This window comes from Notolepis coatsorum (genome assembly GCF_963971535.1).
Source record: "Notolepis coatsorum genome assembly, chromosome: 12".
Taxonomy (NCBI): domain Eukaryota; kingdom Metazoa; phylum Chordata; class Actinopteri; order Aulopiformes; family Paralepididae; genus Notolepis; species Notolepis coatsorum.
Genome location: NC_140176.1, coordinates 55,481,597 through 55,625,775, shown reverse-complemented (window position 1 = coordinate 55,625,775; position 144,179 = coordinate 55,481,597). Strand labels below are relative to the sequence as shown.

Sequence of the window (144,179 nt, the reverse complement as noted above, 5' to 3'; positions counted from 1 at the left end):
TGCCAAGTGTGAGTTCGGCAAGGCTACGGTTACCTATCTTGGTAAGCAGGTAGGACAAGGCCAAGTGCGTCCGGTGGATGCAAAAATATCTGCAATCACAACTTTTCCAGTGCCTACTACTAGGCGGGAATTGCGTACATTCCTTGGGATGGCTGGGTATTACCGTGGTTTTTGCCGGAACTTTTCTTCTGTCGTCACTTCTCTCACTAGCCTGTGTAGCCCGTCCAAACCATTCATGTGGACAGCTGATTGTCAAAATGCATTTGATAGTGTTAAAGCTCTCTTATGCAGTTCCCCTGTTCTCTCTGCTCCAGATTTCTCCCTGCCGTTCCAGCTGGAGGTGGATGCCAGCGGGGTGGGAGCTGGAGGGGTGTTGTTACAGGAAGATCACGATGGTGTCAGTCACCCGGTTTGTTATTTCTCCCGGAAATTTAACAAACATCAACTAAACTATTCCACTATTGAAAAGGAGACTTTGGCTATGTTGTATGCGTTGCAACATTTTGAGGTGTATGTCGGTTCGAGCGTATTACCAGTGGTAGTATACACCGACCACAACCCATTGGTTTTTCTGTCGCGGATGTACAACCACAATCAGCGCCTCATGCGTTGGGCGCTCATAGTGCAAAATTATAACCTCAGCATAAAGCATAAGAAGGGGTCTGAGAATGTGTTGGCGGATGCTCTATCTCGGAGTTAAATCTCTCGTGCTGTCGACTTGTTCTATTGTATATTGCTGTCGACTTGATCTATTTTTGCTGTCTACTCGGTCTATGTTGCTGTGGACTCGTTTTATGTTGCTGCTAGTTTTTTCATAGCTCTTTGTTTTGGAGTGCATGTTATCTCGGGGATGTTATCTCGTTGTTAAAGAAAAAAAAAAACATGTTTAGTTGGTAGTTTATGTGGGCATGTTTTTTGTCTTATGTATGGGGGTGTTACATCCCAATGTATATATTCCCCAGTGTGTGTCTCCATGTGTGTGTGTTCTACATTTTGTTTGTTTCCTCCCTCCAGCCATTGTTCCCTTCACCATTGGTCAATTCTTCCATTATTGCAATACAGCACCGATTGGTGGATGGCTTCAGACTCCAACACTCAATCCACACCACCCAATCATGGATCACCCCACACCTGTTAAAACATGGCTTCTCACTTCAGTCTTTCTCTCTCTCTGGCATGAGGCTAGGCATGTTGTGTTTTTGGTAAACCTGTAACTTTGACAGTATTGCATTTCGTTTATTGGCCTTTGGTGCTTAGTAGTAATTTCCTTGTGTGTGTATGGCCGCAGAGAGAGCATTGTTAAGTTATAGTTTGTTTTTGTATATATTCTGCTTTTGTTTCTGTATAATTAATGTGTTTTTCTCTCTTTCTCAGGAAGCACAGATGGGGTGAGCTGCCATTTCCTTTGGACATTGTTTTCTCCTGTTTTGGTTAGGTAAGAGTAGTTTAGGTAATGTAATCTCTTTTACCATAGATTAGATTGTGTTTATTTGGAGTATAGTGGTGTTTGTTTGTTGTTTTGGCCTGGGCTCACCCCTGAGCTACATGTGCTTCCTTTGCCTCTATTCAATAAATATCATTGTTGTTTACAAACCTGGTCCATCTTTTCTGTCAACCAACTGTTATGTTACAGCCCTTTACCCTTAGACTCACAGGGGTCGTAACACAGGGGATATCAAACGATATACAAATATTATACATGGGATCTCAGGCAATAAATATATATATTCGGTTTAATCTGACCCTTTGTAACAGCCGCCCCCTAATTAGTCCCACCTAATTAGCTAAGCAGGGGCAGATTAACCGCACTGTCCACTACTCAATGTCTGTGAGGGGTCGGTCAGTTCACAAAGTCAGGGGTCATGGTCGTCATTAGGCGAGTCGGGGAGCCTTGGCGACTTTTATCAGCCTCGCCACGGGTCGGTTGTAGATCCGCCCTTGGCCGAGCACTTCTGCCACTCTGACCTTTCCGTCGGTACCAGTGGTCACTTTGCTTACGCGGCCGGCCGGCCACGCAGCTCGGGGTGGTGACTGGTCTGTGGTCATGACGACTGGACGGGATGGAGGGGGGCTTAGGAGGAAGCGGGCCTGAGACTGCTTTGATCTGTGCTTGGCTGTGCTTTCTCCTCCTCCTCCGTCTGTTTCGTTTGTTCGCTCTGTACCCCGTGTGAGGAGGGGCCGGTCCCGGCCGCCCCGTCAAGGAGTCGCTTGGGGTGCTGGGTTCGAGGTCAGCTACGTCTGAAGCGCAGCTGAGGGGGATGGAGTTCCGAACTCCCTCTGGTACCCACGGTTCTCTCCCGGGCCTCTCGCTTAATGTCAATAGCCTCTGCTGTACGGGGGAGAGGCCGGTGTCTTCTTCTGTCGCTCTGGAGTGGAGGCAACTAGTGGCTGCTGTTCGGTTGAGAGATTTAGCGAGGGGACCTTGTAGTGTCCACCCTAGGCGGGTCTCGACTGCTGCAGGACAGCCTCGGGTTCCGGTATGGACCCGGTCTATCGGGACGATGAGGTCTGCATGGTCGGAGCCTATCAGCAGGGTCGGGGTGGCGCCATCTATGAGCGGGATAGGTAGTTGACGCAGGTGCACACACTTATCCATCAGCTGTGGGATGGGGTAGGTGTACTGCGATAGTCCTATTTCTTGGCTGGTGAAAGCATTTGTGATCTTGTACCGTCGCTCTGGCTGCCCGCTTGCTGCGATAGTGAAGGAGACATTCTCGCCCTTTATCGTCTTTAAATCTCTTCTTATTGTCCGAATCGTCATTTGGTTCTCGCTCCCCCGCAGTCCCAGCTGGGCCGCAGCGGACGCGAGCAGAAGGGTCTTCTCTGACCCGTCATCAAGGACGGCGTAAGTGTCCATGACTTTGTCCCCGTGGCTCAGGAGCACTCTGACCACTTTGAGGAGCACTCGGGGGGTCTCGCTGTGCTGGTCAATGTGGAGCACTCCTGTGGGTGGTGACGTAGACTCTATGTGGCACGAGTCGCACCTTGACTCCCAGTGTCTGCCGTAGCAGTCGGGACAGAAGGGAGCGGTCTGGTGGAACTTTGGTTCTGGTGCCACCGCCTCGGCATGGTACAGTACCGCGACGGGCCCACTCTGTTGTCCTGGGTGACGCTTGTTGATGTCGTGCAGGACCTCCAGGTGGGTGCCACCGCACCTGCTGCACTTTTTCTTCAGGTGGCACTCAGCTGCTAGGTGGCTGCGCGCGCAGCGGAAGCAGCGGCGGTGGTCCTTGACCCACTGGCTCACATCATCCGTGGTCAGCTTCTTGAAATCTTCGCACTGATGGAGCCGATGTTCTCCCTCACAGTACTGGCACTCAATCTTCCACTGGTCCTCTTTCGTCGAGGGGGTGTTGTGGTTGGAGTGCTGCGGTACTGCTTCGGCTTGGTGCATAACAGTCACCGATCTTCTTCCATCATTTATTCTCCTGGGTCCCTCTCTGGAGCTTGGCGTGCTCCGCCCGAAGGTGTCCAGTCGTAAGCTGCTGACCTCTCTCGCCAGGAAGTCGGCCAGATCAAGGAGGGATGGCTCGGGGCCGTCGGGGTCGCGGTAGTCCCTCTGCCGCCGAAAGCGCTCCTGTCTTGCGGGTGGCAGCTTCTCCAAAATCCTCTCAACGTTAGAGTTGGCGTATAGCTCATGCCTGCCCTTCTCCCGTTGCGCTCCCAGCATCCCCACCAGGGACTGCACTTTGATTGACAGGTCGTCTAGTGAGCGATTGTCTGTTGCTGGGGGTAAGCGGTCAATATGCCTTATCTCTTCTATCACGTAATCCCATATACGTCCATATCTCTGGTCCAGCGCCGCCAGGGCCGCTGTGTATGGTGTCGAAGAGGTGGCATAGGCCAGCGCTATATTGTGCGCTCGCGGTACTTTCAGGTGCTTCAGTAATATTGCATACTTGTGGCGTTCATCAGCGACATCCACCATCATTGTCTCTAGGCACATCCGGAGCTCCGTGAACTGTGCTCGACTCTTGTAGGCGAAGTCGGGAAATGACGGCGTGGCAATGTATGATGTCATGGATGACTGGCACATCGGTGAGCGTTGGGGGAGAGGCCTCCTAGGCGAGTCTCCTCTTGCATGTCGTCTTGGGCTGGTACTTGGTGGGTACCGAAGGTCGGGTACCCAGGTGCTGTTCCTCGGGGCTGACGGTGCGTCAAACTCACCCGTGAGTTGAGTCGGGGGTTTGTAGCGCAGGGCCTCGGGGCTGACTTCTGGGCTGTACTGGACCTCCTGGTCCTGAGTACGTTGCTGCTGGTCGGGGCTATACTGGGCCTCCTGGGCCAGAGCACGTTGCTGCTGGTCGGCTTGACACTCCTCTTCCTCCTCCTCCTCTTCCTCTGCTAGGACCTGGAGTCTTTTGTTCAGTCTCTCAGCGTGGTCCGGTTCTGTACCCCGGTTGCTAGGTCTCGTATGGACCGGCTGGGGAGGGGGTTCAGAGACGTGGGCAGGCTCCTCCTGTTGGCGGGGTCCCGGGTCGCTTTGTCGGGTAGGGGAATGTGTCCTAGACCCGTGTCTTGACGACCTCTGAGAGCTCCGTGCGGAGTGAGGGGGTGTCGCCATGGCAACCAGTTTGTCCATCAGCTCCGCCTGCAGCCGGTCGCGCTCTGCCTCGCGCCGGGCATGGGCTGCGTCGCGCGCTGCTTCGCGCTGGGCATTGGCGGCGTCGCGCTGCGCATTGGCGCTGGCCTGGGCAGCGTCGCGCTGTGCGTTGGCGACGTCGCGCTGGGCATTGGCGCTGGCATGGGCAGCGTGGAGCTGTGCATTTGCGGCGGCGTGCTGTGCATTTGCGGCGGCGTGCTGTGCATCGGCGCGGCTTCTCTCAATGTTCTCTTCTGTCTGGAGGCGTCTGGTCTCCAGCCTTATGCGGTCGTCTTCACTCCTTTGTTGCGCCTGGAAGCGCTCTCGCTCGCCTGCAAACTGTTCGCGCTCGCGCGTCTGTTGCGCTTGAAGTCGATCGCGTTCGGTGGAGGCTGCCAGGGTGGCGATGAGTGCTTGCGCCAGCATCTTGTCCGCCGCGCTGGGGGAAGACGCCGTTCGGGGCGATCGGCTCCCGGCAGTACTGGTTGGAGATCCATTCTTCTGTTGCGTACCGAGGAGATCCGTCTCCTGGGTGCGCGTCTCTTTAGGGTTGTCTTCCTCCCGGGGCTGATCGGGGGCTATTTCTTCGGTATTGTCTGGGGGTAAAGTCGTGTCAGTTCCCTCCTGGTCCCCACCGTGAGCTTGGTCAGTTACATTAGCACCCACTAGGGCCTCTGTGGTCGGGGTAACCTGGTTGTTAGGGTCGGACATAATTTTACTTTCTACTTTTTCCGCGTTTAACTTCCCTTTAAAGCTAGGTATTGGACTGACAGAGTATGCCTCTAGGTAGGGAGGTGGCTGTCGTCTGCGCTGCGGGCGATCTAGCTTAGGAGAACCGTTTGTGGAGTGTTCGTCATCGGCCATGTCAATATTAATATTATATTAATATTACGCTAATTATTATCCGGGGCTCGAAGGACCAATTGTAACTGAGGGGTACAATTCCCTGACTGTATTAATCAAGTACTGATATCATTAAATCACTACCGTCTATGTACTCCTGGCCAATACTGTACATAAGTATATTAGATTAGAACACTCCAACAATAACACGGTTTTCCACACAAAATACTCGTTTACAATATTTATTACATAAAAGGGATATTAGGTTACAGTACTTTGGTCACTTGGGATGCGCTTATAAGGCAAATAGAATGTGCAGGCAAATCAATGGTGAATATTAAGGATTATCTCTATGGTGCTCTGGGATAGGGGGTACTACCGGTTGTAAGCCAGCAGAGGGGGGCAAAGCTCTAGGAATGTCAATGGTCCACGGAGCTGTAGCAAAGCACCTGGAGACGGTGTATTTACTCCCTGCGTCAGCGGAGAAAGCAGCCTGGTAATCCCAGGGTGCGCTCCGCGCAGATGAAGGTGGAAGCCGTGGGGTCTCCGGTACGACGGAGACGGGCTTGAGTGATGTCCCCACGGGCACGTGGGTCCCACAGCAGTGGGTGTAGACGGTTCTCTGCTTCCAGTAGCTTGGTGAAGAATGAAGAATAATAATCCTTGCCCGGAGAGTGGCACCGCTGGCGGGGTGTAAATCCTCCGTGGTGCTGCTGCTCCGGTGTAAATCCTCCGGTGCGGTAATGCACGGTTAAACTTGACGTTACTATACTATTAGCACGGGCAATAAGTGCTCTATGTGGACGCACAATTACTCACTCCACGTGGTCTTTGACTCGTAATGAAGGTTTACTAATAAATAGAGAACGATACGACAAACAGACGTATTAGGATAACACAAGACTATCTTGGGGCGATGCGAGCCCTGCTCTGCCCACGTTGCGTAGTGGGTGAGACGTTGCTTGGATAACTGAACCAGACTGAACTGAAGGCGAACTGAAGAGGAACTGCAAGGGGGGTTCTGTATTTGCCGCGCCGTATTTATATGTGCGGGGGGTAAACGATGGTGCCAGCCTGCTCACTGTCTCGTAGCCTTGGGCGAAAGCGGGCATGTTTGGGCAAGTCCTGGCGGTAGCTTTCAAGTCAGCTCGAGGGGGTAAGGCAGTGGCGCCTAGGGGATCGCTTCCAATAGGAGAACGAATATTATGGTCTGTCCTGCTACCAGGTAAAGGGATATTCCGTATATATTGTACAAGGAATATACAGGGGATATCAAACGATATACAAATATTATACATGGGATCTCAGGCAATAAATATATATATTCGGTTTAATCTGACCCTTTGTAACAACAAGGATATAAGAGAGGAGGAGGGTTGAACACGAGAAAAGGCGAGAGAAAAGCGACCCCAGAAGGAGTAGACAAATGGTGGCGCTGGAGATGATTCAGACTAGCATGACGCAGTGGGCAGCTAGCATACAGGCCGACATCCAAGATAGAATGCAGATCGCCCAGGACATGCGGGCTAGCACACAGGCTAACGAGCTAGCTAACCAAGCTTTCCAAGCTAACATACGGGCTATCCAAGCTAGCACACAGGCCTGGCTGGAGAAGGAGCTGCAAGCTAACATGGAAGTTAACAAGATGAATATGAAGCAGCAAGTGATACAAGCTAATGTGGCATTGGACCGCAGCGAGGCCTGGCTGGAGAAGGAGCTGCAAGCTAACATGGAAGTTAACACGGTGAATACGACACAGCAAGGGATACAAGCTAACGTGGCGTTGGACCGCAGCGAGGCCTGGCTGGAGAAGGAGCTGCAAGCTAACATGGAAGTTAACACGATGAATACGAAGCAGCAAGGGATACAAGCTAACATGGTGTTGGACCGCAGCAAGGCCTGGCTGGAGAAGGAGCTGCAAGCTAACATGGAAGTCAACACGAGGAATACGACGCAGCGGGGGATACAAGCTAACGTGGTGTTGGACCGCAGCGAGGCCTGGCTGGAGAAGGAGCTGCAAGCTAACATGGAAGTTAACACGAGGAATATGACGCAGCAAGTGATACAAACTGGTTTGGGAGAGGTGAAACGGACGGCCCCCAGGGGAGGGACGGGGAGGCGCTGGATACAACCGGACCAACCAGGACTCTGGCACAGAGGTCCGCACACGAGATGCAGGCGCGGAGGTCGCCCAGGCCGGCCAAGATGCAAACACGGAGGCCACACACACCAACCGAGATCCAAGCACCGAGACCAACCGGACCAGCCAGAACTTGAATAACGAGGTTTCACACACCAAGCAGGACTCGAGCACTGAGGTCATACACATCGACCAAGATTCAATACCATATGCATATAATGTGATAGTGAATGGAGGTTATGATTCGAGACACACTGCAGACAACACACAGACCACTGGGAATACAGACAGGGTAAACACATTAGATGGGGAAATTGAGACTTGATTCGGGACATATAATACAAATAACACGTACTAGACTAAACTGTAGAAACTAACACACATGACGCACAACTAAGCATATTATTTGATAGTGAATGGAGGTTATGGTTCGAGACACAATGCAGATAACACACAGACCGCTGGGAATACAGACAAGGTAAACGCATTAGTTGGGGAGGTTGGGACTTGATTCGGGACATATAGTACAAATAACACGTACTAGACTAAACTGTAGACACTAGCACACAGGACACACAAATAGGATGACAGGGAACATGGGGAATCACATTCGGAGACCGGACCGGGAGCTCTGGAAATGTACTAACATATGAAAGATAAAAATTCAAATAAAATGTTGGACAATAATAGGGACATTGGAGAATCCCCATTGGGGATATCTATGTCGTTATAGGAGGGGCCCTCTCCAGGAGAGCCTTACCCCTCCAACCCGCCAACGGGGGTTAAACGGGGTTAAAATAATTACCTGGGAAGTGCCAATTGTCATTAGTCTTCTTTTATATTATTTTCTTCTGAGTTATGTTAGAATAGCAGTTGCTTTAAATGTACACATGAACAAATATGAAGGACAAGAATTCAAAATGTTGGACATGAAGAGAGGTTTCTCGGGGAGGAGGGCGGGAGGGAAGGGTTTTTCTCAGGGGGATCGGAGCGGCTGGGCTCTGCCCGGCGGGGTCCTGTGTGTTGGGGGATCGGTGGGCGTGGGGTGGGGCTCTCGGTGGCATGGGAAATAGCGGGCTTGGCTCATGGGGGGGAGTCCCCTATCCTTTCCTCTACGGGGCTGGCCCAATTGATTCAAGGGACCCGTGTCGCCGGGGACCCATGTCGCTGGGGACCCGGCGGTGCGCGCATCGGCCTGGGATATGGGGGGCTCCTATGGGCTTAACTCTGGGGGGGGGGGGGGGGGTGTCGGGGGAGGGGGACCATCGTTTCCGCGGTTTTGGCCCGGGAGAGTGGGGTCTTGGATGTAGTGGGGTCGTCGGCCGTGGGGTGGGGTGCTGGGTGACAGGGCTTGGCTCGGTGGGGGGGGGGGTACCACCCCTCGCCCCTCTACTGGGCCTGGCCCAATCAAATTCAAGGTACCCGTGTCGCTGAATACTCGGCCACGCGTGAGACGACCCTGGGATGTGGAGGAGCCCTGTTTCTGGGGGTGGATGGCGGGGGACACACAGGACAATGAAGCTGGACGCTTGTGAAGCTTGTCAAAGTAAAAGCTTGGTGGGTTATCTACCGAGTCTGATACACGCCTCTTTCACTCTTTTTTTTCTCCCATCAGAGTAGAGTTTTTACTTGAAAACATCCTGACTTCCACTTCAATGTGGCAGAATCTCTGAGGAGGAATAAACTGAACTGGTGCTCTTTCTTATGTAAGGCCTACATGTCAATACCACCAGTATTGACCCAATTGAGTGAGAGAGAGGGGGGGGGGGTGAGGGTACTGATATAGAGAAAGATAGTACATGAAAAAAGCAAGCATTGCCATTTGATATAGTCTGTGGCCTGTTTGACTACAGGAAACCACACAGGTAGTTTCCTCTAGTGGTTGATTTTGCAATGTGCTCACTGACATGTCTCCGAGTCCTAACCTTTATTAAACAGATGTACCACCTTGTGCAATATTTGGTACAGAGATATGGCCATTTCTTCTGCTAAGCCATGCCCTCTCTTAAGTTATAGTGGCTTTTATTAAGTTATTTATCAAATAAGGCATTTTTAGACCATTTATACATACCGGTACATAATTGTACTTTGGATATTGATCAAATTTGGTGTTGATGTGAGAGGTTTTGAAAGTTTTGAAAAAACGAAATGTCACCCAATTTTAAGAATTCACATTATGTTCTTCCTGTGTCCCAGGACAGTTGAGTCAGTATTTGCTGACTCAACAACACAGCTGGGTGTAAGAGCTCACACAAACATTTTATGGCCTCACAAAGTCAGAGCCCTATTATTGTCTATGGAGAAGCCCCAGATGTTACATTCCAGTTACATTGTCACAAACACTGTCCTGGGGCACGGGAAGAACATTAGGCAAATTCTTAAAATAGGTGACATTCCCCTTTAGAGCTGTAGAGCAAGGAGAGCTTGATATGTGTAGCACGTTTCGGAAGTTTCAATCGGACTTACAGTAATACGAGTTAACCTTTAATTCTAGAGCCACTACCTCTCAAATGTTGCTTCCCTCGGACAAGTGTGTGTGTGCGTGTACGTGTGCGTGTGCGGACAGACCGGCAGGCAGAAGAACGGATGGACGGATGCATCACGGACAGACGGACCAACCGACCTACATTATCCGCTGGTCACAGCTAAACAGCTAAAACCTAATTCATTATGTCAATAATTTCAGCCCACCTCGATTATAATAATAATAATAGGCTATAGAAATCAAATCGAAAAAAAATGAATTATTATCATTTTTTATAGAGATTTGCATCAATGCAAAAAAAAATAATAATAATTATGAGATTACTTACAGTATAATTGTTATTGTCCTGTATTTATAACTAATGCATTAGCACCAACACTTTGGACACTTGATACTGTCACGATTGTTCTGCTCCACCAGGTCACAGATCTTTCATCCTTCCCTTTTGTGTCTCTAGTTTACATAAACATTTACATTTGGTCATTTAGCTGACGCTTTTATCCAAAGCGACTTACAAGTTCTGTACGACAAGCCATCAGGAAGGGCACAACTCAAATCAGCTGAGTAACAATGTTCATCAAAGTGTTGAGTGCTACAGCTACAGTGGGTTAGTATATTAGGATTATATAAGTGCATGACAGTAAGGTTAGTTAGGGTTAGATATATTATAATTTTTTTTTTAAGTTCTATGTATTATCTTTTCCTAGTTAACATTTTTGTTTTATTTGTCACATAAGTTCCATACATTATAGTGAAAGGCTTGGTTCTGTATGACCCTCCTTATATTGAGCTTCATACAGTAAAAGAGTAAAATACCAAACACTATACAAAATATACAATATACAAAACGAAAATGTACAAAATGCTAAATTCTAAAATTTGGTATAAAAGGTAGTGCAAATGTATAAGAATAAATAGATGTTTAAAAGTGTTTAAAGTGTTTAAAGTGAATGTTTACTTGAGTTATAGGACCCTATAGTTTCAGTTTAAACTTTATTTGAACAGGGACAGCACACATTAATGAACATAAATGTAAATGTGTGAGACAGTGTTAGCCAAAGCTAATTTTCAACTGTTGTCCCTGGGCCTGGTGTTAAAAGCCGCTAAAAAAGAAAGCATAACATACATGGCATACAGGTAATTAAGAACAGGTTAAAATCACATCATGCAAAATATTTACATCAGACATGTATAGACAATGTACAAACAATAATTCTACATATTAGGTACAGGCAAGCATATGGGGTTAGAGTTCTGCAGGGCTGTTATGTTTGTGTAGTTATTTCTTAACCATGTTTTGAAAGTGTGTTTGAATGATCTGTGTGTTTCTATATTGCGGATGTAACTTGGAATGGAGTTCCAGGTCTTGGCAGCTCTCACAGAGAGGGCTGATTTGCTAAATGTACTTGTCCTTAATGGAACAGCCAAGTCACCCGGTATATACAACAGTTCTGTTCTATCTAGGTCATATAGTTCTATGTGTAGTATGGTTCACTGTCTTCGTTTGGCTGTTCTTTGTGTCTCATCTCCTCCCAGCTGTATCTTGTCTGTTATCACCCCAGGTGTTTCCCATTTGTAATTTTTCCCATGTGTGCATATATATATGGGTTTGCTTCCCCTGTTCCACCGTTGTCGAGCTATTAGACTGTCAGTGTTGGTTAAATGTCGCGTCTTTCTTCATGTCACTACTGCTAGGCAGTAATATTTGTTTAGTGATATCTGTTTAGTCAGAGTAGCCCACACACTCTCATCTGCCTGCCTGTACCTTGCCTGCCTGACTTCACTATCAGGCCTTCACTAATTACACCCAGTTTTGGGTTTAACTCTTCAGCTGCCTCTGCCTCTTTCCTACACATGGGTCCTCCTACTACAAACGTTACACAGTACTGTTAAAGGTTCACTATGCATATTCGGGGGAGGGGGCTTTGTTTACATTAGCAAGAAGGTGTACAAAACATATTTACTATACATGTAATCCTTAGAATGATTGTGTCTTGTGTCATCATAAATCAAAACAAAACCATTTTGAGGCACCGTGAACCAAACGTAAGCCTTCTTTGAATGTATGTCCTGCTATTGTAAACAGCCGCAGTGAAACGGCTACTTTTCAGGCAGATTTCTAGCTTCAAACTGTTTTCAAGGGCTCAAATCTGAGGAGTTAATTGTTCAGTTATGAAAACATACCATATAGTTTTTTTCCCATTTCTCTTGAGTTTCAAATTTCTCTCCCAAAGTTGCATTGTGCACCTTTAATGTCCTCCTCGCTTCAGTTGGGTGAGGTGGACAGCACCAGGTAACTAACAATAACAACGGACCAAAGACAGAGAGGAGTCACAAAAACAACCTCTCACTAGAGTCTAGTGGATTGAGGGGGCTATACACTGGTGTGACTTTAACTAATCAGGCATGTGACTGTGGTCTGTGTGGAGTCTTGTGTTATTTCAAGGGTCTTTTGGTAAGGGATCATAGAACCCTCTCACCACCACCACCACCACCATCCTTCCCCTTGTATCTGGTGGCAAGAAATGTGTTTAGAACACATGAACGTTGCTTTGTCGGTGGCTCCATTTGATGTTCAGATTATTTTTAAAGGAATTAGACCAAATTGAGGTGGTGGTGAAGCTGAATGTGCCGACTTTGTGAATGCTGTGGCCAAACCAGAGTGAAACTTTGCAATGAATGAATGAATGAAAACTTTATTTAACAGATTGCAGAATGGGTACAATACAGTACGGCTCAATACATACAATTGTTAAGGGGATGCAGACCTGAGAAAGACGTTTGTCTTGTTTCCATCAGGGTCCCCCATTTTCAATTCATATAGACATATATGACATACATGACATACAGATAGTCAGTACTGCTACATCTATACATTTATGACATACCAGATTTGCAAATACAGTACTGTTTGTGATACAGAAGGAGTCAAGAAAAGGGAGTATATACATTTGACGTAGAAACTGTACATTGGAGGTAGGGTGGGGGGGGTTGGGTACATTGGGATATTGACAACCATACTGGGTAATTTACATTGGAGGTGGTTGGGGGGGGGGGGGGGGGCGGGGGGCATACTGTATAAACAAGTAACACTGTACATTGAGGGGGGGGGGGAGGAGACACTGTACAAACAAACACAATTGTACATTGAACTATTGACAAAACCATACTAGGTAAATGACTGTACATTGGAGGGGGTTGGAATGATTGGGTTAGGATATTTACAGGGGCCAGTGTTGAATTGCAGTCTCCCGTAGGTGTCCCTTGAGAGAGGTTTTGAAAGTGGGTAGTGATCCACATTCCTTTACAGCTTTGGGTAGGGCGTTCCACATTGATGTGGCATAATTGCGAAACGTGTTTAGTCCCTTATTTGAGCCGAATCTGGGTTTGACATGATTTGTGGAGCTCCCTCTGGTGTTGTGATCGTGGTATTCACTGACCTTTGGGAAGTATTTTGACATGTACATGGGTACCTTGGTCGTGTAGTGTATCTTGTAGACCAGGCCCATTGCAAGTTGTTGTACTCTGTCGTCTACTCTAAGCCATCCTAGGTTGTCGAAGTGGGCAGGGGTGAGGTGGGTTCTAGGAGTAAGGTCAAGCAGTAGTCTGACCAGTTTGTTTTGAGATGTTTGTAATTTTGTTTTTAGCGCCTTTGAGGTGCTTTGGTACCATGAGGTGCAAGCATAGTCGTAGTACCCCTGAATGAGTGCTCCTGCCAGAGTCTTCAGGGTGTTCTTGTTTACCAGAGAGGAGATCCGGTACAAGAATCGAGTTCGTTGGTTGACTTTTTTTATTACATTGGATGCCATTTTGTCACAGGAGAGATTAGCCTCTAGGATGGACCCCAGGTAGGTAATTTCATCTTTCCTTGTGACAATATTGTCACCCACTGTAACTGAGAAGCCGTCGGTCTTGCTGAGTTTGTTATTTGAACCGAAGAGAATGGACTCTGTTTTGCCCATGTGTAATGATAGTTTGTTATCAGCGAGCCATATGCAGATTCTGCCTAGTTCCGAGCTGAGGGTTTTTTCAACCTGTAACTTGTTCTTGTCAGAGACCAGCAGGGCTGAGTCGTCCGCAAACAGGAACAAGTTGCAGTCACAAGCTGACGACATGTCATTTGCATAAATTAGGAACAGTAGCGGTCCTAGTATGCTTCCTTGTGGAACACCACAGCTCACTGTGAGGGGGGGGGATAGGGTACCGTTTACCTCCACCATCTGTTCCCTCCCCTCAAGGTAGGATTGCATCCAGCTCACTGATAGACTATCAAAACCAATTGCTTTTAGCTTGTCAATCAGAATGGAGTGATTGACCGTGTCAAAGGCCTTTTGTAGGTCCAGCATGACCATGCCGCAGTATTTGCCTGCGTCCACCTCTTGTTTGATGTGGTCATTCAAATAGAGAAGGCATGTGTCAGTGGAGTGGGATGTTCTGAAGCCAGATTGGAATTCGTAGATTAGATTTTTTTCCGCTAGGTACTTTTCGACCTGTTCGTAGACTATTTTTTCCATGACTTTCGAGATGGAGGTGAGAATAGAAACAGGGCGGTAGTTGCCTGGGTCTAATTTGCTGCCCTTTTTGTGCAGAGGGGTCACCCTCGCAATTTTGAAGTCCTTGGGGACGTGTCCCTGTTTTATGGAGAGGTTTATTATGTGTGTGATGATTGGTGTGATGGCGGCTGCTGAGTCTCTGAGGAATTTGGAGGGGATGTTGTCATGGCCAGTGGCCTTGTTAGGTTGGAGGGCGCTCAGTTTATTGAGTACCTCATCTGTTGTTACCGTTTCCAGCTTGAAGTCGTCCTTGCAAGAAGGCTTCCCACAGAGAGATCCTGTTATTATAGAGGGGGGAGGGTGGAGGTTTCTTGATATAATGCTGAAGCACATTGTTGTGAAGGATCAGATTAAACCGAATATATATATTTATTTATATATATATATTTAATTGTATTTGTATATCGTTTGATATCCCCTGTATATTCCTTGTACAATATGCACTGAATATCCCTTTAGTCTACTAAACAGCCCATAATAGTTTCATTCTACCATTGGACGAGAACCTGGCGCCAGGTTGCCATACCCCTAGGTCCAAGTTCAATCGTGCCGCCCAACATGTCGTGGCAAGCCCCGGTTCCGCGCAGGAATATGTCGGGCGAAATACGAATGGTACTATTTGTTCATAGCGCATATATATATGGCGCAAGTAAAGTAGAACTTTCTTTTAGTCCAGTTCTTTACCCTCCAACAGAGTGACAGACGCGAAGCCTCCCCACGACGCACGTGTGGTGTAGTAAGGCCTACTTGGCCTCAGAATAGGCATTGAGATATCGTGTAGATTAATAGTTGAATAGTCATAGTTTGGCACTATACCGTCGAGTTGGACGTATTCTATTAAGCTAATAATAGTCTATTTATGTATGGTGCATCGTTCGGTTAGAGTTCTAAAGTTATCAGTACCCCCATCGTTCCTGACGTTATCTGGACGCTTAACCAGGCTGGGCAGACCCCTAGTGGTGCTTGCATCCGAGGAGCTCCGGGCCAGGGCGACTGGACCTGTATATTGGATTACTCTACCCGGACGACGGCGAGCCTTCCACGGCTTGGATTATGCTTTGGGTGCTTTGATTATTCCATGGATAAAGGCCAACACTGCGGAGTGTTGGAACTACCCCCCGGAGAGGACTCCAGGTGAGACGGCGCTCTACACCAGTGAGGTCGCCTCACGTCTCTCCGTTGTGGACCGGCAGCTACCGTCCACCAGAGGGTCCAGCTGTGTTCGTCTGCGGACCGAGGTTCTGTGGGCACCGCGTTCAAGACTTTGAATTCTCCCAAGAAACCGTCGGCCAGATGGGATACCGCCAGCGGCTTCTCTAACCCCCCCCTCCTACTGTCTTACAACCAGCGGGACCCCCCCCCCCCTTAGTGTATCCAGCTATAATCATTTAAGTACCATCGCTATAGTTTCCTAAATATCCAGGTTGTATACTTACTCCCTGCGTAACCAGAGATTGGACATTCAATGTTGATTTACCTACGAATACTCATTTGCCATACAAGTGCATATTTCAAATCATAAGTGTAAACAAGTGAACGTTGTATATACCCTTTGCTATATTAAACCTTCGATTTGTACATTTGTGTGGATTCGTTTCATCAGGTGGGAAAGTGTTCATCATACTTATATCATGTACTGGATGGCCAGAAGTTAAAGTACAAGAGGTAGTGGTATTAAATACCATATCTAACAATACAGTCAGGGAATTGTACCCCTCAGTTACACACATACTTTAGCTAATGCAGACGGTCTATAATAAATTCATATTTCAGTGAAATGTGCCACAGACGCAATGTGCATTAAGTGTCATGTTCCCATGGTGTCTTTTGATAACACTGATCTAAGGTGTTTGGAGCATACAATATATTTGCATACTCTAAGGCTGTTTCTTTATTATTATCTTTTGGTTCTTTAAGGTTTAGGGATGTGCAGATTTCTGTTTCAGACTGTTTTCACCTTTGCCGGATAACAACGAAAGAGTAGGAACTTCAGTATGCAAAGTAGACATCACCGATTGGCTCTCTTGCCTCGAGCGCTCTGCGATGACTCAACATGTTGGCAACTGTAACAACAATTACAGTGAATCATGGCTATTTGTGTAGTGTAACTGTAATCCCTACTAAAACACTGTTAGTGTAATCCATACTGAAACACTGTATAGGGTTCATATCAGGTGGTGGTGAACAACACGGTCTGTGAGAGTTGTAAAGAATCACAGAGTCACAAAACCACTGACAAGCTTGCATAGGTATAAATAAAGAATTAGTATAAAATGTTTCTTATATATATATACGGTATATAGCCCTAATTATTGTAACTTTGTTAACCACCTACCAAAGATATTTACTTACTGAAAAGGTGATTCCAGAACACATGTGACAGGAAAGCAAAGGAAAGGTTACAGTGACATCATCACTGATGCAGCCAAGCCAACATTGGTGTTTCACTGCTAAGCAACTCCAATAAGGATAAAATGCAACTGCTGAAAATGATAAATCTATTATATCAGACTGGAATATCACTCTAATAACACAGCTGTTTGACTCTGATGAAGACACACCCTGTGTTTACTGTTTGGACTAAATATCTGAAGTCTCTCCTTGATTCAAGATTGCCCTATTCTCTGAGAGCACCGGAAAGGCCTACGTTTCCTTTTTAACGTGGGTTGGCTCCCTTCAGAAAACTCCTCTGTTTATCACTAGAGGTATGTGGTTAGTATTCTCTCTGCATGTTATTACTGAAATTGAACTGCCACGTATTGGATTTAGAATGAACTTGTCCCTTTGAGGCACCTCTTCCTCACATGATTTGCCACGCTGTCTCTCAGAAAGCAAATCATTACTGTGAGGAATATTATAGACGTGCAGATTAAAGACGTGCAGTGGCCGCCAAATGGTTAGACCCGAAGGTCACCGGTTCAATTCCCCAGACTGGCAGGACAAAATATGGGTTGGGGGAGTGAACAAGTGCTCTCTCCACTCTCAATACCCACCATTAAAGTGCCCTTGAGCAAGGCACTTGACCCCAAACTGTTCCGTGGGTCATGTCACACTTGGCTGCCCACTGCTCCTAAGCAATGAGGGGTTAAATGTTTCCTGGTACATGTAAAAATAAAAATAAAAAATGTACACAGCAATAAACAGATTCTGTTGTTGATGAAGTTCTACTGCAACACAACTGATAAATCTAGTATCATGGGGGTTTCACACCTTAAGTAAATGAAGTGAATGAAGTAACAAAGCAACAACATGAAGATGACAACTGCATAATGAAATGTTCTCTGTGGATACACATGCAGAACTTAAATAGTTCCTGGAAGAACTAGAATAGAATAGAATAGAATAGAATAGTAAAATCATGCCAAGAAGTCATTCATTGAGATCATTTTCTGAAGATGTCCCGTTTTACAGAATTTAACCCTCTCAGCTGCAAAGATGATATGGTGCAAACTGTTTCAGGTGCAAGTTTTTTGGTCTGTTTTTATTTCCCCCGGAATTCTGTCTTGTAATTCTAGAACTCGTCCATGATTTCCAATGACCAGTGGCCATTGTTATACTGTCAGTATCGGTGATGGGGAGTAGTTTAACTACATTGAATTAAACTAGTAAACTAAAAAGGTGCCAGTTCAAGATACACAAGTTAACATCTGCATACAAATGCAATTTTACAAGTTCATATTTTTTAACCTAGAACCCAGTGGCAATCATGGCACTTCTGTCACGACTCGGCATATTGAACCTAATATGCAGACAAAGAGAAAAGGCAGACAGGTCTTGTTAAAACCCAGTATGGGTATATTTAATAAGAAGGAGTAGTCAGGTATCCAGGCAGGGATCAAGTAACATGGGGAGAATCTCGTACAGTCCAGGGAGAGTGTGTGGGGCAGGGTAGTCAGACAGGCAGGGGTCCAGGCAGGGACTGTGACAACTTAATTTTGTGTTGGCATACAGTATGTTATCATTTTGTATTGCACTACAGATGTTATTAAAACACATAATAACAATAATAATTAAGTGGTTTGAACTACTTTTTCAAAGTAAATTCAGTTAACCAAGCTATATTTCGCTTGAGGGTATCTGCTGTAGTTCAACTTCTTCCATTGTGAGGTAAACTATGCTTTCAGAGTAGCTTCCCCACCATGTTCACTCCTCAAAACTCATGTCAAGTGTGAGATCATACACCAGGAAGGGTTCATGTTTTCATAGAATTCATCCAATGGCCATTAGCCATTGTGACATCGCCTTTAGAATGTTCAGCTCTCCAAATTCTCATTTTGCATCGTGAGATAGCACACCTGGAAGGGTTTTAATACGATGGCTTCATCGCTTATGTCTCCCTGGTACATGGGAGTAATGGAGAAAGTACATTAATTAGAACAGTCGCATTATGAGGGTGTGCCATAAATTATGCTCAGGAGCCCTCATTGGACACTTAAAGTGTTGTACAATGGAGCATTTATGTTCACCTGACTGGAGACATTCCCTGGCTCCATAAACATCCAAGGGCATCTGTTCTGTTTCATGAAATGTAATGTGCAGAGCACATTAGAGAGGGATTGATTTCTTCATCCTCAATGGTAACATTTTCTCTGCCTCAGTATTGGATTTGCTATATGATCATAACTGTGCGTGTCACACACACAGCCTGGTAAACATTAGCTGTCGACCAGCACTGTGTGTGTGTGTGTGTTTTACTACAATGTAGACCGTATTTTTACAGCTTGTTTTCACTTGCAATTAACATTATATTCCTGTAATCTATTGTTACGCATAGCATTTACCAACACTGCCTGTTGCAGACAAGTCTTTTTTTTTTTTTTTATGTTTTTAACAATACAGTAATTAATTACAGCTGAATCGTCATTACTTGAATTTGTTATGGTTTCCTGAAAAGTATTTTACTGCAGCTTTCTTGGCCACTCCTAAAGCACTCAGTGAAACATGACCGTGCTGTTATGGTTAATGGGGCGAAGCAAAGAAGATTCACTCCTCTATTGGGTTAGTCCATCCCCTCGCTCTCAGATCTATCATCTCTTTATTTAGATATCAGCCACAATCTGGAATTCGTTTGACCATCTAAACTGCATGGTTGAATATTCACATACGATATTTTCTTGAAGAGTTTGACTTTTAGATGGAAGATAAGCTTCTTGTGTCTCTCCTAAACCATCGTAACTCAAAAACATTGGTCGGTTTACCCTTGGCGTTTACAAACGTTAAAAATGCCAACAAAATCCTAAATCAAACAAAGCCAGTGATGACACAATACTGCAATCACAGACTGTGCCTTTAAAAAGATAAAATAGTATTTTATTGATCCCTTGGGGAAATTCGGGAAAAAGGCACCTGAATGTAGAAAATAATCTCAGCAGTTCAGAATCTCATGTAATGTTAATGATCCTTTGGCCAGATCTGAAAGTTTGGACTTCATGATAGCTGTCTTTTTTTTTTTTTTTTTTTTTAACCAAGATATTTTCGTGCTTCCCTCCAAGCGCCCCACCTCTTCTGTAATACAGCTGTGATAGGAAAATATTATCATGTCATATAGATCTGTGTTATACATATTCTATCTCCGATAGCCTTGCCTAGTTAATCAACTATAGCCTACTCTACAGCTCAAAGACACTAGGCGACATTCTTAGTGTTCTTAAACAACAGCCAAGAGGGCCAGGAGATATGAGAGGGCCAAGGTTATTTTCGACTACAGTTCTAGTGTGAAGACATAACAAAGCCATAGACCCATTCTTTGTTTTAATTCTTCTCATCTTTATCATATCTAGTATCTTATGTACGTCATGTAAATCATGTATTTAATGTTAAGTCTGACCAGACCTCTTGGTCACTTTCTGGTCAGACGCTCGTGTGTCTCTGATGATAAACTGATCATTTTCTATGGCCATGGAAACAGAAATAAATGTTCTATTTTTTATATATAAAAATGTACTTGTCTGAATTCCTACAGCTTACTGTCTTCTTGGCCCATTTAGAATGCAGCTTTTATAGTGGAGTCAAAAGTTGTATCAGTGGATGTTATGAGGGGGGTTAAATCCTTATCTTAGAAACATTTTGGAAGAGAAAGAGAGAAAGAGAGAGGGGGGGGGTATAGCGAACCTCATTGATGCCAATGTCTTTATTTATCAGCAAATGGGTTGAACATGTTCAAGATTGTGTGAAATATTTTTGCCCCAAAGTAAATAAATTGAACAAAGTTGAAAGAAGGTGGTGCCTGGACAAGCGACCCTCTCTGCCCTGTTGCATTCTTCGCATAATACTGCCATACATACCCACACTGACGACGAGGAGAGGGGAGGGAGAGAATCAACTTCTGCAAAGGGAGGAACCCGTTTCCCTCAGACGGTCAGACCATACAGTAGTGTGAGCTGGCCAGCCGCGACTTGGAAAGCTGTATGTAGGCGGACAGTATAGGCTACAATTTCATGGATTTACATCTAAATAATACAGATAACAGTATAATTATAATCTAGCAATCTACGTCGTATCTGTTTGGAGGCAAGGATTTGTTTTTCTTTCTACCAGAATGTGACGAAGATATGTGAACAATAATAACCAGTCAACTCCGCCACCAAACTTCACAATCGTGTCGTCATGATGATCGACCACACGGGGTGAGCCTGACATTTTCCAGAGAATTCCTCTTGTTGCACAATACTTCTCCGCGCTGTCAAATGCCACGTTTGAGAGATGACGCCTGCCCTGTGGTCATAATGACCTACTAGCCTACTGCTGATCCACTGTGGCCGAATCGTTGAGAATAAAAGTGATTGAAGTTGTCTTTTGTCCGGACCGTCAGCATTTTGCAACAAGTTGACGATTTCTGCGCGTCCTCCGGTCCGGATCGGACTTAATTGACTTTCCAGCCGCCCAGCGCCGTATCCCGCCGGCCTGCCGCAGAATGCTGGACTGACCGAGGAATGGCATCGGCTGTGTTCGAAGGGACGTCCCTGGTCAACATGTTCGTAAAGGATTGTTGGGTGAACGGAATCCGGCGACTCATCATCAGCCAACGCGGAGAAGAAGAGGAGTTCTTTGAGATCCGAACCGAGTGGTCCGACAGGAACATTTTATACTTGCATCGGAGTTATTCAGATTTGAGGAGGTTGTTTAAAAGACTAGTGGAATCCTTCCCGGAGGACAGAAGAGTCCTCTCCAAGTCTCCACTCATAGAAGGTTGGTAGGCCAGGCCCTGTTCTCTGAAAATCAATAACAGTGGGCAGGCAGTTGATAATAATGAAATTCGCATTTAATCATTCATTTTAGCTTTAAACCTTGCTGGAGCCCATGATATGATGAATTGAAAATGGGGAACCCTGATGTAAACAAGACGAAAGTCTTTCTCTGGTCTGCATCCCCTTAACAATTGTATGTATTGAGCTGTACTGTACTGTACCCATTCTGCAATCTGTTAATAAAGTTTTCAATTAATCAATCAATCACACGTGGGCCCTTTTTAGGACGATTTGCCCACCGGAACTTTGGCGACCCCTAGTGGCTCGGGTGTGCATATTTTGTAATACAATATAAAATTGAATTGAAGGCTTATTTGTTGCCTGTCGATAGCGACAACATCCGACAAAATCCGTTCAGCGGTTCTCGAGTTACATGCAGTATTTGAGGCTTGTGCAAAGTACACGGTATTGTGCAAAATACCACTCCCGACTCTTGGGTCTCTAGTTCCCTCAATCTAGATCCGATCTCGAAAATGATTGTGGAGGAGGGCGGCTGGGTGCCGCAGCGGACATTGCGCTTGTCACCAACGCAAGAGACACCGGGTTCGGCTCCGGCTGTCGGCGTTGCCTCCGGCTTGGGCCAGCCGTCATACTAACTCAATTGACAGAGTTAACGGGTGGAAGTCGATGGGTGGTAATCTGGACGTTGTGGACAGCAACTCCTACATGTCGGTTGGGGACGCCTGCACAGCAGAGACAGGAAATGGCGGGGGTAGTGTGAGCCTCCCACACGTTACACCTCGCCAATGAGAGTCCGCACTGGCAGGTGAAAAGATGTGACAGACTGCCTCCTCGTGTATCGGAGGGGACACGTGATGCAAGGCTTCTATCCTCCCTACAACCGGCCAGTGGGGGGCATATACGAGCAACGTTCAAGACGGGAGGGGAGAATTGGCACAGTGGAATTGGGATGGGAGAAAAATAGAAAAAGAGGAGAAAAAGTGGATAAAAAAATAAAATGATTGTGGAGGGTTGTAGCCAATGAGTGTGGCTTTCCAATGATACCCCACCTGGGGATGTATGAATCAGGGATCTGGTGAAAAACTAACGAGCGAAAACAGGACGAGAAAAATAGCTGAATGAATTAAAGTCTATGAGAAAACTCAGTTTTTCTTTTGTACACAGTTTACCAAAATCACTCCTAATCACTCATTTCTGAATGGATCTTTATGAAATTTGGACATGTATACTACATAAGGCTTCAGGCTATGGGTCCGTATGGATTTATAAGCCTCCAGGCATTCTGGGGAAATACTACCTCTGGACTACTAATACAGAAAAACTTGAGTAACAAGTTTTTCTACAACTCAAGTTCAGACCTATGTTACTCTATTACGTTAGCACTAAAAATTGAATTATATTTCTGGAATCAGAAACTTCAGAATGTCATCTTTCAAAAGAGACCAGGCTCATGCATGTGTTATAAGTATAAAGTATGTTGTTTTGGTTTGCAAAAAAAGTATGCAGTCCTCAAAAATGAAAACAAAAAAGGCCACTTTTGGGGGCGCAGGTTAAGACTTAAAATAAATATCTATATAATAGCTTACACAATGGGATCACTGACGTCTCTTCCAGCACATTTAACAGGTAACATGATGGATTAATGAAAGTGTTGAATCGACAGAAACAAAACATTACCTATGTCCTTTTGTTTAGACAGCTTAATAATTAAACTCAATTTGAGGATGATCGCATAGCTGACCCTTGCACTGCACTGAACTGATCCAAACAACATGCTATATGGTGTTTCTTATTATCATATTTTCAAATATGATATGACAATAAAGCTAATCAATCTATAATGTCTGATTTCACCCATAGCCTATATAAAGGTAGCCTACAGCATGCTTCACTTTGTTTGGTCAATTGTTAAAATAACATTATTAGTTACTCACATTTAAGACTGCATCACATGCCAGTCACAGATGTGTGATGTCCCCCTGTTAATACAGAATAACATATCTTATTACATCATAATAATTTTTTAAAGATGGTCCGAGTAGAACTGAGTTGTGGCTCCCCCTTTAGAGGCCTTATTTGGCCATGTCCTAATGTTAGGTAAACGAGAGGTTTCTGTAATGCACTATAGGCTAATCCTATCCTATTTGAGCGACCACAAATCCTCACAAACCAGCATTGTTTTATAGGAGTGACCCTTTCATCATATTTACTTTCTACAAAAAAAGCGTAGTCGCCGGGGAAATGTGTTGTTTTGTTATTATGACCTCTCCTGCTCTTGTCAACAGTTCCGTCCGGTCCAAAATTCTGCAGTGATTAGTAAAGCGGTGCTTTTTCAGTGGATTATGTTGTGCGCCACTTGCAGCCCACATGCCCCTGCAGCCCCTAGGGGGTTGGATGTCTTTCACTGTATTATACCCCGGCACTGACGCGACCACTGCCAAGGAGCTTGGCACTAGTCCCGGGGTGTGCAGCGTCTGTGATCACCCCTGTATACAGCCTCTGCAGCACCTCTCTGCTAGCCTTGCCCACTCAGCCCATAAACCGTGTTTTGGAAACACCCCCCTTTAGTGCAGACTGGAAGGCTTTTGCTTCCTTCCCATGCTCCGAAATAACGTTGTTATGTTGCTGACAACAGGATTCTCTCCGCCTCTGCCGTGCGGACGAGAGTGCATTGTGGGAAGAGATGCATCCGACCTCCCGAGACTCATAGATAATAATGTCTTATGTTTTCCTACATCCTGATCGCAACGGCGAGAGGGTGAAAGAGTCGGCGAGATGATCACCGATATACAGACATCTACTCAGTGCTACTTTAAAAGGGGAGGTTGGGATGGGTTCGATTATACGCCATTGATTGCTCACATAATTGTTCCCATGACGCCTGATGTGCATTCTTTATTTCTCACCTCAGCTCAATATTTAATTTACATGTTTTCTAATTGCCACTCAGATTAGAAGCCCTGCTAAAGAAGCAGCCCTGCCAGTGCCCCCCCCCCCCCTCCCCCAGACTACTGCGGCCTTGCTCATGTTTTCCTGTTTCTGTGCATTACCCTAGGCAACAAGGGAAGACTTACAGAACTTTCAGACTGATTATGTCATAGAGAGAGCGAGAGAGAGAGGTGAGGGTCACACACAGGGCTGGGGTTGGACAGCGAGACTGGGGCTCCTATATTTAGCTGTTGTGGTCTGTGAAGTGGTCTGTGAAGGCTTTGCCACAACACTTCTGCCTCATGCATGGTCCAAGAGTGGACACAGACCAGTGATCACTCAGATTCCCTATGAGTCAGTTAGAAGAAGTAGCCTACTGTACCACCCAGGAATACAGACACAGATAACACTGATACAGGTGTATATACAGTACATAGGGTAAAGTATCTGTGTTAAATGACATATATACGCTGGGCCGCTGGCCACCTTATGGAGTTTGATGTTGTGTTTCTGTAGCTGTAGGCTGAAGAGGCATGAGAGAGATATAGCGTGTGTTGATGAAACCGGTGAGAGATTAGCGGTTAGGCGATAACAAGGTGTCATGCTGCTTACATAGGCTTATCAGATCTGGTACCGGGGGGAGGCTGTGAAATTGCGAGATTATTGTGTCTGATGACTGTTGAGATAGTGTGTTTGAGGATGACTTGGAGGCTGCGTGCTGCTTCCTATTGTCTACGACTTACTACTTCAATTTAATTTGAGCTCGTACCTGTTAGTTCCTTCCTATGCTGTCGACACAACAAAATAGGTGAAAATATGAAGAAGAAAAAATACTAGGTAATTACATGCACTTATCGACCAGAAATAAAAGATGTACTGTATAACTAACTACAACCTCAGTGTTAACTCATTCTACGCCAGCCACGAGAAAAGTCGGGTTAACTTGCCAACCGTTCAGCGCCAATCACGAGAAAACTCGAGTTTTAATCGTTATTTCTTTTATTAGCTATATCTATTCGTTTTCATCCATCCAGCCTGATGTTATCATTGGGAATGGGTCTGCGCCTACGCCTTCCAGCTGGTATTGCACTCCATTGGAAATGGTGTAGTTTCTTTTCTGGGACGATCCGAGCCGTGCGGGCGGGGTTTAGGTGCTCAGGCGAGGTAGGCCTTTACAACGATGGTATGGAACAGTAACCCTGGCGTAATAGCGCCCTCTGGCGCATTAAGCGATGGCGCAGAATGAGTTAAAGGTGCTGTACTGTAAGTGGTATTTTTTTTGTGTGATAAAGTACATGTTAAATAGCTGTACAATCCAACAGCCATAACTGATACAGAGTGTTTGGTCAATAACATGGGTCTCCCAGTCCCTCCTGCTCTGCAGTAAACACACAATACATTTCCTGGTATCCCTTCCCACTTTATCCAATCAGGAGAACCCTAGATATTTTTTGCATTGTGGAGTTCTCTCTAAAGTGTATTTAGTGTTTACTGCAGAGTGGAGGGACTGAGAGACCCATGTTACTGACCAAACACTCTATAGCACCTTTACTTTGAAAGGCTCAGAACACACTGACACGTGATGCTTGGAAGGGCACATGCATGTTGAATTGGTGAGCTCATGTGCGTGCACCCCTCCCAATATTAGTTCTCATTCTCTTATGGCCTTGCAGCTGCAACGCCGTCTGAAGCTTCTTGTTGACGTGCTGCAGTGTGACTAACAGTCTGGAGACTTTAAACAGACTGCCGACACACCATGCCCGCTAAAATACATTTCAGCTACAGGCCTATCTGTCACTGCACATGAGGGAATGGTTGGTAGGAGTCTAGGAGAGGACAATTTGACCAATTAGGGGCCCTACTAATTATCTCACATGGAGCGGACGCCGGACGCACAGCATGTTGGCATAATGGCTTTCTGCAGGAGGGCAACTTTGGCCAGGAAGTCCGGTCAGGAAATAGACTTTTATTAAAAAATAAATAAATAAAAATGTAACTAGAGGAAATACACTTAGGGTGCCTGGAAGGAAAAAAAGACGCAGCTGCTTTTGGTTTTATAACCTACCTTTCAGATGCACTATCTGTCCCCATGGATTGCCTATAAACTCCCAAATATAGATAATCAGAGAAGACAACACAATGCACACAAGGTTGTCCTCTCTACATAAATTATATTGTGGTGTACTATGGTAGAGCTCAGGCTGCTTATGTTTCTGTGTCAAAGAAGAAGTCCTGCATAGTGGCCCGTGTAAAGGGGACACGTCTAGCCAGTGTGGGTGTAAAGGGGACACGTCTAGCCAGTGTGGGTGTAAAGGGGACACGTCTAGCCAGTGTGGGTGGGGGATGAACTAAGTTTCTGAGGACAGTCAGTTTGTCATGTTTTGTTTCCATTTGAGATGTTGACTGCCTTGCATGTGTGGCGTTTATTTGTAGTTCCTTTAGGCTCTGTCGTTAGTGCGGGGTCCGTAACCTTTTAGATGGCAAGCCGATGTGTCCCGAAGCACACATGTACAGTAAGTTATAATGCTATGATAGAACACCACATTAAACCTCTAACGCTCAGACATAATTCGATTTGCCGTTGGCTATGGCGCACTCTCAGAGAATATTTCCACCAGTTCGGTGTGACTTGATATCTCCCGAATGCAAGAGCAGAAGTCTCGAGGCCGTCTTGCACGGGGTGCGGCCCGGGCGGGACTTTCACAGGATGTTGTCTAGTGATGATTCGATGACCTAATCCCTCTTCTCAACCCTTGGGGCATGATGTCATCACTGGGGGCCATTATGAACGGATGACAACAATGTAACGTTGGCAGAGTGCCGCCTCGCCGTGCTATTATCGCCACATGACAGCTGGCAATTTTTTTTTGTGGTTACAATCTTGGTCATCATCATCATCATCCTCCTCACCACAACCCTTCATCAGCATGACCAGTGATGCAGTGGTGGTCCCACGCGGTACCACGCCGTCCCAGCAGTTTTTTCTGAGCAGAAGTACGCGCACGGATGTGCACGCGCACACAAAAATGCGTTCACAACTTTCACTCGACTTCGTCGCGCCGTGCGCCAAGTACCGGCACTTATCTATCACCTATAGACCTATAATAATAGGATACCAATTGTTACAAAGGGTCAGATTAAACCGAATATATATATTTATTGATTGATATATATTGCATAATATTTGTATATCGTTTGATATCCCTTGTATATTCTTTGTACATATACACGGAATATCCCTTTAGCCTACTATAGCCCATAATATTTCATTCTCCTATTGGATGGCGTGCCACCAGCGCCAGTGCCGTGCCCCTAGAGCCGACTTGAAAGCTACCGACAGGACTTGTCTCAACATGCCCGCTTCTGCCCAGGGCTACGAGACAGTGAGCAGGCTGGCACTTGATTATTCCCCGTACATATAAATATGGCGTAGGTGAATACTGAGTTAGTTCGCCTTTTCAGTTCGAGTTGGAGTTCAGTCTTGTTCAGTTACCCAAGTGACGTCTCACCCACTATGCAACGTGCGGTGCAGTAGGGCTCGTATTGCCCCAAAATAGAGTCGTGTTATCCTAATACGTTTGTTCAACGTATCGTTCGCTCCTTGCTAGTAAAAGCCTTCATTACGAGTCAAAGACCACGTGGAGTGAGTAATTGTGCGTCTACATAGAGCACTTATTGCCGCGTGCTAATAGGATAGTAACGTCAAGTTCAACTGTGAACCACGCGCACCGGAGGATCTCCCCGGCGACAGCAGAGCCCTTTCCGGCAGGATTATTATTATTCTTCATTGCTTTGACTGTGGCTGCTGGAGCAGAGAACCGTCTACCCCGCTGCTGTGTGGGATCTACCGTGAGGACATCACTCGAGCCCGTCTCAAGGAGAGACTCCATGGCTTCACCTGTGCGGCGCGCACCCTGGGATTACAGCTGCCGTTTTCATCCGCTGCTCCAGGGAGTAAGATCGCCCCCCGAGCAGGGCTTGTTGAAGTCCCTGTGGAACCCATTGACTTTGCATAGAGCATTGCCTCCCCCTGCTGGCTTACAACCGGTAGTACCCCCCTTTCCAGCTATCTCCCCAGAGTACCAGAGATATAATTCCTAATATTCATATTGACTTGCCTACGCACATTCTTTGCCTTATAAGCGCATCTAAGTATTGTTATATATCCTATTCTTGCTGTAATAAATATTCTAAACGAGTATTTGTGTGGAAACCGTTTCATTGTGTTCAAGTGTTCTCATCTGATATACTTGTGTACGGTATGGCCAGTAATGTACATAAGACGGTAGTGGTTTAATGATACCATACTTGATTAATACAGTCAGGGAATTGTACCCCTCAGTTACAATTGGTCCTTCGAGCCGGATAATAATTAGCGTAATATTAATATAATATTAATATTGACATGGCCGATGACGAACACTCCACAAACGGTTCTCCTAAGCTAGATCGCCCGCAGCGCAGACGGCAGCCACCTCCCTATCTAGAGGCATACGCTGTCAGTCCAATACCTAGCTTTAAAGGGAAATTAAATACGGATAAAATAACTAAAGCGGATAGTAAAATTATGTCCGACCCTATCAACCAGGCTACCCCGCCAACAGAGGCCCTAGTGGGTTCTAATGTAACTGACCAAGCTCACGGTGGGGACCAGGAGGGAACTGACACGACTTTATCCCCCGACAACGCCGACGAGGTAGTCCCCGGAGCGCTCCAGGATAAAGAAAGCCCTCCCGGGATGGAACCCGACCCACCACAAGAAGAGACGCGCACCCAGGAGATGGATCTCCTCGGTACGCAACAGGAGAACGGGTCTCCAACAAGTACTGCCGGGAGCCGATCGCCCCGAACGGCGTCTTCCCCCAGCGCGGCGGACAAGATGCTGGCGCAAGCACTCATCGCCACCCTGGCAGCCTCCACCGAACGCGATCGACTTCAAGCGCAACAGACGCGCGAACGCGAACATTTTGCAGGCGAGCGAGAGCGCTTCCAGGCGCAACAAAGGAGTGAAGACGACCGCATAAGACTGGAGACCAGACGCCTCCAGACAGAAGAGAACATTGAGAGAAGCCGCGCCGATGCACAGCACGCCGCCGCCAATGCACAGCGCGACGTCGCAAATGCCCAGCGCGACGCCGCCAACGCACAGCGCGACGCCGCCCAGGCCAGCGCCAATGCGCAGCGCGACGCCGCCAATGCCCAGCGCGAAGCAGCGCGCGACGCAGCCCATGCCCAGCGCGAGGCAGAGCGCGACCGGCTGCAGGCGAAGCTGATGGACAAACTGGTTGCCATGGCGACACCCCCTCACTCCGCACGGAGCTCTCAGAGATCGTCAAGACATGGGTCTAGGACACATTCCCCTACCCGACGAAGCGACCCGGGACCCCGCCAACAGGAGGATCCTGTCCACGTCTCCGAACCCCCTCCCCGGCCGGTCCATACGAGACCCAGCAACCGGGAAGAACCGGACCACGCCGAGAGACTGAACAGAAGACTCCAGATCCTAGCAGAGGGAGAGGAGGAGGAAGAGGAGGAATGTCAAGCCGACCAGCAGCAACGTACTCTGGCCCAGGAGGCCCAGTACAGCCCCGACCAGCAGCAACGTACTCTGGACCAGGAGGTCCAGTACAGCCCAGAAGTTAGCCCCGAGGCCCTGCGCTACAAACCCCCGACTCCACTCACGGGTGAGTTTGACGCACCGTCAGCCCCGAGGAACAGCACCTGGGTACCCGACCTTCGGTACCCACCAAGTACCAGCCCAAGACGACACGCAAGAGGAGACTCGCCTAGGAGGCCTCTTCCCCAACGCTCACCGATGTGCCAGTCATCCATGGCATCGTACCTTGGCACACCGACGTTTCCAGACTTCACCCATGAGAACCGAGCACAGTACACGGAGCTACGGATGTGCTTAGAGACAATGATGGTTGATGTAGCTGATGAACGCCACAAGTATGCGACCCTATTGAAGCACCTCAAGGTGCCCCGAGCGCACAATATAGCGCTGGCCTATGCCAACTCTACTACCCCATACACAGCGGCTCTAGCAGCACTCGACCAACGTTATGGACGCGTATGGGACTATGTGATACAGGAGATAAGAGACATTGACCGTCTCCCCCCAGCCAGAGACAACAGAGCATTAGATGACCTGTCTATCAAGGTACAGTCTCTGGTAGGGATGCTGGGGTCCCAAAAGGAAAAGGGTATCTACGAACTGTACGCTAACTCCAACGTAGAGAGGATATTAGAGAAGCTCCCTCCCGCCCGACAAGAGCGCTTCAGGCGGCAGAGAGACTACCGCGACCCCAACGGTCCAGAGGCATCCCTCCTAGACCTATCTGAGTTCCTCGCCAGGGAGGTCAGTAGCCTACGACTCGACACGTTCGTATGGAGTGGACCAAGCCCAAGACTCGGACCTCGGGGACAAACGGATAACCGCCGGTTGGTGACCGTTATGCACCAAGCCGAATCAGTACCACACAAGAACCACAACACCCCCTCGACGAAAGAGGACCAGTGGAAGATTGAGTGCCAGTACTGTGAGGGAGAACATCGGCTGTACCAATGCGACACCTTCGGGAAGCTGACCACGGACGAGGTGAGTCAGTGGACCAAGGACCACCGCCGCTGCTTCCGCTGCGCGCGCAGCCACCTAGCAGCTGAGTGCCGCCTGAAAAAGAAGTGCAGCAGGTGCGGTGGCACCCACTTGGAGGTCCTGCATGACATCAACAGGCGTCAGCCAGGACAACAGAGTGGGCCCGTCGCGGTAATGTACCATGCCGAGGCGGTGGCACCAGCACCAAAGTTCCACCAGACCGCTCCCTGGTGTCCCGACTGCTACGGCAGACACTGGGAGCCACGGTGCGACTCGCACCATATAGATTCCACGTCACCACACACAGGAGTGCTCCACATTGACCAGCATAGCGGGACCCCCTGAGTGCTCCTCAAAGTGGTCAGAGTGCTCCTGAGCTACGAGGACAAGGTCCTGGACACTTACGCCGTCCTGGACGATGGGTCTGAAAAGACTCTCCTCCTCGCTTCCGCAGCAGCCCAGTTGGGCCTGCGAGGTGTCAAAGATACAATGACCATACGCACCATCAGAAGGGACCAGAAGACCATAAAGGGCGAAAAGGTCTCCTTCAAGATAGCAGCGGTGGACCAGCCCGAGAAGCAGTATAGTATAACTAACGTCTTCACCAGCCACGACATAGGCCTGTCTCAGTACACCTACCCCATCCCACAGCTGATGGCTAAGTATGTGCACCTACGTCAACTACCTATACCGCTTATCGACGGCGCCACACCGACCCTGCTCATCGGCTCCGACCACGCGGACCTCATTCTCCCAATTGAGGCGGCCCACGTCGGACCCAAAGGATGCCCAGTCGCGGTTCAGACCCGACTGGGATGGACGCTCCAGGGCCCCCTCTACGGACTTGACAGTCAACCCACGTCTACACGCTGCCTACACACAGAGGCGAGCGACACCGGCCTCTCCCCCGTACAGCAGAGGCTATTGACATTAAGCGAGAGGCCCGTGAGAGAACCGTGGGCACCAGAGGGAGTTCGGAACTCCACCCCCCTCAGCTGCGCTTCAGACGTAGCTGACCTCGGACCCAGCACCCCAAGCGACTCCTTGACGGGGCGGCCGGGACCGGCCTCTCCTCAGACGGGGTACAGAGCAAACAAGAGAAACAGACGGAGGAGGAGGAGGCACAGCCAAGCACAGATCAAAGCAGTCTCAGGCCCGCTCCCTCCTAAGCCCCCCTTCATCCCGTCCAGTCATCATGACCATAGACCAGTCACTACCCCGAGCTGCGTGGCCGGCCGGCCGCGTAAGCCAAGTGACCACTGGTGCCGACGGAAAGGTCAGAGTGGCAGAAGTGCTCGGCCAAGGGCGGACCTACAACCGACCCGTGGCGAGGCTGATAGAGTCGCCAAGGCTCCCCGACTCGCTTAATGACGACCATGACCCCTGACTTTGTGAACTGCCCGACCCCTCACAACAGACATTGAGTAGTGGACAGTGCGGTTAATCTGTCTCTGCTTAGCTAATTAGGTGGGACTAATTAGGGGGCGGCTGTTACAAAGGGTCAGATTAAACCGAATATATATATTTATTGATTGATATATATTGCATAATATTTGTATATCGTTTGATATCCCTTGTATATTCTTTGTACATATACACGGAATATCCCTTTAGCCTACTATAGCCCATAATATTTCATTCTCCTATTGGATGGCGTGCCACCAGCGCCAGTGCCGTGCCCCTAGAGCCGACTTGAAAGCTACCGACAGGACTTGTCTCAACATGCCCGCTTCTGCCCAGGGCTACGAGACAGTGAGCAGGCTGGCACTTGATTATTCCCCGTACATATAAATATGGCGTAGGTGAATACTGAGTTAGTTCGCCTTTTCAGTTCGAGTTGGAGTTCAGTCTTGTTCAGTTACCCAAGTGACGTCTCACCCACTATGCAACGTGCGGTGCAGTAGGGCTCGTATTGCCCCAAAATAGAGTCGTGTTATCCTAATACGTTTGTTCAACGTATCGTTCGCTCCTTGCTAGTAAAAGCCTTCATTACGAGTCAAAGACCACGTGGAGTGAGTAATTGTGCGTCTACATAGAGCACTTATTGCCGCGTGCTAATAGGATAGTAACGTCAAGTTCAACTGTGAACCACGCGCACCGGAGGATCTCCCCGGCGACAGCAGAGCCCTTTCCGGCAGGATTATTATTATTCTTCATTGCTTTGACTGTGGCTGCTGGAGCAGAGAACCGTCTACCCTGCTGCTGTGTGGGATCTACCGTGAGGACATCACTCGAGCCCGTCTCAAGGAGAGACTCCACGGCTTCACCTGTGCGGCGCGCACCCTGGGATTACAGCTGCCGTTTTCATCCGCTGCTCCAGGGAGTAAGATCGCCCCCCGAGCAGGGCTTGTTGAAGTCCCTGTGGAACCCATTCACTTTGCATAGAGCATTGCCTCCCCCTGCTGGCTTACAACCGGTAGTACCCCCCTTTCCAGCTATCTCCCCAGAGTACCAGAGATATAATTCCTAATATTCATATTGACTTGCCTACGCACATTCTTTGCCTTATAAGCGCATCTAAGTATTGTTATATATCCTATTCTTGCTGTAATAAATATTCTAAACAAGTATTTGTGTGGAAACCGTTTCATTGTGGAAGTGTTCTCATCTGATATACTTGTGTACGGTATGGCCAGTAATGTACATAAGACGGTAGTGGTTTAATGATACCATACTTGATTAATACAGTCAGGGAATTGTACCCCTCAGTTACACCAATAACATAACAAAGAACGAGAAGTGCAAAACCAAAATACAAGCCCTGTGGGGGTTTGCTTGATCTGTGGAGCTCTCACTATGTGACAAATGGTCCTGACTGGAAGGATGAGGCATTAAGTTGTGCTTCAGAAGGAAACTGTCCTTCTGTAAACTAAGTTACATTGTTAATTTAGTTTGTATTTACTTTTCTAGTTTGAGTTAATTCAATTAAAGAAATTGTAACTACAATATTGTATCTACAATTACATTTAAAACATTGTTTGTTTTTCAACCATATGTTGACAATATAATTTCTTTATATATTGAAGGCTACATCCTGCTACCTTTTTCAGCTTCTCTATTTCAAGGCAATATTTACAAAAACTAAACTAAAACTAGTAATTTCCTATACAAACATGTTTCCTACTATTTATGCATAATAATCATCTGTTCTGTGCGCACGGGAGGGAACATGTATGCACGTGGCGTCATTTAAACAGCGTACAGGCAGTTCTGATATTACGACTGCACCCCTGAGCATGACTCTAAAGGAGGATTCAGTGACTAATAGGTCATGTGGACAGACCAGTATTGTTTTCAGTTCCAGTGTCAACTGGCCAATCGCAAATATTTCTCTTTGGATTTTTCCCTCTGTACCGCCTTCAGAAACCTTCAGAACTACGTCGCCAGTTTAGAAAATCGGTCGCATCGCTTATTCTGAAGATATTGTCAGAGGGGTATTGTTAATAAAAGGGCAATAGATCGGCACCTTTTCACTAGCATTTACAGCAACCTTTCACACAGTACAGGGTTTAATTCAACCCAGTCCAGCCTTTCTTGTGTCCCGGTCTGTTGATGGATAAGACTGTTGGGTAGTTGGATGCAAAGGTCATAGTGCTCTTTGTTCTGCTGATGCACAGATACGGATGTGAGATACGGCTCACTCTGTGTTCACCTGTTGGGACACTTTCTTAGTAAACAAAAGCCCTCAGATTCTGTGCTGGTGTATATCATTTGGATATACCTTGTGCTAAATTAGTCTGTTGCCAAGTCAGTATCACTTTTATTTCCAGTGATAATGTCTTATTATTTTGTTTGTTTGTTTTTAACCTGCTCTAGACTATGGTACAGTTTCATGATTCATATTGCAGTTCATATTGCTTCTTTAAGCAATGCTAAATCACAGAGCTGGGCAGAGTTGGGTTGAACGAGAGACCGCGATGTATGAAACAGTGAAATTGACCATAAGAGCTCTTCTAGTCGTGCTTGACCAGTCCGGAAGTTGGATCATGCACAGCAGTTCAGGTTAATATATCTGGCCTGATGATATGTACAGTGCTGGCTGTGCGCTCATTCTACTCGCAAAATACAAAGAGTAGAATTTCCCTTTAACTAGATTGGTGCTTTGAATGCCAATCTTTTCTTTTTTTCTTCTTCTTCAGGATTGGTAAAAATCAAAGAGGCAAACGACATCGAGGTGAAACTGAATGAGGTGGAGCGGCTGCTGAAGAATGCTATCAACATGCCATGGAAGGTTAGTCATTCAACCCTCACCCTCTGTATCTTATCGACATGGACACTGTGCATGGAAACATATGGAGGTAGCAGGTTAGACGGATGTCTGAGACCTCGTTAAGTCCAGACATCTCACTTGATTTCCCTCACTTGGCTGACTGGTGCACGGGGAAACCTGCACCTGACTTCAGTTCATTACAACATGCTGCATGGCAAATGCACAGATACATTGTTGTGTTTTGTGGTAATATTACATGCTACTTCTGCTATTATAGGCCCCTGGCTGGATATGTCATGCTACGCTCTGCCAACTACATATCACAGCCGGGCAACTGAACATACAGTGAGATGAACTTAAGATCCCATGCGGGAGTCGGGAGATGGTATGTCATGTAAATTGGTTTCATTCGTTTTATAATCCGGGCTACTTATTTGTCAAAAATGGTTGTTGAAAATGGTCTAACTTGTCAAAACTTCAACAGAGAGTCTGTCTACTTTCTGGTTGATTAGAATGTTAATCTTGTTATTTTCACTCAAAGTCACATTCAATTCAACATTTCAACCATTTCAACAACTTCGGGGTGTTAAGTGGCCCGGATTTTATGTTTAGATAATACAGAATGCTTCTGAGTAAGTCCAGTTAAATGACATGACATACCGTCCCTGGGGGATCTTAAGTTCATTTCACTCTCTTGTTAATTTGCTCTATCTGTGATATGTAGCTACTAGAGTGTGTTACATACACAGACAAGGAACCAGCCACTTCCTCTGTAGACCTGTAGACTCAGACACTTTACTCCACAGTATTCTAGGTCAGAGGTGATGTTGACATTCTTTGAGCGGTCACCACTGGACCAGGTGCTAAGAAACGACAAAGTCCACAGAATCCAGCCTTGTTTCCAGAGTCCCAGCAAGATATCCGGTAGGCTCATCGTGTGACCGCCGTGTCTCCTCCCGATCGCGTCTATGCTTTTACCAACGCGTTCGTGTTTCCGGGTTCCCATTTTGCGCTCTGATTGGCCACTGACCTACGCTAGTACGCCCCCCTCTCTATGAGCATAGCAGGACGCTAGTGGGCTAGTCGCTAAAATATATATCGTTTCATATATAATTGTACCAACACAGATATTAGGCAGTACACACATTGTCCTGCAATACATGTACAGTGAATGCACAGCTACATTCGCCATATATTTCTATCGCTGCTGCGGTCTACAGTGAAATGCAATATTATTATTATTATTGTAAAGATTATCATTACAATTATTATTATTTTGTGCACGTTGTGCAAATTGAGAGGCTGTGCTCTTTGCACACAACCCTTGTACACTTGTAACATTGCCTCTCCAGGTGGCTGCGATTGTAATGATAATCTTTTTTTTTTATCCACTTTTTCTCCCATTTTTCTATATTTTCTCCCATCCCAATTTCGTATCATCCAATTCAACCCTCCCCTGTCACGAACGCTGTTTCTTGCCTCCCACAAGCCGGCTGCAATGTGGACTAAGTCATACATAGCACAAGTCCCCTCCGGTACTTGAGGTAACAGCAGTCGCATCTTTTCACCTGCGCAGCTCGACCTCTCAGTGTCGAGGAGTAACGCGTGGGAGGCTCACGCTGCCCCCGACACTTCCTGATTCTACTGCGCAGGCGCACCAACCGACTTGTAGGAGTCGCTTGTTCACAACGTTCGATCCCCACCCTTCAGTTTTCCCTCCCCGTAATACGGCCAATGTGTATTACTGCGGACGACCAGCCAAACTGAAAAACAATGTGGAGAGCTGGATTCGAACACGCGAATCCTAGCGTCTCCACATTGGTGGCGAGTGCCTTAGACCACTACACCACCTAGCCGCCTTTGTAATGATAATCTTTACAATAATAATAATAATAATAATAATAATAATAATAATAATAATAATAATAATAATAATAATAATAATAATAATAATAATATTGCATTTCACTGTAGACCGCAGCAGCGATAGAAATATATGGCGAATGTAGCTGTGCATTCACTGTACATGTATTGCAGGACAATGTGTGTACTGCCTAATATCTGTGTTGGTACAATTATATATAAAACGATATATATTTTAGCGACTAGCCCACTAGCGTCCTGCTACGCTCATAGCGAGGGGGCGTACTAGCGTAGGTCAGTGGCCAATCAGAGCGCAAAACGGGAACCCGGAAACACGAACGCATTGGTAAAAGCATAGACGCCTCCCGATCCTTCTCCTTCTCCCTGTCTCCTCCCCATCCTCCTCCTTCTGTGTTTACTGGGCTACTGTCTCCTCCCCATCATCCTCCTTCTACATATCTGGGTTATAGGGCTGCATGATTCTTGTTAAAATGTGAATCACGATTTTTCTCTCTAAGAATTGAGATCATGATTCTCACATGATTCTTATTTTTCGTCATCATTTAAAAAAATAAAGTAAAAAGAAATATATAGGCTATATATAAAACATATTTTTTAAATAAAATAAATTGTCATAATTTTGAAATGAGATCGCATAGGTCTATGAATCGAGATCGCGTTTTTTTTTTATTAATCATGCAGCCCTACTGGGTTACATCAGGCTAGGGATACAACAGTCCTTCCTGTCCTTGTGTAGAATTACTTTAGTAAAATACCCATGCCTGTACCCGAGACTTTAGAATGAACCAACATCTCTTATACTATATCTTACACATACTGTACACAAGAGCCATGTGTAGCATGCTGTGAAAAATGTATTACATCTCAATACATTTTTGTCCAATGACCCAAAACTAAAACTTATAAAGTAATGGATCAGATCGGAGCTCTATAATACTGAAAGTTCAGGCCTCAGTGTCCGTATCTGCAGAGAAAAATTGGTATTGGTGCATTCCTGAAGTGACCGATTAAACCCTCCCTCGCACAGGCAGAGCAGCTGGGCAAATCAGTCAGGCTAAGTGTATCGGACAGTGGCACACTGTACTCCTCCTCTGAAAGACCACGATGGAGCCACCCAAACCTCTACAATCATTATATGACCTCCCTTTATGTCTTTGTGAGTTAAAACGTTGATGTGACTTTGATTTAACCGATGGCATCTTTTTTAGAGATCATGCGCTCAAACGGATTCTGTCTGGCGAATACGGAGACCATCGTGTTTGATGAGAACCTGCCCCAGGACAAAGAGAGACCCTCCTCTACTGACTCTGTTGATCAGTGAGTATCATGACCTTTTAAAAAAAAAATTACTTGTTGGCTGCTGAAACACATAATTCTATTTCAGTCTATTACCATTCATGCTCTACCCATTGTCATAGTGACCACTTTGCTTAAATGATCTTATTACTTTTAATATGCATACATTTTCCATAAATGTGAGGGTCTCTACTCTTAAAAGAAAGAAAGATCCACACTATCCCTGCCCCCAAAAGGATTTAATTACAGACAGACTGATGATGTTTAGAGCTGGATAGGGCTTTAATCAGGCGTGTTGATTACGCTGAGTGACTGAGGGTTCATAAATGCTTGCATCTCTTCCTCGCATCTCATCCTCGGTTCCTGAGTGGAACGTCAACGGGCAAGACGAGGAAGAGACGTGGGGAGAAGAGGCGTAGGAAACAAGCGTGTTCAAAGAAACGGAACGTGCATGTCCACTCGCACGCCATTTTGAAATGTGGAGATCCTCGAAAAACATTTCCACATGAGGACACATATGTATCCTCCGCTGCAGGAGACGAGCGAGGACACCTCAGGCTTCCTCTGTGCGCTTCCTATACGGCTTTGAAGCGGCCTTAAAGTTGGCGGCAATTTTTCAGTTTCCGGGTCACGGAGGAAACGAGGAAGGAAGAGGGGGCGCTTTTTTTTAATCTTTGGAATGCACCCCCCAGTCACCTTTACTATACAGGCAAAATTTTCCACATTGCTGTATGAAGGGGAATAAACAAGAGTCATTCAAATCGTATCATACCAAATGATCAAATAGAAAAAAGAGCTCTCAGATATTTTGTCTGTTCTGCGCGGAGACCTTCAGCGGATTTGTTTTTGAATGGGAGTGAAATTCCTTGAGTGCTTACTCTCCCAGGGTCCCCGCCCTCAGGAAGTGACTCTGCACCTCTTCCTTCCCTGGGTGTGTGGTGGAAGCAAGAAGAGGGAACAATAACACTTAATACTTAATGTTGCTAAACAAACTATTTCATCACCCTTACATGTGTGTGTGTGTAATATTTCTATTAAAAAGCCCTTATACTTTATAGTCTTTGGGCTAATAAAAAGAAATTGGCCTGGGCGGTCAGGTGGCGTAGCAGAGATTGCATTCGTCACCAACGCCGGAGACGCTGGATTCGCCTGTTCGAATCCAGCTCCCGGCGTTGTCACCAGCTTGGCTGGCCGTTCACACTAATACAATTGGCAGTATTAGAGGGTGGGAAAGCTGGAGGGGTGGGTCCGGGTCGTTGTAAACAGCGACTCCTACAGTTCGGTCCGGACGCCTGCTCAGCGCGGATAGGATCTAAGGGGGGTAGTGTGATCCTTCTACACGTTACACCCTCTCAGTGAGAGTCCGCGCTGCCAGGTGAAAAGAAGCGGTTGATTGGCTAGACGTGTGTTGGAGGAAGCACGTGATAGCCTCCACTCTCCCAGACCGACTGTGGGGGGTAAGTGCGCAGCGACCAGGAAGGGGATTGGGAATTGGCATAACGACTAACATTGGGATGGGAGAAAATCTGGGGAAAAAGGAGGGGGAAAAAGATTAAAAAAAAAAAAAAAAAATTGCCTTTGGTCTAATTGAGGACCCCAGACGAAAAACCATGTAACTCCTTTTGACGTTTTTAGAGGAACAATGTTTTCAAACTTCATTATCTAAAGATGGTAAGTTTGAGTATTGTGTTCATTCACAGTTAAAAGACAGTGGAGGCCGAGTACTTTCTGGTGATCACATTCACACTCCCAAGTGATTTGGATTGATTTTTAGTACAGCTGCAAACAAGTGTACTACACTGTTTTGATGGCTTTGGCTGGACTACGCCAGTTCACCCTGTTTTAAATACGTTTCTCCCCGTGTCCAGGTATGAGGACGGGACAGATTTCTTGCCAGTGGAAGACCTGTGCGACGAGGATACAGAAGCCTATGTCACCAACCTGTCCTATTACCACCTGGTTCCCTTCGAAACGGACATCCTGGATTGAGGAGCTTCCAAGCGTCTGCTGCTGGTCTGCGGGATAGTCCGACGCCGTCGACGAGGAACACATGCTGTGTGTGAAACGGAACCTCGCCGAGGAGGCTAGCTGCTGCACACGCCAGTGTACTGCTTCTGCTGCTTAGCGTAGCGTTTTCCATGGTGGCTGCGTGTCCCTGGCAGATGGGAGAGCAGATTGTGAAGTTGTACGGACACATAATAAAGAATCTGAAAGAATGCAATATTCATGCCGCCGGCATCTTGTGCCCTCTGGCACTGTCTGTGATGTCACCAGTGTGCCTCGCCATCACCCTTAACGCCAATGTCTTGAGACAAACTGGGATTGTAATGGGACTGGCTATTGTCTGGCTAACTCCCCCCCCCCCCCCCCCTACAGTATGTGCACACAATGCTACTATTCTGATGTATTTTTGTCTCTGGGACTGTACTGTGCCACAAAGCTTGGGTTATGATGATGCAGTTCTAACCTTTTCTGTGTTTTACCAGCCTTATACTTAAGAGTTTTCTTCTCTTTTCCTTTCTTTGGCCTGAAAATCTTGCTCATACCTTGTTTTAAATTTATATTATTGATATAACCCAAGAGTGAAGAAACATGTTGCGTGTGACTATGACGTTAGCAGTAGCTTGATTTCTGCCGTGTTTGTATTGCGATCACTACATAACCAAGCCATGCATTCCCTGTTCATTGACTGTTTTCCGAGCCACTGAAATAACACAGTATCATAAAAAAGAGGAAATATAGTATAATTTAAATGTCATCATTGCACTGTTACGAGAACCACCACCCGCAAAGAGTGAACATCTAATCATGTCTTCTTGGCATTTGAAGGATTTGTTTTGTTGATGGGAAAATGTTGATTCTTCCTTCTTCCGCAAAGCCATTGTCTGGATGATAACTTTGGATATTAATATGTTTGAGATTGAAGTATTATGCTTATAAAAACAAATGCATACGTTTTTTAAACATTAGGGCCTTATTAATTGTGTTGGGAATGATGGGAATCGCTGAATCATCGCTCAATTCTGTGCTTGCCATCTGATGAGTGAGAAATATGTGAGAAAAAGAAAGCTCTGTTGTCCTGGTCAAGTGAGGCCATATTTGGGTCATAGTGGCATAAGACCGCCTGTGAGGTGGTTCACTGAGCTGACAGCTGACTATAGACTGAGTGAGTGTGTGGGAGTTTACTGCGCAAACCCTCACTGGAGGGAAGAACAAGTCCTCTCTTTATTAAAATAAAACATGCTGTGTGAACAATTATATAGGGCAATTGTTGTCAGACACTAGCTTGAAATTCATGTTATTTTTGTACATGTGTTTCCACAAAAAAGAGGGTATTCTGCAAAATATTATTCATTGTAGCGCCATTAAAGATGCCATGGGAACTCTGCAGGGGCACCACGCATGTCTCGAATGCTCCAAGCGTGTGTTCACATCTTGCCGCTTTGTCTGAAGTACAGGGAAATATCTGTACGACAACTGCAAGGAAGCCCGACCGGATTCACACTTGTGTTAATTTCGACAGTTGTGCTCTAGAATGCAAAACTGTAAATGTGATCTATGTTGTTTCCGAAGCGTAACAGCTGCTGTCCAGTTTGCCATCCTCCTAAATACACAGGCGCTCAACTCTTTAGAAACTTGGCACGTGGACGTGGGACTTTATCAAGACTACCCTCTGCGTGAGTCTGTTTAGTAATGCAGTCATGCTCTGCACTCGGCCCGTGAGAAACTACAGCTCTTTCTCAGGGTGTGAAAAGCGGGATTCACAGTTTGAAACACACTTTTTTTTGTAGCTGTCTTCTATTTTACCTAACAAGCCGTGAGAAAGCTTAAAGAAGGACAAAACACACAATGTAGATGCTGTCTGGGCACCGTGTTTGCTATTGAGACATGACATCGAATGCTTTCTTTAGGAGAATACACAGTAGGGCTATGCTAGCACCACTGACTGAGCGTAAACAGGACCTTTTATTTTGCCTGGAGGTTCTCTCACAGTTTGACTCCAAAGTAAAACAATTTCACTCAGCATGCAACTGTCTGTCTGGCTGTTTCTATTTTCCATTGGACTAATTTTACAGTCCAGGGTCTATTACCCTTACAAAAAAATATGGTCAAGGAAAATGATGGAAATACCATCAATATCCTGGTTTAAATTGGGATTATACCATCGTAGTATTTAAGTGCAATGTGATACCATGGCGATACATAACTTTTGCCATGGCCTGTATATGTATATATATATATATATATATATATATATATATATATATATATATATATATATATATATATATATATATATATATATATATATATAAACAGTAAGAAGCATTTTGTATAAAAGTATTCTGTACTTCTGTATGACAACTATTAAAGAAACTTGATATATATATATATATATATATATATATATATATATATATATATATATATATATATATATATATATATATATATATATATATATATATATATACATACAATAGCTGGTACCATGGTAAAACTGAAATGACCATCAAATTACCATGATACTTTTTCTCTGATCTTATGATGGGCACTTCACTAGGCCCAGCCATGTGGTCAGCTATTTACAGTCACGCTGAGCTATTTATTTTGTCAACTTCTCCTTTCAATGATACCCCCAATCTTCTGCGGTCTAGACTCTAGACTAGAGGAGTGGCTATGCTGGTACTTGAGACTTTTTGGGAGACTTTTTGGAACATACACTATCAATGTACTAATTTGTCAGACATAGGTGAGATGTTTCAAAGTGCTTCTTAAGACTGATTGCAATCTAAAAATAGTATAATATAAAAAGATTAAAAAACATTTTTGGAATGGTAGTCTCACGCCCATGCTCTGCTTTGTAATCCTGTGTTTAACCCTTTCACTATACCACACTACAGAAAGTTAACCTTTCACTACCACACTACAGGGTTAACCTGTAGTGTGATAGTGAAAGGGTTAATCCATTGTAGTGTGGAAGTGAAATGGTTAGCCTTCTGTATTGTCGCAGTGAAAGGGTTAACCCTTTGGTAGTGAAAAGGTTAAAACACAGTGTTGGGGAGTAGTTAACTACAGGTAGTTAGTTACTAGTTGAACTACAATTTGCAGTAGTTGGGTGGTAGTTTAACTGTATATTCAAAGCTCAGTAGCTTAAATAACTACTTTGGGTCATGTAGTTTAGATTAATTACAAACTACAGAAATGTAGCATTGTCCTGCTCCCTGTTCCCTCCTTAAAACACACCCTTGGGCAGTGGTGGAAGAAGTACACAGTTCCTTTACTTAAAAGTAAAAATACCCAGATAAAATAGTACTCTGGTAAAGGTAAAAGTAGAGAAGTATTTGCTATTGAATGTAATTAAGTATCTAAAGTAGGGATGTCCAATATTATCGGCCTACCGATATTGGCATTAAAATGTAATATTGGAAATTATCAGTATCGGTTTTCAATCGTTAAAAAAGAAGAAGAAATGTTTACGTTTATTTACCCAGGAAAGCAAGTAAGAACAAATTCTTATTTAATTTATTGTCAAAAGTATGCATAATGTTGAGATATTATGTAATGTTAATTACCTGAAATTATTCCGTTTTTGGGGGGGGGGGAAGAAACCCTGCATCGGTATCGGTTGATATCGGTATCGGAAATTTAGAGTTGGACAATATCGGTATATCGGATATCGGTAAAAAAGCCAATATCGAACATCCCTAATCTAAAGTAAAAGTATGCATTCTACATGATGTTTGTGTATTCCAGTGCTTGGGAGCATTCAACCCTTGATCCATCGACCTCTAAACGTCATGTTAAAGTGACATGTGGTCCAGTTATGCTGCTCTGATTAAATGTTCTGTTAAAGTGGTATGTGGTTCAGTTATGCTGCTCTGAATTGTATCCTCTTGAAGTTGTCAAGCTTCAAATGTGAAAGTACATACTCTTCATATTTCTTGCCATGTTTTCTATGCAAAATGTTTTTCTTCAAAGTAACTAGTAATTGATCAGATAAATGTAGTGGAGTAAAAATTACAATATTTCCTTTGAAATGTAGTGGAGTAAAAATACAAAGTTCCCTAAAATGAAAATACTCTGTACAAGTAACTCTAAATTTTACTTACGTACAGTACTTGAGTAAAAGTACTTAATAAATCACTAACACCCATACTTATTCAGTGTCACTTCAGTTGCTGCTCCGTGGAACTATAATATAGTTGGCTGTATCAGCTGTATATCAACTGCCCTGTTGCCAACAAGGTCTGCCCTACATTTTCAAAAGCCTAGAGAAAGCTTGTCTTAACTAATCATCGTGAGTTATGCATTTCAATTTTATAGTCTTTTTCATTGCGTGCATGCACCATTGGAGACCTATTTCAGAACGTGCTGCATCTATTCTATTCTATAAAATAATCCATAATGCAGCGAAGTCTGTGTGAAAAGTGCTACTGACAGATGACAACTAATCCAGTGGGGGAGTGCTTTAGGGGTGGATTTAAAAGCTATTGTTCACACCTAGTACCTGACTGCCAAGGTGTTGCAAATGCAGACAAACTTTAGATGTACTTTTCTCAGATCTGCTTTGAGATTCAATAGATATAGATTCATAGATTAAAATAAGCATATATCTTCTTCAAATATTTTCATAATCTGTAAAAATCTGAAAAATTATAGAGGGAGACATGAGCCACATACTGTGGATTTGGTCATGTCTCCCTCTATAATTTTTCAGATTTCATATTATGAGGTTCCAGATAGATTGTGATCATTTTCTGCCATGTAGTTTGAATGTAGTTTAACTATTTATTCAAACTACTGGGAGTAGCTAAGATTTAATTTAATTACTTTTCAAGTAATGGTACTTGAAAAGGGCAGGGTATGACTGTGTCAAAAGGGTTGAATGAATATTTGAACGTGCAATGAACATTGGACATCCAATTAATCTACCATATCTGTTGTATTACATTTGGCCACATTCATTTCACTATATGTCTTGTGTATGTATGTGATGAATAAACCTCTTGAATCTTGAAATAGATTGAATTCGATAAGAAATATTCTCAAAGCTTCTTCCAATAATTGATAACCACAACAAATAAAGATATTTTTCATGGAAAAAAAGAGAAAAGAATTGTTCCTCAAACATGTTAAATGGACGATAACTGAAGACCACAATGAGAAATGCAGTAGGCCTACATCTCAAATAAGAGATAAGGCCCGTAATAGATAAACATAGTTGGCTGTCTGCCTGTGGTCTGTCTGTACTATCTTAGAGGGCCCTCTTGTGGTGAGTATTATTATCACAGCATTCATATTGTGTTACTTAGTGCAAATACCGGTAATACAATATTATCCCTATAATATTATCAGTAAAGATATAACTGTAAAATGTGTTTTCCAAATACAGCTTACTACCACTAGTTTCTGGGGCTACGATATTCCTTGTTGTAGTAATATGTCGTAAGTGATTTCAAATGAGGTTAGTTTTATTGTATGCAGACCTCCATTGACATTATATATTATATATTTTTCATATATTTTTTTTCATTTTTGGATGAAAGGCACAGGTACAGGCATACATTGCACATAAAACATAATTTAAATTCTTTGCCAACTACAAGCATTGGCTTGCCCCTTGCCTCATTAAAAAATATATAATAATCCTACCCCCAAACCCCTGCAACCACCGTTGAATTTTTTTTTAAATCAAAATAAACATTGCCATTATTAATACGATTGACGTTATTAAGATTGAAACACAACATTTGTCACAACGGTACTTGCATCACTATGCACCTTGATGTTGTTCTTGTTATCATGGCATGCTGCTCTATGCTGATGATGCTCGCACATTTCAGGATGCTGCGTAACCATGCGCATGCGCAGAACAGGAAGACCCAGCAGCCGCCTGTATTTCCTGCTTGCGTTTTCAACACGAAACGATGGCAGAAGTGAAAGCTCCCCTCATTTGTGGAGGTAGGTACACATTAAAAAAATATATACACGTGTCGTATAGTTCAAGAGTACGTATGTCGTTACTATATCTGAATAATGTAGACGATAACGCTCTTGTTATCGAAAGAAGCATGTCGCCAGTTCATGCACAGAAGAAGCTAAGGACGAGCCTGAGCTTAGCTGATGCTGCAGATGCCTCATGAGGCTGTAATTCATCCAAGAGACAGCGATGATAGCTTGCAAACCCTTGATCACACGATGCTAATTTCTACTTGGCCTTATTGTTTATCTCTTTTTCTTTCGTCATTGTAGTTTTAGCAGTTTTCCTAAGTTCAACGGTGCTCGCAGTTGTCGAAGATCTAGATGACACGTAAGTGATGCTCTCTCTCTCTCTCTCCTTGATGTTCTGTTATATTAATGCAGCGTCCTGTGCTTTTGTTTTGGTCATAAATAATCGTGTAACCAACACCGTGGAAGACTCGAAACCCTTTTCAGTTTGTTGCAAACCAGTTTAATGCACGCTCCTCACTCAGCTATCACGGGTGGTTGAACGATTTAATGGATTTAAAGTGACTGTCGTAAAGTTACTGTCCTACTTTGTCATTCTGCACGTTTTTGACTCATTGCACATCACACCTCTGCCCTGGTAGTCAAGTCATGCATAGATAACAATGTGCATGCTAATGAGGGGTGGGGTAATTAATGCTGGTTCTTCTAGAGGCCAATGTTCTAGATATTTGGATACTTTAGGGCAGGCTATCATGTGTAGGGCTGACCCCCAAGGGCATAGGTTTGATTTGGAAAGTGTTGGGGTGACTGTTAGTTTATAGTAGAAATTGCATGAATTACCGGAGGAAAAAAGTGATTGAAAGCAAAGCTTCAATCATAAGATGTTATGAAATGTTGTTATGACCTGTATGTCCCTATAATCTATAGCACGAAGAAACAGAATTTTGCAGCCATTCCCTGTGGAAACGGAATTCATGTTCAGAAAAACTCAACAATAAATGAATAGGTAACATGCATCATTATCCAGACGGGTATATCCCAGCTATATTGTGTTTCCCATAGTCGGGAATCTCTGGATATAGCCTAAACTTACCCCAGCAATTGTGAAATGGATATGGCAATCACATGAACAAACTCATAGATGGAATCTCCCGAATTATTAATGTGAACCTGACGCGCATCAGTGAGCTCAATGCCCCATGGCACTCCAATACAAACCTGTTATAACAGACTAGAGATATATTAAAGGACTAATTTAATTTACTAAACAGCTCAAGCGAATAAATGATTGCCCTAACCTGAATGATAGCCCTAGTCTTTCCCAGGCACCTCCACAAAATCCAAAGCAAACAAAAAGAATAACGTGTCAATATAGGCCTACCACTATTTTGATAAACTAGTATGAACGCAGGTTCTGAATGGACAGCTCCTCAATAGGTAACATTCGCTCATTACACAACATGCATAACATATAGCAGAGTTTCTAACTGAACTTCATACAAAACAGTAGGCTAGGCAAGGGACGTTTACTGGCTGAGTTCTCAACACTATGCACAATGAATGTCTTACCTAGTGCAGAAGAAGGTGCCTCTTTTTACAGTCGTGTCATATCGTCCACTGTTTAACGCTACCGTGACAGTTTTGCAGTCGGATCTCCCTCGATGCTGCAGGGCCAGTTACTAATCCTCCTCAAAACAGACATTTCGCTCTGATGCTGCTGAAGCCAGAGTCGGTGCCAGCGGGAATTAGTTAACGTTGACGTCACCATGGTGTTTCGGCTGAATTCTCATCTGGGTCGCTCCTTGGTTCATCTTTCTGCTGGGGCAGCGCAAGGTGTCTATCTGGGCCTCTCAGGGCCGAGCTGACGCTTTTGTTTGTGCAAAGAAACTGAATATCCACCATTCAGCAACTTCAGAGCAAGGCTTTCAATAGTCATGTGCATGCAATCTGGGGCAGTTGGTCAGGTGCCTGTGTCAGGCAGTCTATCACCATGTCGCAGCATGGTAATCAGACCTACCAATGTTTTAGTAAAAGAAACACACCATATTACTTTTATTTTATATGTATTTTATAATAAGTTAGAACCGTGCACTACAATACAATAACAAAGAGTCCCTGCTGAGGTTTCTCTGTTCTGTTTGACTTGCCACAAGCTCAATCTTTTTTGCGTGCCGCCACTCGCACAGCTGCATGTAAGAGAGCAATAGAAGCTCTTATTTCTTATCCAGTGGGAACATTAGGGAGCTAACCCTTTGTGGAGCCAATGGAAACGATATTTATTATTATTATATATTTTTCCCCCCCATCCCAATGTTAGTCGTTATGCCAATTCCCAATCCCCTTCCTGGTCGTTGCGCACTCTACCCCCTACCGTCGGTCTGGGAGGGCGGAGACTATCGCATGCTTCCTCCGACACATGTGTAGCCAGCCCACCGCTTCTTTTCACCTGGCAGCGCGGACTCTCACTGAGAGGGTGTAACGTGTGGAAGGTCACACTACCTCTCCCAGATCCTTCCCTCGCTGTGCAGGCGCCCCGACTGAACTGTAGGAATCGCTGTTTACAACGACCAGGACTCACCCACGCCGGCTTCCCACCGCTAACACTGCCAATTGTGTTAGTATGGACGGTCTGCCAAGCCGGAGGCACCACAGCCGGATTCGATCCCACTGGCTCTGTGGTGGTAGACAGACGCTTAGTCCGCTGCGCTACCCGGCCGCCCGATGGAAACAATATTTGATATATATATATATAAAGGCATAATGCAAAATATTGAATTTAATATTAATTTAATCTAATTTCAGGTTATCAGAAAAGGGGTAGGTACATGTACATGTCCCTACTGCCCTACCACAAATTATGTGCCATGCTGTCCCCTCTCATTAGATTTTCTTTTTGTAAAAAAAAATCCGGAAAAATTTGTTTTCACTTTCCCCATGAAATCATGTGGGAAACACCATTTTACAGATTTGTCGATGACGTCAACTAGTCGATTTAGTCATCAAAGATCTGCCAATTAGTCAACCAAGAATTTCTTTGGTCGTGTATAACCCTAATATTATGGTTGGTAGGTTATAGGTACTAATTCTATACACTTGCTAGAGTGGGAAGGTGTTAGGGGGCATTGTCACGATATGACCGGATATTTTGTGATTCACATTGTGCTGATATTGGGGGACAACCTTATGTAAGGGATAATGTATAGCTACGAGGTCATTGTCGCAAAATAATTGACCGACACAGAGTTTAAAATACCGAGCCGCCTCGGCGAGTTGTTTTAAACGTCAGTGAAGGTCAATTATTTTGCGACAATGATCGAGTATAGCTATACATAAGCCCGCTTATTACATGGCTAACTTACTAACAATATACCTAATTCATTTTACATCGACTCGCAACACTGGTTCTGGCTCCGCTCGTCGCTCCGCCCCCTGTCATCGCCGGCAGCTTCCCCGGCAGCAGAACACCGGCAGTGTCTAATTGCACTGAAACAGTGTGTGTCAGTGGGCTTGATTGCGAACAGCTGCGCACAGCGGTCATTATTTTCCCACAGCGGTCATTATTGTCCCACAGCGGTCATTATTGTCTGATAACTGACCTCTGACGCGCGCTATTGACCAATCACAAGCAAGCATTTCGGCGAATGTGAAAACGCCATGTAATAAACTGCATTATACTATAGTATATAATAGCAATGTTGGCATATCACTATGGGTGGGCCAGAAGCGGTCTAAATTGCCCTCGAAACTAAAGAAACTATAAACTACAATCGATAAAGCTGGGTCAGTAGTAATGATGGCTTTTAACAAAAAGAGAGCTCACGTATTATTTGCACACTGGTTACAACTCTTGTTTGCTGAAAACCTGCTGGTTTTATCACTTTTAGGTAGGGCTGGGCTGATATGGCCAAAATGTTATCACGATATATCACAATACAATTTTTCATATCGTTCGATATCGATAATTATCTATATTTTTATTAGTATTAAAAACATATATATTTTAAAATTATTATTTAAACAACAAATGTATGTTTATTTTGCAGCAATTCTTTGTCGTTGCCGCCATCTTTAGTGTTACAGACCCTCACACACAGTTCTCAGGCTGCAGCTGGTTTGAAAGCGAAAGTACCAAAAAAAGTGGCTGTGGCTCCAGGGGAGTTGAACAGTTCTGGCTCTGCTAGTTTCTTTTCTATCTTTTGGCACTTTTTTGGTGGACAAACCACTACATGCACCGTGACTCGCGACTGGAGACTAGTTCTGCTAGCACACATAGCCTACTGTGTACAGACGGTTTCAAACTGTATTTTAAATTAGAAAGCAAATGAAATAAATGGCCAAGAGAAAAATAAATCTCTATTTGGTCAGTATTGTCATTTGGACAAGCAAAGCCATTACGGTACTTTAAGTTGCAGGCAAGAAAGACAAGTCTGTCCACTGTCTCTGTCAAATTATTATTATTTTTTCTTTTTTAATTATCGATATTATTTTTATGATGAATTATTAAAATATATCGCAATAATTATCGTTATCGTTTTATCGCCCAGCCCTACTTTTAGCGTACATTTTTCATTAAGGACTTTGATTTGTTGAAGTGCGTGTCTTAAAATCCTACTCTCGGACTTATTATTGTGTACCATGTGATTTTCACAGTAGGAATGTACAAACTCAGGCACGGGGTAAATTCAAATCTAGCGTTAGCAAATAAAAGATACAATTTAATTTATCAGTTATTTTATAAATTTTCCTCTCCTTTCAACAGATTTAAAGAAACAAGAGTTAATGATATCTGGCTGGTGGATGTGAGTCTGACGCACACGCACGCACGCACACACACTCACCCATATACCCATACACACCAAATTAGTCTGGCTGGGTCCATTCAGGGGTGCTTTGCTCCATGCCCGTGACACCACTGTCCCGCTCATCCCTAACGGAAGTGGCAGTGATGGAGGGTGGGATGAAGGGAGGCGGGGCTTTGTGCGGGGGGGGGGGGGGGTTGGTTGCAGACTGGGCTCTGTGTGTATTTAGTGAATGAGAAGTCATGCATGTCGGGCGAAGCCAGGGGGCTTGGAGGGGTTTATACCGGAGTCCATATCTGTGACCTGGACACAACACTAGCTCCCCAGACCGGACCAGATCAGAGCCCAAAGCTGCTTCCTTCCTTCCGCTGCTGGGTGTGTTGGATGGGGAGAGCTAGTCTGAGAGCACAGGGGAGTGGTGATTAGAATGGCAGGAGCTACTGTACACATGGATCTATCATCACACAGACACACACACACCAGAGGCACACACACACACACACACACACACACACACTGCAATACAGGATGGTCCGTGCAGTAGATAGAATCCTTAAGTATGGAAATATGTGTATGGAAATATGTGTGTTTGACATCATCATCTCACATGTAATAGAGTACCTCAGACAAAGAACCATATAAGTCCATTTTAAGTTTTCAGAGGAACAATGTTTTCAAACTTTATTATCTAAAGATGGGAAGTTAAGACTGTCGCGTTCAAGGGCGGTCAGGTGGCGTAGCGGAGATTGTGTTCATCACCAACACCGGAGACCCTGGATTCGCCTGTTCGAATCCAGCTCACAGCTCCGGCGTTGTCACCAGCTTGGCTGGCCGTTCACACTAATACAATTGGCTGTATTAGAGGGTGGGAAAGCTGGCGGGGTGGGTCCGGGTCGTTGTAAACAGCGACTCCTACAGTTCAGTCGGGGCGCCTGCTCAGCGCGGATAGGATCTAAGGGGGGTAGTGTGATCCTTCCACACGTTACACCCTCTCAGTGAGAGTCCGCGCTGCCAGGTGAAAAGAAGCGGTTGATTGGCTAGACGTGTGTCGGAGGAAGCACGTGATAGCCTCCACTCTTCCAGACCGACTGTGGGGGGTAAGTGCGCAGCGACCAGGAAGGGGATTGGGAATTGGCATAACGACTAACATTGGGATGGGAGAAAATCGGAGGAAAAAGGAGGTGGAAAAAGACGAGTAGTTTCTTGTGATGTATCACATTCACACTCCCAAGTGATTTAGATTAACTTCACACAAACACATGGGCCCGGTCCAAAGAAGTTCAAAACGGACTTATACGGTTCTTCAGTGCAAGGGTTCAGTTATAGTAGGTCTACGTTGTTTACATGTAGATATCACTTTGACACAAAGACTGAGGGAAGCCTTTCCTCTCTGCCCCGCCCCCTCGCAGTTCTACGCGCCATGGTGCGGGTTCTGTAAAAAGCTGGAGCCTGTGTGGCATGATGTCGGGGCGGAGCTGAAGAGCTCCGGGTCGCCGGTCCGAGTGGGGAAGATGGATGCCACTGCGTACTCTGGTGAGTAGGGGGCGCAGAATATCTACGTTTAGGTTTCCCTTTTCAAAATGATCTCATGAGCTCATATGACGAACAACAGGAAGTACAACATTATGAAGAAGTACCGTATTGACCCAAATATAAGACAACCTCCCTGTCATTTTTTGGGAAGACTTTTATAAAAACAATTTTTAAGATGTTTCTATAATGAAAATTAATATAGCTTATCTGATCTGAATGCACCACTATTACATTTAATAAAACAAGATAGGAATATACATGTATAGGGTTGTGTATAATTTCGTACTGTTTGTAGTTGGTGACTTTAAAACTATGCTGGTTCCTATACGGTGCCCAGAGTCTACTTCTTTAATAAAATCCAAACCAACACTGAATACAATTTAAAGCTAGGTTTGGGGGGAAAAAAACGACATCTAGAACAATTAGTTACTAATGCTTGGAACCAGTTTCTTATACAACACAAATCTAAGGAATAACCTTTAGAAACCATGACCAACATTAACCTTAAAAGATGCTGCTTTATATTGCAAATGTGGCAGGGTTAGGACATCATCTCTAGGTCATAGTGTGTTCCAGGGATCCAGTTTTCCTCTAATACTTTTATTTTATTAACTCAGTTCTAATGATGTATCACACTATCTTGAGTTTTCAGAGGTTTAAACTTCTTTCCCAAAACTACATAGTGCAGCTTTAAACTTTCATTAAAGTGAATTGCATCTCTTGTTCTATCATAGAACCGCAGTCACAGGCCATTACAAAGGCCCTTAAAACAAGGCTACAAACATCACAAAACAAACTGAAACTGGTCAGACTACTGCTTGGCCTTACTCACAAAACCCACCTTACCCCTGCACATTTTGACAACCTAGGATGGCTTAGAGTAGACGACAGAGTACAGCAACGTGCAATGGGCCTGGTCTACAAGATACACTACACCACTGGGATACCCATGTACATGTCGAAATACTTCCCAAAGGTCAGTGAATTCCACGCCCCCACAACACCAGAGGGAGTTCCACAAATAATGTTCAACCCAGATTTGGCTCAAACGAACACGTTTCGCAATTATGCAACAATAATGTAGAACGTCCTACCCAAAACCGTGAAGGAATGTGAATCCCTACCCTCCTTCAAAACCGCTCTCAAAGAACACCTACGGGTGGCTGCAATTAGAAACTGGCCCCTGTAAATGTCCAAATCACCCTCCCACCAATGTACAGTTTCTTCCCCTTCGGATGTATATATGTTTTATGATCTCTTTTTACTACACAGTTCTGTATATCTGTTTGTCGTGTACAGTATGTCATAAATGTCATGATGAATTGAAAATGGGGGACCCCGATGTAAACAAGACTAAAGTCTTTCTGGTCTGCATCCTCTTAGCAGTTTGTTTTGTATTGAGCCGTACTGTATTGTACCCATTCTGCAATCTGTTAATAAAGTTTTCAATCAATCAAGTCACACCCGTAGCTCGCCCTGGACCTCTCTCGACCTCTCTTCCTTCTGTCCTGCCTCTGAAAGCCCACAGCCAGGGGGGATGACCCCTCAGCTCCCACACATGGCTGCACCAGACTGTTTACAATGTGCACAGTGTATTTTAATTGTCTTGTTGTTGTACTTTAGTCATGGAAACTCTGCTAGAAACAAACCAAAAATAAAAGACATCTGCTGGGCAGGACGTTTCACTGGCTGTCCCTGTATCCTCACTCTGGTTCAGAGTGCTTCATTTAAAAAGCAGACAGAGGGGGGTGGAGAGAGAGAGGCAAGCTAAGCACACAGTTTAGCTTGCGCAGCAGACTAAATGAGACGGATAGTGGGATGGACAGTGTACACTTGTAGTGTTGTACCTTTTTAAACAAATCTTGAAAAAATTTATTTGAACATTTTACCGCTGTGACCTAAATAAATTAACTGGCAACGTCTAAGTTAAAGGTTCATCTGCTACCGTCATTGTCCATTTGAGTGAAGCCATACTAGAGTGTTTTGATTTTTACATGATGGTGTCTGATGATGGCTGAGCAGTAGGTGAGAAAAGAGTGTTCTGCAACTTATCCCGATGACAAAAAGGTCATTATTAATGATCGTTATTCATAAGGTGCAGCACCGAAATCAGTGTAGCGATTCTGGGTAGTACCGCATTTAGGTATATATTTACATATTTTAAATTAAATTGTCCTGTTTACATAGGATAAACACATTTTGTTATTAATTAAATTAATTGATATATTAATTTATTTAAATGTATTTATGAATTGTAATTGTAATTAAATTGTAGCCTACCAGTAAGCCTATTCCTGACATAGTTTGTATCTCAAAGTGAAAAATAGAACCATAGGTTATATTTCAATTAGACTGCCTCACTGATCACCATGATGTTAAAATGTGAATTATAACTCCTCCTCAGTCCTGACCTTAGTTAACTTGGCCTTACTTCCACCCTCTGACACCTATCGATTAGCCAGTGGATCATCTGACATTAACATCACTGTCTTTTGAAGGTCGTAGCGGTGCGAAGCCAGCGATGAAGAATCCATTGATACCAAACATGTCATACTAGCTTACTTACCGGGAAAGGGGCTAACTTTCTTTACTGTGACACTGTCAATCTCTAGTGCACCCATCCCCCCTTTCCAGTTGTAATTTGCAGCAAAAAGTACAATATAATATAATGTAATTATTCAATTAAAATAAAATAGGCCAGGGCTGTACAGTTGTGCACGATGTGGTCAAGTATATACACTAAGAATAAAAAATAACAATACAGTGGGATGGTATATTTAACAGGGCTGTGCAATTGAGCAGTAATGTGCAAAAAGAATGAACCGTGAATAATGAACAAGAGACTGATTATTAATGCTAGTAATAACAGCATTAATACTAATGCTAGTAATAACAGCAATGTTTTAAAAATGTTTTACTAATCCCCTTGTTCTAATTGAGATAGTACCTGAAAGCATTCTCTAGGTCAAGCTTGTACAATCTTGTAAAATGTGTATCTGTCTCACCTGGCTGTCGATAATGGTATTGTTCTTGTTCTAGGGCCCCGACCCTGAGCCTGTATTACATTGGATCTGTTCATTGTTTACCTTCCCTTTTGACCCCAAGCCTCTTGCTTAGTCTAATCATGTGAAACCAGATTAAAGTCCCACGCCGCGCTGAATGTCTTCCCGCCCAGACTAAGACCAAGAGGCTACTCCAAAAGCCGCAATCAGATGACAACAGGATTACTGAAAATCAGAGGACAACAACACGATTACGGAGGAAAAATTCTCAGACCGAGATAATTCCCCAAGAGTGTTGCGGTCTAGGTGTTTAATCTTGAAAATGTACACAGTAAGGATTATTAATATGGTTATTTCTGACATTGCAGGAATTGCATCAGATTTTGGTGTTCGAGGTTACCCTACAATAAAACTGTAAGTAATATTCTTATCTTGACTTTGCATAGATGTGTGTGTATAAGGAACAATTATTATTTAAACAATTATTAAAAAAAAATACTAACCTTTTAGTGTCTTTCACTAGTATGCACTCTCCTACTAAGGAATCTACCTTGCCTATATTACTACCTACTATGCTAATATGCACTCAAGACTGTAGCACCCAAGTTCGACACTGTTTGACGAACAATGTTACTTACCCTTAGCTGCCAGAGTTGTACCCTTCCTGCTGACTTGTTGTATAGAACTTGTAAATCGCTTTGGATAAAAGCGTCAATAATTTTTTTAGGGGTGAAACCATTCAATCTGACAATGAGTGTTTTCCATGCATAGATCTATTTGTATCAAACAGTAACACCACAGTGTCAAACGGGCCCACTCCAAGTACATTTCACAAACTGATACGATAACATCTCACCTTGCATGTACAAAGTTCTCTCCACTGCTTGATTGTGTGTGTAATGTATTATATTAAAATCATAGGTTCTGCCCGCAGTTCGGTTTGATTAACTTTTATTTGATAAATATGTTTTATGGATATGAAAATGTGGCAAGACTGATTCAGTCTGCAATAATTGTGTAAATGCAATTAAAATATTACACCTAGTTATTATTTCACAGCATTATGACAAAATCAAATAGATAAGCCATCCGATCTCAATGATTGGAGCCAATCGCAGCATATTTTAATTAATAGATATTGGCTATATATTAATCCTGATAGCCTTTTTTGTTAAAATGTTTTTGGACCGGCACTCTGTATCGGCAGATACTCAGTGTAAAAAAAAAATATATTGTATCGGGACGTCCCAATTTTACAGATGAATGCAGCTAGATTTCAACATACATATTGACACATTGATTATATTTCACAGCCCTGTGTTAGTTATGAACCATCTGTTTACTCGGTGCCTGATTAAGCATTTGATGATCTGTGTTCTTGCCACCCGTGTGTATCTTCCCTTGTGGTTCCGCCTGTTGAGATGCTTAGAGTTCTAAACCACATGGGAATTGTAGGTGTTGTTGCTTGTTATTTATTAACATGTCATGGTGCGACCAACTGATTGCATTCAAACCTTTGTTTTTTGTCAGTCGGTCCCCACCCTCTAGAGTGCCCACAGTTTTCGCCCCAATGAGGCTGACTTTTAGCATGGAGGTCAAGTGTGTGTGTGTGTGTGTTCATGCCAATTGGCTAACACGATTTTGTGGAAATGTTGGTCATTACCCAAAGGACAGCTGATTAACAGTTCATGCCAATTGGCAAAAAAGGGCAGTGGCCTAGAACAAAAAGGTGCAAAACTTCATAACAGATTCACGTAACATGGCCAAACTTTGTGGAAATCTTGATCATTGGGCAAGGACACACACACACAGCACATAGCCATGCCCCCTTGTGTGCATTTACACATGGATGCATGCATGCATGTACGTGGTCACAGCTATTGTTTATTAAATGTGGTGTTCTAAGATGCAGTGCTTCACTGTATTAAGCTTTCACATGTTTCTCATCTCCTTTCTTTTTATTGAACATTTAGAAAACTTTGTTCTATATCACCTTGTTGGATATGTTGTAGAACACTGTAGCGAGTGATTTAAATAAGGGTTCTTTGTGTATGTGTATATATGGTCAAATAACGACTTCGAAATGTTTTTGTTTATGTGGGTGGGTAAATGGCATTGTAGAATAATACATGCAGAAACACACCTATGGCTGTTCGTGTGTGTGTGTAGATAAATGCCCCCTTTTTTTAGTAGAGTAAACTCATTTGCGTAGACTCCAGCTGCTCAGTGCAGAGCCAGTTGGTGATTCTGAGGAAAACAGCCATCAGACATAATGTCTTCTCCGTTCTTTAGCAATGGCCTCATTTATCCGACGAGCGCCATAATGGGCTCCCTGTTTAGTCTCCCCGAGCTCATTTAAAAACCTGTCACAGGATTACAGCAGGGGTTCGCCATATTTAACAGAGATGAAAGACCTCCACGGATCTGCAGTTTTCCATGTTTTTATTTCTGAAATGGTCTCATTTGTGAGATCAATGTAAATCCAAAGTTGTTGTTTTTTGGGGGGTTAGTGGGGGTGGTGGTGGTAGATCCTGCCACAATAAGCATAAGCATAGACTGTAAAAATGCGTAATGAGACAAATGAGATGCTGATAAAAGTAATGTCTGCCCGGAACAAAAGCACATATTCCATCTCAATCAGTCAATCACTGTGGGACGTTCAGCTGATGAGTGAACGTGCTCTTAAAAGAACACGCCAACATTTGGCTTACCATCTTCTCCAGAGAGACAAGAATAGATGCCAGTTTCCTCTGTGCATTCAGTAGAAAGCGATCTGGCTGCATGTTAGCCTAGCTTAGCACAATGAATGGAAGCGGACATGGTCGGTTAGCCTAGGCATTGTCCAACTAACACCTCTCCCGAAGGCTAACCGGCCATGTCCGCTTCCATTCATTGTGCTAAGCTAGGCTAACATGCAGCCAGATCGCTTTCTACTGAATGCACAGAGAGGAAACTGGTATCTATCTTCTTGTCTCTCTCTGGAGAAGATGGTAAGCTAATTTCCCAAAATGTTGGCGTGTTCCTTAACTACTGCAGTGGATGTTTGAGTTCAACCATGGCGAAAGTAATTGTCTGAATTATGACAGTTGTTGGGGAAGCTAAAGAAATGGATAACAATGTCAAAAATAAATGCCACTGGTAACGGACGTATCGGAAACGGTACCTACTCTTGGATACGTTAACTAGTTGAGTGATGTGCTCTTGTCCGCTCTCGTACAGTAATGTTAACTAGTTAAGTGTTGAGTGATGTGCTCTTGTCCTCTCTCGTACAGTAATGTTAACTAAGTGTTGAGTGATGTGCTCTTGTCCTCTCGTACAGTAATGTTAACTAGTTGAGTGATGTGCTCTTGTCCTCTCTCGTACAGTAATGTTAAGTGTTGAGTGATGTGCTCTTGTCCTCTCTCGTACAGTAATGTTAACTAGTTGAGTGATGTGCTCTTGTCCTCTCTCGTACAGTAATGTTAAGTGTTGAGTGATGTGCTCTTGTCCTCTCTCGTACAGTAATGTTAACTAGTTGAGTGTTGAGTGATGTGCTCTTGTCCGCTCTCATACAGTAATGTTAACTAGTTAAGTGTTGAGTGATGTGCTCTTGTCCTCTCGTACAGTAATGTTAACTAGTTGAGTGTTGAGTGATGTGCTCTTGTCCTCTCTCGTACAGTAATTTAACTAGTTATGTGTTGAGTGATGTGCTCGTCCGCTCTCGTACAGTAATGTTCACTAGTTAAGTGTTGAGTGATGTGCTCTTGTCCGCTCTCGTACAGTAATGTTAACTAGTTAAGTGTTGAGTGATGTGCTCTTGTCCTCTCTCGTACAGTAATGTTAACTAGTTATGTGTTGAGTGATGTGCTCTTGTCCTCTCTCGTACAGTAATTTAACTAGTTGTGTTGAGTGATGTGCTCTTGTCCTCTCTCGTACAGTAATGTTAACTAGTTAAGTGTTGAGTGATGTGCTCTTGTCCGCTCTCGTACAGTAATGTTCACTAGTTAAGTGTTGAGTGATGTGCTCTTGTCCTCTCTCGTACAGTAATGTTAACTAGTTAAGTGTTGAGTGATGTGCTCTTGTCCTCTCTCGTACAGTAATGTTAACTAGTTAAGTGTTGAGTGATGTGCTCTTGTCCTCTCTCGTACAGTAATGTTAACTAGTTAAGTGTTGAGTGGTGTGCTCTTGTACGCTCTCGTACAGTAATGTTAACTAGTTAAGTGTTGAGTGATGTGCTCTTGTCCTCTCGTACAGTAATGTTGAGTGGTGTGCTCTTGTACGCTCTCGTACAGTAATGTTAACTAGTTAAGTGTTGAGTGATGTGCTCTTGTCCTCTCGTACAGTAATGTTGAGTGATGTGCTCTTGTCCTCTCGTACAGTAATGTTAACTAGTTGAGTGTTGAGTGATGTGCTCTTGTCCTCTCGTACAGTAATGTTAACTAGTTAAGTGTTGAGTGATGTGCTCTTGTACTCTCTCGTACAGTAATGTTAACTAGTTAAGTGTTGAGTGATGTGCTCTTGTCCTCTCGTACAGTAATGTTAACTAGTTGAGTGATGTGCTCTTGTCCTCTCGTACAGTAATGTTAACTAGTTAAGTGTTGAGTGATGTGCTCTTGTCCGCTCTCGTACAGTAATTTAACTAGTTACGTGTTGAGTGATGTGCTCTTGTCCTCTCTCGTACAGTAATGTTAACTAGTTAAGTGTTGAGTGGTGTGCTCTTGTACGCTCTCGTACAGTAACGTTAACTAGTTAATGTTGTGTGATGTGCTTTTGTCTGCTCTTGTACAGTAACGTTAAGTGTTGAGTGATGTGCTCTTGTACGCTCTCGTACAGTAACGTTAACTAGTTAATGTTGTGTGATGTGCTTTTGTCTGCTCTCATACAGTAACATTAATGTTAGCTTTCCTACTTTATCGCCATTCAGTGCTCCTAGTCTACCCTTGAGTGTAATGCAGCGCACGTTGGGCTAATGCTTGGTGGAATTAGGTCTTTAGCTAGCATTGGCTATAATGTTAGGTGGCTAGCTAACATCAATGTTTAGTAGCCATTAGGGCTGTCTTAAATACTTCAAAGCTTCATTCGATGGGCACGGGATTCGAACAGGAAAATAAAAATTTAATATTAAAAAAAATTATAAAAAATCTATTTATTTTTATTTTTTATAATATATTTTTTTATCCCCCCTCCCACCTGCAAAATCTTGCGCCTCCAATGCAACAAACGTCATACGCCTTATTAACTCTGCCTCTCTTTGTTAACTACAACAAGCAATGCTGTTTGTTATTTAAGATGAGGTCGGACTCGGCACTGACAGATTTGTGTTCATTGTGCTGCTTTTATAAAGCCTCAAATGATGGCTTACAATATTTTATAAAAGCAAAGTGTTTTGTTTGTCTAAGATTTAAAAAGGTTTAAACTTTACATCACTGACAATTCTCTATAGTATTTTTTTACAGTGTCCCGACCCATATAAAAACATGTCTTAGGGAGCTCCAGTAGCTCACCGCGTACCTCGAGCGCTATTTCGGCGCCGGGGACAACCGTGCTCGTCACGGATCTGGGGTTAGCGAGTTCGATTCCCGGACTGCAGCCGTATCTTTCTCAGAGTGTCTTCCCCCCATCTGTACCCATTCAAACCTGTTTCTGTCGGTCATTCTTGACCAGAGAAAATGCGATAAACGCAAAAAAGAGCCAGCGGAATGGCCAAAGTAAAAAAAAAAAAAAAAAAAAAAACATGTCTTAATAAAAAATGCAGTCGAATTCTGCCTTTGTCTCTATAAATATTTATATAATTGTTTGCTTTATAGACGAAGGTTGCAACATAATTATGTAATGTAATGTTGTTGGCTGTGTAACGGAGAGCACCCGCCCAGGTAGCGCAGCTCCCGACTCATTATTAATTTAATTAATTAATCCAATCCAATCCACTTTATTTATAGAGCACATTTAAACACACAACATAAGAAAGAAAAAAATATTATTATTTTTTTTCTTTTTTCTTTTTTTTTTATCTCGAAGTTTCTAATCTCGGCCCGAAGCTTCGACGGCCAAAAAAAGCTTCGAAGGTCAGCCCTAGTAGCCATGGACCACCAAGCTAACACCAAAAGCGGATGTTGCGTCTGTTTGTTTACACTTTGGGGTCACGTTAGATCAGGATAATTGAATGAGCTGTTGTTACATCAGTTGAACTAATCATTAAATGCAATGTAGGCCTATGGCAGGTGTCTGACGAAGAAAGGAGAGAGTACTAAAATGACTTGGAAGTCAGAATAGAGAAAAGCAGTATGTCAGACCCAAAGTTACAGAAAACGAAGGCTGCGTGGGGGAAAGACCAACAGCACCACGGAGGCAGCGCTAGAAAACATTAGCTTGTTTACAAAGATGAGCATAACTGACGGCAAACTGAAATGACCTGAAGTCAGAATGGAGAAATATATCAGGAGAGAGAGAGAAGATGACACGCACACGCACACGTACACACACACTAGAATCAAAACAAGCATGTGGATGAGCAAGAGACAAAAAGAGCAGAGAAACAGCCTTTGAAAACCTTGTTTACAGACTTGACGTAAGAAAATATTTTAAGTAATACACATCTACTACATTTCTAATGTATAATTACTATAACATACGGTAACTGTAAAACTGATGTACCGTATCTAAACTAACCTATCTGCAAATTTGCCAACCAAAACTGCTGTCTGCGTCCACACAAACGCACACCTTGCACGCAGTTTCAACTTTTTCTTCCATTATGCACCTTTCATCTGTGATTAAACCAAGCGAGTGATGAAACATCCTCAGCAGGCCTGCAGGAAGCCTACCCCTGGGACTCACAATGAGGCTGATTGAGGGCTCCGATTGGCCCCCGAGTTCATTATTCCCCCGTGGGCTGATGCAACATTAGCAGTCACTTCTTAAAGGGGTACTCCACTCAAACAAACAAACTATAATTAGGTGATGTCGTATGAAGACCGTTTTTTTTTTATTATTGATGTGGTGCATGTAAACAGTTTCAAACGGCATTGAAATAGCCATCCCGATGTCCCCAAACTGCTTGTGTGTCGTAATCCTCTGTCGTCGAACGATGAGTCATAGCATCTGAAAACGGTGTGGTTAATTATTAAGTTGTTGCCAACCACTGCGCCAACGTACCGTTCCACAACAAGACCACTTTCTCACATCCTCAACCAGCAGCACTGAGGCGCCCACAAAGCCGGTCACTAATTCACTGTCAATTGACCGACTCCAAAAAGTCTTTCACAAATGTAAGTCTTGATGCGCTGATTTCCCAGCTTAAGGAGACAGTTGTCTCTGTTAACGGATTTCCACTCGGCTGTCCACGGTCACTGGAATAGCGCAAATTCAGCAAATTCCTATAGCCTAACTATTACTGACTGAGGATAAATTACTAGTTGCAGATGGCCCTGTTATCTTAACCTGTGCTGTGATTGAAACTTAGCCTGTTTAAATCTTTATATATATATATATATATATATATATATATATATATATATATATATAATTTTATTATTCGTTTTAGTTCCCCCCCCCCTTTCCCATAAGGTTAACATGCTTGCATACATTATCCAGTTCATATATATACTGTACATACATATATTGCCCAACACAGGGGAAAATAATAAAAAAAAAGGCAGCGGGATGCAGCTTGCCTCTGCAGGACAGCACACATACATACATGCATTATATACATATGTACACACAGTACATGCATACACACATAACATATGTACACACATATATACATACATAACATACGTACACACAGTACATACATGCATGTATACATACATAACATATGTACCCAGAGGAAACCCACTTCTTAGGGACCTGCACTGGCTCCCCATTGCTGCACGTATCCGCTTAAAGGCCCTCGACCTAGCATACCGTGCGGCAAAGGGAACCGCTCCCGCCTACCTCCGGTCAATGGTCTCTAACTACACACCCTCAAGACCCCTACGCTCTGCATCTTCTGGCCGCCTCAGACCTACTCCTATCCAAGCTCCCGGAGGGTCATCAAAGAGAAGCCGCCTATTCTCAGTCCTTGCCCCACAATGGTGGAATGAACTACCCATCCCAGTTAGGACAGCCGAATCCCGTCCAATCTTTCGCCGTCGACTAAAGACTCACTTCAACCATTATCTGAAATGATTAAAAAAAATCTAACCCTGACTAACCTTACTGTCATGCACTTGTCCTAATAAACTAACCTACACTGTAACACGCAACACTTTGATGAACATTGTTACTCAGCTGATAGAGTTGTACCCTTCTTGCTGTCTTGTCGTACAGAACTTGTAAGTCGCTTTGGATAAAAGCATCAGCTAAATGACTAAATGTAAATGTAAACTATCAATAAATACAAAATATTTATTGATTAGGCGAAAAATCCAATGGGTAAAGCAGTAGAATGGTCGGGGTACGTTCCGGGGTCGATACACAAAAACAGGCTTGCCGACAGAAAGAGGGATTGTCCAGGGTTCAGGGTCGTCGTCCGGTCCAAAGAAGGTCAGTACACAGGGGATGTTCTCAGCCGTTCCAGGGGTCGTCAACAAGGAACACCTATCACGCTATCTCCTCTCCTCTACTTCTCCTCTCACCTTCACAACTCTAAACACTAATAACACTCTTCTCCAACACCAAACTCCGCTCACCTAACCTCTGCCCCTCCCTTGGTTAATGTACTGCGTGAGATGCTTGTGAGTGCACGTGGGGTGTGTCTCTACTAATTATGTGCAGGTGTACTATATCCGCTCAATCAGCTAGTGTGTGTGTGTGTGTGAGAATGCTGTGCAGGTGTGCTACATCAGTCCTAATCCTCTACCCACGTGACTGATATATCTTCCCTCCCTTACATATCCCAACGAGGGGGGAGTAGATCTGTCACAGTATGTATGTACTGTGCATGTATGTATGTACTCTGTGTGTACGTATGTTATATATGTATGTACTGTGTGTACACACAGTACATACATACATATACATGCATAACATACGTACACACAGTACATACATACATACATATCACAGTATGTATGTACTGTGTGCATGTATGTATGTACTCTGTGTGTACGTATGTTATGTATGTATGTATGTACTGTGTACACACAGTACATACATGCATAACATACATACACACAGTACATACATACATATATACATGCATAACATACGTGCACACAGTACATGCATACATATGCAGCACGGTGGCACAGTGGTTAGCACTGCTGCCTCACAGCACGAATGTCCTGGGTTTGAACCCCAGCAGGGGGCCTTTCTGTGTGGAGTTTGCATGTTCTCCCTGTGTTCGCGTGGGTTTCCTCTGGGTACTCCGGTTTCCTCCCACACCATAAAGACATACAGGCAGGGACTACAGATGGAAACTAGCTCATTAGCTAATTCTAGCACATTTATATTGATGTGGAAACTGAAGATGTTGATTATTGTGCACTGTCCCTGGGTAAAAAAAAAAAAAAAAACGTAAACTTAACATACATAGGGACATGGCATGTAGAACTGCAACAGAAACACTGGCACATCTGCAGAGGGACAGATAATCAATACCAACACATTTACATGTAGAGGGAACTCTATGAAGGTGAACTGGAGCAACAAAGACACTACTCCCCGTCCCTGCAGGGCAGAACACACACACACACGCACACCATATGCATATCTACACAGTTTTTCTATGGTATATTGTGGGAGTGCAGGAAGGATGAGACGGCAGACTGTGGTTGAGTTCTATACACGCATCAAATATGTATGAGCATTTTATTTTTTATTTATTTAACCAGGCAGGTAAATTAAGAACAAATTCCTATTTAGAATGACTAGCGAGAGGACAAAAGGGCCTTTCAAAGGGTAACAGCCAGGGAAATGGGACAAAAATAAATAAAATAAAATAGAAAAGAGACAGAAGATACATACATTACAGAGGTAAGGGAAATAATTAAAACATAATATGTGTATTCTATTACCTCAGAACATCTTAGAAACATGTTGTTGTTGCTGAGGTCAGGTATCAGGCATTGACTTTAATTACTGTGGAAGACCAGTCGCACATAGCGACTGGTCCAAAGAAGGTCAGTACACGGGGTATGTTCTCAGCCGTTCCAGGGGTCGTCAACAAGGCACACCTATCACGCTATCTCCTCTCCTCTACTTATCCTTTCACCGTCACAACTCTAAACACTAACACTCTCTTCTCCAACACCAAACTCCGCTCACCTAACCCCTGCCCCTCCCTTGGTTAACACTTTGGTCGCCAGGCTTATATTCAGAATAAACCATCCCACGCCAGCTCTATTTGTCTATGGAGAAGTTCCCCTTCTTTGCAGGGCTATAACTTTTTAAATTATATTGCTAAATTGACATTACTATGGCCCATTCAACATCAAGTATCTATTGTTCAGGATGTAGCAACGTTACTTTTTCATTCACATATTCATACTAAAATACGGTCTAAAGTATAAGTATGTTTTTAATGTTTTCTGCAGCTTTCTCCAGAACGTGATTTATAGACCTAAATGCATTATATTGATGATTGTATACAGTTTGATAGCAATCGGCGTGAGATAAAAAAATGTCAAATGGACGTGCTTCTAGAAGTTACTACTGATCATCTGATGTTGACCGGATGGGGGGGGGGGGGGGTCGTTTATAATTCCGTGGCCAACGTTAGATGATTCATTTAGTGTGGGTGATATGATCATCAGAGCAGTTTATATCGAACACGTTAAAATATAACGCTAAATCTTACCGTAGCTTCCTCATAGCGTTGGGCGATGAGCGTGGAGCAGAAATATTCCTATTATGGGATGTAGAAATATGCGATCCATTTCCAGGTTGTATAATAGTATATACGTCCAAATCATGTTTATCGAGTTATTGGTAACGGATTGCTATCCGTTGTGTCTAGCTCGAGTCCTGGGACTATTAGCGAGTGATCGGACCGAATTGGAATGAGCACCAGCTTCCATTTCCTGTTTCCGCTCTGGGCGATCCGCCGATCGGCCACCAGATGGCGCTCTTGAACCTTTGGAGAGTTGAGAGGGGATCAACAGTAGATCTCAAGTCTCCGGGGGAGAAATATGATTTCGATCACAGATTTTTGAAATATTGATATCAAAGACGTGGTACGGCGTCTTTGGCAGAATGAGCATGGCGGGGAATGACGTGGTAAGGCGTTTTTGGCGACCATAGTGTTAATGTACTGCGTGAGATGCTTCTGAGTGCAAGTGGGGTGTGTCTCTACTAGGGCTGTCCCGAGTAAGGATTTGGATGGTCGACTATGATTGGCCAAAATTTGCCGTTAGTCGACTATTGAAAAAAAAAAAAAAAAAAAAACGTATAATATTTTTTTATTTTATTTTTTTTATCATTCCATTTGGGCTGTGGGGGTGCTTAATGTCTGAAGGAGTCGACTGAAGGCTTCTTGTCCTCTGCAAAAGCATGCAATTGGTCCACTGATGGATACATCTTGATATTTGTCTAGTCTAGTGTGTTCATTAGATGGGTGAAATCCTCTTTCAGTGCCTCTGTGCCTGTTTTCGTAGGCAGTTAGCCTCTGGCCACGCTTCTAGGCCTCTTTTCTTTTGGAAAGAATGATAAAAAAAAAATATTATATATATATTTATTTATTTATTTACTATTCGACTAAGAGGTTGGTTAGTCGACTACGGCTCCTTTCGACCGATTAATCGACTAATAGGGGTCAGCCCTAGTCTCTACTAATTATGTGCAGGTGTACTATATCCGCTCAATCAGCTAGTGTGTGTGTGTGTGTGTGTGTGTGAGAATGCTGTGCAGGTGTGCTACATCAGTCCTAATCCTCTACCCACGTGACGGATATATCTTCCCTCCCTTACATATCCCAACGAGGGGGGAGTAGATCTGTCACAGTATGTATGTACTGTGTGCATGTATGTTATGTATGTATGTACTCTGTGTACGTATGTTATGTATGTATATATGTATGTATGTGTACACACAGTACATACATGCATATACATGCATAACATACGTGCACACAGTACATGCATACATATATACATGCATAACATACGTACACACAGTACATGCATACATATGCAGCACGGTGGCACAGTGGTTAGCACTGCTGCCTCACAGCACGAATGTCCTGGGTTTGAACCCCAGCAGGGGGCCTTTCTGTGTGGAGTTTGCATGTTCTCCCTGTGTTCGCGTGGGTTTCCTCTGGGTACTCCGGTTTCCTCCCACACCATAAAGACATACAGGCAGGGACTACAGATGGAAACTAGCTCATTAGCTAATTCTAGCACATTTATATTGATGTGGAAACTGAAGATGTTGATTATTGTGCACTGTCCCTGGGTAAAAAAAAAAAAAAAAAACGTAAACTTAACATACATAGGGACATGGCATGTAGAACTGCAACAGAAACACTGGCACATCTGCAGAGGGACAGATAATCAATACCAACACATTTACATGTAGAGGGAACTCTATGAAGGTGAACTGGAGCAACAAAGACACTACTCCCCGTCCCTGCAGGGCAGAACACACACACACACGCACACCATATGCATATCTACACAGTTTTTCTATGGTATATTGTGGGAGTGCAGGAAGGATGAGACGGCAGACTGTGGTTGAGTTCTATACACGCATCAAATATGTATGAGCATTTTATTTTTTATTTATTTAACCAGGCAGGTAAATTAAGAACAAATTCCTATTTAGAATGACTAGCGAGAGGACAAAAGGGCCTTTCAAAGGGTAACAGCCAGGGAAATGGGACAAAAATAAATAAAATAAAATAGAAAAGAGACAGAAGATACATACATTACAGAGGTAAGGGAAATAATTAAAACATAATATGTGTATTCTATTACCTCAGAACATCTTAGAAACATGTTGTTGTTGCTGAGGTCAGGTATCAGGCATTGACTTTAATTACTGTGGAAGACCAGTCGCACATAGCGACTGGTCCAAAGAAGGTCAGTACACAGGGTATGTTCTCAGCCGTTCCAGGGGTCGTCAACAAGGCACACCTATCACGCTATCTCCTCTCCTCTACTTATCCTCTCACCGTCACAACTCTAAACACTAACACTCTCTTCTCCAACACCAAACTCCGCTCACCTAACCCCTGCCCCTCCCTTGGTTAACACTTTGGTCGCCAGGCTTATATTCAGAATAAACCATCCCACGCCAGCTCTATTTGTCTATGGAGAAGTTCCCCTTCTTTGCAGGGCTATAACTTTTTAAATTATATTGCTAAATTGACATTACTATGGCCCATTCAACATCAAGTATCTATTGTTCAGTATGTAGCAACGTTACTTTTTCATTCACATATTCATACAAAAATACGGTCTAAAGCAGACCTGGGCATTGTACGGCCTGCGGGCCGGATCCGGCCCGCGGGATGATTCTGACCGGCCCGCGAAAGATTACATGATAATAATTTTTTTTTTTTTTTTTTTTTTTTTTTTTTTTTATATATATATTTTTTTTTCATGTCAACGTTCACACGCACAGTATACGCTTAGGAGACATGCTCAGAAGATGTTGGTTCTCTTTGGATCCACCTACATATGTGAACAGACATTCTCAGTCATGACGTTTACCAAGTCCAGGTACAGATCCTCTCTCACTGATGAACATCTGGCAGCTGTGCTTCGCATCTCCACCTCAGACATGCAACCTGACTTTGATGGACTTGTTAAAGCTCAACAGAGACTGGATTTCTCACACTGAATGAAAAAAAAAGAACTGAAGAACACTAAAATGTGGAAATATAACAAGTGAAATGGGACACTTCTTTACACAGTTCAGTGACATGTCTTGTTTATTTTTGCTATAAGATGATGTGATGTCTTTAGAAAGCTAAGAAAATCCTTGTTTCAATAGTATATGAAACTCAAAATGCCCTTTGTAATTAATGTTTCACATTTTGTTTATCATTTTGGAAATAAATTCTATTTGAATAAATTATATTTTTGAAAGCTAACCGCACCTTTTAATTGCCAAATAATAACATACACTCTTACCAGGGGTCAAAACAATGCCATTTACTGCTTTTTATATAGAAATAAAATGTATATTATGCATAATTGAGTTTGGAATTTTGGCCCGGCCCCCCAACATATTTTCAGTTGCTCATTCGGCCCCCCGGGAAAAATAATTGCCCACCCCTGGTCTAAAGTATAAGTATGTTTTTAATGTTTTCTGCAGCTTTCTCCAGAACGTGATTTATAGACCTAAATGCATTATATTGATGATTGTATACAGTTTGATAGCAATCGGCGTGAGATAAAAAAATGTCAAATGGACGTGCTTCTAGAAGTTACTACTGATCATCTGATGTTGACCGGATGGGGGGGGGGGGGGTCGTTTATAATTCCGTGGCCAACGTTAGATGATTCATTTAGTGTGGGTGATATGATCATCAGAGCAGTTTATATCGAACACGTTAAAATATAACGCAAAATCTTACCGTAGCTTCCTCATAGCGTTGGGCGATGAGCGTGGAGCAGAAATATTCCTATTATGGGATGTAGAAATATGCGATCCATTTCCAGGTTGTATAATAGTATATACGTCCAAATCATGTTTATCGAGTTATTGGTAACGGATTGCTATCCGTTGTGTCTAGCTCGAGTCCTGGGACTATTAGCGAGTGATCGGACCGAATTGGAATGAGCACCAGCTTCCATTTCCTGTTTCCGCTCTGGGCGATCCGCCGATCGGCCACCAGATGGCGCTCTTGAACCTTTGGAGAGTTGAGAGGGGATCAACAGTAGATCTCAAGTCTCCGGGGGAGAAATATGATTTCGATCACAGATTTTTGAAATATTGATATCAAAGACGTGGTACGGCGTCTTTGGCAGAATGAGCATGGCGGGGAATGACGTGGTAAGGCGTTTTTGGCGACCATAGTGTTAATGTACTGCGTGAGATGCTTGTGAGTGCACGTGGGGTGTGTCTCTACTAGGGCTGTCCCGAGTAAGGATTTGGATGGTCGACTATGATTGGCCAAAATTTGCCGTTAGTCGACTATTGGCAAAAATAAAATAAAACGTATAATATTTTAATTTTTTTTTTTTTTTATCATTCCATTTGGGCTGTGGGGGTGCTTAATGTCTGAAGGAGTCGACTGAAGGCTTCTTGTCCTCTGCAAAAGCATGCAATTGGTCCACTGATGGATACATCTTGATATTTGTCTAGTCTAGTGTGTTCATTAGATGGGTGAAATCCTCTTTCAGTGCCTCTGTGCCTGTTTTCGTAGGCAGTTAGCCTCTGGCCACGCTTCTAGGCCTCTTTTCTTTTGGAAAGAATGATAAAAAAAAAAAAGATTATATATATATTTATTTATTTACTATTCGACTAAGAGGTTGGTTAGTCGACTACGGCTCCTTTCGACCGATTAATCGACTAATAGGGGTCAGCCCTAGTCTCTACTAATTATGTGCAGGTGTACTATATCCGCTCAATCAGCTAGTGTGTGTGTGTGTGTGTGTGTGAGAATGCTGTGCAGGTGTGCTACATCAGTCCTAATCCTCTACCCACGTGACGGATATATCTTCCCTCCCTTACATATCCCAACGAGGGGGGAGTAGATCTGTCACAGTATGTATGTACTGTGTGCATGTATGTTATGTATGTATGTACTCTGTGTACGTATGTTATGTATGTATATATGTATGTATGTGTACACACAGTACATACATACATATACATGCATAACATACGTGCACACAGTACATGCATACATATATACATGCATAACATACGTGCACACAGTACATGCATACATATGCAGCACGGTGGCACAGTGGTTAGCACTGCTGCCTCACAGCACGAAGGTCCTGGGTTTGAACCCCAGCAGGGGGCCTTTCTGTGTGGAGTTTGCATGTTCTCCCTGTGTTCGCGTGGGTTTCCTCTGGGTACTCCGGTTTCCTCCCACACCATAAAGACATACAGGCAGGGACTACAGATGGAAACTAGCTCATTAGCTAATTCTAGCACATTTATATTGATGTGGAAACTGAAGATGTTGATTATTGTGCACTGTCCCTGGGTAAAAAAATAAAAATAAAAATATTTAACTTAACATACATATACATAGGGACATGGCATGTAGAATTGCAACAGAAACACTGGCACATCTGCAGAGGGACAGATAATCAATGCCAACACATTACATGTAGAGGGAACTCTATGCAGGTGAACTGGAGCAACAAAGACACTACTCCCCGTCCCTGCAGGGCAGAACACACGCACACCATATGCATATCTACACAGTTTTTCTATGGTATATTGTGGGAGTGCAGGACGGATGAGACGGCAGACTGTGGTCGAGTTCTATACACGCATAAAATATGTATGAGCATTTTATTTTTTATTTATTTAACCAGGCAGGTAAATTAAGAACAAATTCCTATTTACAATGACTAGCGAGAGGACAAAAGGGCCTTTCAAAGGGTAACAGCCAGGGAAATGGGACAAAAATAAATAAAATTAAATAGAAAAGAGACAGAAGATACATACATCACAGAGGTAAGGGAAATAATTAAAACATACTATGTGTATTCTATTACCTCAGAACATCTTAGAAACATGTTGTTGTTGCTGAGGTCAGGTATCAGGCATTGACTTTAATTACTGTGGAAGACCAGTCGCACATAGCTTCAAAGCCCCAATCATTTCAATGTGGGGTTTACTATAATATTATTCATGAAGCATTTGATATAAGACATTTGTAACTTTCTTAACACATTATAAAAGAGAATATACCAGTATATTCTGTTTGACTATTGTTTACAGACATTAAACATTGTAAACAAACTATAAAATACATCAAACATAATTAAAAACGAATTTACAGGTGCTCAGTGAATCAGCAAGAGAATAAAAACAGCACAAGATTATTTTAATACATTTTTTATACATATTCTATACATTGTACATCAATGGGTATACATTTTTTTGACACTAATTTCCTGTGAAACAAAGTGCTTTTTCCCAAAACGCAGTGCAGTAAGTAATTAAAGGGCAGGGGTTTCTTGCCAGCTCAGTCCTATCTTATGCAAATGTTTCACCCTCCCCATCCAACTGTCTTTAGAAACCATAACAGCACAAAATAATAATTACAATGGAATTATCATCTTGTCATTCTCCATCTCTCTCTCTCTCTCTCTCTCTCTCTCTCTCTCTCTCTCTCTCTCTCTCTCTCTCTCTCTCTCTCTCTCTCTCTCTCTCTCTCTCTCTCTCTTTCTCTCTCTCAGGCTAAAGGGTGATCTTGCTTATAATTACAAGGGGCCCAGGACAAAGGATGACATCATAGAGTTTGCCAACAGGGTTGCAGGGTAAGTGGTGAAGTACTCTCTTTCGTCACAAAGGTCACTGCATGGTTCCCCCTCAGAACATGCCATCTTCTTCCACAGGATCAAACCTCTAAATGTTGATATGGACCGTAGCAAAATAAACATCGCTGTCACAGCACGTTGGGCTTCTGCCTCAGATCCTCTCTTCTTAGCCACGGTTATCAACTGAGCCTGACAGATCTGCCTCTCCTCGAGGCGGGGAAATCAAACCAGACCCATGACTGAAGATTTGATGAAAAGCTTGGCTAGAATTTTTGCCGAGGAGGACTGCAAGCTCTCGAAGCCACCACTAGGTGGTGCTGTGAACCTTCGAGATGTGGCGCAGCCAGAGAGAGCAGCATCCTTTATATCAGTGGTTCTCAACTGGTCTAGCCTCGGGACCCAACATTTTCCTTAGTCATTAAGTCGCGACCCAAAATTTTGAACCACTATGATTTATGTAAAAAAAAAAATATTTGCAGTAATACGCAATCTTTCAAAACATGAAATAAACACAAAAAAGTGCAACAAAAGTGCAACTATTGCTAAAAACCCAATGAAATAAAAGAATAATAAATAATATATGCTTCTTAGCAGATTTCTTAGCTCATCATAACAGACCTAAGTTTGGGGGAACTAATGGTAAGTGGCTGCTTTTTTATATAGCGCTTTTATCCAAAGCGCTTTACAATTTGTTACTCACATTTTACCCATTCACACACCGATGGCGGAGGCAACCATGCAAGGTGCCAACCTGCTCATCGGGAGCAATTAGGGGTTAAGTGTCTTGCTCAAGGACACATCGACACGCTGCCTGGGAGGAGCAGGAATCGAACCGGGAACCTCCGGATTGCCAGACGACTGCTCTACCTCCTGAGCCACTGTCGCCCCTAATGGGATAACTGGGGTTGCAACAAAAGTGCAACTATGGCTAAAAACCCAATGAAATTAAATAATAATAATAAATAATTATGCTTCTTAGCAGACTTCTTAGCTTAACATAACAGACCTAAGTTTGGGGGAACTAATGGGATAACTGGGATTGCAATAAAAGTGCAACTAGGGCTAAAAACCCAATGAAATAAAATAATAATAAATAATATGCTTCTTAGCAGATTTCTTAGCTTAACATAACAGACCTACGTTTGGGGGAACTAATGGGATAACTGGGGTTGCAACAAAAGTGCAACTAAGGGCTAAAAACACAATGAAATAAAATAATAATAATAATAATAATAAATAATATATCCTTCTTAGCAGACTTCTTAGCTTAACATGCAGGGAACTAATGGGATAACTGGGGATGATGTTTGCTCCTGACAAGAGTCTCAAAGTCTGGGGTGATGGTAGACAAAGCAACTCTGAGGTCATGCTCAATGTCCAATCTGTTCCCCCGCTTTGTCTTCAGCTGGACCAGAGCTGAGAAGCCACTTTCACAAAGATAGGTAGTGAACATTTTTTTTTATTTTTTTTTTACACGCACATCCGCGACCCACTCAAAATGGCCCCGCGACCCACTTTTGGGTCGCGACCCACCAGTTGAGAAACACTGCTTTATATAATGTCTTGTGAATGACCGTATTATTATGTCCTCCACCAGTATTGTGCTGCAAAAGCAATTCAAATGCAAAAAGGATTGTTTATAGGTGTTCGGGATAACAATTATCTCTGGAGAACCATTAAAACCATTATAAATATTTAATTTATCTCCCAAGTTTACAATAAAGTCAGAAAATAGCCTATACAATTGAGTACCTCAGAAAAGTCCATTTGAAGTTTTCAGAGGAGCAATGTTTTCAAACGTTATTATCTAAAGATGGTAAATTCGAGTCTTGATATATAATATCACATTATTTACACTCCAAGTGATTTGGATTAACTTCACAACTGCAAATACATGGGCTGTCCAAACATTTTTCAAAACGGACTTGGATATGGTTCTTCTGTGCGAGGGTTACCATCCCATAAGCAACCCCAACCCAACCCCCCCTCCCCCACACAGCCAGAAAATAGACAAAAACAACAATAGTAATAGTAATAATAATTATTCTGTGTCTTTTCCTGTTCTGTCTTCCAATTCTGTGTGCTTGTCCTCCAGACCAGCGGTCCGTGCGCTCCCCAGCAAGCAGATGTTTGACCACATGCTGAAGCGCCATGACGTGCTCTTTGTTTACGTCGGCGGAGAGTCTCCACTCAAGGTGACAGTAGGCGCCTCTTTTCACTCGCCAGTAGGGATTCCCAGACGTCGTGAATTAGGGTTGCCAACTTTTCAGGAATATTCAAAGGTGGAAACCTACCATTGGAATTAACGGGAATAAGAATGTAAATGTATAGGGGTTAATTACACAGGCTGTATTCACATTACCATGTCATATGCATATAGAGACGTAAGCCTTTTCTTTTCTTTTTTTGTACTTTATTTAAACTTTTGTCAATTGAAGGAGACCGTCCCGTCAAGTGTAAAAAAAATAATACCGTAAGTTAACAGTTAAAAAAAAAGAGAAGAGTTATACAGCTGAAGGAAAATATAAATACAGTAGTAGCAGCATCGTAAAATAGAACAGTATCAAGCAAAACAACTACAGGTTGTGGACGGCCATTGAGCTCAAATCTAGACCAAGAGAGACGAGGGAACTCCATTTTAGGTGAAGTTGCAAGCGATTCCATGATGCTGCTCCATCAGCACAAATGCTTCCATGCTTTTTTACCATCATGGGAATTTAGTTATGAGTTGAACTTTAATTACAATCAATATCTGAAATGAAAGAAGAGAACAAAAAACATTACTGTCTTCTACTATCATGCGCTCTTCCACTAAATTCTTCCTTGTCTACAGTATATTACTACCTATTATACTAATATGTCTATTACTATGCACTCGACACTGCAGCACCCAAGTTTCAGCACTGTTTGATGAACATTGTAACTCAGCTGAAAGAGTTGTACCCTTCCTGCTGACTTGTTGTACAGAACTTGTAAGTGGCTTTGGATAAAAGCGTCAGATAAATGACTAAATGTAAATGCAAATGTAATTAGTTGGCTCTTTTTACATTGTATTGTTTCATTGAATGACAAAAAAACATTCCCTATGATCCCTATGGGAAAAAAAAACCCTTTTCAACATGAATCTGTAAAATCTTAACTATAAAACTGTTAAATTGTCGTCTAAGGCTTCCATGTCCTCTCCTTGGACCTCCTCCCTGTCCTCACTCTGGACCTCCTCCATGTCCTCACTCTGGACCTACTCCCTGTCCTCACTCTGGACCTCCTCCATGTCCTCACTCTGGACCTCCATGTCCTCACTCTGGACCTCCTCCATGTCCTCACTCTGGACCTCCTCCATGTCCTCACTCTGGACCTCCTCCATGTCCTCACTCTGGACCTCCTCTGTGTCCTCACTCTGGACCTCCTCCATGTCCTCACTCTGGACCTCCATGTCCTCACTCTTCACATCTTGGACGTCAGACTCTGATTCCTGATCTTCATTGCGATAAGTGATCCGTGTATTTGAATGCACAGTGCAGTTCAACTGAACTTCCATTAAATGGGTATATTTATATTATAACTAAAATAGGCCACAAGCTTTATTATCTGCATTTTTTTTTAAATTAAATGTGTAAACAATTTCAAAAACGGATCTTAAATTCCCATAGAAAATGTTTGGGAAGTTTCCAACCCTTTTGCACAGGTCTTAACACAGTCACACCGCGCTTAGTTAAAGAGGTGTCCCTCCCATCTTCATATCCGCTCCCGATTTTCATCAGGAATTCACGCTTTGAGGCGTAGAATCTCATCTCTCGACGGGACAGATATTGAAACCGGAGCTACGGTCTCAAATCAAGGCCGCTGGCATTTAATAGCTCTTCTCGAGCGCAGTTCCTCTCTTTTTCTTATCCCTTTCCATTGTATTATTCAAGAATCTTCTTTGTAAAATCGAGTCACTGTCACCAACGGTGTCACATCACTTGCTTTTTATTTGAGAAAACCATTGTTGCTGTTGTTCGCCAGGAGTACGTCACTTATTTATAATACTCGGTAATGACACCGTCTTGACAGCCGCCCTGCTACATTAGGTTTTTATAGAGCTGTTCTTTAACCCTTTCACTACCACACTACAGAAAGTTAGCCTTTCACTACCACACTACAGACGGTTAACCGTGGTAGTGAAAGGGTTAACCTTCTGTAGTGTGGTTGTGAAAGGGTTAACCCTTTGGTAGTGTGGTTGTGAAAGGGTTAACCCTTTGGTAGTGTGGTAGTGAAAGGGTTAAAGCGCAGACATCATGTACGATGCCTTTTTTTCACAGGAGAAGTATATCGAGGTGGCCTCGGAGCTCATCGTCTACACGTACTTCTTCTCGGCTCCAGAAGACGTCTTACCGGAGGTACGGCAGGTGCACAATGTCAACTTTCTGTCCACTCTTTCAAAGTTATCTGATTTTTTTTAAATGTCAAGATGGATAATTGGATAGTTTAATCCACAGGACATTTTCATCAGACGCCGCGTTATGAAATTGTCGATGATGTGATGGATACTTTTCTAATACCAAGTGGTGTTTCAGGGCTTCCTAGCATCTCGGCTCGAGTCGAGGAGAGCGTTTAGACGTAAAAGGATAGACTTGACATTCTGGCTTTAGCATCGCGCTCTAAATGCCACACTGACACTGAAGCTTCCACGCTGGCTGTGTAGAATTACTTGGCACTGCCCACCATTTGCAGAATGGCCCACGGCCAATGTCCCTTATGCTTCAGGTGCACATAAATTAAGTGACTAAAGGGGATGATTTATGGAAGTTGCTTTTTGAATGATGTATTTTCTGTGTTATCACCAGTCTGTGACTTTGCCAGAGCTTCCGTCGGTCGTGGTCTTCAAGGACGGAGCCTACTTCACGTATGACGGTGAGTATTCAGTTGTTGTTAACAAACAAACAAACGTGTCTCTCTACCCTTTTCTCTGATAAATCATGCTTGTTTTCACGGAACAACATTTTCATCAATTGCGTTGACCCGAAAAAACCGATTCCAGGAAATTAGGCCATTCTAATTTGGGCATGGATAGACTGCCAGGTTGTCCACCGTTCCCCTTCTGCAGTATTTTTTCTCTCTCTCTCTCTCTCTCTCTCTCTCTCTCTCTCTCTCTCTCTCTCTCTCTCGTTTGTCTTTTCATCTCTCTCGCTGAGCCTTGTTTTCTCTGGCTTTGTTCTCGGAAGTTTTTCCATCTCAGCCGCTGCTCTTTCATCTCGTTCGCCACGCTGAGTCGTGTGGTGCCAGGCCCATCATGGAGCCGCCCGGGGCTCTGCCCACTATTGTCTGTGTGGTCGGGCGTGGTGATGTAGCGCTGGTTTTGTCCCCAGGGCTCTGCCCACTATTGTCTGTGCGGTCCGGGGGGGGGGGGTGATGTAGCGCTGGTTTTGTGGACGGCACTGCCTAGCGGGGGCGTGGGAGACTACATACACAGTAACCAAGACGACATGGGCAGTGTGAGCAAGACACTAAGGCGAGAAGTAGGGGTGGACGGTATAAACGGTATACGGTATAAACGGTATGAATTTGCTCTACGGTATGGATTTTGACTATACCGTATAACCGGTAGTGCAGCTCTAAAATAGCAATGACGTCATGTAACCACAGCGTGACTATTTCACTCGCATTTGCCCCTAAAAATAGATAGAATTAGTCATAGATAATAGATATGTGCGAACTGGAAAAAGTTATTTAGGAGGCTTCGCGCAGTGGGCGTGCCAGCCCCTCCCGCACGCATGTAAACACGGGTCTACTAGTAGTCTAGTGGGACGGGACGTCTCCCTGAGCTAACGTTAGCTTAGCTACCGTTACAAAATGACCCAGTCAACTATTCACTTTTAGTTTAATACATGATGAGGCATTGTCTAACCGAACGGTATCTAGTCGGCCAGCTACCGATAGCTCCTGACATCAACAAACGCTCCATCAAGTCTAGTAGAGAGTAGACGTGTATGATAGCTCCGTTAGCCGTTAGCTCACGTTAACGCAAGTTAGTTCACCGTTCAAAACGAAATGTCCCATTGAACTAAATAATTCACTGAGGCGTTGTATTAACGTTATATATCCGGCTAGCAGTAGCTACAGATAGCTCCTGATATCAATGTCTTATAACACTGATTCGATGCGTATTCGAGCTGAGGGCTTGCTAACGTTATAGTACCAATACAATAGGGTCCAGGTGCAGCGCCGGAGAATCCTGGCCGTAGCTCTGCTCGAGGCTACTCGAGTATAGGTCCAGGTGCAGCTCCGGAGAATCCTGGCCGTAGCTGGAGGCTACTAGAGTACACACAGACAGTGGAGCTTGTTGCGTGGTGGCGATGTCTCGCAGATAATACAAGTACAAGTCTAATTATATAATATATATATTTTATAAAAAAAAAAAAAAATTATATAAAATAAAAAAAAAAGATTATCAAAAACGATGATACCGTGATATATACCGTTACCGTCTATGCTTCAAATTATACCGTGATATAAATTTTAGACCATACCGTCCACCCCCCGAAGTCGCCTTTTTGCTTTTTTTTCTCTCGACGATCAGCAGAGGGCGCTGTTGGCCCCCAATGAGTTAACATGTCTTATTTCAAACTAGTTGCAATAAAATATCGAAATCAGACAATTAGTTGTTTATTTTACTTAATTTTGTCTGATTGTGTCCATAAATTACAATACAGAACTTTGAGGGCGTTTTCTCAAACTAGTTTTTTTGCACTTTACTTACACACAAAGACATGGAACTCCATTTCCCTAGGACCTACACACACCAAACTTTCCACATTTCTTACCATCCATATCCTGCTTCTAATTACAGAAGGGTTTGTTGATATATCATTCATAGCCGGGTTTATAGTACATTTTATACCAAAACTAGGCGAAAATAAAAAAGATTATGACAGTAGACAGTATTTCCTGATGTATGGGCTGATAAGAGGACATAGCCACAATCCCGTCTGGAAAAAGATTAGTTTTGAATGTATCAACAAAATGAAAAGTTTTTGAATCTGGCATTATCCATGTTGGTGATTCGTGTCTTGGCGATATATGCATATATAGGTAAACATAACATTCAGAAAACTTGCAATATATTTTTTCTTAGTTTATATGTACATAACAAACTGGGAACGTTTCATAGTGATATCTATTCAAATATTTGTTTTGCCTATTAGGGGGTACTGTCTTGCCTTAACCCCTAATTTCTCCCGATGAGCTGGTCGGCACCTTGCATGGTTTCCTCTGCCGTCGGTGTGTGAGTGAAGGCATTTATATAGCACTTTCATCCAAAGTGCTTTACAATTATTTTGTCCCTCACATTCACCCACCATTTACCATTTTTTACCATTTACAGACACAACATGAGTCTCCAATCAGACGAGCCCTGGCAAGGCAGGGTGATGACTACGGTTTTGCGTTTTGGAGGAGCTGCTTTTTCTTTTGCATTTTATTGCGGCTCTCTAGATTGTCAGAATTCAACATTTTCCCATCTAAAAGGGAAATGCGTTTGCAGTGTTTATAAAAAATAATGCAATAATGAAACGCACACAGTAGGAAAAAAGCGACAATACACGATGCATCATCATACATCAACTATAGAGCAACCATGGGCTACTGAACAGGCTGTAAAACGGAGTTACATTAACGACCATAAAGAGCTTAAGTACTGCCGTCACTAGATACTAAGTACTGAGTGTCTATGACCACATCAGCACAGTCTCTGGGCTAGATCCACAAAGAATGGATTGCACGGAGCAAGTTGCACTCTTACTTACAATTCATTATGATCCGAATAAACTAAAACTAAACTAAACCGTGCAGATTGATTGATTGAATGACAATTTTATTAACAGATTGCAGAATGAGTAAAGTGAGTGAGGTAAGAAACTCATCAAGGCTTATGTTATAATCGTAGAAATGTAATCACAAGAAGCGGGGGATAAAACGAATCAATATGTTTTTTTAAGTAAGTACAAATAAAATAATCAAATAAAGAAGAAACGCAAAACACAATATATGGACAAATTGCAAAGGTTCAAATTAACCTTAAGGTTCAATCTGCCAGAAATACAAAAGTAAATTAAGTGAAAACAAACACAATTAGTCCCTGTTTCCTATATGGCTGGTTTTAAAGCTTCTTTTCGTTTTAAAAACGGCTAGTGAGGTTGAGCAGGTGTAGGTTGAGCTGTCTACCAGGTGTAGGTTGAACTGTCTTCCAGGTGTAGGTTGAGCAGTTTACCAGGTGTAGGTGGAGCTGTCTACCAGGTGTAGGTGGAGCTGTCTACCAGGTGTAGGTGTAGCTGTCTACCAGGTGTAGGTGTAGCTGTCTACCAGGTGTAGGTTGAGCTGTCTACCAGGTGTAGGTTGAACTGTCTACCAGGTGTAGGTTGACCTGTCTACCAGGTGTAGGTGGAGCTGTCTACCAGGTGTAGGTGGAGCTGTCTACCAGGTGTAGGTGTAGCGTCTACCAGGTGTAGGTGGAGCTGTCTACCAGGTGTAGGTGGAGCTGTCTACCAGGTGTAGGTGGAGCTGTCTACCAGGTGTAGGTGGAGCTGTCTACCAGGTGTAGGTGGAGCTGTCTACCAGGTGTAGGTTGAACTGTCTACCAGGTGTAGGTGGAGCTGTCTACCAGGTGTAGGTGGAGCTGTCTACCAGGTGTAGGTGGAGCTGTCTACCAGGTGTAGGTTGAACTGTCTTCCAGGTGTAGGTGGAGCAGTTTACCAGGTGTAGGTTGAGCTGTCTACCAGGTGTAGGTGGAGCTGTCTACCAGGTGTAGGTTGAACTGTCTACCAGGTGTAGGTGGAGCTGTCTACTAGAGCCATATGAAATCCGTTTAATTTTTTTCCAAATTCCATTTAATTTTTTTCCAAATTCCGTTTTTTCCGTTTTTTTTATTATAGAATTCTGTATTTTGCTTTGTACGCTCATTTTACCATCAGAAATAGTGTCTAATAAGTGGGAATGAATAAATGTCCACAATTTAATAAGATATAACAGTCCATTTAATAGGGCCGTCTTAAATACTTTGAAGCTTTGTTCGATGGGCATGGGATTCGAATATGAAAATAAAATTTGATTATTATTAAAAAAAAAAAAAAAATTATATATATTTTTGCAAAATCAACTCTGCCTCTCTTTGTTAACTACAACAAGCAATGCTGTTTGTTATTTAAGATGAGGTCGGACTCGGCACTGACAGATTTGTGTTCATTGTGCTGCTTTTATAAAGCCTCAAATGACGGCTTACAATATTTCATGAAAGCAAAGTGTTTTGTTTGTCTAAGATTTTAAAAGGTTTAAACTTTACAGCACTGACAAAGTTGAACAAAGTGCTGTACAAGTCCCACAACATAAAAAAAAAAATTAAAAAAAAAAAAAAAAAAAAAAAAAAAAATTTTTTTTATATAGTGGATTCCATTTTTATTGCTCAATTCCGCGATTCCGTCCGCGATTCCGTGATCGCGGATTCCATATGGCTCTACTGTCTACCAGGTGTAGGTTGAACTGTCTACCAGGTGTAGGTTGAGCAGTTTACCAGGTGTAGGTTGAGCAGTTTACCAGGTGTAGGTTGAGCTGTCTTCCAGGTGTAGGTTACATTTACATTTAGTCATTTAGCTGACGCTTTTATCCAAAGCGACTTACATGTTCTGTACGACAAGCCATCAGGAAGGGCACAACTCTATCAGCTGAGCAACAATGTTCATCAAAGTGTTGAGTGCTACAGTGTAGGTTAGTTTATTAGGACAAGTGCATGACAGTACGGTTACTAGTTAGGGTTAGATTTTTTTAATTTTTTTTTAAATTCAGATAATGGTTGAAGAAGTGCGTCTTTAGTCGACGGCGAAAGATTGGACGTGTTTCGGCTGTCCTAACTGGGGTGGGTAGTTCATTCCACCATTGTGGGGCAAGGACTGAGAATAGGCGACTTCTCTTTGATGACCCTCCCGGAGCTTGGATAGGAGTAGGTCTGAGGCGGCCAGAAGATGCAGAGCGTAGGTTGAGCTGCTGTAGGTTGAGCTGTCTTCCAGGTGTAGGTGGAGCTGTCTACCAGGTGTAGGTTGAACTGTCTTCCAGGTGTAGGTGTAGCTGTCTACCAGGTGTAGGTGTAGCTGTTTACCAGGTGTAGGTTGAGCTGTCTACCAGGTGTAGGTGGAGCAGTTTACCAGGTGTAGGTTGAGCTGTCTACCAGGTGTAGGTGTAGCTGTTTACCAGGTGTAGGTTGAGCTGTCTACCAGGTGTAGGTGTAGCTGTTTACCAGGTGTAGGTGTAGCTGTCTACCAGGTGTAGATTGAGCTGTTTACCAGGTGTAGGTTGAGCTGTCTACCAGGTGTAGGTGGAGCTGTCTACCAGGTGTAGGTTGAACTGTCTACCAGGTGTAGGTGGAGCTGTCTACCAGGTGTAGGTGGAGCTGTCTACCAGGTGTAGGTGTAGCTGTCTACCAGGTGTAGATTGAGCTGTTTACCAGGTGTAGGTTGAGCTGTCTACCAGGTGTAGGTGTAGCTGTTTACCAGGTGTAGGTTGAGCTGTCTACCAGGTGTAGGTTGAGCTGTCGTTCCACAGTTGTACACCTCTATATTTAAGTGAATACTGCTCCTTGTTGTTATGATTGAAAGCGTAGATTGTTTGATTGTCTCGCTTGGTGAGATTAAATAGAGGAATTCTTACAGAAATATTGTGGGAAACATTCAGGCAAATTGCTGTTCTAAAATTTCACAGTAAAAATACATGTTTGTAGGATGTTATTATAAAATCTTTAATATTTAAAATTAAGATGCCGATGGTTCCCTGGACTTTGAAAAACCTGACTACCTAATCTATTCTCTAGATGGATACATTACTTGGATCTTTCTTAATTAAAACTGTTTTAAATCGGAATATACTGTATGTATGTATATATATATATATGTATAATGTATATAATATACTAATGTATATAATATACTGTAAATGTGTTTACTCCGGTGTTTACATATTACCAGCGTAAACTAACCTTTTACAGCCACAAAATGCAAGAGATGCAATTTAAAACTGTTATTTAAATGTTGTCTGGTGTTAGTTCTTGTATCGAATCAATCAACTAGACTAGAGAATAAATACACATCTTAGTTGTATCTTATTTCCTATTTTTGATGGTGGTGCTATGCATTTATTCATGTTTGTATCACTCATTAGGCCGTCAAAGGTAGAATCTATAACGGCATCAAGCAAATACCTCTAGGCAAAACGGCCTGCTTGGTATCGCACTTTTTTAAATACATTTTTTCTACACTTTTAATGTTTACGTGTGTGTTGGAGTTCAGTGGAGATACAGGAGGGCTTGCTATTGCAGGCCACACCTCAGCTTCTGTCAAGAGAGCTGTGGATACATTTAAAAGCTTATATTGACGATTTTGCTCCACAGACACACAAAGAGACTTTGATGAACTTGACAGAATATGCCGTACCTTGCATATTCATTTAGCACATAGACAACATTTTAGTAAAACGAATAGATTCTTAAATCAACTCCAAATGTGATGTTTTGAGCATCGACTGCAAATTAAGAAAAACAAACAAACTTTATTATTGCAGCGGGAATAATTCAATAATATTGCTAATCATATTGTGACGAAATTATGATACTGTTGCATGCAATTCTGTCATCTAAATGAATGACAACAACCACATATATTTAACATTTGTTGTTAATAATAATAATAATAATAATAATAATTCATTTAATTTATATAGCCCTTCTCAATGACCCGAAGTCGCTGACAATAGTCAGGAGCAAAGTAAAAACAAAGAAACAAAAACAAAGAAACAACAAAGAAACAAAAACAAAAGGAACATGAGACCATGGGGGGAACAGGGTTGGTTTAATATCACACTTTACACTATCAAGAAGTTCACTGCAATGAATTGGATTAATTACTGTATTTTTTAGGGGTGTAACAATGCATTGATACATTGCAATGCATCGATCCTAAGATCGAATCGTGGTCAAGAGATTTCATGATGCATTGAATCGTTGCCTCAAGAATCGTAATCGAATCGTTGTGGGGTCAAATATTTACACCCAAAGAAGTTTACCAACATGACTGATGATAAGAACCCAGGTTAGACTTCACAGTGATCTGCTCTATCAGTGATTCCCGCAGAAATGAAATATACTTTGGGGGAACGACTCGGTGCCCCCCCCCATGAAACATTTAGAGATCATTTTCTTCTTCAAATCCTGTATTCTAGTGAATTTTCATAGTAACACTGCACTTCAGACAACCTACAACTGGTGATGGTGTCTAGGTCTTCCAAGTGTTAAACAGCTGAGAGCAGTCACTGCTGTTTTTTGTGGTCTTCTTTCATACACACATCTTACCAAGTGTGTATTAACATCCTCACAAACCAACAAAGAACATGATCTATATCAAATTTAAGACAGAAAACTCCACACTGGTATCTGATCGTACATTTTTTATGTTTCTTTTTACTCACTGAGCACTCATTGCCACCAATGAAAATGCAAATGAGTGCTCACTGAGTTAAAAAAAAAACAAAAAAAACACATTATACTTTGGGGGGAGCCATTATACTTTGGGACCCCCCCAAAGTATTAACATGCAGCGGGAATCACTTGCTCTATGCCCCCTTCTTGTACAGAGAGGCCAAGCTTGGTCGGTTGACTCCCTTGATTGTGTTGCAAATTCTGTGTATCCTGGAGATCCTATTCAGATTTACTGTGCTCTTGTTCCCAAACCAGTGTAGGACAACAGTATATCAGAATTCTTCCAATGAATGTTTAAAAAAAACAATGTTTTAAAATATATCTGTCTACATGGGAAAAACAGCTCTGTTTTGACAGGGAGAAGAGCTGCTATTGACCCTTTTAGAATACTTTTTTCACTCCAGCAGAAGTTTGTATCTAATGAATGGAATGATCATTGCATTTATAATTTTATATAGTGCTTTTCTAGATACTCAAAATACTTTACAATGTAGGGTGGAAATTGCCTCCTTCAACAATGCCCATTCCAGATATTAAGACATTAAGGTTATTATATTGATTTAATCTGTGCATCTCTACATTAATTTAATTCATTTTGAATACATTTTCAACCCAAAAAATATTATCGAACATTTATATTTACCTGTGTTTTATTTCCCCCCATGAAACCACATTGAAATCTAGCAGTGCACTTGACCAGGGTCTTTTTTAGAGCATTTTCTTATAACAATCTTAGTACTTCTGAATTAAACTCTTCTTCTTTTGTACTTCCATCACACTAGACGCTTTGGAACATTTAACTGTACTTCCATCACACTAGGAACATTTAACTGTACTTCCATCACACTAGACGCTTTGGATCATTTAACTGTACTTCCATCACACTAGACTCTTTGGAACATTTAACTGTACTTCCATCACACTAGACGCTTTGGAACATTTAACTGTACTTCCATCACACTAGACGCTTTGGAACATTTACCTGTACTTCCATCAGACTAGATGCTTTGGAAAATGTAACTGTACTTCCATCAGACTAGATGCTTTGGAAAATGTAACTGTACTTCCATCAGACTAGATGCTTTGGAACATTTAACCGCCACCATTGAAATGTTCCAAAGCATCAACGCAGCAATTTCTTAATCAACCATTTGATGCAATCGATTCAGTCGATAAGTCAGCGCAGCAGCGTGAGCTCTCCGTGTTCCTCCATGATATCCTGGATGTCCGCCCCGCTAAGGGCCTCGGCCCGGATGCAGAAGCGGAAGAACAGAGCGTCCAGACACAGCGCCAGCACGAAGGGCCCCCAGTAGTGGTTGTTGGCGAGGTTGGGCGCACGGTGCAGGGCCCGCAGCACAAAGTCCAGCCCCAGGCCTCCCTCGCCCGTCCGCCAGCTCACGTCGGTCAGCTCCACTTGGCCGTTGTGGAATGGCACCTTCTGGCGCCAGAAGTGGAGCAGCCGGGAGTCGCCGCAGCACACGCTGATGACAAACACCCCGCACTCCAGAGAGTCCTTCAGCACCCTGATGCGCAGTGTGTTCTGAATGGCTAGCATTGCCATGGCAACAACAGCATAGTTCACTCGGCTCAAAAGATTGAGAGCGCTGGTGGCGAGGGGAGATGAGTAACACGAGGGTGTCCTTTCCTTACAATGTGGATTGCTCACCTTACATTAAATCCACTATCGTTCCTTTCTGGCTGGAAGAACAACAACAGAATTTAAATAATAATAAGTACATATTAAAAAAATAACATTTTAAACTATCGTATTTCATGTCACTCCATAGACAGCTTATATAGAACACTGGTTGCTTTCTCCAGTCTGCCGCTTTTCCCTCTAGTCCATCGTGTCTAGTTCCCTGCTATTTGTGTTCTCCTGTGTTGCACAGAGAATTGGTCTCGCAGCATGACGTCCACTGAGCGGATGTAGCGCTCCGACTGATCAACAGCTCAGATAGAGAAGGTCAAAAGTTCTTTACAGTTCTTTCTCATGCTGATCACGCTTTGCATGATGGTTTCCTGGAAAGTAACCCACACGTTTTTTTTTTTTTTTTTTTTTACAGCTCTGAGGCGTATTTGCATTGATCACGAGGACCGATAATAACGAACGTCGATCGACTCGGGACAATTATTCAAACATATGCATGAGATATGCATATTCTTTGCATTTATATTTTGGTCAACTGTATGGCCAAATTCCACAGGTCGGCCTCGTTCAGCAGGTCGGCCTCGTTCAGCAGGTCGGCCTCGTTCAGCAGGTCGGCCTCGTTCAGCAGGTCTGCCTCGTTCAGCAGGTCTGCCTCGTTCAGCAGGTCTGCCTCGTTCAGCAGGTCTGCCTCGTTCAGCAGGTCTGCCTCGTTCAGCAGGTCTGCCTCGTTCAGCAGGTCTGCCTCGTTCAGCAGGTCTGCCTCGTTCAGCAGGTCTGCCTCGTTCAGCAGGTCTGCCTCGTTCAGCAGGTCTGCCTCGTTCAGCAGGTCTGCCTCGTTCAGCAGGTCTGCCTCGTTCAGCAGGTATGCCTCCTGCTTTGTGTAAATTTGACATACAGTAATGCCGCCGGGCGTCGATGGATTGTTATCACACCGTGCAAACGGCACCGTCCATTTCGGAGTGTCCTCTGAGAACCCGGCGCAGTGCGGTGGCTCATGCATATTTAAACGGCATGCGCGCCCCATATGCAGACTTCTACAAAGCTGTACCCCCAAGTTTTGTGATGCTACAGACGCGGCGGCATGCAAATACAGGTCCGGGAGGACTGCTGCTGCAACGGCCCAATTGTTTTCTTTCCACTGTTGCAGAAGTAATCTGCCTCTGTGTGCCGAGAGCTAACGGATGACGGCGTGCTAGCTCTGTAATGTGAATATTATGACCTCCAACAGAGGAGCCGTCCTCGGCTTAGCAGTCAGGGAAGGACTTTAGTTTGCTCATGTTACTTGCATCTGGAGCTCCCGTTCCGAGGCTTTCTCGTTAATACACTGCATAAGGCCCGTGCATATGAGGTCATTTGAGACTTTCTATGGAGCCATTCAGTGGTTTATGGTTTGGCATCGCCGCCCAGTCGCATAAGGGTTATATTACTGCCAATGGCTGCCGTGAGGCAGGATTTGTTTTGCATATGTTTGTAGAGCGAGGCCCTTCAGTGACAGGCTGATTAACTCTCACTGTGCTGTAAACGTGCCGGCTAGATAAGATGACATTTCTGAAGGCGGCGATACGCGGTAGTGTAAATTAAACAGACGGTGTTGTCCTCAGCAGGGCTAGTGATGGGCAAACTGAACAAAATCAACGTGGGTAACTTACAGCGATGGGCTGTGCCATGAAAAATACTGTTGTGTGAAACATGTTGTCCTCTCAACATGTCACCTGTGTATGGCTGTTGAAAGGGACATATTTGAGTCCTTTTCAACAAGTTAATGTAGGACTTTGATCTACCCTAAACAATTTTCACATTCAGATCAAACTTTCAGACTAGAAGATCGAGCTCCAGCAATAGCATAGCAGAACTTGCTGTACTACTTTTTTTTTTTTTTTGACCTTTTTCCCCCTTCTTTTTCCTCCGATTTTCTCCCATCCCAATGTTAGTCGTTATGCCAATTCCCAATCCCCTTCCTGGTTGCTGCGCACTTACCCCCCACAGTCGGTCTGGGAGAGTGGAGGCTATCACGTGCTTCCTCCGACACACGTCTAGCCAATCAACCGCTTCTTTTAACCTGGCAGCGCGGACTCTCACTGAGAGGGCGTAGCGTGTGGAAGGATCACACTATCCCACTTAGATCCTATCCGCGCTTAGCAGGCGCCCCGACCGAACTGTAGGAGTCGCTGTTTACAACGACCCGGACCCACCCCGCCAGCTTCTCCCACCCTCTAATACTGCCAATTGTATTAGTGTGAACGGCCAGCCAAGCTGGTGACAACCCCGGAGCTGTGAGCTGGCGAATCCAGCGTCTCCGGGGTTGGTGACGAACGCAATCTCCGCTACGCCACCTGACCGCCCGAACTTGCTGTACTTCTGATGATTTCTTCTACCTAATGTCTGCGTCGGACATATGTCTCTGAATGTCCTCCTAGAGGTTCTCACCAGGATGCGCATTACACGCTGCTTTGTTCACTACCAAGGCGAGGGTCTGTATCCTAACACTAGGGCTGGGTATTGTTAGAAAATGTTCAATACCTTGGCCACTAGTACTACAGATACCTGGAATTAAATACAGATACCAAAATAATACTTTCCTTTCCCTTACATTGCTGTGTTATGTGCGTTGCATGTGCTGTGAGCCAATTGGAGGCTTTGTTACATTTTGGATGATTTTGGATTGTGGTTGAACAGAAGGAACAAACATTATTGGCTCTCTGACACTGATGAGATAAACTACTTAGGTATCGAAATGTGTTATGACACAGTGACAATTTCAATACCACAGCATTTTAGCAATTTGATAGATTCCATAAAAGTATCAAATTTCGATACCCAGCCCTACTTGCACGATAATGTTACCCAGAGATTTGGTGTAGAGGGAGAAGAGGAGGGGTCCAAGGACCGAGCCCTGGGGGACACCCGTCCGAAGGGGGTGGGGGGCCGACAGGGTCCCTCTCCATGATACTTGGTAGGAGCGGTCGTCGAGGTAGGATATCAGCCATGCCAGCGCAGAGCCAGCCACTCCCATTCCTGCAAGGGATGCGAGAAGGATCTGATGGTTGACTCTGTCGAAGGCTGCCTGTAGGGGGTGGAGGGGGGGTGAGGAGGGAGGACATGGTGGTGTACAGTTTGCGAAGGTTCTTAGCCGGGGCCTCGATCTTATGGTGAAAGAAAGAAGCTTTGGCAGTAGTGATGGTTTTGGAGAAAGCTAACAAGAGGTTGTGATAGGTGGTGATGTCACCAGTGAGGCGTGACTTTCTATACTTCCTCTCGACCGCTCGAGGACCTGTATTTCTTCTCTCACTGCATCCGACAGCCATGGACTTGGTGGGGAACGGTGGGCAGGCCAGGAGACAGAGCTTGTCAAAGGAGGTTGAGAGGGCTGAGAGGAGGGTGGAGGTTGCTCAAAGGTAGAGCGGATAGGATGTCTGAGGAGAGGGTGGAGGGGGATAGGGAGTGCAGGTCTGCGGTTTGGGTGGATGGTTTGGGGTTGAGCATAAGAGTTAGTGAGAAGGATATGAAGAAGTGGTTAGATAAATGGAGGGGAATTACCTGGGAGGCATGCCAGTGGGAGTGAGGTCAAACGATTGTACGAGAGAGACCACTGTGTCTGACTGAGACGAGTCAGGCAGGTTACAATCACCCATTAGAAGGAGGGGAGTACCATCTTCTGGGAAAGAGCTTAGAAGCATGTCCAGCTCGTCTGGGAAGTGATCGAGGGGACCTGGAGGGTGATGGATAGTAACGATGGTGAGATTGAGTGGAGTGGATACTGCAGGATATTTGAGAGAGGAGAGTGATGGAGCTGGAAGTGATATTGAGTTTGTAGACCATGAGGGAGAGGTCAAAAGACCAGTGCCTCCACCACGTCTGGTGGGTCGTGGTGTGTGAGAGAAGTTATAGTTTGTAGGCTGCCGGTGTTGTTGAATTATCTGGCGTTATCCAGGTTTCAGTAAGAGCCAGAAGCTGGAGGTTTTGACTACGGGCATAGGCAGTAATGAAGTCTGCTTTCCTGCACGGCGAGACCTACAGTACGTGCAGCTGGCCAAAAGATTTAACCGGTTGTCGGGTGACGCCGACAACGTGTAGTTATGACAGTCTGAGAAAAGAGCCATACTTGAAGCATATCTGGGCCTTGAGACTCCACAAGCCTAACATTCCAGTGTATGCGTTCTTTTGTTTGCGAGGAGAGAAGAATACGCTGTCCTTGATGAATAACTAGCTAACGTCTGCTTGCTACTTGAGCCTCTGCTGCCTCCCTCCTCCCGCTTTCCAGTTTATTTTTGTGCCACTACGACCTTCCCCTTCTCCTTCTGGTTCGCTCACTATTTGCATTGTCTTCCGAGGTCTTCTACGTCAGTAACCTTCCTCCTTGAAATGTGTCAGGGAGTTTCTTCGCTGGCGGGGGGGACGTTACTTTTTGACACGCAGTCATCCTCCCTACACCCACTTGTCAGGTTTTATCTTCCTCTCTACAACCCCACCCACCCACCCCCCCTCGCTCCTCTTCTCCTGCTGCGTGAACTCGGGGGCTGACAGGATCCTGGAGGGGGCGGGGTTGAAGATCGCAGGGCTGGCACCCGGGAAGAGCAACGTTCTTGTTTTGTTTCAAGGTGATTGAGGCCCAGTTGGCATGAAGGTCTGTTTAGGTTGTTCAGTCCCAGCATGGGGCATCGCACCCTCCCATTTTCTCCTCACCTCACCTCTCCTCTCTCGCCTCCTCCCATTGCTCTCTCTCTCTCTCTGCTAGAGGAGAAAGAATGCCCAGCAGCTGGCTGCTGTCTATAACGCCAGAACATCTGTGGAGAGAGTGAACTTTCTGGAATGTCTGCCCACATGGCTGACTCAGCTCTCTTTAACAAAAACATTTGTCTTTTTACACTAACACGTCGGCGGCAGCGAGCGGCTCGCTCTGCATTCAGTTGTGTTTTAATATTACTATAGGTTCTAACCTGGGGGGAGGGGGGGTTGACCGAGCGTGTTCCAGGTCAAGGGTTGTCATGTTAAACGCTGTGTGTGTACCTGCCTGCCAGCTCCTTGGCGATTTAAGGATCATATTAAAAATCATCAGTGCTATTGTAATTCCTGTTTTGGTAGCAGAGGGAGGTCATGTTACCCTATTAGCATGCCAGGGAGTCTGGAATTACTTTTGACATCAATTATCCCATGGCCGCTGTTATGCCGGGGAAGGTGGTTTGGTTTATTCTGACGCTGTTCGCCACACCGACCCGGTAGCTTGAGGACACTTTCCAGATGTTGGGACATAAACAACATGTGGTTCACTAGTCATTCCGACGCCAGCACTGGATTCTACATTGATTGCTTTTCTAATGCATCTGGCGAGTCATGCATTCTCAGTCAAATCGGAAAGATCTGCCAAGACCTTTTCCTGAATATGAATCAAACATTCCCTTTCCTTTACATAATTTACATATTTTTTTCCTTTCTGTCCCCCCTCCCGTCCCAAAGACAGAAATACAAAGAGATCCTCTTAACGAGGTCAGGTGAGCTTTAGGGTATTCCGCCAGATATCGCAGACCGAAATAGATCACATTTACACCACTTGGAAAATTACAGGCTGTAGATTTCACTGGCTGTAGATTTCTAATGTCTTTGAAACTGTTTGCCGTAACCGGCTCCTCCCAACATGCATTCCAGCATGTCTGCTCTGACCCTCTCCTTTTTCAGGTGACCTCTGTCGATGTGCGCTCATTTCTGTATTCCCTCAGAACGCACATATATCACCAGTAAACAGTGTGACCTTCTCTTTACAAGCCGGCCATCAATACGCAGCGGAGCCGCGCTTTTAATGTGGGAGGTTGTACGCTGAATGCCGATGGGCTGTTTTTGTGTCTCTTCACTAAGATAATGCGCTTCTGTTGCAGAGTACGAGGACGGCAGCTTGTCATCCTGGGTGAATAAGGAGCGGTTTCAAGGATACCTTCAGATCGATGGCTTCACGCTTTACGAGCTGGGAGAAACAGGTACAGTGGGCGTGAAGGGTGTCGTCATTTTAGGGCAGGGATCAGGTTTCGCTGCCAGTAGACGTTTGAGTCCCAAACCTTTTAAAGGAGCTATAGATTACATCCGGCCACTAGATGTCGCACACCAGCGTGTCATTTATCCAGTCGGGTGCATTCCACGTGGGGAAATGGGAAGTAGGGAGGGGATACATGCATGCAACATGTAAACAACAACATTATTATTTTTTATTATTATAAATTAATTAATCAATAATATTTTTTGGGGGGGGAGCAATACTATTTAAAAGCTTGCTCTACATGCACATTTGATCTATAGCACCTTTAAATATTGATTTCCGATTCCATGTACCGAACTGATCAAATATAGCTGAATGGTATAGACTGAGACCATTCATTTCACGTCACTGGACAAAAATGATTGAGATCAGACCATTTCTTTCCTCATGTAGAGATATCTTAACATGCTTCTAAGTGTCAGAAATACAGGAAATTATGTCGCTTTGCTTTTGTTATTGGACATGTTTTTTCAATGCCATTTGTATCGGATCTTTGTATCATGGAAAGTCTCCGATATCCAATACTAGCATTGGTATCGGGTGCATCCGTTATCCACGGCCCTTACCCCTCACCCCATAAATACTTGTTCCCTCAAATATTTATTATATATTTTATTTTTATTTATATTATATATATAAAAAATTCAATCATTTTGAGCACTGATACTGTGTTGCTTATGGTGCTGGTTGTCAATTCTCTGGTGCACTTGCCCTTCAGTTTGATTGTATAGGCAACCAGACAACACAAATGCCTTGAATTTTGCCTTATTCAGTCTAAATCAAGGCCAGAACATTTCAAAGAAAAGTTAATTGTACTGCTACTACTATACATCCTGTACTATACATTTTTTATTTAGTCAACACTTTCTAACCTTTGAAACATGGCCTGCAGTAATTCCTCATGAGCCACTCTTGGCCACCAGGGGGCAGAGTGGCACTCTCATCAGAACAACAGAGGAACAAACCACACAGGCCTGAATAACACACTCCCCCTTAAAGTTGTGTAATGGCCGTTTCTTTATGGACCCATTTGTCATGTTATGGGGTGTTGGGTTCTGAGCGCCAGCAAAATGGGCCCTCGACCAGTGAGTAACCACTCAGTTCCCTCCTAACCCAGAGAGAGAGAGAGAGAGAGAGAGAGAGAGAGACTTAAGTTCTGTTGAATGAAATAAAACTCACCGTAGGTGCCTTCCCTTTACTTTCCCCTCCTGAGAGGTGATCCGTCTCCCCTCACAGCTCTTCATCCCCTGCCATTGTCTTCCCCTCCTCATTTACTTTAGTTTACTTTCACTTTCTTTTCTGTGTGTGTGCGTGTGAATTGTAAATTCTCATTTCTGCCACCGCAGGCAAATTGGTGGCGATTGCAGTCATCGACGAGAAGGACCCGACGGAGGAGAGCAGCAGGTACACAGAAAGCCTGGCGGCCACTTATATTAATGACTTAATGCACGTACCTATGGTAACCTCTGCCGTGGCATTTAGATGCCGAGGGGTGGGGGGGTTCAAATAAAGACGAAGCTTGCTGTTATTGTTTTTAGATCCTTGCTCGCTAAATTACACGCCTGGCATGAAGGGAGGGTAGTAGGCTCCGAAAAGCTTGTGTGCAGTTGCAGTTATTACACTCTTCTCGTTTTGTCGTTTTGCCTTTTTAGATTAAAGAGCCTGATTCAGAGGGTGGCGAAGGAACACCGGGAGCATTTTAACAGGTAAGGCACATGTATGCCGCAAGGTTAAAAGATGAATATCCATCGCACGCATTTATTCTGAGATGGTGCACTCGCTAGGGACCGCTGTCTGTCTGCTCACCAGCTCGTCGGGGCACGTCTTTTTATTAATTTATTTTCGCCGCCGTATCACTGGGATGGTAATTATGCAAAATGTCAGCTTCCAAATATAGACATTCCTCTGGAGCTGTCAGTCAAAGCTCAGTCGGTTGAACTTTGTTTTAATGAATGTTTTTTTTAAACTTGTTTTTTTTTCGGGACACTCACGACTCCAAACTACCCAGTCACAACAGGACATTGCCGGTTCGTATTAATTTCTGCGCTGTTCAATCAGGCGTTGTGGCAGAGAGGGATCGATTTCATCAATCTGAGATGATGATGATGATGATAATAATAATGACAACGGTGGTGGTGGTCAGCGGGGAGAGACGTTCAGTTTAGTCCGGAATGTTCAATATGGACAAAAGTCTCAAAACATTTCCCGACACTTATTACTTGGTTCATCAAGACGCTGCTGGTACATCTCAAATCTCTACGATCAAAGCGGCTCTACCCACCCCAGGCAGCCTCCCCTATTAGAACCGACTGAATTACACAGATCCCTATCACCAATTAGGCTGCTATCAGCCTTTTTAACCGTGCTATCTAGTGATATTTTTTTTTCTTCTTTCTTTGTGGTCCAACTCTTTGAGATTGTGGGCGAGAATCCCGGCTGAGATCAGAAACGCGTGGGCCCCCGCTGTGTGTTTTGACACACCTAAACGACGGTTGTAATTATGTCACGCCCCTGTTTGGCGGAGGAGGCGGCCGTGCGGAGCCGGCGGAGCGGAGCAGATGACTGTCATTGGAACGAGCGAAGCGTAATGAAGGCTGTGGCATTCAGCGCACTCTCCTCCGTCCACTCCGCAGTGACAGAACCATAAATCCAATCTCGGCCCCAGATCTTGAGAGGGGACTACCCGTGGAGGTGTGTGTGTGTGTGTGTGAAGACGGGTGAGTGGGTGTACGACGTATATCTTTTGAGGTTTCAATTCCGTACCAGTGGCTTTGTGTTTGTTATTACGTGCGGGTTCCTGCACACTAGAAAGCTGAGAAGAGACGAAGATGAAGACGAGGGGGTTGGAGATGTTCCTAGAAACGTTGGAACCGGTTCCAGAGCGGAATCTTCGCACCTACAGTGACATAACTTAGTGTTTTCACAGGGTGTTCTTTTATGTCTCTCTATGTACAGCAGGGGTGTCAAACTCATTTTCACAGAGGGCCACATCAGCATTATGGTTGCCCTCAAAGGGCCAAAGACCGTATAAATGTTAATGTAATGTAAAATAAATGTCACAGTCAAGAGGGGCTGTTTCTTGCCTCCCACAAGCCGGCTGCAATGTGGACTAAGTCATACATAGCACAAGTCCCCTCCGGTACTTGAGGTAACAGCAGTCGCATCTTTTCACCTGCGCAGCTCGATCTCTCAGTGGCGAGGAGTAACGCGCGGGAGGCTCACGCTGCCCCCGACACTTCCTGATTCTACTGCGCAGGCGCACCAACCGACCTGTAGGAGTCGCTGTCCACAACGCCCGATCCCCACCCATCAGTTTCCCACCCCCTAATACGGCCAATGTGTATTAGTATGAACGACCAGCTAAACTGAAAGCAATGTGGAGCGCTGGACTCTGGCGAGCCCAGCGCCTCTGCATTCGTGGCGAGCGCCTTGCCCACTACGCCACGTAGCCGCCCGATACATTTAAAACATTGTTATGCATAATAATCATCTGTTCTGTGCGCAAGCGAGGGAACATGTATGCGCGTGCGCGTGGCGTCTGGGCAGTTCCCATATTACGACTGCACCACTGGTCAGGACTATTGTCTTTTACTATTATGCACTCGGCTACTAAGGAATCTACCATGCCTATATTATTACCTACTATGCACTCAAGACTTCAACACCGTTTGACGAACAATGTTATTTACCCTTAGCCGCCAGAGTTGTACCCTTCTTGCTGACTTGTTGTTTGGATAAAAGTGTCAAGCTAAATTACTAAATGTAGATGTAAGGATAAGTGCTCAGTGAAGAAACCAGATCCCACTGCCAAAAGAAGGTCTTAAGGCGAGACACTACAGGTGAATAGGGTAAAAAATTTAACTAATAGATATCACAATGAAACTTCCCCAGTTGATTACTTATATTAAGACAAGACTTTTTTGTATTACAAGTTTTCTGAAATTGTATGTTTAAATATGCAAATGAGGCATGATCTACTTAAATATGCAATAATTTGCATATAATTCCGGGACAGAAATCTGAACATTGGATAAAGCCATTTTCAAAATTATAGTTTCATTTTGTTGACATATTAGAGCCAAAGGTTATTACAGAGGGGATTTTGGATATCTCTTTTTATCACTCCATAAATCAGAAAATACTCCATTCAGTCCATTTTTATGGTAAAATTCCATATTTCGCCATGTTTTTAGGAATAAAATGTGATATAAATCAGGGTATGAATGCGATATCAACAAACCCTTCTGTAAATACCTTCAGAACATAGATATGAATAGAACTGGAAGGTTTGGTGTATGTGAGTGTTACTGAAGTGGAGATTTCTGGCTCAGAGGAAAAACTCTTAAAACTCATTTTTGGGAAAACGCCTTCAAAGTTCTGTATTGTAAAATGCCATACTTTTTTTTTTAAACAGATATTTACAAACACAATACCTAATCAAACCATTAGTAATAGACAACCTAAACACATGCCTGATAACTGAATAATAATAATAATAATAATAATGATGTTATTGAACTGAACAGAACTACACACAGGCTACAAACAGTGTAGTACAGTGTAGTACCCCCTAATAGGCAAAAAATATTTGAATAGATATCACTATGAAACTTTCCCAGTTTGTTATGTACATATAAACTAAGAAAAAATATATTGCAAGTTTTCAGAATTTTATGTTTATATATGCAAATGAGGCACTTCCCCATTAAATATCTGCACATTTATGGGGGCAATAAGGCAAAATGAAGTAAAATAAACAACTAAATGTTATTGACGTTTTATTGTCACTAGTTTCATAGAAGACATGTTTAGGAAGCAAAATATAACAATCTCAAAATCAACAAAAAAAGTATATTTGCCTATTCACCTGCAGTGTCTCCCCTTAAATGAACTCGCCAATATTATGGGAATAAAGTGCTTGTCGTCTTCTCCAGAGTCAGAAGAAGAAGACCAATTTCCTCTCTGTGTGTTCAGTAGAAAGCTATCCGGCTGCAAGCTAGCCCAGCTTAGCACAAATGAATGGAAGTGGATACAGACCAGCTAGCTGTTGGCCAAAAACACCTCTTTTAAGCTAGGCTAGTGGTCCATATACGCTTCCATTAGTTTGTGCTAAGCAAGGCTAGCTTGCAGCTGGATAGCTTTCTACTGAATGCACAGTGAGGAAATTGGTGATTGATGTTAGCCCCAGATAATACCAATGCTACATAGCACCTAGGGTGTTTTCGTTTTGTTTTCAAGATGAGTTTCGCTTTCCAGAGCGCAACGTAGTGACAGCCGAGTTAGACATTTGTTTTGCGATCTGAACACTTTCGTTTTGTCGGAACGAGGCGTGGTCAGACCGCAACGGATCGCGTCTCGAATTCAGCACTGAGCATGCACAGGGAGGTAGTTACCTTGGATGTGCCAATACACTTCCTGCAAAAAAATCAACAAGCCACCATCTTTAAATGCCTCTGAGCTATTTAGCCAATGTAGCACTTATTTTTCAGCAAAGAAAGTGCAATAAAAGTGCAATAAACAAAACGGATACATTCACTGTGTTCTGCCTCTCATTTGTTGATGAAACAAAACTAACATCAACACAATTGACCACTAAGAGCGGATAGTTTAGTCTCACAAAAAGATCTCCGATGTTGTTAGCTACATGCTAACATGAATGGAATATGCCAGTAGAACAGCATAGCATTGTGGCTAGCAGCTAACGTTAGCTCACGTTAGCCAGCCAGCACCAAACTGATGATATCAGGAGCTATCAGTAGCTAGATAACATTAGACAACGCCTCATGTATTAAACAAAGGTGAATAGATGACTGGGCCATTTTGTTTAATGCTTGTTAAGATTGAAAGAGGAGCTCTGAGCTAACAGGTTCTGATAGCTAACGTTAGCTCACGTTAGCCAGCTGCTCATGCAGTCGTTAATGCTAGCAGAATGAATGGATGTAAACTTTATTTAACATATTGCAGAATGGGTACAATACAATACGGCTCAATACAAACAATTGTTAAGGGAATGCAGACTGTTGTAGCTTGGACTGGGGTCCTTATAACAATAACTTGACAACACATGGTAGCTGCAGCTAATTGGGACAGCTCTGTCGTCACCGGATGTTGGTGAGGGCACGCAGATGTCGGTATCTACTGCGCATGGGCGTTGAGCAACAACGGCTCCGCGCAGATTACATGACACGTTGTCGGCGAGTTTTGGCGAGTATCCAAAACGAAAACACCTTTTCAGCGTTGTCAGTAGGGCAATGCGTTTTCCTGCCAAAACGGCATTTCTATTTAACTGGGACAGCAAACGTATTCATTCAGCAACAAAACGAAAACAAAAACACCTAGTCTCACCACCGCCCAGCATGTAGATAAATAGGCAGTGAGAGTCAATAACACATAAAGGTTTTTCAAAATAATCACATGTCGCCCACCCATCATTATAAAAGTTGATTCCCATTTGTTCGTGACATTGGGAGCAAAGGTCTACGTCAATGTCACCTTCCATTCCATTCGCTTTGGTCAATATTCAAATCATGTCCCTCCCCGTGACAAGCCGCGCCCCAACAGCCTGTTTCATTCAGTCAAATCACAGAAGCAAAACACGTTCTTAATAACCATTTCATGGGGACTTAAATGTCATATCCCCATACACCCCCCCCCATTCCATTGCAGAGATTACTTAAATTATTATGTCAAGCACAACTCCCTATTGCGTAGCTCTGAATATTCCATTAAGAAAGTGACAAGGCAGACACTTTTCAGACTCTTTTTATTCCCAGTACTGGCCCAGTGTTCATACCAAGCTTCTCACTAACCCAGGCTAGTACTATGTATATTGAACCCACGCAGATTTTTAATACAGTTCAGTGTCTTCATAATCATGTCATTGATATCGGTGCAGGCAGTATTGTTTTGCACCCTAGGGGGGCGGAGGAACGGGGTATATTCGGTCTATGATCCAATATGAATTATAATATATATGTCTCTGTCCCTGGTAATCAGTCAACTGGCTTCCCAGGACTTCCACCGCTCCCTTTCCCCCCCCAGTGCTACCCACAATGCACTCTGCTCAAACACAGGACAGTACAATGAGATACAAATTGAATTCCTCCTCTGCCTTATCGTTTAAGATAAATCACCTGAGACTTTTTCCCCCTGTGGTGTAAAGAAAAAAAACACAAAAAAAACTTGAGATGAGATGGAGATGGAGAGGGAGCGTTCAAGGTCTCCGATGCATAAAAAGCTAGCCCAGTTTCCTTTTCTTAGTGTTATATCTTTTGGTTGTTCCGCGCCATCGTAAGGGAGGAAGAAATTCCTTTTGAGGTGGCGGTCTCTGGAGATTGGGACCGTGTTTACTGGCTTCCTGGGGGGAACTGGGACTTGCCTCTGCTGTCGTACGATGTCTTTATTTGGATACAAACATGGATTCACTTCTCCAGCTGTAACCATGGCCATGCTTCATGCTGGGCTGCACATCCAGCACAGTCGTACTAATGACTAATCCATTTACCTGTAAAACTTAAATGAATAGCCCGGGCTTTTATTTGCTTCAATCACTGAACTCACCCCGTCTTTATACGCGACAGGCCTCTTTAATTATCTTTGCACAAAGATCTTGCTCAACAAAGATGGGGAAATATAAAATTGTTTATGTAAACCAGTATGAATATTACCTGTATGACATGTACACATCGAAATAAAACTAATAAAGAACTGGGTATCCTATGGATTATTTAATTATTACCACTTCACTGCACCAGATCCTCAGTGGTGCTCAGGAAAAGATGGCTGATAAGACTTGGCTCCTGCTCTTCCCATTAATGCAGTGATTCTATCAGCTTGGATACCAAGATTGATGGTTAAATGGTAAAATGAGGAAAATGTGATTAAAATAAAGATGTTGGTGCCATAGTGGCTCAGAAGGTGAAAGCCACATAAGATGTACATTAACCCTTTCATTACCACACTACCAAAGGGTTGACCCTTTTACTGCAACAATACAGAAGGTTAACCCTTTCACTGCCCCCGACAAAGGGTTAGCCCTTTCACGACCACACTACAGAAGGTTAACCCTTTCACTACCATTTTGAAGAAATCTTGCCAAGCCAGATTTGCTTACTATACTGGCAGAACATGTTACCTGTTTATTAAAGTACATATTTGCTTAAAACTAGTTTCTATTTATTTTTATTTTTCAGTGTAGAGTTCTCTTTCCTGATTGGATGAAGTGTATTTAGGGTTTACTCCAGAGTGGAGGGACTGGGAGACCCATGTTACTGACCAAAGACTATCAGTGATGGATGTCGGAATGTAGAGCTATTATTTTAATATGTAGACTACTTATTTTAACAAATAAATACCACTTGGAGCATCTTTAATATACTGAAGACTGGGCTTTTAATTGAGACCTGCCGTTATTTGTCAAAACACATAAATACATCCGTCTTTATTTGGGACGGGCGTCTATTTGCGACTCTGCTTTTATTTTAAGTTGTACAGTATTATGTGCAATGATATGTAGAGTCTGCCGTCTTATTCGCCGCTGTGCAAATATGTGATTGGTCATTGTGCTATTTTTCAAGCTTTTGTAAGCAGTTGATATGCCTTTTGCAGTGTTTGTGACCACACTCTTATCTCTTGCTCGGGTTGGGTTTCTTTCCACCCTGTTCCCACCTTGGGTGCATGGCATAAGAGCAAAATGGCCGCTGTGTGAATGTGGTCAATTGTCACTGGATTGTACTGGGTATATAAAGTGTTTGGGCTTTGTCTTGTTTTTCTACCCAGAGACTTCCAATTTGGTCACATGGATGGGAATGACTGACTACATCAACAGTCTCATCATGGGGTGAGTGCCTGTCTGTTATATACATTATCTCTCTTTCTTTCTTTCTTTCTTTCTTTCTTTCTTTCTTTCTTTCTTTCTTTCTTTCTTTCTTTCTTTCTTTCTTTCTTTCTTTCTTTCTTTCTTTCTTTCTTTCTTTCTTTCTTTCTTTCTTTCTTTCTTTCTTTCTTTCTTTCTTTCTTTCTTTCTTTCTTTCTTTCTTTCTTTCTTTCTTTCTTTCTTTCTTTCTTTCTTTCTTTCTTTCTTTCTTTCTTTCTTTCTTTCTTTCTTTCTTTCTTTCTTTCTTTCTTTCTTTCTTTCTTTCTTTCTTTCTTTCTTTCTTTCTTCCCTCCCCTCCCCTCCCTCTTCACCTCAGTTGCTTGCTTAAAGTCAGTACCAGCCATTAACCCTTTATCTGCCAGGGATTATTATTATTATTATTATTATTATTATTATTATTATTATTATTATTATTATTATTATTATTATTATTATTATTATTATTATTATTATATATTTTTTTTTGATCTTTTTCCCCCTCCATTTTCCTCCGATTTTCTCCCATCCCAATGTTAGTCGTTATGCCAATTCCCAATCCCCTTCCTGGTCGCTGCGCACTTACCCCCCACAGTCGGTCTGGGAGAGTGGAGGCTATCACGTGCTTCCTCCGACACACGTCCAGCCAATCAACCGCTTCTTTTCACCTGGCAGCGCGGATTCTCATTGAGAGGGCGTAGCGTGTGGAAGGATCACACTATCTCACTCAAGTCCTATCCGCGCTTAGCAGGCGCCCCGACCGAACTGTAGGAGTCGCTGTTTACAACGACCCGGACCCACCCCGCCAGCTTCTCCCACCCTCTAATACTGCCAATTGTATTAGTGTGAACGGCCAGCCAAGCTGGTGACAACCCCGGAGCTGTGAGCTGGATTCGAACAGGCGAATCTAGCCGCTCCGGGGTTTGGTGACGAACGCAATCTCTGTTACGCCACCTGACCGCCCTTGCCAGGGATTATTCTGATCTTAATCCCCTATCTGCCAGCGTTGTAAGTCTATGGGGATGTTCCCCTTCTTTGCAGGGCTATAACTTTTTAAATTGTATTGCTAAATTGATATTACTATGGCCCATTCAACGTCAAGTATCTATTGTAGGATGTAGCAACGTTCTACTTTTTCATTCACATATTCATACTAAAATACGGTCTAAAGTATAAATATGTTTTTATCGTTTTCTGCAGCATTCTGCAGAACGTGATTTATAGCCCTAAATACATATATTACATCATCAAATGTAGTTTGATACCGATTGACGTCATATTAAAACTTTCAATTGTGCAAGGTCCTAAGCGTCATGCCTCATCATCTGCTGGTGACCGGGGGGGGTTTATAAGTCCGTGGCCGACGTTAAATCATTTATGTAGTATGGGCGATGTATATATCAGAGCAGATTATACGTTTAAATATAATCAAACACGCTGAAACTCACCTCAGCTTCCTCGTAGCGTTGGGCGATCAGCGTCGAGCAGAAAGTTCTCTATGGGATGTTGATTATGCGATCCATTTCCAGGTTGTATAATAATATATACGACCAAATCATGTTGTTTATCGAGTTATTTGCAACCGATCGATGTCCAGTGTATCAAGATGGAGTCCCGCTAACGATGGCGAGTGCCCGGACGAAATATGGGCGAGCACCACTTCCGGCGTGTCACTTCCTGTTTGGGCGATCCGCCGATCGGCCACCAGATGGCGCTCTTGAACCGTTGGAGAGTTGAGAGGAGATCAACAGGGGATCTCAAGACTCCGTGGGTAAAATATGATTGCCATCACAGATTTTTGAAATATTGATCTCAAAGACGCCTTACGGCGTCATTGGCAGATTACGCATGGCGGAGAATGACGTGGGAACACGTCATTGGCGAATAAAGGGTTAAGGTGCAACTCTTAGGGACCCGTCAGTTTCACTTGACAGACGGTAATTTCCTTCTTGCGTTCCTTTGGTCTTTCTTTCCTTTTGTAACATGCGTGCAGGGCTCCAGACTAACTTTTTACATTGGTTGCACCAGTGCGCCTAACTTTTTCATTTAGGTGCACCAGCACATAATTTAGGTGCACCCAAACATTTCCACTGTGCCCACTTTGACTACCTAGGATGGCTTAGAGTAGACGCCAGAGTACAGCAACTTGCAATGGGCCTGGTTTACAAAATACGCTACACCACACAGGTACCCATGTATGTACATGTCAAAATTAAGGCTGTCAAAGTTAACGCGGTATTAACGTGTTATTGCCCGATTCTATTAATGCCACTATTTTTTTTAACTCACGATTAACTTTTAAGAATTTATTTTTATTTTAAATTTTTTTAACTAGACTTCACTCAGGTGTATTATTGATGCTCTCATTGGTACTATGTTTGTTTCTGAAGTGTGTGTGTGTGTGTGTGTGTGTGAGAGATATATAGAGAGAGATAGGGGGGTGAGAGAGATGAGGAAGGGGCAAGAGAGAAAGAGAGCTGGGAGTGTGTGTGAGAGAGAGGGGGGGGGGGGTGTGTGATTACTCAGATTACCTTGTGTGGGTGAATGTAACAAGTTCCTAATGTTTTCTTTCCCCTATTATTTCATGCACACTTTATTCATTGTTTTAAATTATTATTTTCTTTTAAGTTATTTTGTGCATAACTCTGTTTTGAATTTGATGTAAATTTGCAATGCATGAGGGTCATCCTTTTGTGTTAAATGGCTGCATAAAGCAAGCATTTGTTGACTCATGTTGATAAGAGTATTACAACTTGGAACTTGAAAAAGATCTGTTTAAGGTAGATTCCATTTTTTAAATGCGATTAATTTGCGATTAATCGCGAGTTAACTATGGACAATCATGCGATTAAATATTTGAATCGATTGACAGCACTAGTCGAAATACTTCCCAAAGGTCAGTAAATACCACGGCCACAACACCAGAGGGAGTTCCACAAATCATGTGCAACCCAGATTCGGCACAAACAAGGGACTAAACACATTTCGCAATTATGCCACAACAATGTGGAATGCCCTACCCACAGCCGTAAAAATATGTGAATCCCTACATTCAAAACCTCCCACCTACGGGATGGGGGACCCTGATGTAAACAAGACAAACGTCTTTCTCTGGTCTGCATCCCCTTAACACATTGTGCGCCATAAACGGCGTAAATCGTTATTGCCCGCCATGCGTTGAACGCCAACAACAGCGTATCACGTGTTTGGGATCAATATAAGATTTTTTTGCCATGGCATTTATACAGCCTCCCTCCGGACTGCAGCTGCACCCTGTTCTGACATTGCAACGTCTCAATACCGCCGCCTGGTGGATGGTCGGGCGAGTTACACTCACGCCAAACCGGAAGTGGCGATCGGTGCATCGAGAAAATTCCTCCGCCAGAGATATATTGTGGCGTGGATCAATATACACACTCGAGTGCATTTGGATCGCTTTCGAAAAGGCAATAATCGATATGATTTCGGGGTTTATTGCGTCATACAAACCGGAAATGGATCTAGCAGATCGACGTCAAATAATTGGGATCTTTTTCCTCCAGTCTCATCGGCGAACGGTAAGAAGACACTAACGTTACTTTCAGCCCGATTGTTTATTCATTTCACTGCAAACCATCTGATCAATATATCAACCCATACTAAATAAAGCCGTTACTGACGATTAGGGCTGACCTTTGATAATTCTTTTGGAATTTGAAGCTTCAAGGGCCGAGATTCAATTTTAATTCGAAGCTTCGAGATACAAATAATTAAAATAAAAGATTATTAATTTCTTACATTTTTTTTATGTTGTGGGACTTGTACAGCACTTTGTTCAACTGTAAAGTTTAAACCTTTTTAAATCTTAGACAAACAAAACACTGCTTTCATGAAATATTGTAAGCAGTCATTTGAGGCTTTATAAAAGCAGCACAATGAACACAAATCTGTCAGTGCCGAGTCCGACCTCATCTTAAATAACAAACAGCATTGCTTGTTGTAGTTAACACTTTAAGTGCCGAAAACGTGTTTAGGCGTCCTTCCCCGCCATGCTCAAGTTGCAGAGGACGCCGTAACTCGTCTTTAATATCAATATTTCAAAAATCTGTGATCGGAATCATATTTTCCATCCGCAGCCTTCACACACAGTTCTGAGCTCCTCTCAATCCTCTAGCGGTTCAAGAGCGCCATCTGGTCGCCGATCGGCAGAAGCGCCAAACAGGAAGTTATGTGGATGAAGTGCTGATCACCCATATTACTTCCGGGCACTCGCTATAGGTCCCGGGACTCCATCTTGATACACTGGACATCGATCGGTTGCAAATAACTCTATAAACAACATGATTTGGCCGTATATAGTATTATACAACCTGGAAATGGACCGGGTATTTCGACATCCCATAATGGAAAACGGTCTACCCCACGCTGATCGCCCAACGGCCCGCGGAGACTGGGGTGAGTTTTAGCGTGTAATATTACCGTGTTCGACACTAACTGCTATGATGAACATTTGACCCACATTAGATGAATGGTATAACGCTGCCCACGGAATTATAAACGCCCCCTCGCCCATCCGGTCAACATCAGATGACGTGTAGTAACTTCCAGAAGTCCGTCCAGTTGGATTTTTTTTATATCGCGCCGATTGCTATCAAACTGTATTTGATCATCAATATAATGCATTTGGGGCTATAAATCACGTTCTGGAGAAAGCTGCAGAAAGAGATGAAAACATACTTATACTTTAGATCATATTTTAGTATGAATATGTGAATGAAAAAGTTTAACGTTCATACACCCTGAACAATACATATAGGACATTGAATGGGCCCTAATAATGGCAATTTAGCAATAGAATTTAAAAAGTTATAGCCCTGCAAAGAAGGGGAACTTCTCCATAGACAAATAGAGCTGGCAAGGGATGGTATATCATGAATTTAGCCTTAGGCAATCAAAGTGTTAACAAAGAGAGGCAGAGTTGATTTTGCAATTTTTTTTTTAATTAAAAATATAAACATATTATATATTTCTTCAATAATCGATTTTTTTTTTCATATTCGAATCCCATGCCCATCGAACGAAGCTTCGAAGTATTTAAGACAGCCCTACTGACGATCAAGGAATTATAAACGACCCCCCCCTTTCCTTCACGCATGATGAAGCATAATCACCGATCATATACATTTGAATTTTTTAATATAGCGTGTATAGGAAAGAAACGCCAATCGATAATCTATCATATGCTTCAGGGCCTATAACTAGAGTTTTTGGAATTACAGCAGAAAAGCTTAAAAACATACTTATATTCTCGACGGTATATTCTCGACGGTATTAACACAACAATGTATGAATGAAAAAATATAACGTTCCCACATCCGGAACGATAGATACCCGATGTTAAATGGGCCATAGTAATGCAGATATAGCTATAATATTTAAAAAGTTATAGCCCTGCAAAGAAGGTAAACATCTCCATAGGCTTACAGCGGTGGCAGAGAGATAATGATGGGCACAATGCATGGTGCAATCTGTTAAATAAAGTTTTCATTCATTCACCTCCCTCTGGTATTTTATGGCCACTTCCGTCCGCGCCTCACTTGACTTGACTTTACTCGCAGGTTTTTTTAATCTTTTTTTGCAAGAGTCTTGACTTTAGGCACATAGCGAATGAATGAATGAATGAATGAAAACTTTATTTAACAGATTGCAGAATGGGTACAATACAGTACGGCTTAATACACACAATTATTAAGGGGATGCAGACCAGAGAAAGATGTTTGTCTTGTTTACATCAGGGTCCCCCATTTTCAATTCATAGTGAACATTGCTGCGGTAGTACTTACTGGTCACGGGAGGCTTCAATAACGTTTGAATCATAATCCATTTTGTGAATCCATTTGTTGAAACAACTTTATTGGCCGACTGCTCCTGCTAGCTTAACGTTAGCTGCGCTCTAACGTTACATAGCTTAATTAACGTGTATAACATACCACTGTAACGTTAAGCAGCTTGTGTTCCGCTGGGAAAGCATCGCTGCATACACTTTGTTTAATCCAAATGTCCATTCGGAAACGTTGTATTATGAAACCAGTATGATTGTTCTCCATTTTTATTTTATTACGAGCTACTAAACTAAACATGTGGTGTCGCACAATGGAAGTGGACACGGTTTCAGGTTTCACAGTTGCGCATGGCAGATCGGCGCTGGTCTTTGCATAATGCACGTGTTAGAACCAATCAAAGGCAGATTTTTTTTTTTTTTTTTTTTTTGAGAACGCACATGGCCGGGAAAAAGACGCTACACACACACACACACACAGACAGACAGACAGACCTGCTGGGAGGTGCACCAGTGCGACAAGGGAAAACATCCAGTCGCACTGCACTGATAATTGGTCGCAAAATGCGACCAAAACAGTCGCACTCTGGAGCCCTGGCGTGGCTCTTGCGATCCCAACCCGCTGTGAGAGTGTGAGACGGTGAGGTGAATATGCGAGGAGTTTTCATGGGAAAAGCCGCCGCGCTTGTGGATTAAAGCTTTATTGGCTGTGTGCTTTAATAGCTTGTCGGAGAGCAGCGCTAATGACTCACTGAGCCCTGCTAGCGCTTAGCGCCGGGCTGCAACCCACTGCTGGTGTGTCATGCTCCCCCGAGACCCTGCCCATTTTAATTAGACATACCCCAAACTTTACAGGCCAGCAGCCCCATAGCAGGGGACTGGCTTTTTATTGTGTGTGTGTGTGAGTGCGCATGTGTGTGCTGGCTCCATGTGGTGGGGACAACTCGTAAAACCACATTGAGCCACTGAAATATTTGAATCGTATGTACTGTGGTATGCATAATTTACTTAAATGGTGCAGTTTATATATTGCTTTTATCCAAAGCGCTTTACAATTTGTTCCTCACATTTTACCCATTCACTCACACATTCACACACCGACGGCAGAGGCAACCATGCAAGGTGCCAACCTGCTCACGGGAGCAATTAGGGGTTAAGTGTCTTGCTCAAGGACACTTCAACACGCTGCCCGGGAGGAGCAGGAATCGAACCGGGAACCTCCTGATTACCAGACGACTGCTCTACCTCCCGAGCCACTGTCCCACTGTGCATGAGTGAAACGGTGCCCCCCTGCCTACTAACATGCAGTATATAATTGTGTGTGTGTGTATGTTATAGTCCGCTGCCGAGGATATTATTCCGATTTTCAGTATGTCATTGTTGTGGACACGCTCCCCTTAAGCTCTGTCCTGTGATCAAGAGCGCCTTAGTGATGTCAAACTGTTAATATGGCTGTGATCAATCCAGCCGACTTTTGTGCGCGGAGCCGAGATTAGAAACATTTGTATATTTTTAGTGCATAATCATTTTGCCTCTGAGCGGATGTAGTGTATTTCACTCTGCATTTTCTCCGCTTGAGTTTGGCCACTGCAGCCCAGGATTAATTGCCCTCCTTTGAGGAATGAAATCCTGGCCTGTCGGTGTCCAATAATCCAGTCCCTTAGGAGAGAGCGTGGAAATAAATCTGATGGCCTTTCTCGCTTCCCCTCCTCCACCTAGATTACTGTGTTCTGGCAGTAAGACGGGGCTAGCCACACTCTCATCAGAGGAACGCACACACGCACACACACGCAGACACGCCTATGTGCAGAAACACACAGATGTGCGCTCACTGATATAATATATATATATGTACCGATGCACTTCTTCACTGCTGATGTGTATACTGTATGTATGCACACACACAGTACACGCATGAATCAGAAACGATAATCATTGTGTTCTCTCCCTTGAAAGAACATACATAATGAGAACATAGTGAGAGGTCGTTTGTGATCATCGCTGTGGCCACGCCGTGGACCCACATGTGGAACGCATAGTGTCTCGTGGAAAACCGAGGAGGGAGAGACCTTAGCTGACTGTGAAAAAGTGTCCCTGAGCCAAACTATGTGTGTGTGGACACACACTAAAAACTACTAACCTTCGTACTGTCTGTACTATAGTCTGTTACTATTATCTGTTACACTTGCACTTTGCTTCGAAGTAATCTACCTTGCCTGTATTACTACCTAGTACCTACTATGCTATTATGTCTATACACTCAAGAATGTAGCATTCAAGTTCAACACTGTTTGACGAGCAATCTCACTTACCCTTAGCTGCCAGAGTTGTACCCTTCCTGCTGACCTGTTGTACAAAACTTGTAAGTTGCTTTGGATAAAAGCGTCAGCTAAATGACTACATGTAAAATGTAAATGTGGACAGCTAGCCCCCCAGGGTTCTGATCTGAGAAGGGTGAACAGGCTAATCCATATTTATTTCGAACGGATGCCATCTGCTGGGAGTCGGCTGGACATCAAGATGGAATACACATTTGTGCGAGCTTGTGTGTGTGTGCCACCAGATCTCGGCTGTGCAGGGTATAAAGGTGGTGATACTTCTACCACACAGGACTGTGTGTCTCTCTACGCCCAAGCTCAGCTGGGAGGTAGAGTGGGACACTGATGGATGTGTGTGTGTGTGTGTGTGTGTGGCTGCAGCAGCAGGGGTGAGCGCCACCACAGGGACGTAGAGTGGCAGCACAGTGATGGACTGTGCTGTTGTTAGTGTGTGTGTGCGCATTTACACACTGGGGTACCTTTATCTTATCGGAGCCTGGCTTCAGTGTTGTGCTTATAGTTTACATAAGGGCGGTGTTTACACAACCTTTTGTATCTCATCGGAGTTGTGTAATTCCTCTGCTGGTTTTTGTATGTGTTGCAGTGTTTAGTATGTATACTGTACTCTGTATTCTCCACGAGATCTAGAATACTGGAGAACGGTACTTCTTTGTGTGGTGCATGTAGGGTTAGTACGATTTCCCTGCAATTTGCATATCGCCCCAACAGGTCCACGGAGGACGCCATAGCCCATGTGCTGCACACAGCAGCATCACACCTGGACAAGAGGCAGGGGAACTATGTGAGAATGCTGTTCATTGACTACAGCTCAGCATTCAATACCATAGTCTCCTCCAAACTCATAGGCAAGCTCAGGGACCTGGGCTTGAACTATGACCTCTGCCAGTGGGTCTTGGACTTGGACAGGTGGTGAGAGCAGGCAACTGCACCTCCTCATCAATCACCCTCAACATAGGGGCCCCCCAGGGCTGTGTTCTGAGTCCCCTTCTCTACTCGCTGTACACACACGACTGTGTGGCACAGCGGAACAACAACACAATCATCAAATTTGCTGACGACACAGTAGTGGTGGGCCTGATCTCTGCAAACGATGAGAGGGCCTACCTGGAAGAGATCGAGAATCTGGCGCGGTGGTGTCAGGAGAACTGCCTCTCCCTGAATGTCAGCGAAACAAAAGAGATGATTGTGGACTTTAGGAGGTTGGGGGTCAGGGACTACAGCCCCCTCAGCATCGACGGGGCACTGGTTGAGAGAGTGAACAGTTTTAAGTACCTCGGAGTCCACATATCCGAGGACTTGACATGGACCACACACATTGACAGTGTAATCAAGAAGGCAAGGCAACGCCTCTACTTCCTTAGGCGCCTAAGGAAGTTCAAAGTGAGTCAGAAGATCCTTAAGAACTTCTACTCATGCACAATAGAGAGCATCCTGACTGGCAATATCACCTCCTGGTTTGGGAATAGCACCGCACAAGACCGTAGCAGACTACAGAGAGTGGCCCGTTCAGCCGAACGCACAATTGGAGGTGGGCTTCCCACTCAAGACATTTACAACAAGCGTTGCATGGGTAAGGCTAAGAGAATAATCAAAGACTAGCCACCCAAACAACTGCCTCTTTGAACTGCTGCGGTCAGGCAAGCGATACCGGAGTCTCATGGCAAGCACAGAGAGACTCGGTAGGAGCTTCTATCCCCAGGGCCCAGGAGTTCAAAACATTGAATCCCCATTGATTGATTGAACATTTTAATTAACAGATTTCAGAATGGGTACAATACAAATACAGTACGGCTCAATACACACAATTGTTAAGGGGATGCAGACCAGAGAAAGGCTTTCGTCTTGTTTACATCAGGGTCCCCCATTTTCAATTCATAATGAGTTGAAATGAATGAATACAAATCTGATCCAATCAGATAGGGATTACACGTTTTGAACTCCTGGGCCCAGGCCATCAGGATGCTCAACGACAATAACACTATGTAACAAACCATCAAATACACTCACAGCACACACATCCACACGCACACACTCACTTTAAATAAACAACTCACTGTAGCACCCACTTTAGACACTTTAACACACTTTATATTTATATTTATTGGTAAAAATATTTGCACTACAACTCGTACCTCATTGCACCTTACCCTAAGTTGTACCTCATCCCATTCTGCATTGTACTTTATATTGTATTGTAACTCGGTTACAATTTTTTTCCTACTCTGTATTGTATATTGTATATACCCGGTATGTATATTGAACACTTTTGTTTACACTTGTTACGTACTTTTGACTTCTATTTTTTACTTATCTATTTTATTTTTATCTAGCACACTCAGGAGCAGAACAGGAACAAGCATTTCATATAAAAGTATTCTCTATTTTTGTATGACAACTAATAAAGAAACTTGAAACTTGAATTTGTACATTTTCCAAGGGAATTAGCGGGAATAAAATGGAATTATAGGGAGAGGGCGAGGCTATGTTTACCAAGTCAGATAGAAACGTAAACATTTCACCATATGATAAGCAGACATAATCACAAACCCTCCCAATAGAAATAAAGAAAATCAGCAATTTAGTTAAGAGTTGAACTTTAATGAAAAGAGTTGACACTTTACATTGTATTGGAGTGCTCTGTCTGCCTATGTGATGGGAGAATGCACGGTGCATGCTAAGCCTGTCCCCGAAGCCTGTTTTTGGGATTCGAACTTCGTCAGGGTTTTTCGAACGGACGTTCAAACCTTCGTTTTTTATTAATTTTTTTTTTTTTTTTTTTTTTTTATAAATATCCTCAAACTAAATCCTAAATTTGAATAAAGTGATTAATCTGATTAAATTAGTTTTTTTAATACATTTTAATGAAGTTGATTTAAAATAAAACATTTTAATCAACTTTCTTTAATGAATATAACTCATCAGTTTCTTTTAATACTATAATATTAGTGTAGCCTAATCTTTATCTGCAACTGTGAAGAAAAACCCCATTAACAGAATGAATAGACACATAAAAAAAAAATTATTCAAATGTTGATTTAGAATTCTAATGCCAACGTAACTAACAAAGGTTTGAACGTTTGGGCTCAGCCCTAGTGCACGCAGAGGGTTGTAATTCTACACGTGCAACTCTGTGCGTGTGTGTGTAGCCGTTTATGTATTTTTAGTATGCCTATATTGTGTGTGTGTGTGTGTGTGTGTGTGTGTGTGTGTGTGTGTGTGTGTGTGTGCGCGCAGTGCGCACGTACAACTGTGCATGCATTTTTTATTATGCCCAAGAGGTGGGTGGGTGGATGTGTGTGTTTGTGTGTACATGTGCAACTCTGTGCATGTATTTGAGTATTATTGTGTGTGTGCGTGCGCGCCTGCATTTGTGTGTCTCAGCAGGGATGCCGAGTTGCACTCTGCTGGACTCCATGCGGTTCAGTCAGTTGTAATTTGTAAAGGTCTCTTTAACCGCGGCCATTGCAGACCCGCAGCAGCCCTTGAGTTTGCATAAATGACTCTCCAAAACACTTGGATTTGATCCTCGGAAAAACCCTCCTCTTTAAGACATGCCCGTGGGGAAAGCACAGGTTGCACAGAATACAAAGGATTTGTTTGCCTTCCTTACTCTCTGTGTTTGGTTCTATAAATTATTATTTTTTCGTTCCGTTTTATCATTTGCTCCAGAGTCCCGTCTAATGATGCACTTTGATGGCCGCTGTGTTGGTTAAATGTGTTGGTATGTAAAGGCTCAATAGGGCTAAAAGCTCCATCTCTCTGCTCCTCTTCAGGGAAGTGTCGGTGCCGACTGTAGTCATCCTCAACACGTCTAATGAGCAGTACTTCCTGCCTGACGGGCCCACCGACAACATGGAGGACCTGGTCCAGTTCATCCACAGTGTCCTGAACGGAACCGCCCAGGTAATAATAATACATTTTATTTGGGGGCGCCTTTCACGACACACAAGGTCACCTAACGGATCATAAAAACAAAGCAAGGCAGTTAAAAGTCGAGGTTAAAAACAAAACAAACATGAAGTATAAAACGGTGAAGTTAAAATAACAAAACAAGGGGCGCCCGAGTGGCGCACCACGTTACTGCGCTGCAGACCTACGCGGTCGACCCGGGTTCGTCTCCCGATCCCGGACGTACATTTGCCGCAGCGCCCTCCAACCTAACAAGGCCACTGGCCATGACAACATCCCCTCCAAATTCCTCAGAGACGCAGCAGCCGCCATCACCCCAGTTAGACAGGGTACATTTTCAGAAAATCATAACCCTGAAGGCATTTCGTGTTTATTTTTGGTACACAACATTTCTAGGGGTATTAAGGGGTGCTGAATCCAAATCTGCTGTATACCAAGCTCAAAAATGTCAAATAAGGCCTCAAAATTGAGAAATCCAACATGGCCGCCAGCGCCAGGTTGTAATCTATTTAAGTGCATATCTTTTTGACTAAACAAGGTAGAAACATGAATGAAATGTGTTTTTATATGTTTGCATACATGAGGAATTTAAAATCATATCCTGATTTTAGATCAGTTGAGAAAATGTTGCTTGAAACTCATATTTATAGCAGAAACGGTGGTCGTTATAGATGCTTATTACATGGCGTGTTAACATTCGCCGAAATGCTAGATTGTGATTGGTCAATAGCGCTCGGCAGAGGTCCGTTATTACTCGATAACGGACCTCTGCCGAGCAATAATGACCGCTGTTCGCAGCTGCAGCAATCAAGCCCACTGACACACACTGCATCAGTGCAATCAGACACACCTGCCGGCTGCCGGCGATAATAATAATGACAGCGGAGCCACACAACAACTGCGTATGCATTTGATCTCGTCTTGTCGATGGTGTAAAATGAATTAGGTATATTGTTAGTAAGTTAGCCATGTAATAAGCGGGATAATGTATAGCCTATACTCGGTCATTGTCGCAAAATAATTGACCGACATGGAGTTTAGAATACTGAGGCGCCTCGCCGAGGTGTTCTAAACATAGCTATACATTAGCTATGTAAACGTAGCTATACATAGCTATACATTATCCCTTACATAACTCATCAACCAAATAAGAAAGAAAAGCAGGATGATCCCAGGCCATGGATTTATTCATCAAACTCTTTTCTCTTGAATTTTTTTAATCAACATGACATTTATGCAAATTAGATACCCCTTAATATGCGTACAGTAGCTTCATCCAATGCCACTTTTCCTGAATAGAATAGAATAGATTATAATATAATAAAATAAAAATATTATTTTACCATATCAATATAAGTGAATGTTCAAGTTTCTTTATTAGTTGTCATACAGAATACATAATACTTTGCATGAAATGTTTCTTTCTGTGTTGCTCCTGAGAGTGTGCTAGATAATAACAAGATAGTATAAAATAAGTATAAAATAGAAAGTCAAAAAGTCAAGTACGTAAACAAGTGTAAACAACAAAATTGTTCAGTGTATCTATATATACAGTATGTACAGCTGGTACAAAAATGGTGAGGTATAGCTTAGCTTGTGGTGCCACCTTGTAGTGGTGAGGTGCAATAAGGAATGAGAATGATGTGCAATTTCCTTACCAATAATATAAATATAAATATAAAGTGTAAAGTGTGTCTAAAGTGGTAAAGTGGGTGCTACAGTGTGTTGTTTATTTAAGTGAGTGTATGTGCGCTGTGGGTGTGTTGATGGTTTGCTTATTGTTCATTGTTCATTCATTGAGCATCCTGATGGCCTGGGGATATAAGCTCCTTCTGAGTCTCTCTGTGCTTGCCATGAGACTCCGGTATCGCTTGCCTGACCGCAGCAGTTCAAAGAGGCAGTTGTTTGAGTGGCTGGAGTCTTTGATTATTCTCTTAGCCTTGCCCATGCACCGCTTGTTGTAAATGTGGGAAGCCCACCTTCAATTGTGCGTTCGGCTGAACTCGCCACTCTCTGTAGTCTGCTGCGGTCTTGTGCAGTGCTATTCCCAAACCAGGAGGTGATATTGCCAGTCAGGATGCTCTCTATTGTGCATGAGTAGAAGTTCTTGAGGATCTTCTGACTCACGTTGAACTTCCTTAAGCGCCTAAGGAAGTAGAGGCGTTGTCATGCCTTCACTGTCAATGTGTGTAGTCCATGTCAAGTCCTCGGATATGTGGACTCCGAGGTACTTAAAACTGTTCACTCTCTCAACCGGTGCCCCGTCGATGCTGAGGGGGCTGTAGTCCCTGACCCCGACCTCCTAAAGTCCACAATCATCTCCTTTGTTTTGCTGACTTTCAGGGAGAGGCTGTTCTCTTGACACCATCCCGCTAGAACCTTAACCTCTTCCAGGTAGGCCCTCTCGTCGTTTGCAGAGATCAGGCCCACCACTACTCTGTCGTCAGCAAATTTGATGATTGTGTTGTTGTTCCGCTGTGCCACACAGTCATGTGTGTACAGGGAGTGGAGGAGGGGACTCAGGACACAGCCCTGGGGGGCCCCTATGTTGAGAGTGATGGATGAGGAGGTGCAGTTGCCTGCTCTCACCACCTGGGGTCTGCCCGTCAGGAAGTCCAAGACCCACTGGCAGAGGTCATAGTTCAAGCCCAGGTCCCTGAGCTTGGCTATGAGTTTGGAGGGGACTATGGTATTGAATGCTGAGCTGTAGTCGATGAATAGCATTCTCACATAGTTCCCCTGCCTCTTGTCCAGGTGTGATGCTGCTGTGTGCAGCACATGGGCTATGGTGTCCTCCGTGGACCTGTTGGGGCGGTATGCAAATTGCAGGGGGTCCAGGTTGATGGGGAGGGAGGAACAGATGTAGCCCTTCACTAGCTTCTCAAAGCACTTCATGGCTATGGAGGTGAGAGCTACAAGGCGATAGTCGTTGAGGCAAGCAGGCTTGGATTTTTTGGGTACAGGGATAATGGTGCACTTCTTCAGACAGGTGGGGAAGACGGCCTGTTCTAAGGACAGGTTAAATATGTCAGTGAATACCGGGGCCAGTTGGTCGGCACAGACTTTTAGGACGCGGCCGGGGATACCATCCGGTCCTGCTGCCTTCCTGATATTCACTTTTTTAAACGTCCTCCTCACCTCATGTTCTGTTATCCTGAACACTGAGTCTCCATCAGCAGTGCCCCCCCCCCCGCCCCCCCCTCCATTGCAGTGGTTTGTAGGCTGGTGCTGTTATTCCCAGCCTCAAACATCGCATAGAAGGTATTGAGATCATTTGCCAGTTGGATGTCACTGTTCAGTTTGAGGGAGGTGCCTTTGTAATCTGTCATCGTTCTGAGGCCCTGCCACATAGCTCTAGAGTCAGCCTGTTCATATTGAAGTTTAACACGATTTCACGACGTACTGGTCTGTGGCGCTGTTTGCGTTTCACCCTTGTGCCTGTTTTGATGGATTGGTCATGGTATCTGTCAAAGACGACATCTACCCTCTGGTATTTTGCTCCCATCTTCAACACTGTGTCAGTGAACTTGTTGGCATAGTCACCAAATGTTGTAGTGTCAGGTGGCTTTCCGAGTGCCATTACCAGAGCTTGGCCATCGATGACCAGGCAGCTGGGTCCCTGAAGGGTAAGATCTGCAGGGGTTTTTACTTGTTTCGTCAGTATATTTGCTAACACAGACTTGTTGGTGGAATGTAGACTCCCGTTAGTTGTGGCCAGAGATGGCGGGATGGGCATGAACTCATGCTGGAGGATATTGTCAAGGTCTACCTTACGACCTGCTCTGTAAGCTGTGATGAGCCTGTCCACTTTGATGGTGTTTTGCTTGTTCTTGGAAAGTTGCACAACTTCATACAAAGAGGCAAATGTCTTGGCTTTGTTTTTTTTCGAATGGGTGATTTCAGGTTCAGGTGCTGGTCACTATCTGGAGGTTCACACAAACGTTTGTCCACAAACATGTTCAGTTGTGCCTGTCCAAGGTGTTCTGCGCCAAGTATGGATTCTTGAATCACCGGTGTGACTACGTCCTTGTTGATGTATGTAAGAAAACGTACAAAAGCACATTTAATTCAGGTTTGTACTAGGCTTGGGCGGTATCATTTTTTTCATACATCATACATTGCTGACATAATACCCCGGTATACGGTATATGACGGTATGACTTTCATTTTCATCAGCGGGGGGGGGGGGCGGAGCTAACAATATACTCGTTATCACCATACATAACACTTATATTGAAACACGTTGAGATTAGGGCCGTTCTTTCAACCTGAAAGTGCACTTTCTTCAACCTCGAAGTAAACAAATCACAGAACGGTAGCCAGTTAGTAGGTATCAACGTGAGCTCCCGGAACGGTAGCTAGTTAGTTAGCACCATCCAGGTATCAACGTGAGCTCCCGGGAAGGTAGCTAGTTAGTTAGCACCATCCAGGTATCAACGTGAGCTCCCGGGACGGTAGCTAGTTAGTTAGCACCATCCAGTTATCAACATGAGCTCCCGGGACGGTAGCTAGTTAGTTAGCACCATCCAGGTATCAACGTGAGCTCCCGGGACGGTAGCTAGTTAGTTAGCACCATCCAGGTATCAACGTGAGCTCCCGGGACGGTAGCTAGTTAGTTAGCACCATCCAGGTATCAACGTGAGCTCCCAGGACGGTAGCCAGTTACCCTGCACCATCCAGGTATCAACGTGAGCTCCCGGGACGGTAGCTAGTTAGTTAGCACCATCCAGGTATCAACGTGAGCTCCCGGGACGGTAGCCAGTTACCCCGCACCATCCAGGTACTACTATAACGTTAGCTCCCAGTCCCAGAACAATAGCCACGTAACCCTCTGCTGGCGCGTGCTGTGCACTACAATCAACTCAGTGTAATAGCAGTCTGTAACGTCACGGTATTGAGAATCATACCGGTGGGATCTCGAAATACCCTGGTATACCGTAATACCGTCATACCGCCCAAGCCTAGTTTGTACCTTGTGTAGTCACACTTAACTCATTAAGCCCCACCATTTATTTTTCAAAAATTCGCCTAAAACAACATGCTTACATTAAAATGCTTATATATCCAGATTTATAAGAGCTACTTGCATAAACTTGGTACCTGAAGAAAGCTAAGACTTGGGGGATTCTAATGTTGGTGTCCAACACTGTACAGTTATTACCAAATTGCTGTAGTATTCCTGCAAACACTGAAGAAATGACATTTTTTTTATCCTCGCCTATACAAAGATTACAGTTAGACAGTCAAAAACACCCTGTTACTCATGGTTGCACCCCAGCTATATTCCTACTTTCTTCCTCCATGGGTGCAGATGTTCTGTGCAAAGTTTCATATCAGTAGAATAAAAACTGTGGGTTTAGCACCTGTTTTTGTGGAGAGAGGGCCTGGTGCTGGCGGCCATGTTGGATTTCTCAATTTTTAGGCCTTATTTGACGTTTTTGAGCTTGGTATACAGCAGATTTAGATTCAGCACCCCTTAATACCCCTAGAAATGTTGTGTACCAAAAATAAACACGAAATGCCTTCAGCACTTTATACAAGCACATTTTCTGAAATTCTGCCTAGTCTAAGTCATCACACACATAATAAACCTCTCTATAAAACAGGGGCACGTCCCCAAGGACTTCAAAATTGCGAGAGTGACCCCTCTACACAAAAAGGGCAGCAAATTAGACCCAGGCAACTACCGCCCTGTTTCTATTCTTACCTCCATCTCGAAAGTCATGGAGAAAATAGTCTACGAACAGGTCGAAAAGTACCTGGCGGAAAAAAACCTAATCTACGAATTCCAATCTGGCTTCAGAACGTCCCACTCCACTGACACATGCCTCCTCTATTTGAACGACCACATCAAACAAGAGGTGGACGCTGGCAAATACTGCGGCATGGTCATGCTGGACCTACAAAAGGCCTTCGACACTGTCAATCACTCCATTCTAATGGACAAGCTAAAAGCAATTGGTTTTGATAGCCTATCAGTGAGCTGGATGCAATCCTACCTGGAGGGGAGAGAACAGATGGTAGAGGTAAACGGTACTCTATCCCCCCCCCTCACAGTGAGCTGTGGTGTTCCACAAGGAAGCATACTAGGACCGCTACTCTTCCTAATTTATGCAAATGACATGTCGTCAGCCTGTGACTGCAACTTGTTCCTGTTTGCGGACGACTCAGCCCTGCTGGTCTCTGACAAGAACAAATTGCAGGTTGAAAAAACCCTCAGCACGGAACTAGGCAAAATCTGCATATGGCTCGCTGATAACAAACTATCATTACACATGGGCAAAACAGAGTCCATTCTCTTCGGTTCAAATAACAAACTCAGCAAGACCGACGGCTTCTCAGTTACAGTGGGTGACAATATTGTCACAAGGAAAGACGAAATTACCTACCTGGGTTCCATCCTAGAGGCAAATCTTTCCTGTGACAAAATGGCATCCAATGTAATAAAAAAAGTCAACCAACGAACTAGATTCTTGTACCGGATCTCCTCTCTGGTAAACAAGAATACCCTGAGGACTCTGGCAGGAGCACTCATTCAAGGGTACTATGACTATGCGTGCACCTCATGGTACCAAAGCACCTCAAAGGCGCTTAAAACAAAATTACAAACATCACAAAACAAACTGGTCAGACTACTACTTGACCTGAACCCCAGAACCCACCTCACCCCTGCCCACTTTGCCAACCTAGGATGGCTTAGAGTAGACGACAGAGTACAGCAACTTGCAATGGGCCTGGTCTACAAGATACACTATACGACCGGGGTGCCCATGTACATGTCAAAATACTTCCCAAAGGTCAGTGAATACCACGACCACTACACCAGAGGAAGCTCAACAAATCATGTTAAACCCAGATTCGGCTCAAACAAGGGACTAAACACGTTTCGCAATTATGCCACAACAATGTGGAACGCCCTACCCAAAGCTGTAAAGGAATGTGAATCCCTGCCCACATTCAAAACCGCCCTTAAAGAGCACCTACGGGAGGCTGCAATTCGAAACTGGCCACCGTAAATGCCCAAAACCCCCACCACCTCCTAATAGACAGTCTCCTCCCCACCGCATGTATATATTCCCTCCCCGCCGTATGTATATTCCCCTCCCACCCACCCACCCCCTCCTAATGTACAGTCCCCTCCCCATCATATGTATATACTCTGTCAGGATCTAGGGGTAACAGTACTGTATATTTGAATACCGCCTATGTCACAAATGTATCAGTACTAAATACCTATATGTCCCTCCCTATGCCATAAATGTCATGTATGTTATGTATGTCATAAATGTCTATATGAATTGAAAATGGGGGACCCTGATGGAAACAAGACAAACGTCTTTCTCAGGTCTGCATCCCCTTAACAATTGTATGTATTGAGCCGTACTGTATTGTACCCATTCTGCAATCTGTTAAATAAAGTTTTCATTCATTCATTCATTCACTCCCCCCATATCTTCTCCCGTCCTTCCCCTCCTGCTCTCTGTCGGTCATGTCTGACCAGAATAAAGCTATGTAAATGCTAAAATAAATCTTTAAAAAGAAAAAATAATAATAACAAAACAAGCAAACAGCAGGGGGTATAGAACAATGACACAGGGTATAGTGAATATGCACGTTTAAACAGATGGGTTTTAGTTGTGATTTAAATGATGATAGGGAGTCAGACTGTCGGACATGTGGCGGCACGGAGTTCCAGACTCTGGGAGCCGAGCAGCTGAAAAGCTCGGGCACCCATGGTGCTGAGGCGTGAGCTGGGGATGGATAGGAGTCCAGTAAAGGATGAGCGGAGGGTGCGGGAGGGGGTGTATTCTTGGAGGAGGTCAGTGATGTAGATCAGTGGTTCCCAAAGTCGGGGTCGCGACCCAAAGGTGGGCCGCAAGCAGCCACGGATGGGCCGCGAGATGATTCAAATTTTTTTTTTTTTTTTTTTTTTTTTTGTCAGGTCACTGAACTTAGAAGCAGGCCAGGACAGTGTTTCTAGTTGTATTCTAAAATTCTATTCTATTGTATTCTAAAATGTGACTATATGGTTTTATATTAACTTAATAAATAAACAAAAACAAAAGATCTACTTATTTCAACGAACATTTCAAACTAAATAACAGATTATGCACATAAAACGCTGAAAACCGAAGCAACAATAGTATTTTAATGAGGCTATTATTATTATCATTATTATTTTGCAACAAGTTAGCCCTCTCATAAATAGCACATATAAATGAATAACTAACTTGAACTAACTTAATATGATTGAAGTGATATTTGGCTTAAAAAATCGGTCGCCTGGCAAAAAAAAAAGAAAAAAAAAGCCAGACAATGTGCATTGGGCCGCGGCTCTCTGACGCCTTATTGGGCCCCGGCCTGAAAAGTTTGGGAACCCCTGATGTAGATGAAGGCTAGATAGTGGAGGGCTTTGATTATGAGTAGGAGGTTTTTGTAGTCGATCCGGTAATGCACAGGGAGCCAGTGTAATTGAATGAGGACGGGGGTGATGTAGTCGGATGAGTTGGTGCGAGTTGGTATAATTTGTAGTCTGTTGAGGAGTTTGGTGGGAAGGCCGGTGAAGAGTGTTGCAGTAGTCAATCCGGGATGTGACGAATGAGTGTTCAGTGATTGGGACAGAAATGGGCGGAGTCTGGAGATATTACGGAGGTGAAAGAAAGCAGCATGCACGCACGCACGTATGCACGCACACACGCGCGCACACACACACATTCTATATGTACATTCAGTTCAGTGCCCTTTGGGTTGGATTGTGTTTTGCATTTGAAGTCTTTCGTAGAACATATCCCGCTGAGATTATATAATTTATTTTTGCAATATCCTTTTCATGTTTGAGATGTCTATTGAGGGAATAGATTATCTGCCATCATTCTGTATTTTACATCACACGCTTCAGATTACTGGGTCTGGTATTGTATGAGTCTGTAAGACACTAATCTGTATGAATGACATCACTCTCCTACATTTATGAAACCATATCCCCCCCCCCCCCACCCCGAAAGTTCTGGGTTATTTTCTGTTTTAGCTAAACAAACACAAACCCAACCAACTAAATAGCGGTAGAAGAAGGCTCCATGTTTCCACCTCGGTCTCAATGCGGGGCCAAGCGCCCGGCCAGCTTGTCCACCCCCATGCCGCTGGCACTGGGTATCTTAACGAGACAGGAGTTGGCAGGCTATGGCACCACGCCAGTATGGCCCTAACACCAGCCTCTCTGTTCCCCATCTCTCTCTTTCTCTCTGTCTCTCTCTCTTTCTCTCTGTCTTTCTCCTCGCAGGCCTATGGAGGTGATGGTGTCATTCAGAGGATGAAACGCGTGGCATATGATGCCAGGTCCACCATCATGGTGAGTTGAGTCTAAGTTGCATTTAACCATATTTATTTATTTTAAGCTGGTGTTTTTACCCCGGGCTGCACTGCTAACCTCGATTATACCTCCTAATATAAAACCATGTAGTGTATGTTTATTGATTGTTGTTGAAGAGTAGGGTCACATTATGGCTCTTTTCACCCCCCCCCCCCCCCATTTTCCCCCTTTTTCTTTTAATTCGATGAAATCAAATGGTAATCAATCATTTCAGTCTTAATCACTAACTCCACAATCTCTGGGGACATATGATAATGCTACCGTTATTAATAAGATGTTTCCTCGTTGATATGCATGCCATCTGGCACCACCTTCCCTGCATGTGCTTATCCATAGACAGGGATATGTATAAAACATCCAGCTTTACAGCACTGGACAGTGTGTCCTGCGGCGCTTCCCCCGGGAGCAACCGGCATTCAAATGAGAAGACGGGAAATACAATGGAGTAAATACAGAAATACAGGGAGAGAAAAACAGCAGGGGGAGGAGGATAAGTGAGACTCCTTTACTAGGGAGCTGCTCTGTCTTCTCCTCCTCTCACTCCTTTACTAGGGAGCTGCTCTGTCTTCTCCTCCTCTCACTCCTTTACTAGGGAGCTGCTCTGTCTTCTCCTCCTCTCACTCCTTTACTAGGGAGCTGCTCTGTCTCCTCCTCCTCTCACTCCTTTACTAGGGAGCTGCTCTGTCTTCTCCTCCCACTCCTTTACTAGGGAGCTGCTCTGTCTTCTCCTCCCACTCCTTTACTAGGGAGCTGCTCTGTCTTCCCCTCTCACTCCTTTACTAGGGAGCTGCTCAAGTTCAAGTTCTTTAATAGTTGTCATACAGAAGTACAGAATACTTTCATACAAAATGCTTCTTACTGTTACGCTCCAGAGACTGTGCTAGACAAGATAGTATCAAATAACATAATAACATAATATAGCATGAATTTAGAAGAAGAAAATGAGGTCACAGTGTTCGGTATAGACATATGTACAATGTTCTGAGTTACCATATAATATACAATACACAATACTATGCAGTGTACTAATGTACAGTACTATCTAGTGCAAAGCAGAAATGGGATGAGGTACAATTTTAGGTACAATTTACAGTAAGGTGTACGAGTTGTAGTGCAATCCTTCATCCATAAATATAAAGTGTGGGGAGTGGGTGCTACAGTGTGTTTGTTTAAAGTGGGTGTGTGCTATAAGTGTGTGGAGTGGGTGCTACAGTGTGTTTGTTTAAAGTGAGTGTGTGCGTGTGGATGTGTGTGCTATGTGCGTTTGGTGGTTGTTGTTGTGTAGTGTTCATTCATTGTTCGTTTAGCAGCCTGATGGCCTGGGGATAGAAGCTTCTTCTGAGTCTTTCTGTGCTCGCCTTGAGACTCCTGTATCGCTTGCCTGACCGCAGCAGTTCAAAGAGGCAGTTGTTCGGGTGACTGGAGTCTTTAATGATTCTCTTAGCCTTGCCCTTGCAACGCTTGTAGTAAATGTTCTGGAGGGTGGGGAGCCCCCCTCCAATTGTGCGTTCGGCTGAACGTGTCACTCTTTGTAGTCTGCTTTGATCTTGTGCAGTGCTATTCCCAAACCAGGAGGTGATGTTGCCGGTCAAGATGCTCTCTATTGTACATGAGTAGAAGTTCTTAAGGATCTTCTGGCTGACTTGGAACTTCCTTAGGCGCCTGAGGAAGTAGAGGCGTTGTCGTGCCTTCTTCACAACACTGTTAATGTGTGTGGTCCATGTCAAGTCCTCGGATATGTAGGCTCCGAGGTACTTAAAGCTGTTGACTCTCTCAACCGGTGCCCCGTCGATGCTGAGGGGGCTGTAGTCCTTGACCCCCGACCTCCTGAAGTCCACAATCATCTCCTTTGTTTTGCTGACGTTCAGGGAGAGGCTGTTTTCCTGGCACCATCCCGCCAGGACCTTGACCTCTTCCAGGTAGGCCCTCTCGTCGTTGGCAGAGATCAGGCCCACCACCACTGTGTCGTCAGCAAATTTGACGATTGTATTGCTACTCCGCTGAGCCACACAGTCGTGTGTGTACAGGGAGTAGAGGAGGGGACTCAGAACACAGCCCTGGGGGGCCCCTATGTTGAGGGTGATGGATGAGGAGGTGCAGTTGCCTGCTCTCACCACCTGGGGTCTGCCAGTCAGGAAGTCCAAGACCCACTGGCAGAGGTCATAGCCCAAGCCCAGGTCCCTGAGCTTGGCTATGAGTATGGAGGGGACTATGGTATTGAATGCCGAGCTGTAGTCGATGAATAGCATTCTCACATGCTCTGTCTCCTCCTCCTCTCACTCCTTTACTAGGGAGCTGCTCTGTCTTCTCCTCCCACTCCTTTACTAGGGAGCTGCTCTGTCTCCTCCTCCCACTCCTTTACTAGGGAGCTGCTCTGTCTCCTCCTCTCACTCATTTACTAGGGAGCTGCTCTGTCTCCTCCTCCCACTCCTTTACTAGGGAGCTGCTCTGTCTTCTCCTCCCACTCCTTTACTAGGGAGCTGCTCTGTCTCCTCCTCCTCCCACTCCTTTTACTAGGGAGCTGCTCTGTCTTCTCCTCCTCCCACTCCTTTACTAGGGAGCTGCTCTGTCTCCTCCTCCCCCCACTCCTTTACTAGGGAGCTGCTCTGTCTCCTCCTCCCACTCCTTTACTAGGGAGCTGCTCTGTCTTCTCCTCCTCCCACTCCTTTACTAGGGAGCCGCCGGCTCTCTGTGGGAGGACTGGTGTTTATTTGACCATGGGTGCGTTAGGAATGTAAATAGGCCTGTGTTATTATAATGTAATACTGTCCAGAGGCAGACCGTACTGTAGCCAAGGTTAAACTCAAAAAGCTGCCCTAGAAGGAGACAGGGGGGGGAGGACTTCAAAAGAAAATAATATTCTATATATATATATATATTAGTGCTGTCAGGCGATTAAAAAAATGTATCTAATTAATTACAGGATTTGTAATTAATTAATCACATTTTAATCTCGTAACCATTTTAGGCCTGATATTCTATATTCTATAATCATATTTCAAATGGCATGTGTCCGGATGGCAGAATTCAGTACTGTATCTACAAAACCTTCTGTTTAATCATCTTCCATTTATTCATTTGCTTAGATTTTTCAGGTCTGGTCAATACAATTTTTTGTGTTATTCACAGTCAAAGATAATTTTTTTTTTTTTTATTGATATTCTCATTTGGTTCATTACAATTGACTCAAGCCTAGTAACAGACACAGTATTTCTGACACTGGGAATACATTCCCTGAGATCCATAGATGTCCCTAGAATCAGATACCAAGAACATGCAAATGGACCATATTCAAAAAAAGTCTGTAAATGTGTATTCTACGTTCTTATGGAATGAATGAGATAAAAAAAAATATGTAAATGAATTTTGAGTAAATTTTCATAACGCGATAATTTGCTGTGTAATTAATTAATCTAATTAACGCGATAAACTGACAGCCCTAATATATATATATATATGTATGTATATATGTGTGTATATATACATGTGTGGAATATAAAAAAAGAGAGAGTAACAAGCACAAGTGAAGACTTTTAGGAATACTCGCAAGTTATACCACTTTTTTTGCTGGTTGGTCAGGCTTGACAGTAGCATTCCTCACTCAACATTGTAATGAAGAGGCTGTGAGCGAAATACAAAGTTAGTCTCTTTTGTTGTTGTTGTTGTGGCTTCAAGGCTTACCTTCATGGAATGAGTTTCTGTTTTTCTTTTCTTTTTTGAGCATGTCCCCAGCTAGTCTCTGATAGGGCGGAGGAGAGGCAGCGACCATTGCCTTGCTCCTGGGAGGGGGGGGGCGGAGGAAGAGAGGGGGAGAGGGAGAGAATAGCTTAGTATAGGTATAGCTTGTTTTTTTTCTATCCCGGTGCCAAGGTTGACGGTTCAAAATGATACTGTTTCCAAAATTGTAAAAAGAAAAATGCAAATGTTTCAGGGTTAGGACACCACAGATAATTTATTGGTCATAGTGTGTTCCAGGGATCCAGTTGTCCTCTTGAGATACTGTATTAACTCTGCTCTAATGATGTATCACACTGTCTTGAGTTTTAGGTTTAAAGTTTAAACTTCTTTCCCCAAACTACATAGTGCAGCTATAAACTTTTTTCTTGTTTACCGGTACTTGCATTTCTTGTTTGATCATATAATATTCCTTACGGTCTTGGAAGGAATGGAGACCTTGTTGGTTGAAAATGTCACGAGAAAATCATATATACCCTGGTCCCTGGTTAGACCATTGGGGGAAATTGAAAGGCATGGAGCCAGTCAACAGAAAACTATTGTTCCATATAGGGGTCATATCACAAAACCTACAAGTGTACTGGACATTTCTTTCCGTTCTGCACCATACAGTCGGGGAATGGAATTTGACATGATAGATGTATCCATGTCGTCCTATTCTACACACCACAAGATGGCAGGTGTTGTAGTCTCATAGGATGACATAAGGCATTCTCAGTCTAGAGGTTGCCGTGATACACAGGAGTCGAGCCAAATCGTCAAGGATCTTGGCTTGAAAGCCCTGTAATACACTTTTCAATTGGGCTGGGAGAGCCCTCCTAGTGTTTCTGGGGCATGTTAGGGTGGGAGAAGGGATGCTTCTCTTTCCAAAAAAAGTTTCTACAAATTGCACCTTAAAAAGTCCTTAAAAAAGTTGCAAGGAGGTGAGAGTGGGAGCATAGTAAAGGGAAGATTGATATGGGGAAGAATGTTCATTTAGCTGACACTTTTATCCAAAGCCACTTACTTTAGATCTGTACAACAGGTCAGGAACTTAAGGGTACAACTTTTTGAGCTAAGTAACAATGTTCGTCAAACAGTGTTGAACTCGGGTGCTACAGTCTTGAGTGCATACTGTAGTAGTAAAGACATATTAGCATAATAGAGGATACCATTTGGTTAGATCACTTTGGATGTTCGCCAATACTGTGGTGTAATCATCTTTAACAATAGAGGGAAGGCTGGGACGGATTGCTGTTCCCAAGTAATTAAAACCATTACACTTCAGAGTAACTGAGTAACTGTGAATGATGGGTGATTTTCCGAGCCACAGGATTTAGAGGCATTAAGAGGGATTTTGTCCCGTTAATCCTGTAACCAGAAAAGGCCCCAAAATCCTCAGAGATTTAAAGGACCATACCAGTGTTACTACATGTCATTGTCAACATCGGCAACATAATACATAAACCTTGACCATTTCTCCCCAAAATTGCTTTCTTTTTTAGATATCGTGTTTACATTACATAATGTTATAGAACGTTAGCTAAAACTCACTGTATCATTAAAAGCGTCTTCAAGCTAACATTCCAAAGAGTTCAAAATGCAGCACTTGTATGGAACAATTTTTCCAAGTGTAAAACTTGGCTCTGTTGTGATTTATAGCACGGAGGGCAGAACCAAAGTATAATGGAGGTCAACGATTGGCTGAAAATTACTCCTCGGATTTGTGTGAATTTGTAAACAGGAAGAGGAAGTTGGACTTGTGCTCTGCTGGAAAGAGTATACAGGAAAAATGTAGCTAAATCATGCGTTGCGTGGTTCAAGGCTGTCGTAGTTATACACAAATACGAACTCTGACCATGGGTCTCTGGAAGTAGAGGTGATTTGATATCAATTATGTGCTCATTTGAATGGCTTGTATTAGAGTAATAGAGTAATTTTAAACAAAATAAATGACTGATATTCAAAAGGGTGAAATACCTTTACCCTATCGCCCCATCCGATGAAAGAGTTGTGGGCAGTCTGGTACCTTTGCTCTGGAGGTCCATTTCTCTATGTAAGCCTAATGTAGCCTATAGTAGACGTGTAGGATACTGTAATTCTTTGACAATTCTGCTTTGTGTCTGTTCACGTTTGGAAATGACCTTGTTGCTGAAGTGACTGAAAGGAAATTTTAATATATATTGTGTAATATATAATATTTTATGCACTGAAATGTCAAATTACCCGCAACTTTATTGGGCTGCCTAGTTTGCTTTCGCTATAAATAACAACATTAAGACTTTGATTATGGATTTTGCTCTGTCAATATCTAAATGCAGAGGTTTATTTGTGTAAACGCTAAATACTTTGCGGAGCTTTTGCCCTCCCGGATCTGCTAGTAACGGACGGTTCCAGATTTAACGTTTAATAATTGACGTTTGCATACGCCTCAATGGTGTGCACAGTTGCTGTTTAATCCATCTCTATGATGGACAAAAGTAAATCTGTAATGCGCCCAAACAGCAGATTTAAAACTATGCTGGAGAATATCATGTGATATAGCTCAGTATGATGGTTACATTTTGCAATTAATTCAATTGATCCGGTTCACATGCGTGCCGAATCGTGGGGGGTGCTCCGTACGGATCAACTACGATCCGTTACCTCTAGATACCGGTGGCCCGTTGTCTTCATGAGACCTTTGCAAACTGTTTGAAATCACAGTTTGAAATCGATGAGGGCCTATAGCTGGAACATTCCGACATACCTTTCTTCAAAAGAAGAGAAAAGTGAGAAGTTAATAGAATCCGTCTAATCCTGGTGATTTTGCTTTTGGCATGTAGTCTAAGCGCATCATTGTATTCCGTTAGAGCAGGGGTTCTCAAACTTTTTTATACCACGACCCCATTTTATTTAGGATTTGTCTTTTGCGACGTCACCCCACACTTAACCCATTGGGCGCCGGGCATTGTGCCCATCTTATACCACTCTCTGCCAGCACTGTAAGCCTATGGAGATGTTTACCTTCTTTGCAGGGCTATAACTTTTTAAATTGTATTGCTATATTGACATTACTATGGCCCATTCAACATCGATTATCTATCGTTCAGGATGTGGGAACGTTATATTTTTTCATTCATACATTGTTGTGTTACTAGCGTCGAGAATATAAGTATGTTTTTAATCTTTTCTGCTGTAATTCCAAAAACAGTAGTTATAGGCCCTGAAGCATATATAGATTATCAATTGGCGTTTCTTTCCCATACACGCTATATTAAAAAATTCAAATGTATATGATCGGTATACATTATGCTTCATCATGCGTGAAGGAAAGGGGGGGGGGGGGTCGTTTATAATTCCTTGATCGTCAGTAACGGCTTTATTTACTATGGCTTGATATGTTGATCAGATGGTTTGCAGTGAAATGAATAAACAATCGGGCTGAAAATAACGTTACTGTCCTCTTACTGTTCGCCGATGAGACTGAAGGAGAAGGATCCCAATTGTTTGACGCCGATCTCCTACATCCATTTCCGGTTTGTATGGTGCAATAAACGCAGAAATCGTATAGATTATTGCGTTATGGCAGCGATCCATATGCACTATAGTGTTTGTCTGTAGTCCCGTAGCAAGATATTACTGCCGGAGGAATTTCCTCGATGCACCGATCACAACTTCCGGTTTTGAGAGTGTAACTCGCCCGACCATCCACCAGGCGGCGGTATTGAGGCGTTGCAGTCTCGTTCAGGGTCCCGCTGCAGCACCAGGGGTTGGCTGGATGAATTATGAATGCTATGGTGAAAAAAATTAAATATTGATCTCAAAAACGCTGTACAGCGTTGTTGGCGTTCAACGCATGGCGGGCAATAACGCTGTACAGCGTTTTTGGCGCCTAATGTGTTAATTTATTGCATAATTTCAACGTGGAAATAAGGAATATCAAAATAAAAGCACACGTTGTTTAGAAAATGAAATTACAGCACTATGTTATCAATTAAATGAATGAATATTATCAACAAAAGCAATGCAATTGTTTCTGTATACACATTTATAAAACAAGGCATATTTAGCCAAAATATGTTGCCAGAACATGAATAATGCGCTCACGTGCGCTTTGGCAGCGATCCGCTTCTACTCTGAAAATCCGCCCTCACAGAGGTATGTTGATGCGAAAGGGACACGCTTTATCAGCGCAGCATTACACAACACTTGGTACTCGTTCCGGACTGATATCCAGAACTTTGCGAGGGCCTGTCCAGTGAACTTTACTTTCAGTAGCTCGTCACATGAAAGATCATTGAGTGCCTCCTGGCTGCATTCTGTTCCTACAAAAACCCATCAAGCTGAGTAAATACCCCCAAATCTCCGCTGATTATCCTGGAGTGCCACTAACAGAGTTTCCAGCGCATTATCAGCACATTTCTCTGCCAATGTGTTGTTTTTGTCTGCAAGGAAAATCTGCGCTTCTTCTCCGAGTTAACAAAGGCGAATACTCTGCCTCGAGATCAGAGGCAGAGCCCATTTCATTGCGGCCAACCAGCACCGCTTCTGACAACAAACCTATCAATTGCGAGTCTGGGTTACACACAAAAGACCAGACCCCCCAACCGCGATTATAAATGCGCAGGGTGTAGTGAGATGTGTATTGGAATACGTGTGTCGGCCTCCATTGATATAGGGGCGAGAGTCGCGAGACATGGCAAATACACACAGCTGCCGGGTGGAAAACTCTATCTGAGTTTTTTTTTTGCCAATGCGCAACCCCACTGTCACCTACCCGCGGCCCCACTTTGGGTCGCAACCCGTAGTTTGAGAACCGCTGCGTTAGAGTGATAGGAGCCTCTAGCTTAGAAGTCTGCTCTGCTGAAAGTAGGTAGATTTAGAAATGACAACATTGCAGAGTTATCCTGCTGAGACTCTGATGTGTATAATTTAGAGTAACAGGGGGTACAGGTTTTGTTAATTTGTGAGGGAAGAGTACATAACTCTCTACTTGGTTTCTCTGCATTCTCATAGTTATCTTTAAAGATCAGATAATTCCTCTATTTATCCTCACAAAGATTTCTAAAGAGATTCAAGGCGGAATATTTCATTCTCCAAGAAGATTTAATATTGCATTCTCTATTCAAGGAGAGGAGAAAGAGGTGCATATCCCTTTACTAAAACATTGTAATTCTAAAATTAGATTATATATTTGTAACTATATTTATTGTAGGGCAAATAACTGAGAGGGCATACATACCCTCATCTCACACCTTGTTGCCCATATGCACATGTTCAGAGTTAATTATATTGTATATTGTTTACACTGCCTTTTTATTCTATTTTTTACTTCTCCACTGTACTATAATTCTGTTACCTGTATGTCTTCTACTACCTGTACGTCCCCTAAATGGGACGATACGCACCATGGACTGTGACGATCATGTGTGGGTGAATGTAGGCCTACAGGTGTATTGTTTGTGAATGCTGGCTTCCAGGCTATAGTGTGTTGTGTGTGGGTTGCTAATGTTAGGTGTTTTTGTTTACACACAGAACAGGGTTTCCATTATTATTAACACTTTGGCTGCCATGGGTTAAATTCATTATCAACCGTAGGTTGCCGGCTCTATTTGTCTATAGAGAAAGTCCCCTTCTTTGCAGGGCTATAACTTTTTAAATTCTATTGCTACATTTCCATTATTAGGGCCCATTCAAAGTCCTATATGTATTGTTCATTGTGTAGCAACGTTAAACTTTTTCATTCACATATTCATAGTAAAGTATGGTCTAATGTATAAGTATGTTTTCATCTCTTTCTGCAGCTTTCTCCAGAACGTGATCTATAGCCCCAAATACATTATATTGATGATGCAATACAGTTTTATGGCAATCAGCGCGATATAAAAAATTCCAACTAGACGTACTTCTAGAAGTTACTACACGTCATCTGATGTTGACCGGATGGGCTAGGGGGCCTTTATAATTCCGTGGGCAGCGTTATACCAATCATCTAATGTGGGTCAAATGTTGATAATAGCAGTTGGTATCGAAGACGGTAACTTTACACGCTAAAACTCACCCCAGTCTCCGCGCGCCGTTGGGCGATCATCGTAGAGTAGAAATTTTACCATTATGGGATGTCGATTTACCCGGTCCATCTCTAGCTTGTATAATGGTATATACGTCCAAATCATGTTGTTTATCGAGTTATTGGCAATCGATCGCTATGTAGTGTGTCGAGATCGAGTCCCGGAACCTATAGCTAGTGCCCGGAAGTAATACGGCCGACCAGCACAATCTCCATAGCACTTCCTGTTAAGCGATTGCGCCGATCGGCCACCAGATGGCGCTCCTGAACCGCCAGAGAGCTCAGTGGGTCCTCCTGGTGGATCTCAGGCCAGCGGAGGGGAAATATGAATCCGATCCCAGATTTTTGAAATATTGATATTAACACTTTGGCTGCCATGGGTTAAATTCATTATCAACCGTAGGTTGCCGGCTCTATTTGTCTATAGAGAAAGTCCCCTTCCTTGCAGGGCTATAACTTTTTAAATTCTATTGCTACATTGCCATTATTAGGGCCCATTCAAAGTCCTATATGTATTGTTCATTGTGTAGCAACGTTACACTTTTTCATTCACATATTCATAGTAAAGTATGGTCTAATGTATAAGTATGTTTTCATCTCTTTCTGCAGCTTTCTCCAGAACGTGATCTATAGCCCCAAATACATTATATTGATGATGCAATACAGTTTTATGGCAATCAGCGCGATATAAAACGCGGCCGACCAGCACAACCTCTACGGCACTTCCTGTTAAGCGATTGCGCCGATCGGCCACCAGATGGCGCTCCTGAACCGCCAGAGAGCTCAGTGGGTCCTCCTGGTGGATCTCAGGCCAGCGGAGGGGAAATATCCGATCCCAGATTTTTGAAATATTGATATTAAAGACGCTGTAAAGCGTCTTCGGCAACTTGAGCATGGCCGGGAATGACGTGTTTAGGCGTTTTCCGGCAGCCAAAGTGTTAAAGACGCTGTAAAGCGTCTTCGGCAACTTGAGCATGGCCGGGAATGACGTGTTTAGGTGTTTTCCGGCAGCCAAAGTGTTAATAATAATGATAATAACAATAATAATACACGTTATTTGTATAGCAAAGTGCTTCACAGCAGTGGTGTAGACACAAAATAGACATCAAATGAGTATAAATTTGCATTAATTACAGGCATAAAATGAGCAGAGAATTGATATGTATAAATTTGGCATCATTATAGACGGGCATAAAATGAGCAGAGAATTGATATTATAACGCCCTTGAATATTTGTAATTGATTTCTGTCATTAAAATCTATAAAAGACTATTAGTATGTTTCTGACTAAATAAAAGCAATGCATAAAGTGCAGACAGAATGGTCCTCATTCACGAATGGACTTATGAGAAAAGTTACAAGCAAATTTCATCGTACAAGTAAGTTGGACAAACTGGTGTGCGCCCGTGTTCTTAACGGCTTCATTTGGGAGAACTCATTGGTGATTGCGTTCACGTCGATTCTACAGACATCCTCTGATTTAAATAATTATAATAATAAATACGACAATGTTTATCATTAAAAATTACGTTTTACATTTATAGTCATGCCGAGGCATCGTGATGTCTGAAAATAAATATAAGCACTACACAAACTGCAAATGACAGTGAATAAATATATAAATAAATAAATAAATAAATAAATAAATAAATAAATAAATAAGAACTAAACCGTAGCTATAGTATAGTGGAATAGAATGGACATCTACATTCGGCTCTCAGCACAACACTCCATTCCTTTCATGTAGGCTATATATTTAATAATATATATTATAAATCTATAGTTTATTAGCAACGACACACTAACATACGTTATGTACGTTGTATTGTACTTGTGCTGTATCTAATCTAATTTTAATCAGTCACAAATCGTTTCCGTGCTACCTGTTGAATATGGGGGTTAGCACAACCCAGATGCAATGCTGAGCCTCTCGCTTCCGGTATAAGGAGCTGTTGAATCAGTTTGCACATGGTCCTTCATGCCCTATAAGCAGCTGGCGGGGCGTTTCTGTATCCAAATTCAGGTGTACGAGAATGCGCTTTCAGTTTAACACTTTGAATGCCCAGCAGGGGGCACACAAGAACAAAAAAAAAGAATCCCTGCTAAACGCTGATGTACTGTAATATTCTAGAACGTTGTCATTGTTCGGCCTATTTATGAATCGTTTTCAAATAAACGCTAGATTATCGATAGTATATGTGTACGTATGCACGCTGGTGCCGCAAGCTGTAAATCGATTCTCTTATTTCCTGATCACTTGCACAGTCAAAACAGCCATATCACATATAGGGGGAAAGCTTATATCTCCGTGAAAAAAGGTCTGATTATCCTAATACTGGTAAAATAGATTCCTTACCTGAGATCAGATGGTATCCAAATGGATTATTCCAATTTCTGATCGACCATTCCAAAAATCGATCCTTTTATTGATCCCACGCGTATACTGTAAAACAGCGTATACACGCTGTGCTGAGGGTCCAACATGAAGCTAATCGGCCCCGGTTACATGCGTGAGAAGTAAAATGTGGAGTCCGGGTTTTTTTCCCCCATGCATTTTTATTGAGTCCAATCCAAAAGGGTGAATTACCATCTGGGAGACGATAGGGGGCGCTTTTTTCACATCTGAGCGCCTGGGGTGGCTGATTTACCAACGGTAGACTCGGTTGATGAAATATGAATTCAGATCGCTAATAAAAAAAAAAAAAAGAGAAAAAATTAATATTCTCGTTATGGGCATTCAACCCGCGGGGGGTAAACCCGAGAAAACTTGGGTTGGGCATCCAAAGTGTTAAGAATGAGCACATTCTGCGACTGGGTTGCGCAGCGGAGATTGCGCTCGTCACCAATGCAAGAGACTCCGGTCTCGAATCCGTGTGTCAGCATTGCCTCCGGCTTGGACCGGCCGTCATACTGGCTCAATTGGCAGAGTCAGCGGGTGGAAGTCGATGGGTGGTAATCTGGACGTTGTGGACAGTAACTCCTACAGGTCGGTTGGGGGACGCCTGCACAGCAGAGACAGGAAATAGCGGGGGTAGAGTGAGCCTCCCACACGTTACACCTCGCCAATGAGAGTACGCGCTGGCAGGTGAAAAGATGTGACAGGCTGCCTCCTCGTGTACCGGAGGGGATGCGTGTAGCTTTTCTCCAACGTTTCCGGGTTCCCGTTTTGCGCTCTGATTTGCCAGGTCATGTGACATGTGCGTGCGCCAATCGTGGGACGGCAAGTTCTGCGCCTATTTCCGGGCCGAACAGCCTGCAAACTACCCAACGCCTAGTTTATCACTGGTTAAGCTTAGGCGACTCTTTTGAAGTTTGTTAAGGTTAGAGTTTGGAATCAGGGCAGGCGTTCTATCGCCATGCTCTAAGACAAACTCTAACCTTAACCAACTTCGAAAGAGCGCCTAAGCTTAACCAGTGTAAAAACTTGCGGTCCCACGATTGGGCGTACATGTCGCATGACCTGGCCAATCAGAGACGCAGAAACACGAACGCGTTGGAGAAAGGCTTCAAGCGGAGGGGACACGTGATGCAAGGCTTCTATCCTCCCTACAACCGACCAGTGGGGGGCATATGCGAGCAATGTTCAAGACCGGGGAGGGGAGAATTGGAAACACGAAATTGGGATGGGAGAAAAATAGAAAAATAAGGAGAAAAAGTGAAAAAAGAAATAAAAAAGAATGAGCCCATTCTTCATTCAGTTGCGATCACTTTGGCAACTTACGAGCACCCGTTCACGCGTTCAGGTATCCGGAGGTTTCCTCTTATGAACTTCTTACAAGGTTATTTACGAGGAAACTTACGAGAATGTTAGTGAATGAGGTCAAATGAGTATAAAAATAGACAGAAGAGAAATGCAATAAAATAGCCATACATTTGCATAAGATAGACGGAGTAAAATAGTGTAATAGTGCAGTGCAATAGAATAGTTCTCATCTACAGTACAGTCTGGATACAATGAGTCCAAGCGGTAAATATCCGATCGGCGGTCGTTACACATAAGGTGAGGCGCTAAAATGTATTTAGTGGTTCAGTCCGGGTAGTGCCGAGCATGTTGGCACTGGTACCACTCTGTATCCGGTTCTCGCTGTACCTGGTTCTCGGTAACCGGTTCTCGGTACCCAACCCTACTGTACCTGGTTCTCGATACCCAACCCTACTCATGGCAGGCTGTGTTTAGCGTAGCATACCACTCTTTTGTGCGTCATCGAGGACCTCGCGGCACCAGCAATTACCATCCCTCTTCCACCAGGCGACGTCTGGAGAGAACGGGAATACTTCCATCATCCACTCCACTTGCCCCACCGGCTGTCGGCGGCTGTGACCTCCCCCCGCCCGCCTCTCTCCTGCAACCTGCTACGTTAACGCTAAATGACTTACTGTCACTTACAGATATTTCAAAAGACAACATGCATACATGTGCAGCAGTGACCTGAAGTTTTTATATTTTTGGTCCGTGGTGCTCGCTGTCCTGTGAAAGAATTTGTTGATGCGTTATGCTTACAGCGGACATAAATCTCATCTGTCCTTTCCTGTTGTCCTCTCATTCCGCACGAGCCCTCCCTCTCACCCCTCTCTCTTCTCTCCTTTCATCCTCGCCTCCCTGTAACATCTCCCTCCCTCCCCCTCCCAGTCGGTGTTCCGCAGCTCTCCGCTGCTCGGCTGCTTCCTGTTCGGCCTCCCGCTCGGCGTCATCAGCCTGATGTGCTACGGCATCTGCACGGCGGAGTCCGACGACGGCTCGGACGACATGGAGCTCCTGAAGAGGGAGGGCCTCACCGACGAGGAGGACGACGAGGACGAGGACGATGACGAGGACCACCAGCAGCGGCGACGCACACCGGCCGAGCTGGAGGGCCCCGAGGCGGATGGGGCCGAGGGGGAGGAGCAGGAGGCGTGCGAGAAGGGTCCAGAGGAGAAAAAAACGGATTAATGCCTGGGTGGAGGGGCACCCCGCCGTTACGGAGGATTCACGGGTCTCGTCGAAATACAGTGACATGAAATTCAAAGACATATCGACGCGTTTATTGTTGACATTTCTTTGTCTTTCATTTCACCCCCCCTAACCCCCCAGTACCGCAGAGTTTTCTCTTTGTGTCTTTTTGAATCCTGTGTGTCAATACGTAAGGTTGGCTGCTCTGTGAAACCATCCAAATTATGTCTAAAAACCATTAGCCTTGTTGCTATGGGAACAGACCTAGTTCATGGCAGAGAGAAGAAGGGATGGCTTAAAACCAAACACACCTTTTTATTTATTATCATGGTTTCAAGCAAACTACCAGGTCATTCCAGAAGGTGTGTATGTGTGATGTAGCGTCTTTCTACTGTAGTTAGATAGCTGTATTCAAAAGATTAAAAAGAAATTTCATTAAAAAAAGGCCCAATAGTGTGGCAAACCCTTCTATTTCTTCATGATGACCCAGTCAAGTCGCCCCCCCCCCCAAAGATTGATTTTGTTTTGTGATGATACAATTCTTTATCCCCCGCAAACCCCGGACCCCCAAAATAAATCTCCCCCATGTAAGCCTATCTCGTATAGTAATTGACTTATGTATACAGCAAAGGAAGTGAAGTGCCCGAGATGGAAAATTTGCCATAAATTAATAATGTTTTTTTCTTCTTCTATTGTATGTTTTTGCCTGAGAAGACGTGTCCTCAAGAAGCAGAGTGCAGAGGTAGTCATGTATTTCAAATCACTTCTCGTGCTAGACACCTATTCATAGAACTGCGCCCAGGGCCCTTTGTGAAAAGCTACTGTAGGAAGGTGCTTGGGTTATTTTACATAGCTTGATAGAAATAACATTAAGTCGATGTTCCATTAATGTATATGACCAGTGGTTACATTGTGATACACAGCCTCATTTTCCTCTGGGGCTAGGATGAAAAAAAAGGTCTCTTGGGAATCTGATATTGGGATTATGACTATTTTCTTTTTTAAGGAATACAGATTGCACCCAGGCACTCTAGTGAAAAAGATTAAAAAGCCTACAGTACATAATTAAAATGTGGCCCATGGTGTGTCGACTGAACACGTTTTGGGATCATTGCATGTCAACCACCCCACCCCCCCCTTTCAAGTGCCGCGTTGTGCGCTATTTTAAAGGATAGGCTTGGGATTTTTAGGGGAGGGGTTACATTTCGGGGGGTCGCAGTATCGATGGGGGAGACTAGACTCACCTAAATGCAAATCCTCAGAATTAACGTTCGGAGCTGTCTCTGTCTCTCTCTATAACGTTACATTATGAAAAGGGACTGAATAGTTGTGTGTGTGTATTATTCGCGCACCGCATAAGTCCGCAAATCCACGGAGGCATGGCGCGTTTACTGATATTAGTCTGTATATTTATACTTATAGTCTGCTATAAGCGTAAATGTGTGTGTGTGTGCGTGCACGTGTGTGCGCGAGCAAGGAATCCGCGGATGGTACCCAGTACTTGTGTTGTAGATTGGTAGGTGGAGCATCCTGTCCAGTAGGGAGAAAAAGATGGATCGCTGTGAAATTAAACCTACCTACTTACTACATGAGTGGCGGGTATATAAAAAAAAATTATGAACTACAAAAATCCTGAACCTATCCTTTTAATTATGTAGCCATTTAATCCCACACGCTGTTCTCGCACAACAACAATTTATTGATGTCTTCAGGCTCAACTGGACCTTCCCTTGAATATGTAGCCATTGTAATGAAGGCTATTTTACTTTTAGTTTGACTGAAGATAGAGTGCCTTGGTGCTTTTTGAATTCCTAGACACATTCTCCTGTTCTCTAAAGTGCACCTGTCTTCATATTTTTATACTGTTGATTTGTGTATTCAGTCTTTTCTTTTTTGACAATTTCTCATTAGCTGCGACCAGGAGCTCTATAGGTCACTCTGTCCGTCGGTCGCCAAAAATGTCCCCACCCTCTAGCGGCCATAGGTTTCGCCTTAGAAGGCTGAAATTGGACATGGAGGTCAAGTGTGTGTGTGTCTCTTTATGCCAATTCCTTTTCTTTTTTTTACCAACTGAATACAATCATATGACACTGTAATATGCATAATGTTGTACCCCTATACCAGATACTCGTAGTGCTACTTTTAACTACTCCAGGTGGGACTGATCCGAACACGATGCTTGTGTTCCCCGTTCATCCGGTCACCTTGCTTCCCTGTTCATCCTGTCACCTTTCACAAGTTTCAGCAGTGGACAGGTTTACCTCTGCATCCAGACGCACTGAGACATAAAGAAATGCTTCTGCACTGAATTACAAGCTGTTGGAAATGTAGGCCCCATTAGTACTATGGTGGCATGCAGCTACTGTTTTAAGGGGTTAATGCAGGATTATCATTTGTATCTACATTAAGGGGTAAGTGCAGAATTCTCCAGAAGACTCTTAGCCCTATTTCTTTCTTACCAATGATATTGTCGTTTCTCAGTGCAATTCATTCTGTTTTTCAAATGGGATACCTGCAGTTTCAGCTAGTTAGCCACAAAAACTGAGCCACTGGGAGGACTCTTAGCGATCGACAACATCATTGGTAAGTAGGAAATAATATTATGATTATATTATAATATTAGTAACTAGGGGTCCAAAATTCAAAACATAACCCTTTTGACTTTGCATGGCCCATCAAAAGCATTCATGCATCTTGTATTCCAACTGCAAACACGACTGGAATGAGAACGTCACGTTTGAAAGGAGCAGCCACAATGGTTTTTCAGAGTTCCTCTTGACACAATCCGCAAATGCTAATGAATGTTTCGAAGTGGTATGCTATTGTGCAGGTGACAGGATCGCATCTTCACTCCTGTTAATAAACGTGGGAAGTGTTAGAGATTGCTTTGATATTTGTTCTTTAATTGGTCATTATAACATTGCGCTGTTGTCGCCTAGCAAGTCTTGTAACTCGATTGACTTAGGGCCACTGAACCGAAGCACACCTGTTGGTTTTCATACAGATGTTAAATCTGTCTTTACTGTGAATCTGCACTGGAAACCATGCACTCGCCTTGCCTTCTGGTCATTGTAGTTGCCTACCATTCTCTGCCAAACTTCCTCATTGGGTTTTAATTGAGATTGTCACACTTTATTACAGGTTTGAAAGATTTAAATAAAGATTGTCCTCTTTTTATTGTTGATTAGGATCCCTTTTGTTCTCTGTGAAAGTACTTTGTTTTATAATGGTTCTGTCTCTCACAATATTTCTTAAGTCATGTCTTTTCATGGCACGTTCTTCCAGTGCAATTCTGGGAAGAGGTATCTACAAAATTATTGCTGATATAATCACATTTTGGAGCTCCAGGTATAATAGAGGTTGATTATGTTACTTGAATGTGAAATGTATTTATTTCTGCTCCTTTGGGAATGACGATGTCAAACTTTGAGTGAAGTGACTTCACATAATGAAAAGGAAAAAAGCACCTAATTTAAAGTCATGATGAGATGCGTTCCTCTGAGCATGACCCTCAAATAGTTTAAAGGTGGAATCTGTATAACCACGAAAAACAGCGACCTCTACGCAAAAGTGCCCCTCTTGGTATTGCACTTTGGCCATGGTTACACTGGTGTTTTCAATGCGTCTAGTATCTGATCACACCAGGCTGTATTAACTCATTCCGCGCCAGCTATTAGACGAAGCCTCTTTCGCTCTCAGTCGAATGTTACTTTTCAGAAACGAACTCCGCCATTGCCGCGGTTAGCATGATATTCTCTCAGACGTGAGGGTACTTGTCGCATAAAACTCACGTTACGATAACAATGCGACCACACACTGTTATTAAACTGTCCGTTCTAATGTCCGTTACTTCTTTTAGAAGTTGTGTTGGCTTAATGTCAACTTCTAGTAGTTTTCGTGAAGAGATGGTATTTTCCGTGCCTCTCATGGACGACGTCTTTTTCAACTTGCCTGGACACGCCCGTCACTGTGGGACTCCACTCAGGTACTTCATTCTGATAGGCTGGTTCTGAAAACTCCCGCCCCGCTCGTGATTTTCATTTCTCGTACCTGTTCATAATGATTCCACTGTGTAGAAATACGATGGTAGGATAACCATCTATTTGCATCCCCTACACCTGTACACGCTACTATTTCCAAATCACATCTATGTCATAGGTATTATGTTCAGACCCGGCACCATGGGCGGGCATTAGGGGGCCGGGCCCGCCCACTGAGTCAGCTGTGCCCACCCTGGTAAACATTTTTTTTTTATTTTTTTGTGTCAATCAAAGTCAACTATCCAAATCCTTAGTCGGGGACAGCCCTAGTGGGCACTGATGTCAACAACAACACTACTGAAGCTTGCACGGCACTCTGTGAGAATTCGTTTTCTACCCTCAAGAACGTCTTTACAGAACATCGCCTTAGTATGTTTCATCGACGCAAGGCCAATTTAATTCAGTTGGCATTTGAGAAGGACTTAACAAAAAAGTTCAGGAATGAGTGGAGGGGCAGTGTTTTAAGAAGATTTCACTCTGTCCCTAAACGCAGCTTGCCGCTCTACTAATGATGGTGAGTAGCCTGTGGAGGAATTTTGTTTGCTTTTTTATGCACCTTATTTTTGTCAGTTCAATTTGTCAGTGAATTCAGAAGTGTTGAATAAATGGAGACTTTTCAAAGATATAGAATAGAATAGAAATGTATTATCCTGAGGGAAATTTGACATTGCAAATCACTCAACATTAAACATTTAGACAAAACAAGTCACGAATAAGAATAACAAAACAAATGGCCTAAGAATAGAATAAAATGAAATAGAATAAAAGATACAGTAAATAAATACAGTAAAAATATATTGAAGTATACAGTAGGTGTAATATTGCACAGTGCTGTTTAAAAAGTAAGAGTCCAGGAATATCGTAACTGTCACTCTGTGCTCAGTGATGCAGTGAGGCACAGTGATGCATTGTATAGTCTGATGGCTGTCGGAATGAAGGACTTCCTGTGCCGTTCAGTGCTGCATTTAGGTAGTGTGAGCCTATAACATGCTCCTCCTGTCAGCCATGTGTATAGTGGGTGGGAGGGGTTTTCCCTGATGGCCTGGAGCTTAGCAAGGTTCCTCCTCTCCGCCACCCTCGCTAGAGTCCAGCTCCACCCCAACCACGCTACTGGCCTTCCTGACCATCTTATCCAGCCTGTTTGTGTCCCCTGCTCTCAGTCCGCTGCCCCAGCAGGTCTGTTATATATATCCGTTCAGTCTGTTTTTGTATAAGTGAATGTTCTTAAGATGGATAGAAATTAGATTTTTCAATTGCCTCTCTGCTGTTTAGTTCAGCACCGTGGGCAGTGCCAAGCAAGCCACAGCGCCGTTGTCCCAGCTGAAACCTATAAAAGGGAACCTGTGTTGAAAAACCATTGTGCCCCCCCGAGAACATTTTATGCCCCCCCACTCATTTGTTTCTGCAGCCTGGTCTGATTATGTTTCATCATGAATGCATGAAAGGGGGGGGGGGGGGGTCGTTTCTGATTATTTGATCATCAGTAACGGCATTCGTAATGAACACTATAAACGGCCCAATCGGTATAAAAGCATTGCAGGATCAAGCAAAAATTTACGTCAGATAGTCCTACCTGTGATCGGGAGTATTCCAAAAATAATATTCCATTGATCGCCATCTGG

General features: G+C 43.6%; 2 protein-coding genes across 2 annotated transcripts; both read left to right on the top strand.

The window, feature by feature from the left end:
* The first annotated feature begins 20,978 nt into the window (after window positions 1-20,978).
* On the top strand, window positions 20,979-41,696 carry pxdc1b (PX domain containing 1b). Its single transcript, XM_084325654.1, has 5 exons — window positions 20,979-21,791; window positions 35,477-35,568; window positions 36,354-36,471; window positions 38,640-38,748; window positions 40,596-41,696. The coding sequence occupies exons 1-5, from the start codon at window positions 21,536-21,538 to the stop codon at window positions 40,714-40,716; spliced, it is 696 nt and encodes a 231-aa protein (XP_084181780.1). The 5' UTR covers window positions 20,979-21,535; the 3' UTR covers window positions 40,717-41,696.
* Window positions 41,697-46,607: 4,911 nt separating this feature from the next.
* Window positions 46,608-141,692, top strand: tmx3b (thioredoxin related transmembrane protein 3b). Its single transcript, XM_084325626.1, is given in 17 exon segments — window positions 46,608-46,692; window positions 46,984-47,041; window positions 51,440-51,479; window positions 52,889-53,012; window positions 56,383-56,428; window positions 73,288-73,368; window positions 75,464-75,563; window positions 77,670-77,747; window positions 78,195-78,261; window positions 93,380-93,478; window positions 94,881-94,938; window positions 95,187-95,240; window positions 102,313-102,346; window positions 102,348-102,373; window positions 114,316-114,445; window positions 123,732-123,800; window positions 138,218-141,692. Coding segments are annotated over 17 exon segments (1,398 nt in total). The 5' UTR covers window positions 46,608-46,658; the 3' UTR covers window positions 138,518-141,692.
* Window positions 141,693-144,179: the final 2,487 nt, after the last annotated feature.

Coding starts and splice junctions, on each gene's coding strand:
- pxdc1b (XM_084325654.1), top strand. CDS start 21,536: ATGGCATCGGCTGTGTTCGAAGGGACGTCCCTGGTCAACATGTTCGTA. Junction 35,569..36,353: donor CTATCAACATGCCATGGAAG/GTTAGTCATTCA, acceptor TTTACTCCACAG/TATTCTAGGTCAGAGGTGAT. Junction 36,472..38,639: donor GAGTCCCAGCAAGATATCCG/GTAGGCTCATCG, acceptor CATCTTTTTTAG/AGATCATGCGCTCAAACGGA.